Here is a 141,690-nt window from a genome sequence, read left to right as displayed (position 1 = left end):
TTCTATTCACTTCTAATTTCTTATTCAATTGCTGAAAATGAGCTGCTGGCTAATGATACATACTATAACACTCTTCTATCTGTTACATGATGTGTATTTGACTGTAAATATGAACAGGAACATAGATGGATAACAATTTCTAAAATGTTGGGTAATTCCCAGTTCTCCTTTGTGAGTGTTTCTGAAACCTCAGTTTATTAATAATGTAGTAAACAATTGGGAATCTTTTAGCTGCTTTTTTAGATGACCTTTTTCATTTTTCCTCAAAAACATCTGTCAGTTCCCAGCAGTGTCAAGTGCAGTATGTCTGACCTTCCTCTTATTTAAGTACTGTAAACTGGCTAAACAGAAGGCTGGAAATAGCTTCAGATTATTATTGCTTTTTTGAGAACATTATTAGGGATTGTATTAGGGACATCCACTTTGACGTCAAAAAGGACTGTGTAGCTGACCACTTACTGTCATAGTTGTGTGACAGCAACTTGCACCGAGGCCAAACTTCAACAGTTCTTTTCTGCAGACCACACAGCAAAAGCAACTGTACCTCAGCAGAAACATATACAGTCTATACGCATATCTGTGCAAAGACACATGATGTACTGTTAACTAAGGATACCAAGAGCCTGGCCAGAAAAGACATCCAAGATCCCGTACATTTTGCACACAGCTTTACATGGAACACAAGATATATTGCCAAACTATGCAGCCCTGCAAAATGGACAGATTTGCTTGTAGTGTAAACTATAAAGTAAAAATCCTCAGCCGTCCCCTCACAAAAGGCATTGCACAGTCTGCTCCAAATATTTTAATGTCAATCGTTCCTTAAGATTAGGAGGATAAAACTATGAATAGTTAAAAGCAGTGGATTAAATCAAGTAGCAGATAAATAAAAGGAATACATTCACATTAGGGATTGAGAATGAGTTTGTTTGCAATGCTAAAAATACTCTGATGTTCTCTTCTTTCAGATGTTATCTTGCCCCTGTGTATCAGACCATGGCCTCAAAAATTGGTGGCGGGGTGGCCTTTGGGTCTGTAACAAACATGTTACTTTTCTAATGAAAAATGTCCTACTTTTGGGGCTCTTACAAGTAGTTCAGCACTGGCTTCTTAAAATAGAAGATCAAAAATTTCTAAAGGTCTCGACACTGTGTAGGCTTGGCCCATTCTGACTCATAAGGGCAAAGGAACTGAGAGCTGGCTCCCTGTGCCCCAGCTTGTCTCAGCCATGGGGAGGAAGAAGCCACTTGATTTGAATGCCGAGGAGTCCAGGGCCAGACCAGATGGCAGAGGGGAAGAGGCACAGGAGTGACATGAAGAGACTTCAAGGCTGTTGCTGGTGGGAAAAAAGAGAAAGCAAGCCTTTCTTTTTTATTATTTTAACCCTCATGACTCTGAAAAGTGTCTCAGTGTGTCCTTACAGAGACTGGGTGTTTGCGACCAGTCTGTGAAAAACACTCCATGGAGTTTATTTAATGAAATACATGCAGAATGTGGTACAGCATTAAAAATAAAAATAAAAGGGAACAGTCATCCCAAACTAATGATCATCCTGAATTGGTTTGTCACATCTGGTCTCAGTCAAGAGCAATATATTTTAATCCCATTTAAAAACAATTCATCTGGATACCAGAGTAAGAATTTTCTGATTCTCTCACTAATGTCCGTGAAGTCTATAAAATTCTGTCTATTTTGGATATTATGAACAAATGCACTTTTATTTGCCTTTTACATTTATCCTGATGTGAGTTCAGTGTAGTTTAAGGTGATTAAGGTTTTAAGGTTTAAGGTTCATCCAAGAGGCATGAGTCCTCCATCATCTGTGTATTTAGGGACCCGATGAGCTTAGACACTGCCTCATCATAACAAGTACTCACTTTCTCTAGTGCATCCTCCTACCTATTCCATGTGCCCTTTTTAGCCACACTGGTGGGTAACTGGTGCTCTGGGATATCTGGGAAAGCTCCCTGGCATGCAGCTCCATGCTGGGTCAGCAACAGTTGCAGTGCCCTTCCCACTGCCACTGGCCCATATGCAGATGGGCCAGGCAGATATACTTTCTTTGAAGTTCTTGACATAGCAGTGCCAATACCTGTTTAATTCCTTTTCTCTGCATGTTACATTCCAAGTCATCTTTGCTTTTAGGAAAGTAGTTATAAATTATACTCCCTCTCTGCTCTCGTAGTCTTACCTTCCTGACCTTCCTGTTCTCCTCTATCACTTACACTTGTAGCCTTTTTTTTTTTTTTTTTTTTTTTTTTAGAATAAAATAACTTTGGTCTGTCTCCAAATGTTTGAGCAAGACACACAGAGGAATTTAGGCACCTAGACCTTCATAGAATTCACTTTTTAGCCAACTTTGTTAGCTAAATAGTAACTTGGTATTTATTTATGTCCTCTGTCTTGGCCCTTGAATGCCAAAGTGAAGGATAATAGGATAATAGGAATCCCTTTTCACTACCTCTATCTCTTACATACACTCTCTCATTGCACCCAGAAGAGTCCTCAGCAAACCAATAGGTATAAAAGTTGAATTTTGGGACAAGAACCAGAAGTCACCATTCTCTGCATTGCAAAATAGCAGACACTATGGCAGAGGATGAGTGAAGTGCTGTGATAATACTCCAGTACAATCTTATAAGATATACTGACCAACTAATTAATGAAATACCATAGGTTCAGTCATCCATCTGCTTCATAGTGTTGCATCAGAGGATCAAAACATGAAAAATTCTTTTCCTAGTCTGGCTGATGTAGAAGAACAGGACCAAAAGACAACATCAACTGGGAACATCCTGTTTATGAGATTCCACAGCTTTGAGAGGCATGTGTGGAAGGCAGAGGTGTCACAGCAGACAGACAGTGAGAGTTGTGGTGACTGTGGCAACATTCCTGGCAAACTTGCAAACCCAGGCAACTTCTTATGGATTTCCTGTCTATTAACAGAGCTTGAATCAGCAAAAAATACCCAAGATCTGATCTGCAACTCACTTCTTGAAAGGAGAAACAGAACATGGGGACTCACTGAGTGGTTGATTGGCTTGTCGAAGCTGAGAAAGGAGAGCTGGAAGATGTGGCAGGATCTGCATACCATGTGGAAGTCCAAAGATCAGTAAGAGGGGAAAAGAGGAAATGTAAAAAAAACAGGGTATACACCTGTGTTTAAAGAGCAGAGGACTTGAGAGGGAAAGAATAGGTTGATAGAAACACAAGTGGGCTACCCTGGGGACCTGAGGGCAATGTTGGTCTCATGGGCAGCACCTGCTCCCATAAATCCTGGGGGTACAACTGCAAACCACCAAGATGTTTTGGAGCAGTTGAGATGTTTTGATGATTTGCTGGTGACGTGCACGACTTGGCCACAGGCCTGCAGTAAGCTCTTGCATGTGATCGGTGTGGTGGTTTCACACTGATAGACAGCTCAGCTCTACCATGCCGCTCTCTCACTCCCCCTCCTTAAGAGAACAGGGGGCGAAAATATGATAAAAACGTCTCATGGGTTGAGATAAGGAGAGGGATATCACTCACCAATTACTGTCACAGACAAAATAGTCTCCATGTAGGGAGATTAATGTAATTTATTGACTATTACCAGCAGACTAGAGCAGTGTGAACTAACAGTAAACTAAAACCACCTTGCCCCCATCCTGCTGTCACCTATCTCCTCATGGTGAGAGGTGCAGTGGAATGGGGGCTTGGTCAGTCCCTGATACTTCATCTCCACCACTCCTTCACGGTCACTCTCTGCCCCTGCTCCATGTGGGGTCCCTCCCACGGGATGTGGTCCTTCCCAAATTGATCCTGCGGGGGCTTCCCACAGGCAGCAGCTCTTCAAGAACTGCTCTAATATGGCTCTGTACCACAGGGTCCATCTGTCAGGCTCAAACTGCTCCAGCACAGGTCCCGCATGGGCGGCAGCTCCCCCCTGACCCCCTGCTCCTGCGTGGGCTCCTCTCCACGGGCTGCAGCGCCGGCCCAGGGCCTGCTCCTGCGGGGGCTCTCCATGGGCCGCAGCCTCCTCCAGGACACGTCCACCTGCTCCACCGGGGGCTCCTCTATGGGCTGCAGCGTGGAGATCTACTCTGGCACCTGGAGCACCTCCTCCTCCTCCTTCTGCACTGACTTTGGTGTCTGCAGCACTGGTTCTCTCATATTTCTCTCATGTTTCTCACTCACAGCTGCTGTAGCACAGCAGTTTTTTCCCTTTCTTCAATCTTCCCTCCCAGAGGCCCAACCAGCATCGCTCATGGCTTGGCTCTGGCCAGTGGTGGGTTCCTTTGGAGCCGTCTGGATCTGACATGGGGCACTTCCTGGGCTCTGCTCACAGAGGCCACCCCTGCAGCCCCCCACTACTAAAACGTTGCCACTTAAGCCCAATACAATCAAACTGAAGCCAGAGGTTGAGGTTTTACAGAATGACATCCTGAGTGTCAGTACCAGCAAAAGTTTTCCTGCTCCAGCTCCAGACTGTACACCCGGTCCTGCCCAGGCACCTGTAGTGTGTCCCTGCTCTTGCAGGAGCACTGGAACAGGGGTTTGCCCAGCTGTCCTGTGAACCACATCATGAAATTTTTCTACCTTGGAGAAACAACTCTGGGAAAAAAGAAGGGTTACCTTTTGTTTCTCTTTCCGAGGTTTGTTCCTTGATATGGTCTGCCATAGCGGCCTGGGGCAGTGTGCCAGGAGCAGAAGTAAGTGACTGACAGTCTTGAGCAGGACTACTTTGAGGCACTATTGCCACCAAAGATTTGTGTTACAAAACCACAATATGAATTTTCCTGCAGATGCTGGAAAAACCATGAGGTGGTGGTGGATAACCACACTATTTCTCTGATTTCCTGAATCACTACAGTACATTTTCTCCTTCATGTCAACTTCCTTAGAGGCACAAAGAGCTGAATATAGTTGATTACAAAGATGATCAAGGGGCTGGAGCACCTCTCCTACAAAGACAGGTTGAAGGAGTTGGGGTTGTTCAGCCTGGAAAAGAGAAGGCTCTGGGAAGACCTGCTAACAACCTTCCAATACCTAAAGGGGGCCTACAGGAAAGCTGGGGAGGGACTCTTTGACAGGGAGTGGGGTTATAAGACAAGGAGTAATGGCTTTAAACTAAAAGAGAGGAGATTTAGATTACATATAAGGAATAAATTCTTTACTCAGAGGGTGGTGAGGCATTGAAACAGGTTGCCAAGGGAAGCTGTGGATGTGCCATCCCTGGAAGTGTTTTAAGGCCAGGTTGGATGGGGCTTTGAGCAACCTGATGTGGTGGGAGGTGTCCCTGCCATGGTCCCTTCCAACCCAACCCATTCAGTGATTCTAGGATAAATTACTGAATGCCAGGGCAGAAAACAAATAAACAAACAAAACAACAACAACAAACACACACAAAAGAAAAAAAAAAGAAAAAAAAAAAAAAAGGAAGACGGGAAATGGAAATAATTTTTCTACAAAGAACAATCCAAGGTTTCTTATAAAATGTGTGACTTTTCCCGAATGCTGTAATATTTAAGGCACTTGAACAACCATCTGTTTGTAAGAAACTTGGACTGCCCTTACAAATTATATACAGGTTCTGAAAAAAGCTCAGTGTTTATAGGAGCTGGTTCATCAGTAAACACTCCCAGAACTAACTTTACTCTTTTTACCACCGTTGTTATACTTCGGTACTCTGTCTAAACAGAATAATGTTAATGACTAATACAGTCATCTTGTATTTGGTGACCCTGTTTTCCCTGCAGCTTCCCACATACCCTTAGACCAATTTCAAGCACATCTCATGGTGGCATTATGATCTTAGAGAAAGTGTTTCTCCAGGTGTGAAAACACAGCAAGGCTAATGGCTTATTTTGACTTCCTGAAGTGATGTCATACCCACTCTCCCCGGATAAACAACCCAAGGACTGAATGCTTCTGAAGGCATGGCTGTCAAAATGTTGTGCAATCAGCAGTGTTAATGGCATGCTTGTCTCCTGCGAAGTCGGTGTGTATGCCTGGATTCCCTGATGTATATATAATACAACTGGCACTTACACCATAACCTCCTCTTTGTTATAAAATCTCCCTTCTCCTTGTCTGTTTTTGTGCCACCTGGAGAAATTGCTGTATTTGGCTGATAATACTGGTCAGAAGGTGTAAAGTGATTAAGAAAAGCTGGCAACAGCATCACAGAGACAAACTAACATACAGAGGCAGAGTGATAATGAAAACCTTGGTGTTAACAGTGACAGGACTGCAGTTTTACTGCCCCATGGTGGAGGAGAGGAAGTGGAGGATGGAGTGGAGCAGAGGAAGTGAAGCAGGGGAATTCTTTAATCCTTGCAAAACCTGCTTTGGGTAGCTTTCTCCTCTGAAGCAGACAGCAGCGTTTGTGAGAAGGTTAACTGTGGCAAGGGATATGCTGCCCTTGCTATAAACCTCTCATGTAGCTCACAGCTGCAGGAGTGTTTGCTGCATCAGTGTAGGCTGGGGTATGGTGTATTCTGCCTCAGTGTTTCTGGGGACACTGCTGAGCCCTAACGAGCTCTCATCTGTGGGAGGATAGGGACTTTAAATCTTTGGTGTTGTAAAGTGGAGGAGATGTTGGTGTTGGAGGAGTCAGCTGGCTTTTCTGTGTATCTCTTTCCAGGAAACAAGAAGCTAAAGGTCACTCCACAGAATCTGTCCATCACACAGACCTTGCCTCAGGAATTCAGCCATTTAACCCATCCTTCGGTGAGCAATGTAAGCATGGTCATTCTGAATGTCTGTTCTCTCATCCTGATGTTTTCCTTTGAAATTAAAGAGTCAGTTGCTGGTATGTTGCTGTATTTAATTTGTATAGAATAGAAGCAGTCAGATTTCATCATTTTATATAATTCTAGCCTAGCCCTGGAGACGACTGTGAATCCACAGAGGTCTGACTTCTATTCGTAACTGGTTTCAATCCTGTGTTGCTTATTGTGTGTGTCTGAGATTACTAAGAATTAAACATTGATTAAAAGTTTTCTGATGGCAGTAACTGAAAAGGCAATGTGATACACAGGAATTATTTTCTATTTCACAGTTTTTTTCATAAGCTTTTCTTAGTATATGTTTCCCTGTCATGGGATCTATAGCTGCCTGTCTTATAAATGTGCATTTGTGTGCACAACAGATCCAGGGAGATCTTCATTGTCCAAGAATAGCACAGAGAGCACCTGCTAAGACCACAGGCACTATCTCTTTTTTTTATTTTTTTTTTCATAGTAATGCCCAGTGAATTTTCTGTTGGCAAATAGGTAGCTGCATCACCCTTACGTAACATTATTGATATTGCCAGGTAGGTTCGACAGTACTAAGGGCATTTGTAAAGAAGAATACTTGTGACTTTTTTTATAATTGGAATGGTATGTGCAAATCAACTTGCTGAGACAAAATTTTTAAAAAGTATACAAGATTAAAAATCAAGGAGCCTGCCAGCTACTGGCACCTGTACTAATATATGCACACCCCTAAAAGATTCTGGCTGCACAGCAGTTCCAGGAAGGTCTGAAGGTAAAGTTCTGGGCTGTGACTCTCAGGTATGCAATAGAGAAGGTTTTGCAAGCACCATTCGTATTCTCCTGGGAGTTGGAGGAAACTGGGGTGTAATTCAATAGAATTAGGAGTTTATGTAAGTCATGACTGTGATTTATGGTTCAGAACAAAACCTAGGCATTTTGCTGTTTTATTTGCTGAGCAAATGGACTTCCCTACCCTACGGCTATGCTTATAGGTGCCAGTGCCAGGGGAATACTGATCCATGGAAAGTTGGGATTTTTTGTCTTTTGTCAGATTAGGGGAGATTTCTCTTCCACAGGCCTTAGAATGGTTTTTGCAAATCAGTCAAATGTATTCTATTAAAACAATGATTCTTCACTAAAAATATTTTATTTTTGCTTATAATTTGTTAGGGTAGTCACGATCTGTTCATATTTCCAGGGAACGTACTGGAATAAGTCCCATTGAATTCAATGCATACAAGATCAGACTTGCTGGGATATTTGTCCCAGAGTGTAGTATACTTTTGTTTCTTATGAGACTTCCTGGTAGGGTGATTTTTATTTGAGATAGAAAACATATTTTCCAATCGCATTTCCATTTGAATCTATTAATTCACTACGGTGAAATTCCGAAGTAGCCCCTGCTGTTTCCTGACCTTTGACCAAATGTTCTAATAGTTTCCCTAGTAAAAATAAGATACAGAGTTTGAGATGGTACTAACTTTGTAACTAGGATTGTGTTTATTTTGTTGTTTTCTTTTTTCCTTTGGGGACTGCTCCTATTCTATATGAGAGAAAAAATACCACAGAAGATGAATTGCTACATTAATCAACAAAGAAAAATCATGACATTAATGCACCACCAAAAGTTATCCTTAATAGAGTCTCTGAGATATGAAACCATCTCTAAAATGAGAGGGCTTAGACCTCCATGACTGTTCATTGCAGATATTGCAGGGATCACTGAGTTTGATCTGTTCCACCTGGTGCTAAGAACTAGAATTCTTTCAGCAGGGTCTGGACAAAAAAAAATAAAATGTTTAGGTTCTGACCCTGCTTTCAGGAAGCAGGCCAACTCTAGCCTGAAGCACATGGAAAGTCAGAGGGGCTTGGCAGAAACAGTGGCTGTGGTGTGGGATTATATTCGCAGCTCTCAGAGCTGCGTGGGTGCCGCAGTGCCCGGCACATTTCTGGGGAATGGCCTCACACAGGGCTTACAGGCCAGGGTCTCCTGCAGCATCCTCAGGTACGTGACATCCTGGGGCAAGCGCCTGGCATGTCCTGCAAGAAGATGAAAGAGGAATTCTTGCTTAGTGTGTGGTGGGAGGGAATAAAGCAACTGTTCCCTGATTTTTGAATGGTCTTATGCAAGGTCAAAGAGAGAGGGGGAGAGGGAGAGAGAGAGAGAGAGAGAGAGAGAGAAAAGAAAGAGAGAGAGAGAGAAAGAAAGTCAAGTTGAGAAGGCACTTGGGTAGTGCATTAATGTTTTGCACCTGGCTTTAAGACAACTCATACAAAGACGGAAAGGGAACGCAGCCTGTGCATGGTTTTATAGAGGTCAGAGAGAGATTGGCATACCACTGCAACAAAACTTTTGTCTAAGATGAGAACTTAGAGCGAAGGAAGCAAACAAACAGAGAAAGCAAATTACAAGCAGCAGCCAGATGAAACCAAACCGCTTTCACGTAGATACTTCTGGAAACTATGGCCAGTATGTCACACCAAGCTCAGAGGAAGAGGCAGCACACGTGACCTTTAGCAGGTTGATTCCACTTGTGATATCTTACTTCTCTTTCCTTTCCAGCCACATTGAGTGGAATATCTGAAGGAAGAAGTGCCCATATCACCATGTGGTGGAACAGGGAGATGGTTGGTTATAAAACCTTGCACCAAAGGGCAAATGAGAAGTGGGGGAGTGGGAAGATGGAGGGACTTAGCTAGCTCTGGTTAGATTGACCAGATATTTGATTTTTAAAGGGCAGAAGAGGAAGATTCCTCTTGGTTCTTTTCAAGGAAGAAGAAGAGGTGCTGCTGTATTGGGTTGGATGAGCAGTGGAGGAATTTGGGCTGAGATCCCTATCTTCTGTCATGAAATAATGATAGAAGCAGGGAAAAATGGCCAGTGCTACTCCTTAACAGGTAAACATTTTCCATCTTGTTGGCAAAACACCTGGCGTTCCAGAGATCTTTATCACGATGACAGAGCAGTCTATGTACTTCAAAATTACCCAAGTCAAGGAGTATAGCTTTTTACAGTGGTCCAGCTGTGTCTACAGCATTTCTGTTAGCTGCTGCCCCAGAAACAAGACATAATCAGTCACTCAGCTCTTCTCCTTTGTCTGTACTCAACACATTTTCTCCCCGTGTCTGTTTTCAGAGTCCCTGTCTCAGCTGAAGCCATCAGCAACTCCATAGACATATCCTGTCTATTCTTTCATCTCCCTGGTGTTAGCCTGGTTGCTCCTACTGACTGCAGACTTCTTATGGCCACTTTACTGAGAAGGCAGGAAACAAGAGAGTTATGACACTGGAAATGGCTTATTGTTTCTTCTCCAGCCAATTCCCTCTGGACAGCAGTTCTGTGAATCAGTTCTCTTTGTGAAGTATTTGTTGGGAGATGCATTGGTGGCGTATGTCATTGTGAATTTGCGAGTCAAAGGGAGTCACTGCCCGTCCCTTGGGCAAGAGAAACAAGAGGCACATTAGGCTGCCCCAGCAGAAAAGCAAACATCCAGAAATGTTCCACAAAGGTGCCTGCAACTTGGGCTGTTTCTCTTGGATAGTTTTCAAGAAAGAAGAAGACACACACGTATCTGATAGGAGAGGCTGGGGAGCTCTAGGTGGGCAGGTTCATTTCCCAGAGACTGTTCCTTTTAATAAGTTTATGTTTGATGTAGGGCCTACTGTAAACAAGGAAGGACTTTGTTTGACTATGGCTAGATAATGCATAATTAGCTGTGTTGAGCTGCATTACTTATAACAACCGTGTGGGAAACACTTTATCCTGGATTTGGTCAGGCCAATGCAGAAAAATGACAATCAAGCATGATGGCAGCCCTAAGACCTGTTTTGTTTTGTGCTTCAGTAGAATCCTTCACTTCTTCCTTTCATTTGCAGTTAAATCTTTTTATTATTATTTTAAATACTTCAACTACTTACCCATGCTTTTCTTCTTGTATAGCCTCCATATTCTCATGGATCAGCACATTGCTTCCTGCAATATCTGCAGTCTGCTGCCACATCTCAGAGCTGCCAGGCTTTGATCCTGGACCTGCTTCACTCTCTAGATGATCTGCTTGTCCCTAATTCCACCTGGCAGGGTAACTGTCCCCTGCACCCTGTAGGCATGCCACATGGGCCCTCCCTAGGACACACAGAAGTGTAATCACACTGGTGCAAGTAGCGCTGTCACATCTAGGGTGGTGAGAAGTCCACCTTATTGCAGAGTAAGCCTGAAGGCACCCGCATTTAGTGCAGTCACAGTGGTGTTCCAGGTACTTGTCCAGTGTACTGACAGACAAAGCCGTGGGATCCTGAAATCTGCCACTTAGCTGAAAGCAGTCAAATGTCAGGATGCTCAAGGCAATCCTTATACTTGCCTTGGAGAAAGTAGCAGTGTAGATATGCAGGATATTTTCCTAAAGGAGATCAAATTGCTGTTGTCTGATGTTAAGGCAAAGTTGGGAAATGTTCACCAGTGAATGTGGGGTGCTGGACTGAGGTGAGTGCTAGTGTGGTGCCTGCATACACTCCTCTTTAGGTTCTGTTTAGGCAGCACGACCAATCTGAAAGTGATAACAGCATTCCCGTGAAAGTACAGACCCGTTCTGAGACTCTCCAGGGACTCCCCTATCCTGTATCTGCCTCCTTTTCAGCCTGGGTTCAGGCCAGGTCCTTTCCTGCTTCATCTTAGGTTCCTGCTTGCATCCCGTATGTAATCAGCTGAGATTTCCAGCTGGGTCCCTACCATGTATTTACGTTTCTTTCTAATTATTAGGAGTGTCTCCCTACAGTCTCAAGCCAATCTGTCCTATATCCGCTCTATGACAATGTTATCTTGAACCCCCAGGCAGAGACCTGCTGTCTGCGTGTCCTGCTGTCACCAGTGCTGCTAATCTCAGGGTAAGGCAAGGAGGCGTTCGCTTGGTGACAGGATGAGGGGGAATGGACTAAAGTTGTGCCAGGGGAGGTTTAGGTTGGATGTTAGGAAGAACTTCTTTACGGAAAGGGTTGTTAGGCATTGGAATAGGCTGCCCAGGGAAGTGGTTGAGTCACCATCCCTGGAGGTCTTTAAAAGACGTTTAGATTTAGAGCTTAGTGATATGGTTTATTGGAGAACTTGTTAGTGTTAGGTCAGAGGTTGGACTTGGTGATCTTGCAGGTCTCTTCCAACCTAGATGATTCTGTGATTCTGTGGTGTTGCTGTACCAGTGGAGATGTTCACATCTGTAAGGCACAGTCTCCTTTGTTGCTTTCATTCTGGAGGTGCCCCCACCCTTTTGTCACCCGGCATAACTGAAAGCAACAGATGAGCAGATGGAAAAAGAAAAACATATCCCGAAGCAGAAAGTGAATTTTGACATTCATTGCCTGCATTCTGGACACCAGTACCATTGTGGCCATATAAAGCGATCACATGTGAAGGTCAACATACTGACATATCTATGTCTGAAGTTACAGTGCATTAACAGTAACGTTCTGCAGATTTTAACATGGATGTTTAAATGCCACTACAAATGTAGAGCTTTGGCAGGTTAGTGGGTGTGCTACAATATCTAAAATTTCAGCACACCCATGAGTCCTCAGAATGACTTGTTAGATGTTGGTCATGTTCAGTGATTGATTGCTTTGCTGAATCAGGATGTCTTCCTGGCTTATGACAAACATTGTAACTGGTGGGCCATAACCTGGATGTGTTTTAGCTAAGTGACTGCTGGCAAACCTCTAGCACTTTATTCTTCCTTACTTTTTTCACGTAGCATCTCTAGGGATGTAGATCCAAATGGCAGATTAGATCCTTGTCAGGGTTCATGCTCCAAAAGCTGTTTGGAATCCAAAGTTATAGTGGGAACAACTTGACTCAGCAGTGTTATTGATGTTCATCTGCTTCATGGCAGAGATAGATCACAAAATAATTACATCTGTAGGGTCTTAGTTGTGTGGTCAATACATCAACTATGTTGACAAAACCGGGATGTGCATCTTATTTAGATTAGTATTTTATTTCAGTGATAAGGTATTTTAAAAAGATCTTCCTCTGGCACTGAGCAGCGTTCACACTGGAGTTCCTAACTACACACATCCTGAAACCTGCTTTGAAAGACAGTTCCTCAATTTGTGTGCTCAGGGAAGGGGTGCTTTCCTAAGAGGTTGACCATTTGTTACTGGCCTTCAAGAGGAAACTTTAAATTTGAATCTAAAGCTATGTCTATTTTGTTTGCTTTTCCGTCTCATTTATTATCCATGCAATGGTAAGTTTCATATTGCTGCCATGTATGAACACCTGACATCTTACCTGAAATGCATTGTTCTCAGCTTTTCATCTTGTTCTGATACCTTTCCAAAGATTCTGCTTCATGCACAGGCAAGGGGGTGGAAAGAAGAATCGCTGGGAGCACTGGAAGATTGCAGTAACTGCTGCTGTTGGCTGCTGCCAACAGCAAAGACATACGGGCGGGCACGGTGTGCTGGCTACCTTGGGGGCTGGAAGCTGAGGCAGGGCATGCCAGGAGATATGCCTTAGGAAAACAGCTCAGAACCTTTTTCAACAGCCTGCAATGTCCCAGCAGGGGAGAAGGAACTAATTAATGATTCAGAAACTCATTTAAATGATTCATAAAGAGCAGCAGTCTCAAAGACTATACAGCTTTTGTTGAAATTAAATTTTATAGGCTAATTCCAGGAAAGAACTGTTAGGAAAGCCAAAGATCCATTAATTCTTACGGCAATGTTCCGGTCTTCTAACAAATTACCAAGAAAATGGATAAAATGGCAAAGCTGACATGTCAGGGGTCAAAGGGCTCTGGTTAGCAAAGAAGGTTAACATCTTAATATTGAAATTTTGAAGTCATAACTCCTAACATAACCCCAGTAACTTACTAATAGAGTAAAAGTTAAGAAACATATATAGGTACTGACATAACAGAAAAGGACATTCACTTAAATAAATAAGCTGAATTTTTGTGGCATTTTTACAGGAAGGATGAAGCAGGAAAGAGGGAATTCACCAGCAGATCCCTAGCACGATGGCAGACTAAAGGAATCAGATGCACAGAGCTCTTATAGATTACATATCTAAACTAGGTGAACACAGACTTCATACTGATGAATATGACATTTCCCCTGGAAATTCAAATCCCAGGCATTGCAATACGGAATGATTTTGTTCAGAGCCCAACTCCACGGGGCTCCTTGCAGAGTAATATTTAGAGGATATGTGAAAATGTGCCAGAACAGGCTAAGGTCTGGTTGTGACAGCAAACTTGGCAGCGTGTAAAATACCTTTACACTTGCAAAAGGTGCCTGTTTAGGGACCAAGGAAATTCATTTCAGCCATTATATAATTTTTCTGCCAACTATTGTTGGAACTTAAGCAGAATTTATGCAGTTAGAGCTTCATTTGTTGAGGTGGTAATAATACATCTTCTGCAGAATTGTAGCTATATTTAAAAAGAAGGCCCAATGGAAATATGATAATCTCTATATTATAAATGGATACACAAAACCTGACTGCATCTAGTGTCCAAAATGACATATAGACCATGGACAGCCATTAATAACATACCAGCACTTGTGCAAATTCCTGTCTAGAGTTAAAATATTTTATGGCTGTAACTTAAAATTGTTAGAAGAGGTAGACGATTTATACAACCCTGCTATACCATTTCTTTTCCTAAATTTCTTGCAAAGATGCTGTAAACACATAAGAATTACTTTTGTTAGCTTGGGCTTACTCGTCTTCACATAATGATAGACATATGTTGTGTTTTCTATGTCCAGAAAGTTTTGCAAAATTGGAATGCAATTTTTTAAACATAACATTTTCAGAAATAATCTTGGGGTAGCCTCTATGTACCTCTAAACATACATACCACCACGTGAGGAGGAGCCAGAAGTGCCTACTTGCTTACTTCTGGATTGCAAAGTACATAGAAATGTATCCACCTAAAATATGCTCCTGTTCTGGGGACTAATTAACATGTTTCAGAGAGAGAACCAAATGGAAACTCAAGGGTAACTGAATTAGCAGGCTTAACCATGCCCATTGGATCATGCAGAAGAGCAGGAAAAATACAGTCTTTTTTATTCATGTTATTGTGAAGAAGATGTGCCCTTTGGTGAAAAACAAACTGGTGCCATGTAGCCTAAAGGAACAGAAAGGATGTGATGGGAAGCATGATAACGATGTTGAAACATGCAAAGGCTGTTGTGAAAAGGAAAAGGAACACTCTCTTCTCCGTGTCATAGTGGGTGTGACAAGATGCAGGGGACTGCAAATGCACCACAGATTCACTTTGATATTAAGACAGACTTTTCAATTTAACATTCAGAAACATCAGTATGAACTATCTGGAGAGTTCTGGAGTCTCTGTCTCTGGAGACAGGGCAAAAACATTTTAGTTAATCCTGCTTCGGAGAAAGGGACTGGAGTAAATGACCTTTCGAAGCCCTTTGAGTCTCAGAAAGTAACTGGTAGCTTTTAAAGCAGGATTGTGCATGTCTATTTTAAGGTGACTGGAATTTCCAGCTCCTTCTTTCTAACTCGCACTAGAGTCCATTGTTCAACAGGAAAAATTCTTGGGTTTCACCTCAGCTGGAAACCTTAATTTCCTGTTTGATATCAGAAGCAGTACCGTATTCTCAAAGAAAGAAGTCCCAGATACTTTATGTGGAAAAAAGAACAAAACAAAACCAAAACCTGAAAACAAATAACACCTGAAAACAAACAACACCTGACCAAAACAAAACAAACAAAAAGTGTAGTGTGACAAAGTCAACAACTTTATAGTGTAACACTACCTTAAGGACAAGTTATTTGCTCTTGCTGCCACCTGTAATCTGATCCAAATTGAATAAACTTATTCCCACAGAAGAATTTAGGTACCTAATATTTCATCATCTAAAAGCAAGTTGTCAGTGCTGAGCTGCTAACCCCTTAGCAGAGCTCACCAACTGGACAATTCCTTGTCTTAGCTGTGGCTCTCAGGCCACTGCATAACTAATGTGATAACCCAATAGTTTAGAAATTTCTTGGAAGGAAGAATCAATTTCAAATTTACATACCAATGAATATTAATTACACACAGTGGAATAGCTTCAAGAGATGTCCTCAAATAGCCCAGGCTCATGCTTCTGCGGGGTGGGAGACTTGAATGCAATTTGCTGCTCCAAACTGAAGAGTGGATTCCAGCCAGGTTCTTCCACATCTCACAGGAGTGCTAAAATCTGCTATTCTAATTAGTATTGGGCTAGAGTGGAAGAAGGGGGAAGGACATCTGACTTGCCTTTCTGTGTTTGATAGTGCAGCAAGATACCAGACACCAAAGAGATCATCCCATCTGAGGCCATGCCTTCAGTTTCAAGAAGGCTGTGCTAGTATTTTCGGATTTAAGAAACCTGCTTTTTTTTTTTTTTTTTTTTGGTTGTGTCATGGACTCCTCCAGTAGGTTTATCTGTTCTAAGGTTGTCTGTAAATCTGCCCAGATTTGTGAAGGGTAAGCAGTGAGTATCGGTTGATGACTAATTAGATACTCAGGTGGAATGCTGCCTAGAAAAGAAAAAGCTCTCTTGATTTTTAGTGATAGTTAGTTTTCTCTTTTGATTCCAATTACAAACTTGAATCCACATAGAGTAAGATTCTACATGAAGCCCTATTTTGGACTATTTACAGCTTCTAAAGCTGTCTTTTTTTTTTTTTTTTTTTTGATCTGGTTGCTGTCCAAACATAATGCATTGATTTACTTTAACCAGTAATATCTTCAGTCACAGTTGGAAGAACCATTTCCTCCATTTATTTAAAAAAAAGAATACATGACTATCTTTCTTTGGAATAGGTCCACAGCTGAGAGCAGAAAGTATGAAAACAGTATTTCCTTCTGAGAAATGCTTTTATACATTCTGTTGGTCGTTGGTTTGGATTTGGATGAGTGCAGGGACATTGAGGATCTGTACATTTTTATTGTGATGTATGTAGGGATGCCTTTGGAGGAGGAAGCTGGTCTCTGGAAGACTGTTTGACTTCAGCCTTTACACAGAACAGAGCCTTTATCTTGTGTCCAGCCTCAAAATTCCAACTTATTAATTTACTCATCTGTTTTCATTTACAAAAAAAAAAAAAAAAAAAAAAGAGCCGAAGAAGTTGCACTGACAGCAGGCTAAGAGTCTCACAATTGTAAAGGAAGGCAATGAGGGGAGGAGAAACAAATTTTCTGTCACCAAGTAAGTGTGACACTGTCCTGCAGTCCATAGTCCTTGACTCCCAAGTACCTTGGGGGGTGACCACAGCTCAGGGAGCCTTGAAGGTGCCTGTTAGTGTAGATATACCACAAATCACTTCATGCATGCCTCCTCAAAGGGTGCCTAAGAATACCTGCCCACATAACCTATTATTTAAATTGCCCTGACTAATGCTGCTCATTTCTTTCCCTGTTCGACGGAAGTTCCTTACACCAGCATGCCTGAAGTCAGGGAAAGGCTTTTGGGTGCTGGAGGGAGATCTGAACAAAGCTCCTGAAGAAGGCCCTTTCTCAGGAAAAAACGTCTCAGTGAGGGAGCTCTGTACCTTGCATGCAAGATAGAGCTTGCTTGCTAAATGCACGTAAATAGAGCCAACAAAAAGCATAATACCTGGAGTATTTTGCAAGCTCTGATGTCTCCATGGTACAGAATTGTGTATTTTTAAGCAGTCACGATTGTTCCAGTTTTTATGATTGAAGCAACAGCCACAGATCCTGTAATATATAAAAAAATCTTGGCAGCAGGGTCCCTGCGGTTGTTATTCCCAAAGTTTCTATAGCTAGAACAGAAGTTAAAACTGCATTTAATGTATATTTATTCAAAATGATAGGCTACCTTACAAGTCTGGAAGAGAAGGAAGACAAGACCATTTACAACAGCATGCTGGAGCAATTAAGGGCATCATTCATCAGCCAGTTTCTTCAGGAAGCCTCTGAGCTGTCACCACCCACCCTTCTCCCCCATCCGCACCAGCAGCGCTGGTACTCGGTTACGGTGACACAGAGACTGCCCTTATGGGGCCAACTTTCAGGCCGGCCATCCCTCCTTTCCTTGGCTTTTTTCAGCCTTATCTGTGTGATCTTGGCACTTGGGTGAGCCATGGTCGAGCGCAGGCCTAACTCGTGGCTGTGTTGTGGGAGCGTTTCTGAGTCCCGCTGCACCGCACGTTCATGCTGGCACAGGTAGCACGTTCATGCTGGCACAGGTAGCACGTTCATGCCGCACGTACGTCAGTAGCGCTGCCAGTTCCAGACTTCCAGCCCGGATGTTTCATCCTTACAGCTTTTTTCCATGTGTTATTAAGCTTAAAGCCGGTGGTGCCAGGTCGTTGGCTGTGCTGCTGCAGAGCTGGACCCAGCAGCGTGGGCCCCTCTGCAGCCCCTTGCTCCTGGCAGGCTGAGGCAGGCTGTGCTCCTCCTCAGAGCCTTGCAGGAGCCCCTGGACATCACCTCCGTGGAGGTATCTTCAGGAGGAGCTGGAGCAAGCTCTGCCCTGCCCGGACAAGGCTCCAGGACCGAGTCCCTCCTGTCCCCTCCGTGGGGAACAGCCCGTGGGGCCGAGCCCAGCAGCAGGGGACACGCGTGGGCTGTGCGGGGGCCGGCTGCCGCCTGCTGGGCTCTGGTGGCCCTGCACCGCCAGGAGCGGACACACACACCGGGCAGAAACCTGCCCTTTTAATGCGGTTTTAATGCCTCCAGCCCCTTTGAGATCGGCCCGCATCACAGCCACCGTGCCCCACCGACTGCTGTGACAGCCGCAGTCCCGGTCAGAAGAGCGGGGGTGCTGGCAGGATGGTGCGTCCGAGCAAGCCTGGGGGGCATAAAGTATTTCTGACAGTTTCAGCTATCCCAGGGGTATGTCCGGAGAGGGATATTGGCATAGCATGCAGGAAGGACCAGGAAAATGGGAAGATAAAACGTGAGATGTTCACATCTGACAAACGCACCGATTGCCAAGGTGCAGTGGCAGAGGGGAGGCTGTGTGCTGGCCCTCCAGGGACTGCACCTTCAGCTCCCTCCTGCCATGGCTTTCAGTCACTTCCTCCTCCCGTGTTTGTTTAGGACCCTCTTTTCAGGATGCCTGCAATCACAGACATTTTTTTGCTGGTTGTCTGCAATGAAAAATAGCACGTTGTCACAGTTGCTGGCTACAGGAGGAGCAAGACCTCTGTTTAGGCTATGGGAAAGGGCCCTCTAGCACTGTCTGCCTTAAAAGTCATGCTTGCAGCTTGGAAATGAACTAAAACCACAGAAAAGCTCTCCAGAAAATACTGCTTGTACATTAAGTTTTGTCATTGTTCCCACATCCCTTTTAATCCTCAACCACAGCTTCGTACTGGAGGCTAGATATGCACAGAGGGCATTTTTCGTCTCGGTAGCAGTGGGATAGCAGGAATGTAAGCTTCCCTTTCAAGTCCAAAATCAAAGTATTGACAAACAGTAAGAGAGGGATGTGAGTTTTGAGGTTGTATCTTCCCTCAAAAAAGAAATCTGTCCAACTCAGGGACTTTTCCCAATACAGTTTTGTTTTTCTCACAGATTTGTTTGTATTGTTTTCCTTCCCTCCTCTCCATACAGGAAATAAGCCTACAGCTCTCTCATGCTTTAATATGCTTGTCATGCTGTCTGCAAAGACACATTTTGGATTGTTTGTGTTCTGCTCTTCACTTCTCAGCAATGCCTTTTCATGAACTGGCAGCTTGCAGTACAACTTTAGCAGTTTCACAGTGTAGCAGTACTGCAAATGGAACTGTCTTGGACCTCTCATGCCTTCCCCTGGTGTCACACTGCCACAGTGATCTGGTTGCTGTCCTCTTGCAGGTGCCAAGCTTGCTTGCAGGAGCTATTCTGTGGTTCCCAGTGTGGGTGAGGATGGGGTGGGTGCACACAGAGAAGGAGCATGTGGGGCTTCTGGGCAACCCTGGCTCTTGTATGGTCATTTACAGTCTGCAGGGGACTGAACCTAGATCATCCCTCAGGCCTTTTATTCCTATGATACGGTTCCTCTATTGCTGCTATTTTAAAATAACAAATGTTCTTTTCTTTTTTTTTTTTTCTTTTTCTTTTTCTTTTTTCCTCTTTAAGTCATAATGCAAGTGTTTAGCACAGTTTTTATTTCCTGAAGACAGAGCTTCCCCTTTCAAATCTGCTTTTCAAAAATGTGTCAACTCATTCCCTGGAAAAGTTTTTGTTTCAGTTTCCATTTGCTTTTCTGATGCTGGGTTTCCATAGAGTAGGAGAGTTTCATTTGTCAAAGACATTTCTGTTGCTTTCTTTTTCTCTTTCTTGTTTTTGTTTTTGTTATCCTACCTAAGGCTGAGAAAAGAGTTACTTTACATGGCTGTCTGCTTACCCAGCCTTGTCACAGGGGAGAAAGAGGCTAGTCATTTAGTCATTGTATGCCCTGCAAGTATGGAGATTGCAGGGCATGGGGTAAAGATACCAGAAAGGTTTCAGCAGGCACCTAAGGTGGCAGCAGCCTTCTCAGCAGCATGGCACTCCATGCACTTTCTGAGAGGGAATGGTGAGAGCAAAAGGTGAAACTGCTAACATAACCTGCTCAGAATTATTTCCCTGTGCAGCCCAAGTTTGAGGCCAGAAGCAGGAGGAAATGGAAATCTGGGTGTGCTAACATGCCTCAGCAGAACTAGATTGCTTCTGGTCCAGTTACTTTGAGCTCGATCAGATGGCTTTGCACCACAACATAGACCATACACATTGCTTTGAAAAACCAGCTGCACAGCATCATCAGTCATTTTATTTGTTGCACAATGTTCTGGTTAAGAAAAAAAAAAGCAACGTATGCTAACCACTAGTGTTCATGGCAGCTGGGGTTCAGTCTTACAGAGGTCTACTAAGGAGAAAATGACTCATTGCTCAGGGACTTTTATTTTTATTTTTTTTATCCATCCACATTGTACTGAGGTTGGGGAATTCCAGTGTGTTGAAACAAAAAATTCACGTTTTATTTCACTACCACAAACTCATGAGATTTGCTGCATCCATTTTGAGATTTGTCTTGTTCAGCCCAGTTACATTAACTGACGCTGAAGTCCTAACAATCTTGGTTTCTGGTGGCCAGATCCCTCGCTATAAGGGATGAAGCCAGATGCCAAGAAAACCCAGTGCTCGCGTCAAGCAAATGCCAACATACCTTTAAGTGACATTTATGCCTTCCTAGGTGGGACATGGTGCAGGGAGCAGTCTGTCTACCAGGGGCTGTGAGAGAATGGAGCTTTCCTTCCTTCCTTTCTCAGCTGTATTTCTGCACAACCGCAGCCGAGGAAGTCAATATGGCACAGCCTATGCCAGTGCTGTGCTGCTTTGCCAAAAGGCAGACATTTTATTCTGTCACAATAATTTATTGCTGTATATGTGGAGTCTGGCCAAAAGACAGCAGTGAGCAGCACGCTGTCCCAGCATGTTAGATCACAAGGCACAATGCTGTGCCTTAATCAGCTCCTGCAGTTAGTCCATAGATGCCCAACTCAGGTGCATAGGTGCATAGATATTAAACTGTCCAGCTACAGCTTCCTGAATGTTCTCCTTTGAAAAGCAGCACAGTGTAGGGATTTTGGCAGCATAGCCAGCAAATCAGTGTAATGTTAATTTGTTAGGTCATGTAGAAAATGCAGAAAGATTAGAAGCAAGAGGCTGCAAAGCTGGCGGGAAGGTTTTTCCAAGCACTTAGCATCTATGTGGTGTTTGAGAACTGAGGAAGAGCTGTGCATCCTGAACCAGGTCATGGCTTGGCAACAGAATAGGCTCAGTGGCTTTTGCACAGTCCACAAGTCTATAAAAGTCTAACAGGTTTTGAAGCTACTAACGTAAACCCTGCTTTTCATTTCAACTTAGTACAACACACAGAACCATGGCTGCATTTCCATCTGTTTTCAAGGGCTGGGTGCTGCCCTGGCAGGCACATTGCTCCTGCCAGCAGCATGACCTCTGGGAGCAGCCCTGCTGCAGCTGTGGACATGCAGCATTGCCCTGGGGTTGATTCCAAGCACCTGCTGGCATGCCTGTCCTGGCCTTTCCGCACCCTGGGGCCAGGTGGCAGCAATTGGACTTGTCCACACACCCCACCTGACAACACTTGCTCAGCCAGGAGCAGCCTCAGGCAGGTCTTCTTGTGTTTTGGCTGATGCTTGGCACTTAACTGGAGATTCCCTCCTAGGGAATGGATGGAAGAGCCAAAGAAAAGGTTATCCTGTTAACAGGTGGATCTAGGAAAAAAAAAAAAAATAAATCAGGTTGTTCTAGGATGGTCTCCTTTTCTGCCAAAAGGTTTTGTGAGACTTTGCATGAATTGGTGTGGGAGCAGGAAAGGCTTTAACTACAAAGTAGCTCAGTACTGCTAGTCTTTGAATTGAGGAGCCCTCTTGAGATCTGTGATGAAAGACAGGTATGTTCTGTTTTTTTTTTTTTTTTTTTTTTTTTTTTTTTTTTTTTTTCCCTTCTTCCCCAGGAGAATGATCTCCCTTTTTCACAGAATTTCTGGGTTGGAAGAGACCTCAAGATCATCAAGTCCAACCTCTGACCTAACGCTAACAGTCCCCACTAAACCATATCCCTAAGCTCTACATCTAAACATCTTTTAAAGACTTCCAGGGATGGTGACTCCGCTACTTCCCTGGGCAGCCTGTTCCAGTGTCTAACAACCCTTTTGGTAAAGAAGTTCTTCCTAATATCTAACCTAAAACTCCCCTTTTTGATTTACTGATTTGAATAAAATAAAACTTAAAGATGATATGTATAGATTACCTTGTAAGAAGGAAAAGAGAAGTCATGTGCTACTTGGATTTATTTATTTTATTAATGGTATTTTCATTGTACCAGTTCCTGCATTAGAAAAGATAATGTTGGCTGTTGCATGACTGGGTCTGGAGACTTTTACAGCTGGTGCAGGTTGCCTTCAAAAATCCATGTTTTTGTTGTGCTACACCAGCTCCTGTTTCTGCTTCCTTCAAGGGTTTTAACATCAAAATAGGCTTGAAGTCAGTGCAGATAATAAGGGAAATAATACTTTTACTTAACACTGGGGGATTTGACATAGAAAACTGATATAAATATACACACACAGGTGCTTTCACACAAGGAAGAAATCACATTTACAACAGGGCAAAATGTGATTATATATTAATACTACATCGTACATTGCATAAACTCTTAACACTGGTGTTTTTACCTTCAAAAATGCAACTTTCCAGAACTTTAATGTAAGAAATCCATTGATTTGCATGCAGGACCACACATTTGGACTAAACCTTTCTGCCAATGACTAGTATTTTCTTTTTGTAGCAAGTCCTATAGTAGAAATCTTTGATTGCTACTGTTATTAACTAAGCCAGAACACTTATCCTCCCAGTTCTTAACAATCAAAATCAACAGGTAAGACTCTTTTAAAGGAAACACACCTCCACAAAAATCATAATTATTCCTCGTTTGTATTATAACTACCTTGAAACCTTCACACCTTAAAAGCCAAAAATGGCATTTAAAAGGTTTGTTAGCTGTAATACTTAAAAAATACTACTTCAGTCAGAAATAATTTTCAAATGACTCCATGCTATGTCTCCTCCAAACTATCAGAATAGGTTTTACTTAGCTCAGCATTATCATGATAGGATTTCTCATCTTCCTGATGACAGGCTTTGCTTTGCTCAATATCATCATTATAAGATTGTCCGCCTTCCTGATTGCTAGAAACAACTGTCTTCAGCTTTTCCTCAATTTTATCAGCTACAGCACGCATTTTTAACATTCTCAGGCTGCTTAGTAGGGTTCCATAGGCTCCTTTCATCCCATGACTTTGATACCAGGCTTGAAACAGCTTAATCTTCTGTTCAAATGCATCATTAATGTTGTCCTGCAAAACTTGATCAATGACAGGATCTGATATTTGTCGATAACGGACAAACTTCTTGACTTGTTGGAGTGTCATCTCCTCCACAATAATAGGGATATGTCTGCTCAGGTCAACATCTAGAAGCATAAAAGGAAATGAATGCTCTTGGCACTGAAATCTTACTGTTCTTTGCTTGTTTAAGCACCTATGCTTAGAGTTGATACTTTTTCTATACAAAACAGGCCAAGTTTCAGGTATTCATGACTCTGTATGCTTTATGTGTGATTTTGCAATATATTTCAGGTCTGCTTTTACACATTCCTACCAAATGAAGATAATTGAAATATCCAGGGTTGTAACCATATTGCTTTCTAGCATCTTAAAAAGAACTAAATTCCTTCTGTAACCTCTTCATTCCTCTCTATCATCCAAGCCTGGTCATGACTCCTGTACCTGTTTTGCTCTAAACAGTATTGGGAAATGTCTTGGAATGGGACAGGTTTTTTGTGATAATAACCTTGGAGCTTGTATTCTCTTCCTATGAAGTGTTACCACTGTGGTTTTGCCCTTGAACATAAGGTAGGATTGTGTTTTTGTGATTCTACTGCTGGCTGTAGGGCTACTCCATTATTAAAATTATCCATGGTTTTAGAAATCCAGCTTGCTGCCTCCTGTTGTCTGTGCTGTAAGCAGAAAAGAAATCCACCTATTGTCAATTAGTAGTTGCTTCTTATACAACAGACCTGAGGCAAAAGGTGTGCCTTAACAAGCACATTATAAGCTGGCATTTCTTTAATAAGTGTTCAATGTTGTGCTGAGTGACAGCTCTAGGAAGTGGCACAGTCTACACAAAAATACCCTTTCTTTAGAGTAGGATTTACATGTTTGTATTTTGTTTATTCTACTAAATTTTGAAAAATTACCTGTTTCTTACCTGTATATACAAGTGGTATAGTCTGAAAAGAGAGGAAAGCAAGAAATGAGTACATGATGTTTTTATTAAGTACCAACCATGTATGAACAGATAAACATGGATAAACAGATGTCATGACACAGTTTTCTCGATTATTCCCCTATTCTATGAGCTAGGGAATCAGACTGGACACATTTTGACTTGGGAAGCTTGGGGAATCACCTCACAATTGCTATTGCCTAAAAATACACATGGGGAGCAGGTACCCTAGATCAGTGGCAGTATGATGCTTTGTAAGGTTTTCATCTGGGTCACATAACTGAGCACAACGACAAACCCTGAAGAAATAACCCAGAATTTCTCTTACTTCTCCTGAGATTCCTTATGATTCATTGATCTCATAGAAGAGAGGCATGCACGTACTCAGGCAGTACCAGGCTAATTTAAATGGAAAAAAGTTCCCTTGCATCAAGCTGAGTTTTATCTGGTCTAAGCAATACCACTTACTGTTTCAGGGAGTGTTTCACCTGGGTTCTCCAGGCAAGTAAGACCCTTACGTTTTCTCTTGCCTGAAACAAAAAAACACAAAACACTCTTAAAATCCAGGTCACTATATTCCTCTGGACTCCAAGAATATAAAATTACATCTGAGTAAGCAGCTGAATATCTTATTCAGAGTATGTTAGGAATAACGAAAAGGGGAATCACTTACAGAATATTAATAGTGCTCCAGATCCTACTAATAATAATATCACAGATATGACCACAGCTGCAATGCCCCATGATGGCATTCCTGTTGGAACATTGGAAACGTTACATGAAAGCTAAGCCAAGAAACACAATACAGCAATACACTATTTTTTTAACAAGATTGCATCAGATTGTAGAGGCCCTTCTGTTGACTCCTGATGACACTTTGTTAAAGTCTTGACTATTGTGAGTCAACCCCAGAAAGGAGTAATAGCTCCTGTATCTCTACTGTGATCAGAAGAAAAGGGCAATCGTGCTTCATAGGTCAGTACAGGGCCCAGCAGATACAATCCCCTTAGCAGTCAGGAATCACTATGGGTCATTGTGTAAAACATGACAATTGCAATAGCCTCTCAAAATGCAGCAGATGCTAGACCATGCTAGGGTCTAAAATGGTACCTTCCACTCCGCACACAGTGTCTGAAGTTGGAGTACATTTTTCTTCAACTGGGGCACTTCCACATCTGCAGAAAAGATGAGTTATTGTGGGATTTGTTTCTCTCTTTATAAAGTATCAAAAGAGCAAATAAAAATCTTCTAATGCTTTTTGTTGGCTAAGGAGTCCTATAACAGAATGTTAGAGTATAGAACTTAACAGGTGTGAAAATAGTGTGGGGCGAAAAGTGTGGAAATGATTTTCTAGATGTAACAGGAGATCACAAAAAGGCAATAGGAAAGCTTATACACGACATTAAATTATTTTGGAAATGCTATATAGAGTTGCTGGATGTAAACAGATTTTTAGGCATGCCTTTGGAAAGCTTGTATGCATGCAAGTTATTTTGACTGAGTTAAGCCAGCTGAACAAACTAAGTGCAAAGGAAAACTAGTATATTTTCCCTCAGGTTAACATTATCTTAGCCCAGTCTTGAAGCAGTCTGGAAATAAGTGTGATAATATATTATCACTCTTATATTTAACAATGAAAACATAAACTTACGTGGTACATGGCTCGCAATGCGTAGTACATGGTACAGAACTGCAAAAATAGTTCTCTGCACAGGCGCATTTTGTGTTCTGTTTTCTGTTACAATCCTCTTCAATCCGAAAACCTAAAACGAATTCTTAAAGTTTGTTAGTTTGAAAAAATAGGCCTCTGCTCACAAGCTCTTGTCAGACCAGTGTGTTTTTAGCTCTACCGCTGCCAGTACTGGAGACCCTTAGTAAGTAGAATGTAGCTTTTATAAGGAACCTTGCTGTGGGAGTACTGGAAACACAAGGATGGCAGAGAGAGACCTCTGCTGGCCGATATCTCGAAAAAACTGATCACACAACAAAGTACTTGCTAGAGGACTCGTTTGGCACTTACAAACTTGTCAGCTTCTTTTTCCCATAAGTATAAAGAAGGGACCACAAAAGATCGTGTAACTCATCTCTCAGCTTTACATCTGAGACAATTACTTTTTTGTCCCTGTCCCCAGATAGCAAGTTTTTATCTCTTCCTGAGAACCCTCAATAGGAAGTATTAAAACAAGTGTATTAATTTTCTCCTGTCCTCAATGTATATGAGAAAGAGATCACTTTAAGAAATAAATATTTCTGCATAAAGAATTTCTGTAAGTAGACTTATCTACTATGAAAGCTATTTTCATTGGTATATAGGACCAGAAGGGATTTTTTGAGTTAGCACATTCAGTGACCTGCTGTAACAGGAAAATGAATTCTCGAAAATTTGGTTAACTCCACTGCTAAACCAGTGCTGATGCCATTCATGAAAATACCAAACATGAATGATCCTAAGAACAGTTCTCTTCCTCCTGCTTAATATTTTCTACTAACTTCTCTTCAACAGCATTACTCGCATTATCCCATACAAAAGAGTCATCCCATTAGCTTTAACTAATTCTAATTAGTTTCGTACTAACTAGCTTCCTTTGTGGCACTGTACATAAACTGAATTGTTTCACTACAGTAATCTTCATTACCCATCTAAAAATGCTTGTTATAGTAGCTAATGTAAAGCTAACTACATATAAAGCTAACTTTATATTCCTAAAGGTGTTCTGAGAACAACCATACTGGAGTTAAGAGCTGTCTCTCTGGTTACCAAACTGTATTTTGGATATGAAGAATGCAGAACTATCATTCTGCAAGTTCAGCTATACTAGAACTACAGGACACCTGGTGAAACTGGTAGGAGATCAGTTTAATGGATTTAAAAAAAAAAAAATCTATGCTGGTTATTTATGCATTGGATAGTGAATTCCTGGAACCTGGTGTCCCCCAACAGGCACAAAGGGCTCATAAATGGATTATAATTGACTATGTGGAGGTGAACTTTCTAATGTTCCCTCCCATAAATGTGGATGCTAGGAGACTTTGCAGGGAACAGAACAAAGAAATTAGGTTTGTGGGTGTTTTTTTTTTCTTTAAATAGCATCTCTTGCTCACCAAATACTGGGATGGTGGGACCACTGGCCTGACCCACTAAGGCACGCCACATGCCTTATAGTTTTGTGATTTGATCCTATATCCCACAAAGCACACTGGATGTATCAAAAACACCACTCTGTCAGCTCCAGAAATTTTAGATATTATCTATTACTTGAGAGAATACAAAAGAAATCACTGGGAATGCTCCCTTCTCTGCTTCTTACAACACCCTTTTTCTTTTATATAGAGGATGAACAAGAGAGAGCAAACTTTCCTTCACTGATCCTAACCAGTCTGTATAAGGTCTCCTTTTCAAGGAGAAAAGCCCGTGTTCAAAACTGAATGTCTTTGGGAAAACAAAGCTGATTCTTATGTCCTAGTTCACATCTCCACCATAACTTTGAAAACTATCTAGTAAGACAATTTTTTTGTTAGATCAAGTTATGTACTTAATGAGGGCGTGTGAGGACAAAAAAGGCTTTTGGGAACACAAGACCTCAGAACTTACAAGCTATTGGTATCCTCAGGGCTGATAAAGAAAATAAGGTGTAGAATCCTGTCTTTTTCTTTTTTTCCAACTGCATTATCAGTGAACTTACTGAGAGATGCTTCTTGTCATGCTGGCCACAAGTAGGCTACTACATACCAAATAAATGCATTATCTGTAGGGTCCTTCAATATAACTCCTAAAATATTACAGTGCTTGTGAGACAGGAACATATCATAATCCAAAGTTGAGGCTGGTGAAGAAGCATTAACTACTGTAAATCCAACTAGCAACATCAGGGTATCTTGGAACAGGTAGGTTATCTGCCTCTGTGCAAAGTAAAGAAAGATGCCGTAGAGGCAAGTGTGGAAAGAGGTGAGATGTTACTCTCCAAACGTTTCCTAGCTGAGCAAAGGCAGATATAAGGAGAAATAATAGACCAACATAGCTTGTTCTTCATCCTTTTTTGTACTTAACAAAAAGAAACTAGAGGATAAACGTATGACTTTGTAATAAAGTCCTCCATATCTTACTACTAAAACAATTTACTCTGCATGCTATCCATTGCTCGGGAATTATGGAGACTTTTCAGTTCAATCTTGTCTCATGTAAGACTCACTGCTATTTCTATAAACATACCAAACTCGCTGTCACATGAAGTACATCTCTGACACTCATCCAAAGTATTGGCATGATCCATGTACTCTCCAGGTTTACATGATACACAGTGTTCTCCAATGTTTGTTGGACAGTCAATATTTTTAATGTAACCTGTAGAGACAGAGAAACACGAATAAGATTTATACCTTTGGACAAAAGCCATCAGCTGTAACACCTCTATCAGGTTTTAGTTTTAATCCCTAATACCTTTTGATTTACAAATACAAACAATCCATATTCTTTATGCATACATATGTGTTTTTCAGGATGGTAGTATACATCAAGTTCTGATTATCCTTCCCTCTTCCTCCAATTTATTACTGGAGAAGAACACACCAAACAAAATTGAATGTGTAAAACTCAAAAACCCATGAATGCATGGAGTATCTTGTTGGCAAAACCCTGTGTTTGCACTTTTAAAAACTTTTTGAAAGCTGTATTAAGTAATATAGGATTATTTTTTTTTTGTGTCATGAGCATGTAATGTATGAACTGCTATCTGTGGTGAGAAGTTATTGGTGCACTGAGCTCAAGAAATACTTTTGAAGCGTCTGATGTCCTGTAATAGAGAAAGATATGGTCAGACAGAAGCACTGCAACCAGAAAGCCACAGCATGCCATGTAGCTATCTTAGCAAAAAGCAGTTGTGCATGTTGTGGTTTCCACTTTTAAAGGCTGTCTTGAAAAGTCGTCATACTCACCAGGTTCGCATTTCTTGCAACACTGACCATTTAAATCGTACTCATCCTCAGTACATTTAATTTCCCTCTTAGCAATGATCCTCTTTCTTGTAATAGATCTATTGTATGCTACATGTATGGGATGTTCAGTATCACTTTTACACTCTGCTTCAATAATTAAGACAGCCACCTAGGAGAGAAGAACATCAAATTATACAAGAAACTGTCAAGGACTGTAGGTGCATGTTACTACTAGCACAGAGCTACATCAGCATTGTCATTCCGTTACTAAAAATATTCATAGAAATATTACAAAAAAATTCATAAAAATGAATATTACATTAAAATATTCATATTCACCCCCTACTGAAGTTCTCGTTCTCACTTTGTTTTCCAATTCAATTATTTTTTTCCTTAGCAGATGATGCCTATATAGTTCTAAAAGAATATAATTCGTCTTCCAAACTAATTTATGCTGCTGTTCCATTTCTTTGAATGCATTCTCAAGTTAAATTGTATGATGCTTTTTTTCTCCTATTTTACTAGTCAATAGTAACTTTACTAGCAATCACTGTCCCCTCTCTTCATAGTAAAAAAAAAAAAAAAAAAAAAAAAAAAGTACTGTGTACCAGAGAGAGGCCAAACTATTCCTGTTTCTCTTTTGGGTGTAAAGAGGGAAAGAGAAGGATGGATCTACCATGATTTACGTTACTCTTCACAATAGTTTGTGGGAAATTCTGTAGATGACTTGCATGCGCTAAGTATGACATGTCTCCTGTCTACATAGCAGAGCTATGTGATGAGCTGACAGCTCGTTGGCTGGAGAACTAGGTTCCATCCCAGAAATATTATTATGCAGAAGAGTTAAATGAAAACTTGCCTGTAGTTAGCCCAGTTTCTGCTGATATTATGGACTGATTTGAACATTTTGACCTTTTTATTTTTCTGATACTATCTGTGTGGAGTTGTAACAGGAAAAAAAATAAGACAGTCCTTGCCTTGAAGTGTTCTCAGTCTTAACTGCAAACTTAAGCTCTATATTTGCTGTTCTTGCTCCTCCTTTAATTACAGAATACCGTTTCCTAATTCACAATAGACATAAAAATATAAATTATGAGGGGAAGGGGAAAATAAGGCCTGGAAACAAAAGGACCAGTGCTATTGTCCTTGGCAAAATGAAAGAACAGGCCAGTTATGAAGGAGAGGGATAGGGTCCCTTTTTTCAGAAAGGGATTAGAGGGTAATGAGACACAATAAAATGTGTAGTCTTCATACCCATGGCACAGTGGATGGGCTACAGAAGTCCTGCTAATCACACATTTGCTTGCATTTTAAATCAGTATGAAAAATACCTTAACTTGAATAATTGAGGGAATAATTGAATAATTGACTATATGAAAGAGGTTAATTCTGAATGGTTAGCTTAGATTTGACTTGCAGCTTAATACAAACTAGACTGTTTATTAATGCTGACAGCAAAGGACATGCTATATACATATTTAAGCAACTTTCTCCTGGTTTGAAAACTGGTTATTTTTACTGTTAGACTTTTATTTACTTATTTTCCGTGACAGAGGGTGATATTTAATGGTTGGTTCATTCAGTCTTCATGAAGTTGTGTGAAACTGTTTGGATGCCCGCTGTAACTGTAGCTAGATGTAGAAAACTCTTGTAGTTATCGGAACTTGCTGAAAAAGAGAGGGTTGTATTTCCAGCTGCACACCACCTCTGGGAGCCAGGCCTGGACAGCAGCCCTGCGGGGCGGCTGCCATCCAGCCTAGCTTGGCTTTCCCTGGATGAGGGTGAAGCCCCTCGCCTCTGCTCCTCCGCCACGTGTAGGGATGGGAGGGGATGGTTGCACTGTCTCTCGAGCTGAACCAGGAGCATTGTGACACCCCGACTGGAGTGAGGGTCTGGGAACAGGGTGGAGAGGCCAGGGCCGGTGGCTCTGGCAACCCCAAGGCAGCCATCACAGCCCCAGAAAGCCCGATGGTGCCAGGCTTTCCATCCCACGTGCAGGTGCGTGGCTGGGGCACGTGGAGGGCAGATGTGAGCAGCACTCACAGCATAAGGAAGTCGGTGGGGAAGTGACTGCTCGGTCTCTCCCCTCTGATGGAGGAACTGTGACTCAGCGGGGACAAGTGGCACAGCACCGACCTGCTCCCGAGCACACAGCCAGCGCTCGGAGGTGCCTGCCCGCTTCTTGCCACCCTTTACCCTGCAGCAGCACTAGGCTGGTTCCTTCCTCCTCATCTGCCCTTGCCCAGCACCTGGCCAAGCTCTGTGCCCACTGGGGAGCTACCCACCCTGCTCTGGCACATGCATCTTCCACATCAGAGCTGTGAAGCAGCACCTGTGGCTTTTGGGGAGTAAAGAGGAGACTCGGAGCTATGCTAGTGTAACAAAAAGGTATAGAGAATTGTGTAGGAAAGAGGGTAAAATTAAAGAAAAAAAAACCACTCTTTCTAAATGACTATTATGAATAAAACTTAGTACAATTGCTTCTAGGGTCTGCTCAACCATGTGCGTGCATGGACAAGCTTCCCTCGAGCAAAACTCAAGCTTACATTGACAAGCTAGGCTGACAGAGTTAGGAGGGAAGCAGTGTGGTGGTGGTGGTTAGTTTTTTTGTTTGTTTATTTGTTTTGGATGGAAGCCCTCCACTGTCACTTGTAGAGGTGAACTTCCTGGTACACTTAGAAGAAGTGGGGAACATTTCTCAGAAATTGACTTTTAAGCAGCCCCAACAGCCTACATAGCTTCAGCTTGTGAAGTCTCCCTGCAGTGCTTTCTTGCATAAGGAATAATAAGAAAACTTTTGGAGATTTTAGCTTTCAAAGTAATACCCTAATTTAAAAAAAAACTTTCTCCTCCTGTGTTTGCACCCTCTTAAAATCATTCAATTTGCTATACAAAAGTGTTGGTCTGCCCTTTCATATAGGAAAAAAAGTCAGTAGTCATTTAGCTTCCGGAGCATACCTCAATTCCCCTCTTTGCTGTTGCTGAGCAGCAAGTGCTACTAGCGGAAAGCATTGCAGGGGTTTTCAGAGGCAGGGGTGATAGGTACTTTTTTATGATGAGTATATTTAAAGGGAGGCTGTGCGTTTTCAGTCCAAAATGACTCACAGAGGGTCTGTTCTACCTTTCTCATAGTAAACTAAAAACTGTTGTCAAACCTAAAGATGGAGTGAACTGAGCAGCCCATAGGAGTAGAAGCAATCAGGGGTATATAACCTTAGCAGAATCCGTAAGAATTATCACATTGGCACTATTTTTTTGGTTTCACTCATTTTGCATTACTTTTCAAATGCCTAAGCATTTGAGTGAGACATTTCTATGTTTTCTCTCCCCTCCTTTCCTTCCTTCTTAGAGCATCCTTAAATGCTTTCAGTAACAGGCATCTGCTAAGGAGATGTAGAAAACCTGGCTTCATCTGTGCTCCCAGGGCAGCGACAGGAGCTTTATTTTCCTGCAAGTCACGTGATTTTGGGACTCTGTCCTCAAATTCTTTCTGCATCCGAGTATTCTTCATAATGGGTCAACGTCCTTGGATGCAAACCTTTCAGCAGACTCATCTTGTGGGGCTGTAAGATCACTTTGGAAGCATGTGAATATGTTATTTGCATAAAGGCCTTTTGAGAGCTTTACAACATTTCACCCTCTAAGTAAAAAATCCTCTCTTTCTCCTGTTACCTCTACATTTGACTTTTGTCAGCTGATTCTCCCATAAATGCCTACAGATGAGAAGGGTGATGCCTTCAGCACTCGGTGGCCTTTTTTTTCCTCCAACATTTATTATATGGGGTAATGTGCATTAGTTCATCGGGGCTTTCTAAGTGGTTTAAAAAAAAACAAAAAACACAAAACAAACAGGTGGGTGTGGGAGGATTTTTCTTGCTCTTTTGAATAATGGGAGCTAAGAAAAACTTGTTTTCTAATTTTTGATTTGCTTCTGGTATTTCTTTGACAAATGGTTGCTAGTTAGCTCAATTTTAATACAGTTTTCCATGTAATTATTTTCCCTTGTGCTAACCCCTTTCAGGATGGCTTCGTCAGATAAATGAATTTACACTGCTAGTTAAGAGGACTCTCTACTTAGTTTTTCTAGTATGACATTCATTTCTGCCTCCGCTATCTTTAGGATCAATTTTTCCCCATCTATTTTTTTCTCCCACGAAGGCGGAAAATGGTAGTTAGCACCAAAATAGCCATTAAAAACAGTATGTCTTTACATTCTAAAGTCTTTTATAAGAAGGACTAAGTGCAGTTCTGTTTTCTGGAGCCTAGCAATGAGAATTGGTATTTCCCCACAGATAGAAGCATCGTAGCCTCCTGAAATTTTAAGTGAGGTTCATGGGTTCAGTGCCTGCAAGACTACTAACCCTCAGTTACTGTCATGTCTTAAAGTAATTGTCCAAATTCAGTCCATTACTATTTCACATCTCAGCTGTCTCACGTGCAATTCACAGCAGTATAATGGGGGATAAGGATACTATGGTTGGTTGGTTGTTTTTAATTTTGTGCTTTTAGGAGCACTGTGCTAATAAACACTATTAAATTAAATACTATTAAATACTATACTATTGAATTAAAGAGACTTGGAACAGTATTAACAGCTTCCACCTCAATTTGATGATATTGTGGCTAAGGGTGAGTAAGAGATGGACAGAACAGAAATTACAAACTTTTCCCCCTTTTCCTTTTGTAACATGATACGATTTGCTTGTAGCTTCTTTCTCTTTGCTCAGTGAGTTGCCTCAAATATAAAGACAGTTAACTGTGGAAACACGAGCAGATAAGCATTTTCAGAATTGGAGTGCTTATACTCTTCACTCGAGTCTTGGGTCATCCCACGGCTTTATGGCTGCCTATGTGTATACATTTAAAATGTGCATTAGTCCTGTGGGAAATAAGAAATAAGGGTCAGCATAGTAGAGTAGGAGTCCTGTTTCCAAAGGCATGTCTTCTTCCAGAAGACCGCCTGCTTTGTAAATAATTCCATCAGAACTTTACGAAGTATTTATGTAACATTTCACTGTCTTGCGGTGGCCTGTTCCTCTACATCATCTCTGAATGGTATGTGGTTTTGTGGCCTGTTTTACAGGGCAAAGTTAGATGTTCTCTAGCTATACAGGCCATTGCTGTATTGCTCTGCAACTGCTTCTACTTCGGTGCACTATGGAGTTGCTTGCAAAATTGAGGTTTAATTCAACAATCTACTTTCACGGTCTGGATTAATCAAGTGAGCAAGTCAAATGTTGTCCAGGTTTACTGATTTTATAAGTAGTGGAACAACATACTAGTTAAACATATATATATATATATGTTTATATAGTGTATATATATATATATTCAATAGAATGCATGTGGGAGAGCTGCAGTCTTTCCAAAGGATAGCAAAACTTGGAAACAATTGGAATGTAAGAATAGGAATGATCTTTCTTTTCTGGGAGTAGGTAAGAGAAGGTGTTTTTATCTTAAATTATGTTCTGAGTAGTTCTAAGATACTGAACTAGACTGACACTTCTGCCAGTTGTTTGCTGCTCCCGTACAGGTACAGATAATAAACAATTCCCTCAGCAGCTGAAAATTCTTCTTTGTATTTACGCCCTGGTGCTTTGTGCAGAACCTTATAAATCACTTTGTTTATGACGGGTTGCATCTCAAATCAGATGAGGCACTGAATAACTTCTGCCTGACCACCAGAACATAACCTGCCTCCCCCCAGGCGGCCACTGCTCACTAGCAGTGTAACCACACTGACGCCTCTTGCAGTGGGAATCCCAGCAAGTTCTTGGAGGAGGCGAGGAGTGAGGCTGGGGGCACAACCTGTACCCCAGGCACATGCAGGGCTCGGCTCTGCTACGGCACAGGGATCGCTGCCACGGGCAGGGTCCCTGCTCACCCTCTGCTGCCCGTGCCAGGGTCTTTGGCCAAGCCTGATGCTGGAGCTCTAGAGGTCCTAGACCTGGAGCTCTAACCCACCTGTACTGCAGCACCTCCTTACCTCCCTCGCTGGCAGCAGCCCTCCGCAACGGGAGCGATAACCAACAAACTCAGCCGGGTGACCCGAGCCCTGAAGCTGCCGAGCCTCGTCCCGAGCGAGAGGAAGGCCCTGCCCCGCTGCCGGTAAACGCCAGCACTTCACCGTGCTCAGCCTCGCCTGCCTCTCCAGCCCTCCCTGCCTCGCTGCTGGCAGGGGGCCAGAGCTCAGCTGTTCGCTTGGGGCTGCCGGCACGGCCCTGCCCAGCCCTGCCCGGCTCTCCTCGGGGCCGAGAGCCCTCAGCAGCCGGCCCCGGGTGCTGCACGGCGCCTGCTGCCCTCCTGCTGCCCTCCTGCTGCAGCTGCGGCAGCGGCGAGCACAGCTCGGGGGATCGTAAAATTAAAAGCAAACAAACAAAACAACCGCGCGCACCACCAGACTTAAGCAATTCGCCTCGATTGCAGCTAAAAGAAGTTTCCCTGTCACCGACCGGCCGCCCCGCAGCGCCCCGTCCCGCCCCGCTGCCCGGCGGCCACTTACGAGGAGCAGGGCGAGGAGTCCCCGGGCCATGCCCCAGCGCCGTCCCGCAGCCACCGGCGAAGCGAAAGCGCCGCGGCTCCTGCCGGGCTCCTCCCATGTTGGTAAACACGAGGCGGGCCCGCCGGGGAGCGGAGGGGCCTGGCGGAGGCGGGCGCCGTCCTTGCCCCGCCGAGGGAGGCAGCCGGGACCGGGCTGGGCGCTGTGAGGGTCCCCGAGGCAGCCCCCTTCCTGCAGCCCCCCGCCGAGGGCACTGTCTCTCTGCGGGAGATGCCGGGTTTGGGGCAGGGAATCCTCAATCCGCAGGCATTTGGGGCAGGCTGAGCTCATCAAAAGGGCGGCTGCGGCTTTGTAGCTAGCTGTAGCCACTTTGTTTTCTGCAAACTTTTAGTGGTTTGAAGTGCCAGGAGCTTGCTGGCCTCCTCGGTAGCGTTAGGAGTAACAGGGCGCTGTCAGTTATCGACGCATTTCTTGATATTTCACGTGATGCCATTGCCCTGAGAAGGCCATGGTTTTAACTGAGCTGGCGCTTTCGTTTTAAGCACCGTTTCTCCGTAGTTTGTGAATCACCTTTGGATTTTCTGCTGGCGTGGCTCCTACCTGCAGATAAACTCGATACCTTCAGATAAGCTGAGTTCATATATCATCAAAAAACAGCGTCTGGTTTAAATATTTCGGGCTTTTTAATCACTTCCGCATAAAACTAGGAGGTGACACCGTAGTGACCCAGCGTTGGAGATGACGCCTTCAGAGTATCCTGTAACAACCAGCTCTTTTCCTTCCCATGTGGCAGTATGGAGTACGGTGGGGAGAAACCTGTCCTTGGTGCAGTACCTGTGTTGCATGCCTGCAGGCCAAACCCAAACTGGTACATGCTCAAGGCTGGTGAACCCAGGGCTGTTAATTTTAATGGAAGTTTGTGTGCAAGTGAGGGCGGATGGGGTACTGCAAACAGCCCCACCCAGATCTAGATGGGTGCTGCAGCAGAAAGCTCAGTAGACTTGTTTCCAAATTCATCACTTAGGGGGTTGTGGTTTGCCCTGAAAACAAAACCTAATGTCACTGGGCCCTCAGCAGGCATCACTTAGTATTTAACAACATCTAGGTCTTTTTATTTCCCTAGTTATTGGGTATCTTCCATTAGGTTAATAAATGTCTGTTGGATGTATGCACTCTTTGCATGCTTCCCTGTCCTGTCCTGCCCCCCCTCCCCAACTCCCCAAGGTGTAATTGAGTGCGTTGGTATATCTGTTTTGCGGTGGAGTATTTTTGTCTTGGTAGGTAGCTTTGAGATAAGTTTGAAAAGCCACCAGATTCTCGTGAAAACAACAGTGCCTGCATGTGATTTGGAGTCATACCTCATGGCTGATAACTGCAGCAGTTTGGGTTTTTGGTGATGTCATAGATACAAACCATGAGAGCAATTTGTTTGTTTAATTGTTCCGAGGTGATATTGTTGGGCACTGCAGAGTTGTGCTTTCATCTTTTGCACTCATCTTTGGGCTGTGGCAGCATTTTTGGCTGGTAGAAGTGACAGCTTTGACTGTTTTCTTTATTCTCTCATCATCTAAAGTTTGATTCACGTGTCAGTTAAGCTCTTAGCGAGAATGGGAGATGTTGCATTATTTTTCTTACCAGTAGATGTCCTTGAACCTTTTCTAATATGCAAAGAGGGATTACAGCATGGAAAGATCAAATTCCAGGACTAGTTAACATGTATCAAGCTGACTTGTCAGTTTCTTTGCAGTTCCGCCTTTGAAAATGACAGGTTTTGGAACTAAGGTGAAGTTGTTGGCCTACTCACTGTGCTGTTTTGATTTGTGGGGGGGGGTTTGCTGTTCTTCTATGTCCATATATGTGCACTGATCATAGCAAATTCTGTTAAAAATAGCTGTAGAAATGCCTAAGGAATACATCTGGACATGTTACTGCAATGTTCTGACTTTGAGAGTCACTAAGCTAGAAATAATATTTAAGCCTTAATTGGCATCAAACTGTTTTGTCCCTGTCCAGAAGCTTACTTCCACCTAGAAAAACTAACTCCATTAGGGTATTATGACATTCTAAACTGTTGTATTTTGAGAAGGCTAACTTAACTAGTCTCTCCAGGTTACAAAAATTTGTTAAGGTTAAATAAAACATGATCAAGGAACCCAGGGGCCTGTGTATTGTATTTGTCTTAATTCAAAATGTTGAATACACCTGTATATTCTAGAGGGAAAATAAAAGAGGGAAAAAAGCATAAGATCTAACTTGTTTTCTACCACTTTTTTTTTTTTTTTTTTTGGTTGTTAAATTATTGCAGGTTTTTTTTTAATAAAAATTACTGATTTTTTTTTTTTTTAACGATTTGTTTAGGTTTGTTTTTGCATGTTGGTGATTATTTAGCAATTCTTTTGTGCTAAGATTGGGCAATTTAGATTAATGTAATATAATTTAACTGAAGTGGTTCCATTAAACATAAATTATGCTTTGACCTATAGTACATGTTAGAAGATTACTGTTGCAGAGAAGACTGGGGTACATTTACATGCTAAATGTAGGAGTTGTTGAAATTGAGAAGGGTTATGAACTCCTCGATACAATTGTCCTCATGCTAATTTTGCATTTTCTTGTCTTGTGTATATTGACTTATACCCCTGTCTTTCGGTAGACAGTAAGTTTGCCTTGAAATGTAATTTAGGGGAGAAAACTTGTATTTGGTCAACTTGGTTTGGATGAAAAGGGAGGAAAATAGGAGAGAATACAGAACATACATTTCAGACATATTAAAATGAAACATTTTGTTATGTGATTCATGTTTTCTAAGTAACCTGAATTTTAAAGGTGGGGAAGGGTGGGGATTTAATTAAAAAAAAAAATTAATAATCAGACCCAAAGTATAGCAATTCTATTTCACATTCTAACTCTGTTTTGTTTTGTTTTTCTGTTCTGCCTCTTCCCTCCCTCGTATATGTTCAGAACAACCTGATTTGACTTTCGGTTTAAGAGCAAGATAGAGCATTGTGGGTGGGTTACTCAATCACCATCTCCTCTTTTTTGTTGGTTCAAAACCCTTTTGGTTCCACGATTTTTGTTATAAACATTGGATGATCCTTTTGCTAAAAGATCTGAGTGGAATCAGTCCTTAAATCATCAGCTCTTATTGAGTCCAATTACCCCTTGCCCTATCACTGGACACCACTGAGAAGAGTTTGGCCCCATCCACTTTACATTGTCCCCTCAGGTATTTATAGAGGTTGCTAAGATCCCCTCTCAACCTCCCCTTCTCCAGGCTAAGCAGGCCCAGCTCACATAATCTTTCCTCACAGGACAGATGCCCCAAGCCCTTAAACACCTCAGTGGCTCTGTGCTGGACCCTCTCTAGAAGTTCTGTGTCCCTCTTGTACATGGGAGCCCAGGACGGCACACAGTACTCCAGGTGTGGCCTCTCCAGTGCTGAGCAGAGGGGAGGATCACCTCTCTTCAGATCTCTGAAACATTAAAATGGTGACCTTGCTCCACCCACCAGCTGCATGCTTTGTTCTGTGGTTTTGAGGACCAGAGATGCTCTGTAATGACTGTAGCTATTGGCTGCGTTGTTGCAGTGTGATGCAGCCTGCTTCTAAAGGTTCAGTGTCACTCTCGGCCCGTTCTGAGGTGCTGCTTATAATCACTGGGGTTAGTGATGCAGTGAAAGCACCTTGGTTGGGTGATGTGGTAGCGAAGCCCTGTATTAGCCCAACACAGAGAGGAAGCTGATGCAGCAGCGTAGAAGTGGGAAAGTGGTGTTTACAAACACTGCTTCTCACTGTGGTGTCCTGCAAGGCTGCGGCTGCGTGGTGTTAATCAAAACGAATCAGGGAGTTCTGGTACGCGGTGTGCAAATTGTAATTGGATAATGGGGCCTGCAGAGCTGTAAATGATAGTGTATATATATAAAAAAAAAAAAAAAAAAAAAGGAGAGGGGAAAATGAAAAGCTCCGCCACGAGGTGATAGAAGAGTCAATAGTAGGACTGTTGGAATGGAGCATGTGGGTGATTGAACCCAGGTGAGATCCAGGGCTGCAGCTCTGTTTAACAAAAGATCTTAGGAGCCTCTCTTTACCTGGAGTCTCTGTGTATGTAGGGTTGATGTAACAAAACCAAGGGGAAATGGAAACTTTTTATAAGTCATTTGTCCCTCTAGCAGTTGTCCTCTGGAGGGGAGTGAATATGGAAAACTGGGAATAGTCCCTTCCTGACACTCCAAAGGAAAGCTAAAATAAATGTGCATCCTTTCTCTTGCAATTCAGCTTCTTGACAAAACCCTAGATCCACACTTTTGTTTAACAGGCCCATTTTGGTGACGTTAATGCATTCTTCACAGCTGGAAAAAAAAATCATTTCTAAAACAAACTGAGCATTTCCTTAGACTGGAAAAGTGAATTGGCTGGCTGCCTGGTGGCTCTCACAGCCAATCACCATAACCTTACCATAAATGTAGATGTATTTCTATCTTAGGCTTGATTATTGACTTTATTTTAGCCGTGGGACTGTCCTGTCCCAGTCCTCTGTGTGTGTGCTTTATGAATGTGTGCTGAGATCCTGAAAGCTGCACAATTTAGCAAATATTTTGCACATCACATTGGCTTGCTTAAAATTTAACTTTGTGACTTGATATGTTGTAAATGCTTCTCTGAAATGTCTTGCAGGGCTCTGTCTTTGTCCAGAACTTGCAGCAGACAGCTTACCTTCAGTGGCTTGCTGGTAGGCTTTTTTCTTTTTTTTTTTTTTTTTTTCAGGTTAGCTACTCTTAGTTGTTTTTGAGGATGGTATTACTATAGTAAGATAATACTAGTATAAATAATATAGTAAGATAATAAATTCAGTGTAAAGCAAATGCTAACAATCAAATGTGTAACAGATGAATTTTAAAAGCTCTTGAGATAATGTGTTAGGGAGGCTAGATGTTCTCCAGAGGAGAGTGAGGAACTATTCGAACTTTTTCCCTTCAGGCACTGCTAGGGCATAACACGGCTGTTTTAGTCTGTGAGTTGTGTTAAGTTCCTGCAACTGTGAGTTAAATCCAAGGCTGAATCCCAGTAGTGAGGATGAGAGAGGAAAATCTGCAGAGAAATGTCTGAAATTTAAAGGTAAGCAGGAGCTGAAGGAAATCTCTAGTTTTGCTTTTTAACTGCTGCTGTGAAGATGGAAGTAACAAGCACACCAGATGGCTTTATTTCAGATGTTGAGTAAGTGACACCCAAACAGTCACCCTTCAGAGAAAAACATTTTCATAATATTTTTAAAGTTAAATAAAACAGATTTTAGTAAAGGTGATGGTGGGGAGGAGAAACTAAAGGAAACATTTTGAAGTATCTTAGCATACTGTAGTTGATCTGTTGAAACTGTAACTGGTACTATGCCTTTGGGGATTTAGGACTGTCAGGCTGCTTTGTTCTGGCATGCTCCTGTTTCTGGATGTGAGATTACACAAGTGAGATTAGCACACTGAGATAAAGCAATGCCTTGTGGCTGAGACTCCCAACTCTCTTGTGTTTTTGATATCACTTAACCTTTGAAAATCCTTTTTTTTTTTTTTTTTTTTTTTTTTTTGGGTGGGGGTGGGGAGGAGGGATGGCTTTTTCCCTCCCACTAACGTCTCAGATGCAATTTGGCATCCTCTGCAACATCAAACAGTCTTCAGAACAAGAACAGGATGCAGTGGTCTCACTCTGAGTGTGTGTCTCCTGGCACTTCTCTGTGTGCTATTAGTGGGGATTCTGCTTCAGGCAGATGATCAAGAGCAAAATTTCTGTAGAGGGGTGTTGTTGTGGTAAGAGCAAGGTTTGGAGGTGGTGGGGCTGTCACTGTTCCCTGCCTTCACCCACTTCTAGCACACATCTGTGCCAACAGACCAGAGGTCTGGGTAAATCGTGCAGCTGCAGGAGTGAGTCATATCTCCCCTGCTCAGCTGCACAGCCTGCTGCAGAGTCAAGCCCTTATGAACATGAAGCAAACGAAATGAGTACATGGTACAGACCGATTTATGCTTCTGTGAGAAAGCAGTTGGTTGTTGCCTGTCGGTGGCTCTCATCAGCATTTAAATGAAAAAAAGAAATCTGTGTGTCTCCAGGGGCAGTCACAACAAGAAGGGGTACGCTAACGTTTGCTTCTAATAGATCATCCCGTTAAGTCCCCAGATAAGATGTTAGAGATACTTTTTCAGCTGAATCATTTCTCGCATACTTCTTTGAAGCCAAACATTTCAGAAGTGGCGTTCTTTCCACACGCCATGGTAGCTGCCTCCCTCCTGCCATCAGCCCATGTCTCGTGCAGAGGTGGATGGACGGAGCCTGCCAGGAGGGCAATGAGCAGCAGGGTGGGTGTTTCTGCACTCAGGTGGGCAGGAGAGCAGTGTCAGTGCAGGCCACAGGCTCCCCGTGTGTCTCCCCCAGGTTCAGGGTGCTCTGAACCCCCTCTGTTGGTGGCCTGCTCAGAGGAAGGGGGTTCCTCAGTGCTGTGTGAGAAATGAAGAGGGACTCATGTCCCTCTGCTTTAACTGCGAGGAAGTTGCCTTACATTTTGAGGCAGAAGCTCTGGACCAGGTGCTTGGTTCTCATTGAATTGCTTTGGTGAGCTGTACATGAGATCAGTGGTAATTCTGCCATTGTCTTGAGTGAAGCTGAGATCTCACTGCATGTGCACAAAGCGGATGGAAACACACATTATGCCAGTAACTGGGGACTTACCTCCTTGGGCAGGGCAGGGCAGGGCTGGCTGGCTGCCAGCCCCTTCTTCCTCAGCCCTGCCAAGGGGCAGCCCGCTCTGCCTGGAACCTCACACCTGAGGAGTCCCTGCTCAGGGCCAGGAGGGCCTTTTGACACGTGGAGCTTGTTCTTTGGTCTCCCAGCTACTGTCCTGCTGTTCCTGAGTGATCTGGTCCAAAACCCCACATGTTGTTTTCTTTTCAGAGGGCCCACCTGAAAAACAGGATCTGGCAAAAAGGTCTGCAGAAGAATAGCTATGAATTATTAAAATCAGGTTGATGGGGAAGGTTGGGCACTCATGGAAACAGAAGCTTGTACTGTAAGTAGAGAAAAAGAAATCAGGTGTTAAGTGCTTTTTCCCAAGTGTGATTGTCCCTCATTCCCCTCTCCTGGAACCTGTTTTTCTGAGAAGACCAGGCTGTTTCCAGTGTAAGTGGTTCTCAGTTTTTAATGCTGCCACTACTATAACAATGCTGTTTATACACAATTCAGGAAGGAGAATGTGTTTGTGCTGTAGACCTGCTAATTATATAATTTTCTCCTTTTATTAAGCAATGTGCTCATGCTGTGTAATTCAGACTAACTGGAGCGCAGAGGAAAGATTTATATTTTGTTGAAGAGGTATGAGAATTTGACCTTGTAAGTGAATTCCCAGAGATGGCTAAGTACAGGGCCATAAGTGACAGGCTCTAATTAGGATGCTGAGAAACACGTGTGTAGTTCTGGTATCCTCCTGTGAACACTACCCAGGCATTTCCAAGATGCGTGGGCAACAGTATTTTGCAGCTATGGCTGCTAAATCTATTCAAGAAATTACTTGCGAGGAGCTGAAAGAAAGAAATATGGGAAGTGCTTAAAGGGTGACAATATGGTAGAGACTGTGATTCTGAGACAGCGGCTTACAAAAGCTTGTCTTTTATTTAGTGCTGTTGCTGACTCACAGGAAGAACAGAACATGAGGCAGCAGGTTTTATCATTTTCTGCTTGTAAGGACTTGGGATATTCGTGAAGTCCTGAAAGCCTCAGTGTAGTCTGGCAGGTTTCAGCCTTCCATCTATGGAACGCAGACCCATGTGCAGCCAGAGCTGTATCTGTACCAGTGTATGCACAATATATGTGTACAGGTGTCGTGGTTCCGCTCGAGTGGGCAGCCGAGCTCCACCACAGCCGCTCTCTCACTCCCCCTCCTCAAAGAGGAATGGGGAGAAAATATGTGAAAGGGGCTCAAGGATTGAGATAAGGACGAGAAAATCACGCAATAATTAGTGTAACGGTGTCGTGGTTTAACCCGGCCGGCAGCTAAACACCACGCAGCCGTTCGCTCACCCTCCCCCCTCCCTCTCTGGGACGGGGGAGAGAAATGGAAAGTGAAGCCCGTGAGTTGAGATAAAGACAGTTTAATAAGACAGGAAAATAATAATAACAAAATAATAATAAAAATAATAACAATAATAATACAATGGTGATAATAGGAAAGTAATAATAGTATGTACAAACAAGTGATGCACAATGCAATTGCTCACCACTCGCTGACCGATGCCCAGCCTAACCCCGAGCAGTCCGGCCCCCTCCCCCCCAGCTAGCCACCCCTATATATTGTTTAGCATGACGTCAGATGGTATGGAATACCCCTTTGGCTAGTTTGGGTCACCTGTCCTGGGTCTGTCCCCTCCCAGTTCTTACTGCACCCCCAGCCTGCCCGTTGGCAGGACAGAGCAAAAGGCTGAGATGTCCTTGGCTTAGTATAAGCACTGCTCTGCAACAATTAAAGCATCGGGGTGTTATCAGCACTCTTCTCATCCTAAGCCAAAACACAGCATTCCACCAGCTACTAGGAAGAAAATTAATTCTGTGCTAACTGAAACCAGGACATCTATCCACCCCTTATTCCATACCATTTATGTCATGCTCAGGTTACACTCTTTTCCATACATTCTAATTAGTCACCTATAGTAATCATGGTAGTGATAACATACAGTATAATATACTATTTAACATGGTACAATTCAGTTCATGGGCTATTCTCACCCAGTATTAAATCTCCTTGAGGTACACACCGGACCTCTCCGTTCTTTTGCATCACCCACCAAGTGTATCCAGGTCCCTGAGCGAAAACAATTCCACGAATAGGTTTGCCTTTTCCTGAGGCAGGAGTAGCCCAGACTGTTTTACCCAGCATATTTTTTACATGCACTACAGGAACTTTATCCCCATCTACAGTACGTAACAGGTTTGATTGGGCAGGTCCAGCTCGGTTGGTAGATCCCCTAGTATTGACTAACCAAGTGGCCTTTGCTAAATGCGTATCCCAGTTTTTGAACGTCCCAGCGCCCATTGCTTTCAAGGTAGTCTTTAACAGGCCATTGTATCGTTCGACTTTTCCGGAGGCTGGTGCATGATAGGGGATGTGATACACCCATTCAATACCATGTTCTTTGGCCCAAGTGTCTATAAGGTTGTTTCGGAAGTGAGTCCCATTGTCTGATTCTATTCTTTCTGGGGTGCCATGTCGCCATAGGACTTGCTTTTCAAGGCCCAGGATGGTGTTCCGGGCAGTGGCATGAGGCACAGGATATGTTTCCAGCCATCCGGTGGTTGCTTCCACCATTGTAAGTACGTGGCGCTTGCCATTGCGAGTTTGAGGGAGTGTGATGTAATCAATCTGCCAGGCCTCTCCATATTTATATTTCAGCCATCGTCCTCCATACCAAAGAGGCTTTGACCGTTTGGCTTGCTTGATTGCAGCACATGTTTCACAGTCATGAATAACCTGTGCTATAGCATCCATGGTCAAGTCCACCCCTCGATCACGAGCCCATCTGTATGTTGCGTCTCTACCTTGATGGCCTGAGGTGTCATGGGCCCATCGGGCTATAAATAATTCACCTTTATGCTGCCAATCCAAGTCCACCTGAGCTACTTCAATCTTAGCAGCCTGATCCACCTGCTGGTTGTTTTGATGTTCTTCAGTAGCCCGATTTTTGGGCACATGAGCATCTACGTGGCGTACTTTCACAGCCAGGTTCTCTACCCGAGCAGCAATATCTTGCCACAATGCAGCAGCCCAGATGGTTTTGCCCCTACGCTGCCAGTTGTTTTGCTTCCATTGCTGTAACCATCCCCACAGGGCATTTGCTACCATCCATGAATCGGTGTAGAGATAGAGAACTGGCCATTTTTCTCGTTCAGCAATGTCTAAAGCCAGCTGAATGGCTTTCACTTCTGCAAACTGACTCGATTCACCTTCTCCCTCAGCAGCTTCTGCAACTCGTCGCGTAGGACTCCATACAGCAGCCTTCCATCTCCGATGCTTCCCCACAATACGACAGGACCCATCAGTGAACAGGGCATATTTCTTTTCATTCTCTGGTAACTGGTTGTACAGTGGGGCTTCTTCAGCACGACCCACCTCCTCCTCTGATGATATCCCAAAGTATTTGCCTTCTGGCCAGTCCATGATCACTTCCAATATTCCTGGGCGACTGGGGTTTCCTATTCGAGCCCGCTGAGTAATCAATGCAACCCACTTGCTCCATGTAGCATCAGTTGCATGATGCGTAGAGGGGACCCTTCCCTTGAACATCCAGCCTAGTACCGGCAATCGGGGTGCTAGGAGGAGCTGAGCTTCAGTACCGACCACCTCCGAAGCAGATCGAACTCCTTCATATGCTGCCAATATCTCCTTTTCAGTTGGAGTATAGCGGGCCTCAGATCCTCTGTATCCCCGACTCCAAAACCCCAGGGGCCGACCTCGAGTTTCCCCAGGTTCTTTCTGCCAGAGGCTCCAGGTGGGGCCGTTCTCCCCGGCTGCAGTGTAGAGCACATTCTTTACATCTGGTCCTGTTCGAACTGGCCCAAGGGCTACTGCATGGACTATTTCCTGCTTGATTTGTTCAAAGGCTTGTCGTTGTTCAGGGCCCCATTCAAACTCATTCTTCTTACGGGTTACTTGGTAGAGCGGGTTTACAATCAGACTGTAATTTGGGATGTGCATTCTCCAAAACCCCACAACACCTAGGAAAGTCTGTGTTTCTTTTTTGTTAGTTGGTGGAGACATAGCTGTTATTTTGTTGATCACATCCATTGGGATTTGACGACGTCCATCTTGCCATTTTATTCCTAAAAACTGGATCTCTCGTGCAGGTCCTTTGACTTTATTCTGTTTTATGGCAAAACCGGCTTTCAGAAGGATTTGGACTATTTTCTTCCCTTTCTCGAAAACTTCCTCTGCTGTGTCACCCCACACAATAATGTCATCGATGTACTGCAGGTGTTCAGGAGCTTCCCCCTGCTCTAGCGCAGACTGGATCAGCCCATGGCAAATGGTAGGGCTGTGTTTCCACCCCTGGGGCAGCCTATTCCAAGTATATTGGACTCCCCTCCAAGTGAAGGCAAATTGTGGCCTGCACTCTGCTGCTAGAGGGATGGAGAAAAATGCATTAGCGATATCAATTGTGGCGTACCACTTGGCTGCCCTCGATTCAAGTTCATACTGAAGTTCCAGCATGTCCGGCACTGCAGCACTCAGTGGTGGCGTGACTTCGTTCAGGCCACGATAGTCCACTGTTAGTCTCCACTCGCCATTAGACTTTCGCACTGGCCATATGGGGCTATTGAAAGGTGAATGGGTCTTACTGATCACTCCTTGGCTCTCCAATTGACGAATTAGCTTATGGATGGGAATCAGGGAGTCTCGGTTAGTGCGATATTGCCGCCGGTGCACAGTTGTGGTAGCGATTGGCACTTGCTGTTCTTCGACCCTCAGCAACCCCACAACAGAGGGGTCCTCTGAGAGACCAGGCAAGGTAGATAATTGTTTAATGCCCTCTGTCTCTAAGGCAGCTATACCAAAAGCCCACCGGAACCCTTTTGGGTCCTTGCAATATCCTCTTCTAAGATAGTCTATGCCAAGGATACATGGAGCATCCGGGCCAGTCACAATACGGTGCTTTTCCCACTCATTCCCAGTCAGACTCACTTCAGCCTCCAATACAGTCAACTGCTGAGATCCTCCTGTCACTCCACAAATATAGATGGGCTCTGGTCCTTTATAGCTCGATGGCATTATAGTACATTGTGCACCAGTGTCTACTAAAGCCTTATACTTCTGTGCGTGTGACGTGCCAGGCCATCGAATCCACACAGTCCAATAAACTCGATTGTCCCTTTCCTCCCCCTGGCTGGAGGCAGGGCCCCCCTAATCCTGGTCAGAATCTTCTTCGTTTCTGTGTTTGAAGGATTGTCTGCTGGAAGTTGGAGCAGCAAACTTTTCGGAGAATCCTTTTTTCCTGATTGTTTTCTTTTGCAACTCACGTACCCATGCCTCTAGGGTCGCGGTAGATTTTCCATCCCATTTTCTCATGTCCTCTCCATGGCCTCGTAAGTAAAACCACAGGGTGGCACGGGGTGAGTACCCACCATATCGTCTTCCTTGTGTGGGTGAACGCCTACCCCTGACAGCTGAGACACTGCTTTGTACAGGTGCGGAGGAGAATAATCTCTCTTCAAGTTGGTGAAACTTTTCAGAAAGTGTTTTCTCCCAGGTGTTCTCTTTTGGTCGGTGGACACTGGTTGGTTCAGGTGGGGAGGACAATAGATTCTCTTCAAGTTGGTGAACCTTTTCAGAAAGTTTCTCCACAGCTGAGACGCAGGCCTGTAAGGAAGAGGAGAGACTTTCTTCGTACTGCCGGAGTTGTTTAGCCGCTTCATCCACTGTGGGTTCCTCATCCTCTTTCCAGGCCATTATTGCCAATGAGCTGGCATATGATGATGGTGCACTCCGTACAAACTTCCGCCACATGGGTCGTGTACACTTGACTTCATCTGGATCTTTGGATGTTTGTGTCTGGTCTGGATCCTCATAAATCACTTCCCGTACGGCTAATTCCCTCAGGTACTGGATTCCCTTCTCCATAGTGGTCCACTTGCCTGGTAGACATAAAATATCTTCCTTGAAGGGATACCTTTCCCTCACAGCTGAGAGGAGACGCCTCCAGAGGCTGGTGGGTCGTGCTCCATCTGCAATTGCTTTGTCAATGCCGGCGTCTCGAGCAAGGGATCCCAACCGTCTGGCTTCCCTGCCGTCTAATTCCACACAATTGGCTCCAGAGTCCCAGCACCGGAGCAGCCAGGTGACAAGCTGCTCACCTATACAGCGACCAAAATCTTTTCGCACATCTCGTAGCTCGCGCTCGTTTAGGCTTCGGGTAGTTACTGTTGCTCTTTCGGCATCCTCATCTTCCTCCTCCTGAATCCTTGATGGCCCAGCGTCGTCATCATCTTCGTCATCTCTATACTTAGTTTTGGCAGAAGCCTTACCTGGATTGGCAGAAGACTCTCTGCGTTCTAAACGACTTGAATTTCTATACCATATTTTCACCTTCTCTACAGGGGCAGCTTGCACTGCTACTGCTCGTTTCTCTGACACGGCCACAGGAGCTGGAGCGGCTGCAGGAGCTGGAGCAGTTGCAGGAACCGGAGCTGTAGTGGCTACAGGAGCTGGAGCTGGAGCTGCAGCAGTTGCAGGAGCTGGGACTGGAGCAGCAGTAGGAGCTGGAGCTGGAGCGGCTGCAGGAGCTGGAGCTGGAGCTGGAGCAGTTGCAGGAGCTGGGACTGGAGCAGCAGTAGGAGCTGGAGCTGGAGCGGCTGCAGGAGCTGGAGCTGGAGCAGCTTCAGGAGCTGGGACTGGAGCAGTTGCAGGAACTGGGACTGGAGTAGCGGCCGGAGCTGAAACTGGAGCGACTGCAGGAACTGGAACTGGAGCGGCTGCAGAAGCTGGAGCTGGAGCGGCTGCAGGAGCTGGAGCTGGAGCGACTGCAGGAGCTGGAGCTGGAGCGGCTGCAGGAACTGGAACTGGAGCGGCTGCAGGAGCTGGGACTGGAGCGGCTGCAGGAGCTGGGACTGGAGCGGCTGCAGGAGCTGGGACTGGAGCGGTTGCAGGAGCTGGAACTGGAGCGGCTGCAGGAGCTGGGACTGGAGCGGCTGCAGGAGCTGGGACTGGAGCGGCTGCAGGAGCTGGGACTGGAGCGGCTGCAGGAGCTGGGACTGGAGCGGCTGCAGGAGCTGGGACTGGAGCGGCTGCAGGAGCTGGGACTGGAGCGGCTGCAGGAGCTGGAGCTGGGGCGGCTGCAGGAACCGGATCTGGAGCGGCTGCAGGAGCTGGGACTGGAGCGGCTGCAGGAACCGGATCTGGAGCGGCTGCAGGAACCGGATCTGGAGCGGCTGCCGAGTCCACCGTAGGGGTCACAGTGGCCGTTGGATCTGTCACAGGGCTTGGAGTGGCCGCAGGGTCTGTCACTAAGTTGATAGCAGTATCAATGGCAGCTCGATAGGCATGAGCCAGGCCCCAGCACGTTACAATGATTTGTGTTACTTTAGAACTGCCAGAATCATGACACCTTTTTTTCAAGCATTCTGCCAGTTTTTGAGGATTTTGCCATTGTTCAGGGGTGAATTTCCAACACACTGGGGGTGCCAACTGCTCTAGATGCCTGCCCATATCCGCCCATACTCCCTGCCACCCACAACTATCCTGCCCCCGGGCAGATCTCCAGAAGAGCTTCCCAAGTAGTTGTTTAACTTTAAGCAGAACCTGAAGTGCATTCATGAGGCAGAACAACAAGACTATGGTACTCTGAGTATTCCAGAAATATTCAATATCTTGGAGAGCTATTGTGACAAGCTCAGGGGATAAGAGGGTGGTGAAGGAGGAAGGCAGAGTGACCCAGGAGGATACAGGGGTGGTGAAGGAGAAAGGGAGAGTAAGCAAGTAAGGAAAAATATCCTCCCCTTTCCCCTCCACAGCTTGACTCCCTAATGAAAAAAAACAATAGGTATAATTGCTAATAGTTTCCAAGATACAGTTTCCAAAGTACAGAGTCGACGATGTTACTGAATACAAATAACAAGTTAGAGTCATGACCACATATTTCATCGTCTCATAAGCCATTGCTACAACACACAGCACCATAATGATCTGAAACCAGGGCCCGGAGAGGATAAACAACACGACAGAGAGTAAATACGGAAAATAATGTACTATAATACTCAATTTGGAAAACAGGCGCAGCAGAGTTGAGATTAAAGCAATCAGCATCATGACAAGTGACTATTAAGCAGGTCTAATCCTTACACCAATTTTAGTTTAACACACTCTGGTCAGATCTGCCGTTATCTCAACCTTTCGGGCCCCACGTTGGGCGCCAAAAAGGCTGTCGTGGTTTAACCCGGCCGGCAGCTAAACACCACGCAGCCGTTCGCTCACCCTCCCCCCTCCCTCTCTGGGACGGGGGAGAGAAATGGAAAGTGAAGCCCGTGAGTTGAGATAAAGACAGTTTAATAAGACAGGAAAATAATAATAACAAAATAATAATAAAAATAATAACAATAATAATACAATGGTGATAATAGGAAAGTAATAATAGTATGTACAAACAAGTGATGCACAATGCAATTGCTCACCACTCGCTGACCGATGCCCAGCCTAACCCCGAGCAGTCCGGCCCCCTCCCCCCCAGCTAGCCACCCCTATATATTGTTTAGCATGACGTCAGATGGTATGGAATACCCCTTTGGCTAGTTTGGGTCACCTGTCCTGGGTCTGTCCCCTCCCAGTTCTTACTGCACCCCCAGCCTGCCCGTTGGCAGGACAGAGCAAAAGGCTGAGATGTCCTTGGCTTAGTATAAGCACTGCTCTGCAACAATTAAAGCATCGGGGTGTTATCAGCACTCTTCTCATCCTAAGCCAAAACACAGCATTCCACCAGCTACTAGGAAGAAAATTAATTCTGTGCTAACTGAAACCAGGACAAACGGGCAAACCAGACTCAGCATAAGAAGACAGATAGTAAGATTTATTGCTCATTACTAACAAGCTAGAGAAGTGAGAAACAAAGGAAAGAAACCAAAAGCACCTTCCCCCCATCCACCCTCTTCCACCTCCTCCCCCCGAGCGGCGCAGGGGAACGGGGGAATGGGGGTTATGGTCAGTCTACAGCACTTCTTCTCTGCCGCTCCTTCTCGGTCACTCTCGTCCCCTGTGCTGTGGGGTCCCACCCACGGGATGCAGTCCTTGACGAACTGATCCGGCGTGGGCTTCCCACAGGCAGCAGCTCTTCCAGAACTGCTCCAGATATGGGTCCGTACCACGGGGTCCATCCCTCAGGAGAAAACTGCTCCAACCTGGCTCCCCTACGGGCAGCAGCTCCTGCCAGATCACCTGCTCCTGCGTGGTCTCCTCTCCACGGGCTACAGGTCCGGCGCGGAATCTGCTCCGGCAGGGGTCTTCCACAGGCGGCAGCCTCCATCGGTGCAGGGCCACCTGCTCCACCGTGGTCTCCTCCACGGGCTGCAGCGTGGAACCCTGCTCCACCGTGGTACTCCATGGGCTGCAGGGGGACATCCTGCTTCACCATGGTCCTCACCACAGGCCGCAGGGGACTTCTGCTCCGGCGCCTGGAGCACCTCTCCCCCTCCTTCTTCATTGACCTTGGCACCTGCAAGGCTGTTTCTCACTCCCTTGACTCTCCCGGCTGCTGTGTGGCGCAGCGTTTTTTTCCCTGTCTTAAATATGCTCTCACAGAGGCGCAAAACAACATCGCTTATTGGCTCAGATCTGGAAAACAGTGGGGCCCTTCCCAAACATGGGGCGGCTTCTAGATCTTTCTCACAGAAACCACCCCTATGGCCCCCTGCTACCAAAGCCTTGCCACGTAAACCCACTACAACAGGCAATACAGAACAGTGTCTGTCCTCTTACACTGCTTGAGAAATGGATCGGAAAGCAGTTGAGGTCAGAGAAGATTCCAACTGGGACCTGGGCAGATTATACCTGAGTCCACTCAGTATTTATCTCCCGTGAGGCTGATGGCTGTCTTGCAACTGATTCCAGTGAACAGCAACTGGCCTTGATGTGGGTTAGAGTGAATGAAAACTTTGTGGAATTCTTTTTTTTTTCTTTTTTTTTTTTTTTTCCTGAAGTACAGTTATATCTGTTTCAGAAATGCGTGTCCAAGCCTCTCTTACAATCATAAAAGGAAACCAGCAAAATATTCTTTGGTCTGACAGAGAATTTGTGTAAATAGTTAAAGGTGGGCATGTAATAACACATGTAGTGGGAGAAGGAACAAAGAACATTTGGCTGGTAGATGCTGGCACGCTTTCAGAAAACAAATGTGATTAATAAACAAAAATAGCATGTTATCTTTTCCATGGTTGTCATGACTGTCTGCAAGAAAGAGGAAGAAGAACCTACCTTACGTAAATAAGATGCATCTGCAAAACGGAGGTGAAAACTTGCCTATCTCAGTCTGTTTGTGAGGCTTGAGGAGAGTCCCTCTTGGGGAGAGGTTTGTAAACTGTATGTGCTAGCCCATGAACATCAGTTTTTTATAACCAGTTCCTTCTGGCTAAGTGACCAACAGTCTTTGCCTGGCAGTCTTCTGGAGCACTGTGGTAGATTACAGGATGCTCTTGCAGGCCCAAGCAGCGGCCAGGACATCTGCAGGGAGGTGTGACGGAGGCAGGCTGACGCTGCACTGTGGGCAGAGGGGACCACTGGTGCAGTCCTGTCCTTCCTGCAACCTGCCGTGAGTTAGGCACCACTGCCAGGTGTGTTTGTCTGCACCTGATTTTCATCGGCCAAAGTGACACTCAGCAAAAATGCTATAAAGGGGAGAGGGAATACTTCTGTACAGGTCAGAGACGCAAAGATTGTTCTCAAGGCTTCATGTTATAGACAGCTTTCTACAGGGGAGGACTCTGTTTTCTTCTAGATCTAAAATGTAGATTGTGGCTAGTTGTAAATACACTTGCCCACACTTTGTTTAACTATAATTGTTATGTTACTGATCAGATCACTGATAAAGGTATTAAAGGTCATAGCCAGTGGTGAGAGGAGAAAGTCCCATGGAATCACACCCACTCAGCAGTGACATTCCTATACTGGTGTGTTGTGAGACTTCAGCCAGCCAGTTTCCATGCTACTCTGCATACATCAGTTCTGAATTAGCCTTAGATTAATTGTTTTGGAAAGTTAAAGGTTTTAGGAGGAACCTTTTACAACTAAGTTTGTAATATTTCTCTAAAAAATGTTTAAGAAATCATTTTCATAAAGCCATATTGATCAACATCTATTATATTGTCTCATTTTTTATTAATTGAATTCTATGTTGGTCACTGTGACAGTCTGGCTTAGAGCTCTGTGTTCATCTGAGACGTTTGTAAAAGCTACTCTTTCCAGTTACAGCTTGAATTTTTTGATGAACTGTATTTCTTCCTGTTTACTGAAATCCCCTTAAGCACTTCTAAGGGCTGATGAGAATAACTGTTAATTGCTATGGACGCAATTTAGCCAGTTCTCTAGGAATGCCTTGATGGATATGGGCTATCCAAACCCTCTGCACTTCATCGCCTAACTTTTCTGACTGCTCTTTTAGCATCCTCTTGTGATGGAGTTGAAATGGAAAGTCCCAGACTGCATTGCAATCCTTTGGACACACGTGGCCCTTTTCTGGTGCAGAAAATGCACGTGTATTAAATATGTCAAATATGTCATTTGCTGCATTATTTTTTACAAGTCTATATAACAGCACATATTTCTGTGTAATTCCAAAAGTACAATTCTTTTATCATCTGGGATATTTTAAAAAGTATATCTTTACTTTAGTCCTGCAGGTCATAGATTTTCCCCTTGTAGTTTTTGTATGATGTTCTTTTTTTAAAAAAAATAAAAAAATATGTTTGCCATTTAATGCTTATTCCTTCATTGTATTACAGTGTTTCTCATGCAAGTTTAAAAAAAAAAAGAGCACAGCTGTGCTCTCAGGAGTTGTTTGTTTTCCAGTTGTGCTGAGTGGCTGATAGAGAAGACAAAGAAGTTGCAGCAGGGATGTCTGTTTGTCCTGCCCTGCAGTGCCACCTAACTGTGCTGAGTGTGCCCAGCCTGGGAGCTGGGAGAAAGGGTCTGGAAACTGTGGCTGGCCCATCTGGAGAGGTACGTACCCACATGGTAAAATTTGGGTTGAGGGGGACTCCACAGTTGTCATCCAGAGCCTACATGCACAGGAGTTGTGCACTGGTCAGAAAAAGTGGAATTCTGACAACTACAGAAAATTGTTAAATTCAGGAGTGGATGAAATTGCCCTCTGTAGGTCCTTTTCCTTGGTGTCTGCTGGAGGGTCAGCTTGACCAGATGATACAGGCACTGAGGCTTGTGAAACTGTGATATGACTAAGCATTCAATGAGTAAGTAATAGCCTCATGAAACCTGCTTCCAGTGTATGTCTTTGATGGGAACTAGCTGGTTTCTCGTAATGTGCAAGCTCATCTTGAAACTTTTCTAATTTTGGTAGGATAATTATGGAGCTTCTCTTCAACACAGCCCTTTCCAAAACCTTTCCAAAAGTGTGGTGGGGATTTGGTCTCCTTATTGCTGCCAGTGTGGGAATACATTGATTAGGAAGTGAAGAAGTCATTGTAAAAGGAAGAGAGGAAGAAGAACCCCTGTCTCCTGCCAGCCCCCATGCACACGTTCTGCAGGTCTGTGTCCCTTAAAGTACAGTGCTTGTTTCTCACAGTAATAAAGAACATTCCCTTTGCGTTTGGACAAATTTAGATAGCATGTTACCAGAGTGGTTCTGATTAACAGTCTGGGGGAATCCATTCTCGCATAGCTCTTAGGAAACTTGCCAGTGCAACATTGTCATGTAGCCTTGTATACAATGTCAGCTAGAGCAGATAACTCTTCATGAGCAGTGAAGTAGCTACTGAGCAGCTGCTGCCTTAACACACAGCAGGGCCAAGCTCAGCCTTGGCTAGTAGCCTGAGTACTTATCTAGGATCTCTGGTGGATTTGCAGCTCTTGGTATTAAGACTGTTGCTTAGACTGTGCTTCTGATATATTTGAGGTTTTCTTTCTAATATGAAGCATGTCCACACCAGCTGGAGTATGAGCTATGGGTGGTGCCTTGCAGATGAAATGTAGAGCTTATTTCCACAAAACATCATGGAGGACAACCTATCTCCAAAACTGTGTTTAAATTAGGCAAGCTTATGAAGAAAAATTGTCTGCACCTATTACACATGAAGATATATGTACAAACTCCTGTCTCAAGACATTCGTATGCTGCACATAAACAGGCTGGAAGGGTATAAGAAGAAAATTATTGCTGTAGATATCCCCTTTCTATCCTAAGCTTCTGCTGTCAGGAAATCTCAGAGACAGGATACTGGGCTAGATGGATATCAGCCTGACCCAGCTGGGCTTATTCTTATGTTCTGTTTATTTATCAAAGAAGGTTGAGGAGGGAACTACTAGCTCATTTTTACTTTGAGTACGTTCCTTTGTTTTTGAATTAGGGGAAACTTTACTTAACGTTATCATGGAGAAAGATGCCTTGTTAAGAGGATGAATGAAGTTTGTGAATTAAAATGCTTCATCACCCCACCCAGGGGGCAAAGTGTATCCTTTGGCTCTTGGGCAGCACTGGCAAAACTATTTTCCAGACTTTGTAGGTTGAAAACTCCTGCATTTGAGTAGCTGTCTTGAGAATAATTAGAGACATTTTGTCTTAAGACAACAGAGCCTGGCAATGATAAAGCATGCTAGTCTATATGTCTGACAGTTTATGGTTAATCTGGCGCTTTACAGATGCACACTGCATGACAGCTGCAATGAATCAGGTTATTTGAAGGACTTTCTGCTCCCTAAAGCTTATTTATTCCTGCCTTTCTCAAAAGGGCAGAGAGAGGGGGAAAATAAAAGTGTAAAGCCTATCAATGAGGTAGAGGAGAGGGCCTGAAGCCAGACAAACCAAAACATTTAGAGATTCTGCTAATGCTGAGAAGATGAAAGGAATCACCAAATAAAAGGGAGCGGGGACATATTTAGCAGAGCCTCATTCCTAAGCAGCCAATTAGATCTAAGCAGGAAGGCCTCCATGCACATCTGAGAAGTTGTTTTCCCTTATAAAGTAATGGCTTGTAATGTTATGAGTAAAGGGGTTACTTTATTCCCAGTTTTCTATAGCAGTTGGGATAAGACTGCAACTTCTGTCCTCCTTTACCAAAAAAGTATGACATCTACAAGCTAGTGTATGGCCTCAGAGCCTGCATTCTTCAGGACAGCCGTAGCCTGTTTCCTAGGCGTGGTAGCTATACAGCTCCTGTGGCATGGAGTCTCAAGTACATTTTCTGTTCATACAACAATTTGGATAAGTTACTGAAAAATGAAAAGCTTGACTTAAGAGACATGTAGCTCTGAGTTTCCACTGGTACCTTAAAAGATGCTTGAAGTCAATGAGGAAGCTCTCGATGTACATGGGAACTTGCTAGTATCACTGTAGAGAGAACAGGGGAAAGTGTATGAAAGAAAAGCAGAATTACTTTTCCCAGTTGTTTTCCTTTCTCTGATCATATGCTGGACATGCTCATGTGATGTAGGCTGTAAAAGGCCAAACTTTTGAGTGGGTAAGTGTCAAGATCTTGGAGGAACTCGAAGAGAAATCATACACGTTTTGGCTATGGGTGCAATGAAAGAGCTACAACCTCAGGGTGTACACACCCTGGGCAAATTGCACTGTGGTGGTTTCTATACAAATGAGCAGGGTAAGTGCTGAAAGGTAGGCAGCAGGAAGTGGTCTCCAGAGGGGAAATTAAGCTCCTTTCAAGAATGGTATTTTGTTCTTTGTCTTGTGAAAATAGTTGCATGTTTGGGCTAAACTGGTATGTGTCTGTAGCCATAGAGGAAGGTTCAGAGATTTGATCCTCAGCATTTAAGGCTTGGTTGTCAGAAGACTTATTCTGTTCCATTCTTTTTATGTTCTTATCCCAGTATCATGCCATGTACATTCCTCCCCTTTCCCTCACCCCTCCGGCAGTAACCTGTGTTGCTGAGAAGAAAGGCATAAACTACTAATGTCATGTTTTCCCATGTGTTTTTATTTAGCAATATCTATATGATCGTATCTTGAGTAATGGGATCACTCAAAAGAAATACTTATTTTCTGTAATGCCCTTCAAGCTGGACTGACCTCATTTCCTTGCATAGTTCACCTGTTTGCCTTCCTTCCTTCCTTCCTTCCTGCCCCGGGACCTTCCATAGTGTAACACCCTAGAGACAAGCTGCCTGCTGAGCACTGGTTCGCAGTTGTGTGATGAATGCATGGTTGTGCAGCATCTTTAGGGTTTTGCTGTGCTGTGTTCCTTTGTACCCACCACTACTGCTAAGTCAGTCTCTTAAGCAGTCAGGCTGGCTTACCCCTTCCAGTCTGCACAATCCTATCTCTATCAGATATCTGCATATGGTAGGTCCCTACAAATACCTGTGTATCTTCCTTCTTGTCATATCGACAACTGCCCCTTCCGAGAGAACCTGTGTCTGCTGTGTCCTTCACAAACACCCTGAAAGCTGGGATTCCCCAAACTTTGATGCCTGCGACATGCAAGGTATTTCAAAATGATGCACACTCCCCATCCATAGAACTACTCCTCATTGCAGCCATTGCCACCACCAGTACTGGGGTATGCACCAGGCTAAGTTTCTGGGACTATGATGAAGTTTAACAGAGAGAAGAAGCTGTCTGTGGTATCTGCTAGACACTGTCCCCTGATATCCACAGAGGTCTCATAAAAAACTGTTGCCTGTATTTCTAGCTACACTGGGGTGCTGTGTGAATTGCTTGGCAGCCCTACTGAAGGGGTGTTTACTTGGCTTTGAAATCTCATAAGTGCTGTATCCACTAGAGCGTCATCACCAGTAAGTTGTTATTTTTTTTTGGGTGAGTGAACCTTTTTTCATTCAGGTAAGGAGTTTAGATTCTTCTGGATCTTTGTCCCAGTGTAGATGTTTCCAAGGAGTAGTAATAGCTTATGCTTCTGAAAACTTTGGACTGTGCTTCCTCCAGTCTAGGGGGTAATTGGTGCTTGTAACAAAATCAGACATGATACTGCAGTGAAGGGGTTTCCTGTGTGAAATTCTCATTTCTGTTGACTTGATTTTGCTGATCGCTTATGTTCCTATGAAAGGTACATAATTTCTGTTAGCTATGTCTTTGAGTGTTTGACAAGAGAGTATTTCTTTTCAGCTGTTCTTTGAGGGTCAGTTGGAGATGTGCAAGAAAGTATCTGCTTATATCCTCTGTTGTGGATGGCTTACCTTGGTAGTTTGTGGGAATTTTTTTTATCATTATTATTTTTTGGTTATTTTAAAAAAATATCTCTTATCTTTTGCCCAAATGCTAGAAGTGGAAATCACAAATAGCTTTTGCATGGCTCATGATCCAACACTTGTTAGCTTCTGTTTCTGACCCTCAAAGCAATTACATTCCTTAAAAGTTCCTTTCCTTAAAAGTTAAATTCCTTTTGGTTTTCAATCCATAATTCTTCCTGACTGCTATCTTTACATGTTGCCTAATCCTCAGATCTCTGCACCGGACCAACTCCCTCTGCGGTTGTAGGGGGGATCTCTGGCATTAAGACTGCTCCATTAGGCAGCACTCTGTAAGCAAACACATGACGCTGCTCTCATCTGTAACAAGACTCACAAAGCAAGGATCTCTCTTGGATTCTCACGTCGTTCTTGGCTCATGTGCACAGACCAGTTGTGAGTTTGTAATTGTCGAGTGATGGAGTTTAGTCATGCTGATTTCTTGTCTTTAGTAGTAATTTAATGGCTATGTATTATTGACTATGAAAGGGCAGCTCCACGAAAGTCAGCTTGTCTAGAGAACAGCTGGCTGCAGCTGTAAAAATCCTGTCGTGCTCTGAAAATAACTTGTACAGTGAGAACCCTTGCTTTAGTCGCTAAAAATATATTCAGTGGCAGAGCTAGCTGGAGGTTATACAATTCAATAACTTCATTATAAGCATTTTGAGATGTGAGTTAACACAGACTTGTGGCCATCACTGGAGTAACACCAGGATGAAGTTGGCCCACGGTTCCTAGGGCTTTGAAAATAAGCCGACAGAGAAAGAAAATTGATTCTCACCTATAACAAGCTGATCATAATCTTTTAACAGAACATTTCCACTGCCTTCAAAGACCACTGTGAACCCTACACAACAGCAGGTACTTTTTTTTTTTTTTTCCAGTACTTCTAAAACTATGGGCAACATTTAGCATGCAGGCAAAATACTAAGCTTTTAATGAGAACTTGTAGCAAAATTCATCAGCTTGCTGGAAATACTATCATTGGTTTTGTCAAAATCTTTAATGAAAGTGAAGTGTCGTCTTATAAACACCTTCCCTGTCATAAATGACTGCTCTTCCAGATTTTTACTCTGCCTCTTGGTTGTTTCTGTCGAGGCCTGGACCTCTGTCATCTGAACACATGCTCTTCCTGCCAGAGGGTGCCTGTCATGGACACGCTTTGTCTCACTGTGTTAGCCACTCTCCTGAAGTTTTAAAGTGTTTATCTTACACAGCTGAAAGTCTCCTCCTGTTTCATGAGCTCTACATTGGAATGCAGTGGAAGAGACCCAGGGCCTGTGGCCACCCAGATTAGAGGTTTTTATAATAAGGTCCCTATATGGTTTTGTTAGAGACTTCGGCTCTGTCTCTGTCTGTCTCTGCTCCTTGTTTGGGAGGCTGGTGGGAGGAGAAGAGCTGAAGGGGCTATATAATCTCTGTGCTTTCAGATACACAGAGCACCATCCCAGGGCCGCTATCTGCAGCCAAGCACTGTCAGGGTAAGTGGCACTGAACCAACAGTGTGATTTACGGTTTTGTGGAGGACTTTTAATTAAGTTATGTCAGATGGAAGTGATTCAGGAGGATGTACTGTTGTACTGCAGTTTGCTTATGTGTTACTTAATAGAACTGTATTGATAAAATGCCTGTAGTACCTGCACTGAGTTGTCTTTATTTTATGGCGCTTCTGAAAGGGAAATCAACCTGATGATTTTGCTGATTCCACTAATGCTCCAGAAACTGTCTAAAGGCACACAGGCTGTGTGGTGGTACAGGTAGAATGATAGCTGTGTTTGAGTTTCAGTGAACCTGTGTCCCTGGGCTGTTAGTGTTGGACACGAGTTCCTGAGGGGGTGGTAAATTTGCTCACTGTATAGTAGGGTTTCTCAGCAGGTTTGCCTCACTGCTCTTAGCTTAGGGTGACACGAGTGTTTTGGAGAATTATGAGTGTAAAAAGGGCTGGAAGCATGCTAAAAGTATGTGTGTGTGTGTGTGTGTGTGTATGTATATATTTATCAGTATCTAAAAGGATGCAATGAGGATGCATGTGTATGTACATGTATACCCCTGTCTCCATGTATGTGAAACTAATGCTCTGCTAAATGCCAGATGTTTTAGTAAGGAACAGGTTACACACAGTGTTCCTTGTGAGGCTGGAGTTCTCTTAATAGCATGCTGTGGAGACTGGTGAAGGGATTGGTTATCTTTAGATGTAAAGCAGGTAGAAGTAAGAGGCTAGATACTGTGTTAATTGCTTGGGAGAGTATTTTGCTTTATTCCACAGTGCTGAGTGACATTTGCTGCTGCAGGGTTTTACTACTGCATGCCACAGCAATCCTGAGCTGTAACGCACTGCTTGGCAGCAGAGAATCCTGGCTGAATGATTCAGCTTTGATTTTTCAACTTTTTGTGCTTTATTACTAAATATGGTTTTCATTTAGAGTCCTCTGAGCTCAGAAATGTAGCCTTTCCTGCCCCCTTCTTTCCCCTCCCCCATGTGATTTTTGGCATCACATTCCCTGCGATTGGTTTGAGCAAACCCCCTGACCTCTAGCTCTGTTCCAAAAACAGCCGGTTGAAAAGCCTGCTTCCTAATTAGGAAATGGTTTGTCTAAACCACTCTGTTCATTCACGTTAGATAACAATTATGCCCCATTGAGTAAATGCTTCAATATAAAGAGCCTGTTTCCCCAAGAGTAAATTTAATAAATGCAAAAAATGCAACCTACTTTTCTTTCTTGGGAACAATGATAAAGTATCTGGAACACGTCAAGTTGGGTTTTCCATGTCCTTTTCTTCTTCTACACCCATGCAGCCTACAGAAGCAGCACTACAGCCATGTCTCATGGCTGGGACGGGATGGAGGATCTGAAGTGAAGGATGGGCAGAGGCTGCCCACACTGCTTGTTCCACTTGGGTACAGGCTGAGCGGCTTTGTACACACCCTTGCTCATCAGCCATGGCTTTCACCAACCCTGTTGCCACTTTGTCCTCCAGTTCCAATATCCTGTGGCAGAAGGTTTTAGGGACTGTGTGAGGAGACAGTTGGGTTGGTAGATGACAGCTGTCTCCTTTAGCTCTTAACATACTGCAATTTGTTGAACTCTGCATGGAAGCCCGGGATCCCAGGTAGTCAGGTGGTTCCCTACCACACAATAAATTGTGGGCAAATAGTTCTTCCGAGTGCTGGTATTCAGGGCTTGCTTCTATAACTGACTTTAATAAAAAACCCACAAATCATTTTTATTACCCATGTTATCTTCCTGTTGTCTGAGGAGGAAAACAATTTCTGTTTTACTGAAACAGGGAGCCAGTATAAATTACTCTGTCACTCTAAATGCAAGTTTTTAGCTGGCTTGAAATTATGATAGAGCATATGCTATGGCCAGTTTTCAAAACACACGCTGTCCCTGACTTCATTTGAAAATTGGGATTTTTTTTTTGTCTGAGTAACTAAGGGGGGAGGGCTGATTTTTTTTTTTTTTTTTTTTTTTTTTTTTTTTTTTTCCTTCTATATTAGGAACCTCTATTCTGTTTTAAAAGGGAAAAATATAATCCTAGCAGGACATCTTGACCCAGTGGGTATGTGTCTTTATCACGGTATAATGTCTGCATCGTGTACCACTGGTACATGACTAGCAGGTGAAGTGCTAATTCTTTGGGAACTCCAAGACTGAATGGCGATGGCTAAAGTGCTCTTACCTCTGTTAGCTTTCCACATGCACTGGTTTCATCAAAATGATAGAAAAGCAGGGGATGTTGTGCGAAATCTGATGCAAAGGCATCTTTGTTTTTGCAGCTGTCAGTCCAGCAGTCTTTTTTATCTCCCACTCACCCCCCAGCAGTGGATTTCTCTGACCAAATTTAGATAAACGTTTGCTGTCCCAGAGATGTAATGATCCATCTGTCCATGCAGCAGGACTGGAATTCTCCTCTGGAATCCCTTGAATACTGTCTGGTGCATACAGTATTTCTGTGTGATGGTTCCTTTCATACAGTTCTCTGTCTTCAAGACTGGTTCTCTGAGTTTTTTTTTTTTTAATTTATTTTGATTTTTATTTTCCTAATTATTTTCCCGCTGTTTTTATAGGTCTGTTTCCTGTCTGGAGGTCCTGAGAACACTGACATAGAAGATGTGTGAGGAAGAGGACAGCACTGCCCTTGTTTGTGACAATGGGTCAGGGCTCTGCAAAGCCGGCTTTGCTGGGGATGATGCTCCGAGAGCAGTTTTCCCCTCCATCGTGGGTCGTCCCAGGCACCAGGTGATGAACTGCTTTAGTTATTCCACACTTGGCTTGTAGAAGGTTTTGCTGCCCCATCCCCAGCTCTCCACCCAGAGCCACCTTTTCCTGCGTCTGGTGCAAATAGAGCCCTGGGAGGTCAGTGTAACACAGTACTCCCAGGCAGAAGTCCAGCAGTGCAGCCACCTGAGTCAAAGCAATGTCTAGTCTTGTGAGAGAAATCCTTTTAATTTTTTTCACTTCCTTCTATGCTCTCTTCTTCCTGTTCCTTGAGTCTGGATCACCCAAAGAACTTGATGAGTAAAGATAGTCTAAAAGCAAACAAGCCCAATAGAGAAGCATCTGTAACTTCTGACTGCCATAAAAGCTGGTGATAGATGATGTATGGAGAGCTAAAGGAGGAAGGAGAAGGTTTCAGTCAGCTTCCTATCAGCCTTCCTGACTTTATTCATTTAGCTTTATAGGCACAAATGGGCACTCATCTAGGATTGAGTTTCTTTAGCTTCAGGTTTTACATTTTACATTTTACAAGTGTTTCCAAGACAGAACTGTTAGAGAAGCCAAGGTTTGGAGCATGCAATGACAAAGTTCAGATAGGAGTATTATGTAGTCAAAGCATCCTAGTATATACTGTTTGCTGGTTGTTGGTTCTTTTGACAGTATTTCTAATTTAATACATAGAGGAGTTTCCAGTTTCTGGTCCAAGGACCACTTCTACAGGATCCACAAAAATACCCGAAAGTGTAAACTGTACTCGTAGATTTATATTGTTTATATCTCTAATGGCAATATTTTAGTCTCAAAAAAAAAAAAAAAAAAAGTTAAAAATAATCATAATAAATTTAAGCTTTGGAAAATGTGAAGTGTGTATTGCTGCATCTTGGCCCTTAGATGGCACAATGTCACTTTCCGCTTTAACTCCACTTTATTATACTTTAACAGGCAGGTCATCCCTAAACAATGAACATTACAAATTGCCTATTGTTCTACTTCATCTTGATGAATTTAATATTGTACTTACTTTTTTATGTAATTTAACATGGTATAAAATTTGTACTTGTGTGCTCTTTGTTTTTACTGTACTGGAAACGTGAACTCCGGAGGTTTAAGTTAGCTAAACATTTCATTTTGGAAATTAGAGCAATGCGTAATTTTCCAATAATTAGTATTCTTAAAGTATTCTGTTACTAGTATCACTGACAACTGGATTTATATCAGCCAATGTTGTTATAAGAGGTGTTTGTGACACCTCTCCTTGAGGGAATAACTCCATTTGTGTTATTTTATAGGGTGTGATGGTTGGTATGGGTCAAAAAGACAGCTATGTAGGTGACGAGGCCCAAAGCAAAAGAGGAATCCTGACCTTGAAATACCCCATAGAGCATGGCATCATTACAAACTGGGACGACATGGAGAAGGTATTTCATCATTGAAATGATGTGTATCACTGGTAAAAAAACAAACAAACAAAAAAACCCACTTGAACCAAATGTTTACAGATTACTCAGTAAATTTTAGAGATGAAAGTGTCATGCTATCAAGTGTGATTTAATGAAAAGCTTGTTAACAGCGAGCTGGAATAAAGCCTATTTTGGCTCTGTATCTTCTACTGTAAGAATGTATTTATTTTCATTTACTAGTGTGTTCTTAGAAATCATATACCACTAGCAGTGATATATTTAACCTGAGGATTGTGTTTTTCTTTTTCAAGTTACTTTGTAGTACCTATGAAGGCAATAAGAACAATTGCATGTGAAACATTACTTATCTGTCTCTGAAATGCTGTAAGCAGAATGCTGGAGCATTATACCTGTCTGAAAGTGATTCTGAGCTGCTAGTTGATGGTATTTCTTTCTCCTTTGCCTTCTTCCATTGCCCTCAGATCTGGCATCATTCTTTCTACAATGAACTCCGTGTTGCACCTGAAGAACACCCAACTCTGCTGACTGAAGCACCATTGAATCCCAAAGCCAATCGAGAGAAAATGACCCAGGTAATCTCACTCTGAAGCTATGGAATAATTCCAAGTTTGTGAATTCAGCAGGATGTGAAATTCATAATTTTAGTTAGTCATGTCAGCTTGACTTTCCAGTAGTGTGTATCTCTTAGTAATGGAAGATGGAAAGTGCAGTGTGACCACGTGTCAAATTTGTACATTATTGCGTTTACTTTAAAAAGTCAACATATCAGTTCTGAATATGAAAGCCTTGGTCTGTTCAAGCGTACATCACCTTCATCTTCTTATTAGTATTATTTTTTTTGTCTAGGCCTATCACAAAATGATCTTTAATATATGCATGTATCTGTATTCATACATCATAGATATAGACCAGATACAGATAAATGTCTTATAGGACAAATACATTTGGATTTAGATGTGTTTTCCTTCCTTGTTATTACCAACTATCAATAAATATGAAAATCTTGTCTTTTCCCTCTCTTTCAGCGTATGGCTACAACTAAGCTAAGATCCCTACTGTTAAGCTGATTATCTTAATTTCATTTCAGATTATGTTTGAGACTTTCAACGTGCCAGCCATGTATGTAGCTATTCAAGCTGTTTTGTCCCTGTATGCTTCTGGACGTACCACAGGTAGGCCTCTGGGGATGGTGGCACAGGCATATGAAATAGAAAAGCATTTTGGTGTGCAGCTGAGAATGAATTGTGCATGTTGTCTCCTCAAAGGGATTGTGCTCGACTCTGGGGATGGTGTCACCCACAACGTGCCCATTTATGAAGGCTACGCTTTGCCGCACGCCATCATGCGTCTGGACCTGGCTGGCCGTGACCTGACAGACTACCTCATGAAAATCCTGACAGAACGTGGCTATTCCTTTGTGACCACTGGTAAGAACATGCTACTAAAATGAGGAGGGGAGCTATTTAATGTGCAATGCTTCTAGTGGACTTAAAAGGGATAGCAGTGGTTCCGCAGTTGATTAATAGCAAGAAAGAATCCAACAGGAAAGGGGAGGAAGACTGGCATTAGAGTAATAAATAGGGAGGGTGTTAGAGGATGAAAGGGAACCACCTGTTGATAGCTCTGGGCCCTTTCTGAGCACCATTCTAAACACAATCATCTCAACAGCGGAGCGTGAAATTGTCCGTGACATCAAGGAGAAGCTGTGTTACGTGGCCCTGGACTTTGAAAATGAGATGGCCACTGCTGCCTCTTCCTCCTCGCTGGAAAAAAGCTACGAACTTCCTGATGGTCAGGTGATCACCATTGGAAATGAACGCTTCCGCTGCCCGGAGACCCTCTTCCAGCCATCTTTCATTGGTAGGTTGAGTGATTGGCCTTGGTAAACTGCACATAAATATTAAGTCCCTGTTTTGGTTTGATTGTACACCTTGCTAGCACACTTAGATGTATACACAAGTTTGTCCTAGTGTCCATTATAAACTAATCTTTAAAACAGCACTATTAATACAGTGGGAGGAACTTTATGTCAAACAGTAAAGCAAAATACTCTCCCAAAATAAACCTTGAATGTTTATTCCTGGCTTCGGGCCCACACCATTTTGTATGTTATGGAGTTGGCTACTACAAAAAATATGGCTGCAGAGACATTTTTCTAAATAGTGTGAGGGTTGTAGTTTGAATGTGCTTGCAGGGAGGGGTTAAAAAACAAAACAAAACAAAAACCACTACTTTTATTCTTCCAAAAGACTACTCCAAATCCTGAATCCATGGTTCTGTACATTTGCAGAGCAAATCAATAGCTATGAAGGCAGGCTTGCAGCAAGGTCATGTAAAAATCATGTGTAGCTTCTGCTAATTGGTAAATTTCAGCTTAGAAACTGATACAGTAGCTGCATACTTAGAGGTATTAGGGCATATTTTGACTGTTCTGTCTCTGAGCTGTCTCAGTTTAAGAAAGGAAAAAAAAAAAAACAACAAATGATTCCAGGACCATATAAGGAATTCTTTGGACTTATGAGATTTCTGCAAAAGCCTAGTGGAGGCTGTACACCCACACCCCTGGCTTTCTTTTTAAGGAGGCATTGTGTGTGTAAGCAGGGGGAGGGCTGTACCCTCAAGGAACTCCAATAATTTAAGCAGCTGCAGAAAGACTTTCCAGTTTCTGTAGCTCTGAAGACTGGTATCTTCCAAAGAGACACTGCAGTTCATGTTGTCCGTTCTTTATTAACAATTTAAAGTCCCTGTAAGGAGTTGCTTCCTCAGTGTTCTGATGTAACTTCCCTAGGCATGGAGTCTGCTGGCATTCATGAAACCACTTACAACAGCATCATGAAGTGTGACATAGACATCAGAAAGGATCTTTATGCCAACAATGTGCTGTCTGGAGGCACTACCATGTACCCAGGCATTGCAGACAGGATGCAAAAAGAAATAACTGCTCTGGCTCCCAGCACCATGAAGATCAAGGTATGGCACAATTACTTGTAGACTACTTTAGCTGGCATGTGCAACATCCTCAAAAATCTAATGAAAAACAGTAACACTTCACAAAATTCTTTTTCAATCAAGTCTGTATGTTATAGTAAATAATAATTGCTTGGTAACTATAAGAATCACCCTGGTTGCTGGAAGATAATCTCTCCTCTGACTTTCTTTCTCATGCTATGTTCTGCAAACTGCCCTAACAGCATAAATTATAATTTTTCCTGGGGCTGTATCAAGCTTCTTCAGCCCTTTTTGGTTAAGGGAAAGGGGAACGAAGGAGAAATACTGGCTCTGCCCTCAGCCTACAATTCAGTAAAGAAAGAGATTCTCACCAGCCAATCTTTTCTCTGCTGCTTTGAATCTTCCCCCTTTCTTGCTTTACAAACATTTTGTCAGCTATACCAGTAAGGGTGTTCTATAAGTCGCTCATTCTTCCAAACCCTCTTTGGCTACCATTGTGTGTTTTGTCTCATATATTATATGAAAACTGTTTTTCCCCTTTTCTCATTTGCAGTCATGAATACACTCTCTTACTGGTCAAACTGACTCAGTTGTAAAAATTGAGGACTTAGGTTCAGATTTCAATAACAACTTTTTAACTTTATGACTTGCTGCAATGGCTGACTGGGATGGCAAGGGATGACACTAATGTGTACAAATACACTGTTTTCATTAATATCAAATATCACTGCTTTAATACTTCTGTATAACAAATTCACAGTTGAAAGTTGTGTTTAATGTTTTTATTTCTTAAACAGATCATTGCTCCTCCTGAACGTAAGTACTCAGTCTGGATTGGAGGCTCTATTCTTGCCTCCCTCTCTACCTTCCAGCAGATGTGGATCAGCAAACAGGAATATGATGAAGCTGGCCCATCCATTGTTCACCGCAAGTGCTTTTAAATTGCTTTATCTTTATATGTCTTTTTAGTGTATTACTGTGAATGTATTCAGGAAAATACATTCTTATAATTTCATTCCATAAATCCTTCATCATGACTCATTAATTGGATACTATGTATTTTTTGGAATAAATTTTAAATATGCAAATGAGATTGCTGCTCCTATTTTAAAAAGACATTTCTGGAGGTACCATTACAGCTGGTGTGAAGCTCCATCTTGTGGCGTAAATTTGTTACCACGCTATACCGGGCTTAATAGAAAAAGTAGCAAATACAATGGTATTTGCTCAATGGTATCAGAGCTAGAAAATGCTGGACTATCAGGCAGCATGTTGTTTATGTTTAGCTGCATTTTAGTCTGCAAGCAGAGCTAGTCTTGATTTTTGAAGCTCTGGGCAGCACTAAAGAAGCATAGTGTCTGTTCGATACCAGGATGTGCATGCGCATTCTGCTCTGCATCTGCTCTATCCAGAAGTATTATCTGTCTACATCATTTAATTCACAGCTGTCATGCTAGAAGTAGTTCTCTCATTGTATGGCCCAGAGGTACAATGCTTTATACAGCAATTCCAGGTGATTTCTTTAAAGAAACAAAACCTGTTCTTTTAGAGCATACCTAAGTTCTGATATTAGATTGAACACGTGACTTTTCTATTACATGTCCTCAGGATGAGTGTAGCCTATTTTTGTTGTTTGGATTTCTAGCAAGGTCTAAAGGGTAATTAAGCTGGCTTAATACACTTGCTCTTCAGAACTTTTTTTTTTTTTTTGCAGGGGTGGGGTGGGATACATAAGGGAATATAATGTAATCAGAGCAGATTAAAATGTTTTTAGAATTTTTTCTTTTTCTGTGACTTTTCTGATTCCACTTATGTCTTAAATACATTGAAATTGATATTAAAATAGAAGTATATGCATAGAAGTTGAAGCCAGTACTACTACTGTCTTACAAGTATATATATATATATATGTATGAATAAAGTAATCACAAGGCAGACCTGGAAAAGGTCAGTTCTAAGGAACTTGCTGCACTCTGTATTCATTAGAGTTCAGGATAAAGGATGCTATTTATTTTTGTTACCTCTTTTCCTGTCTTAAACTCAATAGTTTATTTACCTCACTTACCTGTTGCTCCTTATCTTCAAGCTGTAAACTCTGCAATAGCACCTGTTATTTACTGTGACTGCGTAACTGTTGGGTTTCAGATCTTGTCCATCTTCTGTTAGCACGTTCCAAACGTTTTTGTACTAACCTTATTATTTAAAGTATAGGCCATCTAGGTTCTTGGAGCAGATATTAAATAAACTCTTGTAAGAGCAAACATTTTTGTACGATTCTTCCTTCTAACTCTAGACAGATCTTTTAATCTAGCTCTAGACAGATCCAGGGAATCCCTTGCAGGATCAGAACTTGATTTCAAATGGGAGTTTCTGCTAGAGGGTTGCTGGAGAAAACACAGTTTTCCACGGGACTCCAAAACCTCTCTGCTATTCCAGGATGTTATGAGGGTCAGCACTCAGGTAAAGGACTTGTGTTTTCTGTTTAATGGCTTAGTCGAAACACGAGCTATATAAGGATGAAAACAAAAATCGCTGAACCAATGTGTTTGTCTCTACCACATATAATGTAAATTCACTGAAGCAGTGAATAGATTTAAGTAGCTGAAAGTCTTAAAAAGCTGTTAAAAAAAACTATAGTTCTCAGAGAGCAATTACTGCTAACAAATGACAAAGGAAGCATTACTTATTTCAACTTCATTTCTGTTATTTGAAGTTTGTTTTATTGTTGGTTTTAGCGAGATGATGCTTTTACAGATTCAGGGGTAATGCCACTGAACTCCATCTTGACAGAGCAACAAAATAACTTCAAAACAGGCTAAAGCAATAAATATCAAACCATTCAATCTAAAATGTATAAATATAAAAGTCATTTCTGAAAATGTAGGAAAAACAGGAAGCCATTTTTCTCTTTTGACCATTTTTTTTAGCAACTTGTTATTGTCCATCTGTATCACCTCAGATCCAGCACAATTATCTTTATGTCTTTTCCAACCACATGGGTACATGGCTGCAGAAGAAATCAATGCATTACTCACAAATAAGTTTCAGTAAAATTGCGTATTTTAGACAATAGTGTCTTTTTAATTTTCTGAGCCTGCTTAATGTGCTATATATTCAACTTGGACTATACCTATCACTGTGCCTGTTTACAGGCAAACCTTACCTTCGCAGGTGTAGACTGCTGAATAAAGCAAGGACTACAACATGGAAACAGAAAATTTCTACAGAGGATATAGTTTAGTGCTTGGCTTCTGAAGCAGATTATAGTTCAGTGCTATGCTTTACGTATCACAGCATGGGATATCTGAAAGGGAGAGAGAAGGAGCTGTGTGTTGCATTAGATCAGGTGCATGGAGGGCAACAGCAAGGGAAGCGTAAACTCTGTTCTCTTTCTGCAGTAGCTTCAGCTATCTGCCCACTTTTTTTTTTTTAAGCATTTAGGACTAGCTTGTGTCTTTAGCCACAGCCTTCTCTAAGTAACAGCATGTGTTGAATCTGTGGAGAAGAACTTTTTTAAAAAACCTGACAGATGCATGTTAGATTTGTTCTAGTCAGGTTTCAGGAAGCTTCCTATATTAACACACCCCTGATATTTTTCTTCCAGGAAAAACTTCTGTGATCTTGCTGTTCTTACTGGCAGATAAATATGTTTTGGGGATTGTACTTGCAAGGATATTTGTTTGATATGTGATACCAGCAATGCATCTACTGTTTATAAATGTGCTCAAGTGGCCAGTAACTTAATTCGTAAACTAAGTCAGTAAAGGACTACCCAAATGAGCTTATCTGGAACAAAAGCATAAATATTTTTTCTGACTTGGACTAGCTTCTCAATACCCCTAGGGTCAATGATGTAAGAACAAAGCAAAACAAATAATTTAAACTCTCCTTGAGTAGTACTGATATTCTGGAAGTTCTAAAAAAATACTTCTTTTTGGTAAAGTCATCTTTTAATATTACTTGCTCTTAATCATTTTACTTTGAGTTAGAGTTATGAGTAGTTGTCTATTTTAACAGAGTCTCATTAAAAAAAAATCTTAATTATTCAAAGATAAATACGGTTTTCTTCCAGATAGCAGTGGCATTTCTGATAATTCTGAATGACTATACAGTTCAGTCATTCATATAGTATATCATGCTATTACAACATTAAAAGATGTGGTAGTTACTGAGAAAAGCTTATTGAGAAACTGCAAGAAAATGGGAAATGAAGGAAATAGATTTAATCTACTCATAACTGCACTTTTTAGCAGCTGGGATGTGCTGTCTGGTGGGACAACACAATTGTTTTTGTTTAAAAACTGAAGCACTCAGGAACAACTCCTACTTGAATCTGTGGCTTTTGCTTCTTCTGAAAACAACTGATAGCAACTACCTCTGGCTGTCCACTATCTCAATGGCAGTGTGTAACAAAAGTCATCTCAGGGCTGCTACTAACTGCTTGAACAGATTCCTGATGTCTGCCTTTGTCAGAGAAGTATGCATAAGGAGTTATTAAGATGGGGGAAAGTAGAAGGAAACCTAATCTGAAGCAGCTACAATTTCTGCTTGCATTAGAACCACGGGCAAGAATTTGAATAGTCAAAACCATACCAGATTATATAGATTATATACTTACATTAAATAACCTAGGATCCTTTGTATGTGGATGGAATCCCTTCTTTTTACAGGCAGAAACTTCAAGCATGCCAGCATTAGTAAGTCTGAAGATGCCAGTGCTGGAAAGCAAAAGGTGGAACTACTGTTATTTATTGTCCCCATAATACAACTGCACATATTCACATACTTAGCTAAACAGAAGGACAATGTGAGGGTACTCAATAACCTCTGATATACAGGAGCTAAGGTTGGGTTGAACCTTATAGGAGTTACCTTGCAGCGAAGGGAGACGCGGTGAGGAAATGGGGGGAGAAGACACAATACTTGGTGCTATTCCTATTAGGCAGTTTAGCCCACTAAGGCAGGAGGTAAATTCATATAGGAACAGCCACAGAGCATCCATGTCTGCTCTGGATTGCATTTCACTCACTGAACTCTAGAGGGGCAACACAAAAAGAACAGCCTTGAAGCTCTCTAAGTAGCTACTGGGAGTATACATCCTCCCCAATCACTCTTCTAGGTAGCTTTAGGTAATCAAGTAATACAAAGCACTACAAAAAAACCACTGCTGAATATATATGATCTAACACTCTACTTTGAGTACAGAATAAGTAGTTTAAAAACAAACAAACAAAAACAAACCACACATCTATAAAAAAAAACCACTGCCTCTACAGATCGACTCAAAGGCCTGGCTTTGGAGGGATATTGAATCTATATTCAGGTAAGAAGTCTCCATGAAATCAACATTATTTTGTCAGATGAAAAAGATTTGCAAACTGAGAAGACAAAGCAAGAAGCATTTATTGCATTATTTATTTACATATGCTTGGGATCTTGCTTAGACCAACGAAAGCAGCATACTGGTAAGCAAGGACCTCTTTTGCCACCTGTAGATGATGCTTTGGCACAGAGTACTGCTGTGCATACCACATATGCGAACAGAATCCTACCTCAAAGTGTGCCAATATGCTGTAACTGTTTCTCAACAAAATGCTCCATAGATACTCATCTACAGCACAGTCACAGCTGGCAACAAAATCTGACCAGAGTCTAGTCCTGTTAGCAGCATTTTTGCTGCATTTAGGGTGCAGTAGAAGCAGCTTGACACTTCTAGTTCCAAAAAAGAGATACACCAAAATCTAAGAAATAATCTAGTGAGAATGTATCAAAGTGTAGCCCAATATGTAGTACTGAATTATAAAGTATTATATTATATATTATACATCATATCATATAATATATATGTATAATAAACAATGTATATAGTACAAACATATATGATTATATATAAAATATATAGTTATATATATAATTTATTATTGTATAATATATATATATATATAAATGTATATAATACTTATAAAGCATTACTGCTGATTGCTGTCTATTTGATTTACCATGGCCACACCTAAACCTATGCTTATTTTAACAAAAAAGTAATCACCTAAAAACTGCAGGACAACATCTGATCAATTAATGTTACAGACAGCAGTAGCAGACGAGCAAAAGCTATGAAAGCAGTTTACAAGGCCAGAGATTTCGGAAGGTATGCAAACGCTGCTGCTCAAAGTCTCAAAGCCTAATGGTCATGCACTTATCACTCAAGCTTTATTTACAGCTCTGCTACCTGAATGGCCCATATGGGAAGTTGGCCAACTATAATAGGAGTCATCTATGTGGGCAGAAGACCAGAAAGGCAGGCTGAAGACAGGTACAAACTAAACAACGGAGTTAGCCACAGAGACTTGAAATGTCAAGCACACCAAAGAATAATCACTGAGTTGTCAAAGTTGGAAGGAACCTCTGATAATTTGGTCAAAATTCTCTGCTCAAGTAGAATCACCTTGAGCAGGTTGCCAAGGACCTTATTCCACTCAATTTTATCTCCAAGGATGGAGACTTAACAATGTTTCTGTATAGCCTATTACATTGTAAATCTTCACATCATTTGTTATACAGTTCCAGGTTTTTCCACATACTTACTGCTTGCATTTTATGAAATATGAAAATAGGACCTTAATAGGGAAAGTGTCCTTTATCTTTCTACTCCCAAAACTGCAATTTTCATATCATCCTACAAATTTCTAGTCACAGAAATGTCTTACCCTTCCATTTCCTTCATCAGACAGAATGACAAGAGCTCTGTGGTAAGCCACAGGCAATGAAGTCTACAGTAAAACAGCTCCTGTTATTACTACTTGGTTAAGTAGAGTATAAAAATAAATCAAAGTTTAAAACCTGGAGCTACAAACAGGGGAGGAGAGAGAGAAGCCAGAAACAATACCGTGCATACAGACTGACTGGAATGCAAGTCTAAACAGACTAAAGAAAAACTCATGATATGCCCATTCCTGTCCTTCACCCCAGTTGACATGTGCTGTTTGCATTTGATCACATTTTAAGATAAGGAGTGGGGGAATATATCTACATATTACTTACAAAAATCAGAACTCACTCGTTATGTTTTGGTGAACAAACAATCGCAATGGCCTCTGGTAACATTAGCTGGTAAGAGCAATGCGTATGAAGATCAACGCTGGATAAGAATGCAGTTTGTGTTGGATGTGTCTACAAAAAGGAAGGGAAAACTCAACATCATGAAATACTCCTTATAAGTCAAGCTCAACATGCATTCAAGAAGAAACAATAATTTTTAACTCATAAATGCATCAGTACTTTCCCCAGATTGGTTTCTTAATTTACGATTAACCCAGATTCTACATTGCTAGAGTAGTTTTTCATTATAAAGTTCACGGGAACACATTCATGCCCAGATGTACAAGCAGTTTTCTCATCATGGTGGGGAAAAAAAAGTAGAATGAAAAAGCACAGGACAAAAGGGAAATTACTTGATTGTTCAAAATCTCTAAGAGTGAAATCACACTCCACGTAATTAATACAGAATTTAAGCAACACAGTACCCCCAAAACTTTGAAAGGATTTTGAATACAATGGAAAAGAAGTGGCATTAGAATGTAATAAAATACCCACAAACAGACATAAACAAAAGTTGCAATAGCAAAAGCAGGCTCTATTGTGTAAACAGGATGCCTCAACTTCATAGATTAAGAGATTCTCATTATCTGCGGAGAACATTAAAGTTCATTTACATCACTATGACTAGAATTAGGTGAGCAAATTCATTTGTATTATGCCAGTTATTTCTTTATTTTTTTACAGAGTTGTTTACATATAGTATGCAGAGCTGATGCAGAAAGCCAGAATCTGTGAGACATACATACATGGATCCAGCCCAAAGTGAGGAGATCATACTGATCCTGAATACCAAATAATTCTTCCACATTCTCCATGTCACAGTAGTCTGGTCCTGCAGATTGCTTTGGCACTATTACATGGGTAATAGTAAATTCATTGTGTGTCTGTAAAACAAATGTTGAGATAACTTAGAGTGAAACAATTGAACTACTGAATAAATGCTGAATGAGAATCTGAAGCAGGTCCGTCTTTCAGCTAAACCAAAGTGGTGTATCTGCAGTGACTGCCACACCACTACCTGACCTAGTACACCTGAAAACATGCCCTAGCATGTTATCATGGAAACATACAGGGTATTATGAATAACAGCATAAGATTGTTGTATTGAAATGGTCACAGAAACCACTGTGAAAAAGATGTCATTTAAAAAAAATAAAAACATCGGAATGAAAAGAGGTTTGAGAATTATTATTTTCTGTGCACCTTGGAACATCACTACTCTTGCTATTCTTTCCCTTTACGTGACTTAAATACAACTGGACATCATCTTCAAAATTCTTTGTATGTCAGCATTAGTCAAGACATCTTCCCCTGCTCTGAAAGGACACTGCTATCTAGGTCAAGGGAAAAATAAAACAGGAAAAAAAAAAATGAAAATCAGATGTTCTACAGGTTGATAGGGGTGGTGGTTTCTTTTCTGTTCTGTTGCTGTTATGAATTTGATGACCCCAGTAGATTCTAACAGTCTTTATATTCCATTGTCCTGTAACTAAACCTCACTTAGCTTAGATGAATGCTAAGAAAGTACTTGAAAAAGCCTGTATTGTACAGTATACTGAAAAAAAATAAAATTTATGACAACAGCAGGGTTCTTTGATCAAGTATTCCCCCAATAAGGCAAGCTGCAGGCCTCACTGGTGAAGTGACCACTCAGGTTATACTATGATGTTAGTTACATTAAAGACTAATTGTTTAAATCTTCTTTTGCTCTGAAGTCAGCATATTACAGGAAAATATTACACTACCAAAAATGTCTTCCCCATATGAATTTGAAGGTTGAACTGTACCAGTTTTCCACAGAGAATTCCACATGTCTCTATTCCTCTTAATGTATTTGCCTCTGCTAGCAGCAGAAATTTGTGACAGAGATCCCTGGGTAAAATTACACCTCTGAGTGCTTCAGCCAATTGAGCTAACAAACAAACAAAACCAAAAAGAGAGAGACAGAGAGAGAGAGAGAAATAAAAAGGCATATGTAGCTTATACAGTGAAGTTCCTTAAAATAAGGCAATATACACAGTTACAGGAAATTACTAAAGATTAAGGAATTATCACATCACACATTTCTAATGAGACTACATCTACAGTGCAAGCACGTCATGCCAAAGTGAGGTATAACCTAGCTAGCATGCATCTAAGGTGACAGTGAGTTGATCCCATTTAACAGGCCAGGGTTTTTCAAAAAGCCTCTCTGACTGAGACCCCTGCAGGTTCTGCTTCTGTTCCCTTGAAGCCCCTGACAATATTCAGACCATAGGAACACTGAGGTTCCATCTCCATTTACTGGCACTCAGATGGAAAGTGTGATTTTTTTTTCTCTTAAAACAAGGAAAATATATAGAACTGTTGTGTGTACATTAACCTATTCATGCTTATTTCGCTACAGACACACTCAAAGGGAATAAATCATAGAATCATTTAGGTTGGAAAAGACCTTTAAGATCATCAAGTCCAACCATCATCATATGCATATACAATGTGTGGACTGCTATAAGCAGCAGAGCAGCAGACAAAGAGTACAAAATCTGTGCACTTACTCTGAACAGAACTTAAAGCAGCTGCTGGCTTTAGGGCCCGGTTTACTGGAGGTGAATGTCCAGTTGAGCCACTCTTCTCATTTTTTTCAAGCAATGTGGTAGATAAGGAACTGTTCTCAGGTACGGAAATACAAGATAGCATACTTCCATCTATCTGTTCAGACATAACCATGCTGTCTTTAATTTTCTGATCCCGAGCTAGTTCTTGCTTCTTAAGTTGATCCTCAAAGAATTGAAACTGTTCTGATTCAAGCTGCTGTTGCCGCATGTGTGCAATTCGTTTCTTCTCTGCCTCTATTAGCCTCTGCTGTTCTAGTTTCTTCAGAAATTCAGTTTTACATTTGTTCTGAAACATATGCAAAACAGTTACATTCTCAGAATTTTATATATATATATAAACTACAAAAATGAGGAAAGAAGCAATCCAATTGTTCAACAAAACCATCAAACCCTGTCATTAACATTTAAAAGCCTTTTGAAACCTGTTGGCTGAAGTGCCAAATACAGCTCTGGCCCCCCAGAGCAGCAAGATATGGAACGGAACACCACAAGCAAGGAAGCTTCCAACACAAAGCTTGCAGCATGCCTACCTATGATGCTCTGTGTTTTATTCCAGTAGTGAGAGCACTTGCCTTATTAAGCCACTGCAATATAGGCAGTGAAGGAGTTTTCAGAACAGTGGTGGTAAAGAGATGAGAAGTCCTTACAACTTGCAGTGCAGCAAGAGATCCACATGCACATTGCTTTTCTGGGTAGATTTCATAATCCTTGTTATTACCTGGTTTATTGCTTGTTGTTTCTGTTTGGATATGTCAATTTTCTCCTGCTTCTTTCTTTCCTTAGCCTTCCCTGGATTGGTCCTTGTACTGACAGGGGCATATCTCAGCTCTCTGTGTGTGCCCTCCCCAGTTTCAGACACATTTAATGCCATCTCTGCCACCTGTCTGGGCTCTGCCCCCAGTCCCCGGGCCAACTGCTCTTCCAGATAGGTAAGCTTCAGGTTTCAGCAGTTTTTCCTACCCCCATTACAGGGAGAGCACCAAGCTTCTTTAAAAGCAAATAAGAAAACTGGAACAAAGTCATTTCTTATCATCCAAAATATAGTGGGAAAGTAAGCCTCAAACAAATCAGTGACAGGATTTTTATTTTTTTTTTTTTGGTGTGGTGGTTTCCTTTTTTTTTTTCCCCCTCTCCATAATTCCCTAGGTACATTTCATGGGAAGGAAAGAAAAGATATTTTTTCCCCAGACACTCTTTTCCAACACAAGTTTTTAAAACTGCAGATCCTGTCTTCATTGACTTCATTACAAATATGCAGGTATTTACTGTTACTTAAAGACTCAAACGGGATAAATTGAAATGAACAAATTCAGGGTCAACAGGTGTTTTCTATATACTTACAAAAATCTCTGAAAAATACCGTCTATAAAATTGAACCAGAGTGTACTGAAGACCTATTCTGATTTTCTTTGACTATCAATATGTAAATATGACAGAACATGTATTTCCAAGCTCACATGTGCATTACTTATTTTCAAATGACCAACTGATCACATTCTGAGACATGAAAAGTCATTCTAAGCAGTCTGCTGGGTGACTATGGTCTTGCAGAACTGCTATTTTACTGCTTTATTTTTAAGAATTCTTATACAATAGAAAAATATTCATACAACAACGATTTCATAACCACATGGAACTTACTTTGTTTTGCATGTATTCTTGATACTCTAAGTTATATTTCTTTAAAAGATCTCTCTTCAGTTCATCTGTCCGTGGAAATGCAACCTCCTTCAGTTTCTTTAGGTGGGGTGGGATGGGGTAGGGTAGAAAGACAGGTAAGTTAACTTTTTACTTCATAAAAGGACCACCTGAAAACCACATTCATCTGTAATATGGATTTAAAAATAAAAAATAATAAAGAAATACTGCTCTTCTCCCAGGAAAGAAAAGAAGAAATACACAATAAATCATCATCTTATTAAGCTTAGTACATTGATTTTAAATAATGCCATATTAGTTTCTATCAGTGAAAGGAGCTACCTATAACAAGACTACTTGCTATCTTAGGAAAAGATCATTTTTTCTAGTGATCTGTTATCTCTGTCTTGTTTAACAGGTGTGTGATAACCAACGTTTTTGATGTAGATGTGTTTTATAAAAAAAACTAGGGCCAACTACTATTTCAGAAATATACTTGTGTTTCCAACAATTTACTGACTTATTCAGAGACCATTCTTGTTCTCCTTATAGAATGATAAATTAACTTTCAGTAATGATCAAGTGGTTAAACCAAAATAAAACATAAATGACTTGACAAAGTTATCAGAATTTCAAACTGCATTGGCTGCCTTGGACTACGTTTGCACTGGGAGAAAAGGAATGATAGGAAAGAACAGAAATAGAGGAAAGATTTCTTGAAGTTCAGGAAACAGTAACCCTACCTTAATAATAACTTGTTTCTCTGGTACTGCACATTGGTGATAGTCTCGGTGACTGGGCAGTTTTTCCACAAACAAGCTAGAAAATTAAACAGCATGTTTGTCTTAGTAACCAGAGGAATAACTACATTAGCTTTTACTTTGGCAGAGAAATCAGTTTCCCAAGTTATAACTGTTAGACACCGAATTCCACATGACTTCAAGCTGGTTTCTATACGTTCATTTGTTTAAATTACCACTTAATCTCTTGTACGGACTTGTATGGACACAGAGGATAATGACAGGAGCTTATTTTCTACACCTGAATATACTGTGTTTCTCTTTAGTAGTGGGCTTGATTAAAACAGGATTAACTAGAACTCAGCACTTGAAAAAAAAACCCACCATGGCCAGTATTACTAAATCTTATTTCTGCTGTCTTAATCTGTCTCCTTAGCTGAAATGCTGAACCTTAAATAAAGCACTGACTATCATTAAAGTAGTTATTTTTACCAGACTAAGCTGCACAGCTAACTGCAGTATTATTAACCCATCCAGACATCTAAATTATCACAGAATTGTCAATGCTTAGCTGCAGAAAAGTTTAGGATTCTCAGCTGCTAATAATTTTTTCAGCAATTTATGCAATGTTCACCTCCAGACCCTCTTTATAGAGATACATACATTTAAAATAAAGTCGAATAAGAAAGATTTGGCTTAGTTTTCAGAGTATAATAAAAATTAGGGGAGGGAAGGAGGTTTCTTATTGTTAAAAAAAAAATAATTTAAGATATGCATACTTTTAGAAGTATCAAAACAAACTAATCAATCCTACAGCAAAGCTAGCTAGACAAAAAGTTTAAATCTGCTATCAATATATTTTTCAAAAAAAATATGCTTAAACAGCTTGGGGATGAAAACTAAAAAGAAAGGCAAAAATCTTTTTCTTTTTTTTTTTAAATAGCACTGTGCAATATTATCATCTATGTCCTGATTCTCATACAGCTTACATTAGAGTAAACTTCAGCCTTTGTACATGAGGTTAATTCATGCCTGCCAGTTAAGAGACAGATAAGAATATTACCCAAACAGCTGAGATGAAATTGTAAGAAAGATGGGTTAGAGTAAAGATCTCTAAAGAGCACAGCTATTCTGCAAGAAAACAGTAAACATTGTTCTCCTGATCTAAAGGGTTGCCCCATTATCACTGCAAATCTTCGTTTTAATTTACTCAGAACTGTAAGCTCTAATGACCACAAACTGTTTCTTACGTTATGAACTTGTTATAAAAAACAAAAGCATTCTCCAGGTTTCCCTCCTCCATATATATTGATGCCATTCGCTCCATCTCTACTCCAGATCTAAAGTAACGACGTGGAGTGATGTCTTCATTGATTGTGATATTGCTGCCAAGTTTGCTTAAGGCACGTACTCTCTCTTCTGGGGTCACAGAGATGTCTGTATGGTCAGGAATAGCTACTAGCTTTTTCTGAAAAAGAACAGAGATTAGCAAGGAGAGCCAGATACTACAATTCTCTTTCAGTAAATGATGTCATTCAAGAAACTCAAGGGAAATCTTCAGCTTCTCAAAATAGGTATCAGTTTTCTCACTACTAGCAACAGTTAAAATATTTTAATGTTTCTCAATTGCAATAAAAGTAAAAAATTATCTTATCCCTCTCCCCAAATCTTCTCCCTCTCAATGCATATACATACGTATAAAAGGAAAAAAAACACAACAGTAAACCTCAGCAGAAGTGATCAAAAATAACAGTGCGTCCTCTTCAGAATCCCCCAAATATGAAATTCGGTAAGGTTCTACTTTAAGTTACTAAAATAATCTGCATGACTAAGCCAACTACTGTTATATGTTATATTGGATATGAATTCTGGGTACAGGTCACCTAACAAAAAGCAGTATGTTTTCCTGGTTAATCAACAGTTAATTTTACAGTTTCAGAGGAAGCAGAGTCGAAGAACCTAAAAGTGATTCTACCGAAGAAGAAGCAGAGTTGCTTATTGTAATCATTACCTTCCTGTTAAGTGGTTAAATTAAGTGGCTACTGCAAGTTGTTTTGCCTTATGTTGTTGTAAAGGTTTACTTTTTCTATTCAAAACATTTACTTCAACTTCTTATAACCACGATCACTGAAACAAGCTAAATCCCCATAAGCCACACACATGAAAATAAAATTCCAATGAAACCAAGCAGAACATGTGAGGAACTGGCAGAATTCGAGAAAACAGCCTTTCAGCTGCCAGCAGCACTGCTAAACAGGTCTTAAATTGTTGCTTATTTGAAAGAGGGTGCTAAGCCATTAAAGCATTTTTCGTAATACGTACCAAGGAACTAATACTGAATGGTTGTTCCATGTTGTTCTCTGTCTGTAAACCAAGATCGCTCTTTTTCTCAGAAGTCTCCATCTTACTGTGAAGGACAGGATGACTGAAGCATCAATCAGTTCAATATTTGCAGCAGGCTGCCTCAGAGTCTATTAGTCCAAGGGAAACTTAACAGCAATATGCTGATTGTGGTTGGGTGCTAGAAGAAATAGGACAAGTCATTCAGATTAAAAATACATTCAAATGTCACATCAGTCTGCATGCCTGCACCCACTCATCACTTCAGTATCACAATACTTACATACTTAATAACAATCTAGAATTTAGGAGGCATCTAGAATTTAAGGTAGGAATGCATGAGGCCTTGCAGGACACTTGTGCGCTAGTTGACCTAACATTATTACAGCGGATTCAAATGCAACATAGCAAATTATTTCTACAATTTTAACAGTAACTTGAAAAAAAAAACAACAAACAACAACACAACCAAGAAGCACAAACACACAAGCAAGCCAACTTTCAAGCATTAAGTGAAAAAAACTTCAAAGGCTAAGCACAAAATCTGCTTCCTTAAGCATATGTTTTGACAAACATATTTATAAACAGCATCAATCTAGCACCTTTTTTCCTACTAAGCCTATAATTATAAATAAAACTTAGCACATAAACTCATACCAGTAATATAACATACAGAAAATATTTCAAGCACTATGTGCTCCACCTGTACAACTTGCTGACTTCAACACCACTCAAAACACAATGAAATATGACAAGTTGACTGATAGTAGTCACTCCTTGCACAGCTCTGAACAAGTAAAGACAAATATTTAGACACGGCGTGGTCATCATAAAAAAAAAGGGAAATTAGTTATTTAAATTACACTAGAAATATGAAAATGAAGCTGCTAATGTGGCCTTTCACTTTTGAGCTCTCAGTCCAAACAGATCTGATTCCAAATGTCAAAGACACTTCATATATTGCAATACATATGCTTTGTGCTTTCACAGAAGCATAAACAGAGGGTTCAGCGAAGATACTTTCTCGGCACACCCTTCTCTAAGAGCTATTCTGGGTTAGAGGAGAACAATCCTAACACATTTTAGCTGGCTCCTAAAGTATTGATTTCTGTATTTGGGTCTTCATTTTTCTCAAAACTAACAACATCTATCTATTAGGTCAGCCTTTACTTTTAATCTTTAGTGTTAATGTTATAACCAAATGTTAGAGGAGACCTTACATTCACTTAAGCAAGATGCTTTCTTTAAAATAATCAGAATCATCCTGTTTCTTTGGAATGGTACACTTACTGAATCAACCTTACCCTGTTTTTATGTATGACCTAATCTCAAGTAATATATTCTTGTTTGACTTTACAACTCTGCTTTGCATTTTCAAGATTTTTATTCTCTTCATCTGGTATCTCACAGACCTGTGAATGCAATTTCAAGGCCAGCTTCTTTCAATTCAAGGCATTCAAAACACTTGCATGATTTGTGATACCCTTTTGGGAAGAAAAAAATAGAGCTTGGCTTATGCACTCAAAATATCAACATTAGCTGAGGTGGTAGCACTGATGGAAAAAGTTCTCTAAACAATTTCATTTTATAAAGATGGAGCTCTGGTGTAAACGATTAGCTTGGCAGGAGAGTCCTACTCATTGCCAATTCACAGGCTGCAGAAAGATCTCATGGGACCATGATAATGAAATATTTTTGCTTTAGTATATACCAAAGCTATGTTTATAGTGCCTTGTGGCTAGTTCCACTAGAGAGCCTTCTTAGTTGGAAAATGGTAGCCATGGTAGGCTGTGAAAGGAGAGGACTACAAGCCAGGTCAGCACGGAGCTCACATTAGTTTTCTATCCCTGTAGCTCGGATGCTCAGAACAAATCTTCAGTAAGAGACTGCATTCATATGTTCTGTGTGGCTTAGGAACATTAATAAAACAAACAAACAAGGAAAAGCACTCTCAGAACTAAAAAGCATGTATTTTAAAACCACTTATTCCCTTATCCATCATTTGCAGATTTAAAATATTTTTCTTAGTTCCCCTAATAGCAACTGGGAGATCCACAATGACTGACTGGAAGGCTGGCTTTGATCTAAGGTATGCATATAACTATGAATGACATGCTGCAAAATGGTCTAGACGTTCAATTTATTCCAGAAAATACTGTTCAAAATTAAAGGGTGCAGAAATGTTTTTTATTCAGTTCCTATTTCAATTAGCAGTTCTTATATAAGAAAACTGCTTTTCAAACACTGTCCTTATGGACTTTCTACAACATCCAGCATGGAAACGGTCCAAGGAGGGGATATGGGTTATATGCTTCTTTCAACTGTTACCACAGCTTGAAGACTTTTCAGCCTAGTGGGTAGACAAGTGGAAAAATCTTAGTGTAGGCAAGTAGGGAACACAGAAGCCACCGTTTTTATTATTTTTTTTTTTGCTAGCATTCTCAAATAAGTCCTTGCTAAAGAAGCTTGTGGTATCCCCCAGCCAAAATCTTTTGAACTGGCAGAAGAAGGCATCACAGAACCCCTTACTTGCAAACATTTCTCATTTAAATTTTTAACAAAAAGAATCATTAATAATAAGAAAAAAAAAATACCTAACGCTGGTTATTTTAAACAAGAGACATCTGGTAACAGCAGAAACTCACACTTCCTCAAAAGTGTGCCAGGGCTTTGAAAAGCTGAAGCAGCCCTGCAGAGAGCAAGGCATTGAGCACAGTCAGGTCACCGCGCGAGGGGTTAGCAAAAAAATCACCTCAGATAAAAGAGGAAACGGACTTTTTAAACTTAGATTCAGGAGCATGTTAACGCCCAGACATTTTAAATGAAGAAGAAATACTAGGATGAATTTGTATCACGTTTACAAAAATGCAAAACAAGATTCAAATGTATTAGTTATTACAAGTGGCTGCATAATTAAAAAAAAAAAAAAAAGGTAAAAGAGTCCTAAAAAGATCATTCGCTGCTTTATGATCACACTACTATATATTACCCTTAACACGCAGGCACACTGGCTAGAATTATAAATCGTTAAAAGGCAGAAGATTAAGCTTTACTAAAACCACCCCCACAAACACTTTTGTCAGTTCCCCGGTATGCCTCCACGCATAATGTTCCTCATGCTGCAGCTTTGCACTCTTGCCCTTGCCATATTTTTTTCTACCTCTGCTTTGTTGACAATAGTGACTTCAAGGCGAGTTATACCTAACCTAAATTCAAGTTAAGTAGACTCATTTTAATTAATTACTTCCTTTGAGTGATTTCTCAGCTCAGGACGTACGGAAAGCGGTAGAAAGGTGGAGGTGGTGACAGACAGACTGCCCCTTTCAGAGGGCATGACTGGCAGGAGCTGGCTTTAAAAATGCCCCCTATGAACTTGTACAGAGTCTACCAAGAGCTGCCCAGTCCTGAGCAATGACTACTTATCTTGTGGAATAAACACATACTTTACTCTACAAGAGCAAAGACAAAGGCAAGTAGGAGACCTCTCCATGTAACTGAAACTAACTATATTCAGATATACAAAATAGTTATGCAAATACAGTAAACCACAATCCAGCCCCAAGCACGTGGGATAAGTAGCAACACCAGCATGGAGCTGTCAGAGTCTGTTAGTGTGAAGTGCTCTAAATTCTAAGAGTAAACATGCATTTTTCTGCTATCCGATTTCAGGCACTACAGCTAATTTAGAGGGACATAGGTAACATCTGGTTAAGAAGAAATGTCTGTAGATTTAGCATGCTAAGTTTTCTCTAATGATGAATTTTCTGAAAATCATTATAAGAATATAAGAATGTAACATCCATTCAACAGTTAAGATATTTTTCCTAATTTAATCAGACACTCCTTACCAAATCCCATTTCCATCTCAAAAAGAAAACCACTTATTTTCCTATTCAATCCACGTTATTATACTACAGATTAATTATTCTGAAAATCCAGCTTAATTAAATCAAAGGCCTTCAGCCACAGGAAACAGAGCAAAGCAAGAACAGTGTTTTAAATGGCATTAAAATCATTCTTTCTGTTCAGGCTAACAAGCATGGTACCAAGTGAAAGGAGAATGAAAGACAGCAATTTTATCAGGAAGTATTGCATATTTAAGCAAATAGCACATCAAACTACATATAGTATTTCAAGATCATCAAAAGTCAAGAGTAAGCTAACGAGACAGAGGTGGTAATGAGAAGATGAACACATGCTCATGGGTTTTCTGAGAGGTACAACACCATAATTCACCACAAATTCTCCAACACCCTCACAGTATGCTGCACTGGCATGTTTGTAACTGTCAGTGTGGGTGGACGTGGACAAACAAGAGCCCCTTTGCCTGTGCTCAGCCTCAGCTGATTCTGGAAGTTACAGAAGCGTGCCCTGTGATAGCGAAAGGCGGTATGCAGGGCTACACAGCAGGGCCAATTAGCTCAGGTGCAGTACCAAGCTAACAAAGCCCCACAGCTCGTGCTTGTGATGCCTGTGTGGGACCAGCTCACAGTCTGGGCAGAAGGAGTGTGTACCACCTCTGCTCAGAGCTGGGCAGGCTCCGAAACACCCCAGGAGCACAACCCGGCCACGTGCAACCCGCGAGCACAGCCAGGCCACGCGGCCAGGCTCTGACAAGGCCTGCTGGGGAAGGCACGGCCCAGTGGGGGGCTTGGGGTGACAGCAGCCCTGAGACCCTTGGGCCGCAGAAGCACCAGGATGGGTTTCCCCTCCTTGCTGCGGCCTTGGGGCCGCTTTTCTTTCTTCTGTCTTCACAAGAGTTTTTTAGATATTGAATGAGCTTTATAGATTTATAAACAAGTAACAGCCTGACCTAACAATGTATCAGTTTAATCATTAGTTTCCACTTTCCCCCCTTGTAACATACTTTTTCAATTTCAAAGGTCTTGCTTAGTCATAACACGCTGATTTCACTACTCCAGCAGCACTTGTCAATAGTTAGAATGCTGGTCTTACTAAAAAGCTGCATTAAACAGATCACTGGTAAAATTTTCCACAGCACTTTTTAATGTACTGGCTATGATTCTGTTAAAAAATAACAGTGACTTTATTCTTTGCGTATTTTAGTAGTAAATTATTTTAGAAATATCCATCCTTTGTTTGCTATTTTGGTGGAATTAAAGCCCAGATGTGATGCCCATAGAAACCATTCACTTCAGTTCATCGTGATTAGGGTCTAGAAATATTTGCTAGTAAAAGATCTAAAACATGGCACAGTTTCACTTTTTATAAGCTACTCCTGAGAGCGCTGCTCTACATTCTTTCTATGATAAAAAAAGAAAAAGGTTACTTTAATACTGCAATAAGAAACTAAAACAGTAATAGTCTGTTTTACTACACTATCAGGTGTGATGACTATAGAATAAAGATGTCTCAAACCACAGAGGCCTGTCCTCACTAAAATAGTCAAATTAGCAAGTGCAAAAACACCTTTTAACTGCCAATAATAGAATTCAATTGTCTCAGCAAACCCGAAATAGAGCACATCCAGTCATTGCTACATGAAGATAAATGACTGTTTGATGCCAACAAGTCATGCAGATACCTATACTTGTGTGTTTTGAAGTGGATGTAAACTGTCTTTAGTGAAATACAGGCACCTATCTCATTCAAGCCCTTTTTGAAATGCCAGGCATATTGGTACAGAACATAATCATTTACACACACACGGGTTTGATATAAAATATGCTAAAAACAGCTTAAACAGCAAACTGCCTTCTGTTGGTTCTCTCCAAAAAGAAACAGCATGTTTATCTGTCAGCATGTTTTTTGAAACGACAGTTCCCCATTACAACAAGTGATTCAGCTACTATAGTAAGTAGCCTCTTCTGGAAAAAAAAAAAACAAAAACAAAACAACAACAAAAAAAAAAACTACACACCACAACAACAAAGCACTGAATGTCATGGCAAGATCATTCTCTTTTGCAGAGAAAAAAAAAAATAATCCCACAACTAACACAAAACAACAGAAGGGCCTTTCAGAGAGAAGCACCACAATGAACCATTTGCTGACAACCCCACATCATTCAATGGAGAAGTTGCTCTTCATGGTAGGAGCTACCAGTCTTGGCACTAGAAAAGCCTGTCTCAGTAACGGTTCATAATTTAACACTGCCTCTCGGCCCTGTGGCTATGTTTAAAGAGCATTGACAAGATCTCCTCCTAGGCTTCACTAGCTCCTACAGGCACCTGCTGAGCTATACAATGCTTTCTCCTGGTTGTGGGTCATGGTTATGGTTATATCCTTGTTTTCTCCTCCTGTGAAGGACCAGTCCCACACACCTCCCCAGATGCTGCCTAAAGGTCTCTCTGGAGGTCTCACTGTTGGTGGTGTACAAACAGTAGCATCTTTACCCCCTTCGGCACTGAGAGGGAGAAATCATGTGCAGAGATCTTCCATGCACTGATCTGACAAACCCAAATGTTCCCTGTATGGTTACACCACTCATTGCTCAATCTTACATCACAAAATTGAGCTTTATTTTCATCTAAACAAGATGAATTACAAAAATGTGTTTTTCAACAGCTAAAAAAGTGAGAACAATTCTTTGAAGACTTTTAAAGTTGCTCAGCAAACATTTGGTTGACTGCAGTTTGTGAATGTAGCTACTTCCATACCATCGGATGTTTTCTAGGGACAGTTTTCCCTTTGGAACAGATACAAATATTACTGCATTAAGAAACCACTTCAATAAAATTAGATTGCTATCAGGTCTGCTGAGAATCTGATAAACCACTACAACAAGCAAATAATACCCAACATGACACATGAAAGAACTGTTTGCTCATCTACGCTTTCTGTTCCTGGTACGGAAGAAAGTCATACAACACAAATGCATATGTGAAGTCTCTTTACCCATGGGTAATAAAGTCCATCTCATTATTTCCCCTTCCACAAAAAGGAAGCAGACATAAAGAAAACCTCACTTGCCACCTCAAGCAGTAACTCAAAACTGACAGTTTATTCCACCACTCAGACCTCTTACACTTTGCCATGATCTTAATTTAATATCATTTTCTTTCGGTTTCTCCCTAACACCTGGCACTTACCTATTCAGCTGGCAGGACACTGATCCAACCCACGGAGGTTAACTGCTGAAGGTCAGTGACTGAGATGGGAGGGTTGTGCTGATGCATGTTTTAAACTTAGGGTATCAGTAAGTTGACTACGAAACTGAATTAATCACTTTGGGGAGAAGCACCACCACTACAAAGACTATGACTGCGGAACCCACAGACATTTCCCATCACTTCAGAGTACAAAGGGCTCTGACCCACATCTATTTCTCATTCCTTTTTACACAGACTGTTTTGAAGTCAAGATCTGCTATGTCTGTGCTACTGTTATGTAACCCTGTGCACTTATGCTGTATGTGATAATGATGGCTTGCTACCTGATTTATTAATATGCTCTGTCTACACCAATTATTAGCTGCTTTTAAGGGAATGTCCGGAATAACAGACCAGAAGTTCTGAACACCAAAACATGCACCTGTGAACCAGTGGCCTGTGAACTCAGATGGTTCTTTGTCTCGTGGTTTCTTCTGTCAAAACGAAACACAATTTCTCCCTCTCCCATTTTGGTAACACCATTCAGTTTCAGCAGAAAAGCAATTTTGATGTAACTGATAAAGTATCACCAGAACAACTAGATTTACAGATCAGTAGAATTTTTAGGCAGTGACTGAAATATACTTATGCAACACAGGACAGCATCTCTCCAATAACCCATTAAAAGGATATTTTAGGCATTGCATAGAGAAACAGTGCTCTATTCTTCCTTTAGGAAATCCATAACAGTCCCCCATAAAAGTTAGTGTACCTGGGCACATTAAGCCAGAAGAGGGAAGAAACAAAAGAAACGCCTATTATATGATTTGTTCTTTGATGGTTCAGTTGACATACTGAAACAAGATACCTGCAACACATATCATCATAGATAAAACTAACTTCCATCATGAAGACAAGAAGCTGTGTTGCCAAGGGAAACAAATGAGAGGCTAAGATCAGCACAGAGGTCTGCAACACTTCAGAGATTTCCAAGAAAGAGAGAAAGCATGATTACTTGCAAATTCTCAGGTTTCACAGATTTCCTGCCTGTAGCCCCACTTCTCTCAGAGACAAAGCCTCAGGAAGGTTTAGAAGTCTTCCTGTTCTTCCTATAAAAGACAACAGTTTGACAGTATTTGCCACTTAATTCTGTAACAGTTTGACATTCCATAACCTCTAATTAGGACACTTGTTAATAGGGCAAGTAACCAGCTGCAACGATCAATTTCTGTTTCTACTGGATGACAAATTCCTATCCTGCCTTATTTGTTATAGCTCATAACATAGGTAACAAAAAAAGGGAGAATTAAGTTTAGCAGATATTTTTGACACAAATTCACAGTTCACCTCATGTCTTTTAAATTATCTGTAAAGAATGATGCCTGCCTTGTGGCCTCAAATCTAGAAGAAAAAAAAAAAACAAACAACACAAATTGGGGCATTACTTCAATGGATTCTGATTGTTTTGTGCACTAATGGTTAAGTGAACAAAGTGCAGGTAAAAAAAACTGATAGTGCTATTACCTACAGGAAGGAGTGTAGTCAACTAACACAAGTAACCACCTAACCAGGCATAAGCATCATGCTGCAGAAACATACATAAATACTACAGAAACATACAAGATACTACAGTTTGTTGATTTCATAATGAAGTCTTTAACCTCCTCCTCTGACCTAGCTGGAGGATCTCTCATGCTATGAGTATATGGAAAAAAAAAAACAGGAATGTCTGACTTTATATGAAGAATTTGATGTGCTTTAGTCCATTTTTTCCCTACTTGTTAAAAAAATAATATCTTACAATACCTATTTTCTCTTTTGTAAGTTTGCTAAGATTAACAATGATAAGCATGTGTTTTATAGGGGCACTGAGTGTAACTCGAGCAGCCCTGTAAGCTGGTTTTACTTTGGCTCAATTATCCAGGGTCTCAAAGTTAATAGCACAGTGATGTGCAGTTAACTCATACACCTGCAGCTCAACAGGCTGTTCATCCCAGTGATAGGCACAGCCTATCTCTGAGCCAAAATAATTTCCAAATTCATTGTTTCTCCCTTCAGGATGAGTCTGATGATCTTTACAGCCTATCCAAGCTCTGTTCCTTATCAATGGAAAGGGCTAGAAATCTCTGAAGGCCTTCTGACTGTGATTTGCAGACACTAAAGGATGGAGGCACTTTCTGCAATGATTATGTAGAGAGCCCACTGCCTCCCTAACACACTTCAACACACTGCATGCTGAACTGTCAGTCATATAGAACTACCAGTAGGAAGTGGTGGGCAAAGGGTCATGTCTGAGCAGGTGCCTGACTCACGGCATCACACGAGGTATCATCATCCACGTATGATTCAAAATGGTGGATCTTTATAAGAGGGATGCCTGTGCAGCAAGAGTACTAAGCCACCGTGACCCTTCAGGCACCAGATCATTCAGGATCTGTACTGTGTTGGCATGATCACTTGCTTTCATGGACCGATACTTCTAGTTATAATGAAAACTGTGACCAGAAAATATGTTTTATGGCAAGGCAATCAAAACGTTACCTGTTTATTAAAATTTGGTAGACAAAGACTTGCATTACAGGTCAGCAACCTAAGTTTCAGCACACAAACTGGATGTGTAACCTTTGATATAGAAATAAAATATCAGGAGTCAGATAAGACCAAGGAAAAAAAAAAACAAACAAACCCAAAACCTATGCATACAAGTTAGGCAAACAGAGACCAAACATTTATTACTATACTGCATTTGCTCAGTGTCTTCATGTGTAAGTCACCTTGCAACTCCCGCAGCAGTTGAAGATTTCGTGACACCCCTCACCTTGTACTCTCCCCCAGCATGGTGATTAACTTCCAGGAAGTGACTTACAGCCTGATCTTGAACTTACTTAGACACATAAAGGAAACCACGAGAAATGCCTTCACAGTGTTCTCATTGATCAAGACACCAAACCCTGTTTTTGAACATAATACTGCAAATTGCAGGAATTTTATTTACAAGCGCTTAAAATATTACAGAAGAAACATAAACACGAATTTTGCACCTGTACTATAGCACTTACAAACAAAGCTTTCTACGCTGTGCCGTGATCTAGGGATCTCTGGATTGGTCCACAATGGCCTCTGATTCACTTAATACCCTGAGCACACAGATATACAGTACACAAGACAGAAATGCATTTGGGGCTTCAGAAAATCCAGCTGTTACAGCGAAACTCACTATACTGCCTCAGCAACATCCACAACAAACCTAGACTGCCTCTTCCTAGGGGTACTTTATGAAATTATGGATTTGTACCCCATTTTCTAGGACCTGCTGGTCCAAAGCAATTTATTAAAAACGTGTGACTCCAGCTTGGACAGTCAGCCACTTCAGCCTACAACGAGGAGAAACCCAGTTGTGAAGACAGAAGTTCCTCCAAATTTGGAACCTGAGGAACGAAGCCCCAGGAGCCACCAGCCACCCAAGACCGCGTAACCCCACCACCTTTCTTTTTCAGCATGAAGCGTGCCCATGACCTCCCGGACACACAAGCAGAACCACATGCACATTAAACAAAAGAAATCCCCAACCAAACTGACTTCCCCCAGATGAAGAGACTTTGCCTCGCCCTTCTGAAAAGGGAAAGTGCATCCACGCCTTGGAGACATCACTTTGTGCTGCTTGCTGTGCTATGGGGAGGCAACTTAGGTCCGACGGAGATACCGTGGGTACAAAACGCAGCACACGAGGTGAAACACCTCACGAGAGGGTTACAGACGGCCAAGCAACGCACCCCCCACCTTTTTTTTTTTTTTTTTTTTTTTTAAACCTTTCATTTTATGTTCCGAGCCTCTCAGAACAGACGCCTACAAACGTGGTGCCGGCACCCCATCCTTCCCTCCCACCTCACCTGCCTCCCTCCTCACCTCTCGGCTCCGCTGGGCGCCGCTCCGCAGGCTCGGGGGGGGTCGCAGCAGCGGCAGCTCCCGCCCCACCGGGCCCGGGGCTGCCTGCGGGCACCGCTACCCCGGCCGCGGGCACCGACCGCGAGGGCGGCAGCTGCTTCCAGCGGGGCCGGGCGAGGCGAGGGGCTCCCCGCGGAGCGGAGCGGAGCGGCTCGCAACGCCCTGCGCTGCCGCAGCCGCAGCCGGGTCACGGAGCGGGGCGAAGGGAGGAGCCAGCGCCGGCAGAGCCGCCGGGCCGCCTGCCTGCCCTGCGGCCGTGGGCGCCGCCGTGCCGCGGGGCCGCCGTTGCAGCCCAACGGCCGCCGGGGCTGAGGGGGGCGAGGGCAGGGGGCTGCGGCCGCTCCCGCACCCCCGGCGGGGCTCGCCGGGCCTCGTCCCCTCCCCGCCTGCCGAGGGCCCGCCGCCATTTCGGTCGGGAGGCTGTGGGGGCCGAGCCCCGAGCCGGGCGGGAGCGGTGCTGGAGTTACCGAGGGGAGAGGCCGTGGTCAGCGTGCTGCTTGCAGGAGGGCTCCAAGGCTGCGGGGCTGAAGCTGGAACAAGGCGAACGTGTGGTGCAGCAAGGGGGCTGGCAGCGCCCAGTGGCACTGAGAGAGGCTCAAGCAGCGTGTCAGGGGACAGATTCTCTGCTCACCCTGCCAGCCTGCTCTGCCTTGCCTTGGTTGCTTGCGTATTTCCAACTGGTGGTTCACAAAATGTGGAATCAGGTGTTATAAAATAAAGTCTTCAGTTTGCCCCATGGTGTGTGTTATATATGGAGTGGTAATTCATGTCAAGAAAATGGTTGATATTAATAAAGAAGGGGGAGATGTGGGAGTGTGGCCATAGGGGTCGGAAAGCCCTGTGGTTGATGATAACATCAGACTCTTAAGGATGAGGCCATCAGGAATGTAAAAGAGTGGAGGGAGCAAAGAAGGGTGATTCAGGAGGCTCCATGCAGTCTCGGGTTGCTTGTTCTCCAGGCGTCAAGGCATGGAAGTTTCTGGGTGTTTGCTGTTGCTGTTATATGCAAAGCTGTTTGACCAATGAAAAATTGTTTTGAAAAGAACTGCTGTGGAGAGAAGGGTATAAGAGGGGAGCCTGTCCTCAAGATAAAAAAAAAAAAAAAAGAAGGCAACACGATGAAGTTATATCATCAATAAAGAAGTAGGAAGAAGGAATGAAAAGGAACAGGCTAGCAGGACGGAGACCAAGACGGGAACAGGCACTTTGATTGCCTCATGAATATGGGTTCGGCCAAACCCAGCAAACCGCTAAGAGAAGCTTGTACAGGAAGTCTCTGGAAATAGGCGCGCTGGAGCTGGGAAGAAGCTCAAGCTGAGAGAATTGGCCCCGTACACACAACTGCCCCTCGCTGGTAACCAGCTGCGCATTATGGGGAATCATACGTCCTTAGAAACAAAGACTGTCCTGGTAACCTTACAGCTTATTCTCCTTATTAACAGTCAGACAGTTTATGAGCCTGAAATATGGGACCAAATTGAGGTCAAGGTGTGGGACTCTGCTACTAAAAACGACAAGGTTGCAGTGGGATTGCTGGGCACCTGGCGAGCAGTCTCTGAGGCCTTAAAGAGCCGTGTGGGACCACAGTCACAAACGTGTGGTTTGCCAGGCAGTGAGGGAGCTGCGGGCTCCTCTACTGATCCGACTGCTGTGCCATGGGCCCCGCTGCTGCTACAGCCATCGAAGGCTTTTGCTGTTACGCCGCCAGGTGACCTGGACGTGCCTTTTGACCCAGGCCTCATTGACCTTGAAAAGGAGATGGATATGCTTTTCTTCAATCCGGGAAGAACGGGATACATAAGGCCCGAAGATTGAGTTGCTTGACAACTTAAAGCAAGACGTATTGTTCAAAAGGAAGGGAAAACGGAGACTTGTTTGTAATCAAGAAAAGGAATGGAAAATGGAGACTGTTAAGTCATGGAACTTAAAGGATTGTTTGTTACCTTTTCCAATTGTACATATGTATCGGCGTACTCGGGTTTAGTATGTAAAAGCAATGTTATGTTTGTGTGTGTGTGTTGGTGGAGCATAGACTCCCCGCACAACCAGCGCTGTTTACTTGCCTTTTATGCCTTTTATAAATATTCCTTTTATAAATATTACTAAATTCAAATTGAGTTGAGACTTCATTTATAACAGTGTGGTTTCTTGGTGCTGGGGGGACTGTTGAGTTAAGCCCAGCCTGACGCAGAGGAGCATGGGCTCCTCGCAGTGCTGCAGGGGTGACAGTCTTGTGAGGGGAGGTATAAAGGGTGGGTGTTTTTCTTTGCCCAGACACTGTCCATTACAGGATTACACTCATGATCTATTCTAGTAGGAAGATAATGACTGGTTGCAGGAAACTATATTGGCAAGTGTTCCGATCAAACTATTTGGAAATTGTTTTTGTCTTCCATGAGACAATTTGGCAACCCTTTGTAAACGTCATTTGGGTCAGAGGTGATGTTAGGTTGGAACATTAGTTCTCCATCATGACACTTAGGTTTTCAGTCTGCAAGACACTGCATGTTGCTTTCTTTTCTGAGCCGTGTTTCACTGACCTGAACGCTTCCCTCTTGCAGGGTGTGTCTGTGGCTGGTTCTTCCTGCAGAGCACTGAAAGCTCTCTGGAGATGCCAATGTCCTTGAGTGCCCCTTGGTGGCTGCTCCCAAGCTGAGTGAGCTTGCTGTCAGCCATGTATCCACACGGCCAGGTTTTGAAGAGCTGCCAGGTCCCCCTTCTTTCACCTCCCACACAGCACGGTCCCCAGTGCCTGCTCTTTGTTCTCTTCAGTCGGGCAGAGCCGTGTGCTCTGTCCATGGAGGGTCTGAGGCAGTTCCTGGTTTGACCCGATCCTGCAGCAGGGAAAGGGCACCCCTGGTGAGGGTGGGATGAGTTTGGTGTTGGGATTCTGTGTTCTCTGCCCCTTTTATCGTATGTTTTGTGCAGATTCACGCTGCTAGGTTCTGGTGTGCAGCTTGTGTCAGTGTAGGTGGTGCTGCAGGAGGGTGTGAGCAGAGGCAAGGGGCTTTGCCGAGAGACCGTTTAAAGAGACGTTCACTTCTTTACCTGAGCTCAAATTGTTGGTCCTGCTCCCTGCCTTTCAGACCTGGAGCTCTTGTTTGTACTGTGTGTAAAGCCATGTCTCTTCTGCTACGCTGAGGAGCAGGGCTAGGCCTCTGCTGAGCTCTGGGGTGCTCAGGTCACAAGCAACATGGTGTAGGTGAGAGTAGCTGCTCTGAGCTGTGGACTGCAAACCTCTCCAGAAACTGTGATCCCACTTCCCTGTGGTACCACAGGTGCCAAACAGGTTGTGTCATCTCCTTTGCATATGTTTTGTATATTGCATGAGACAAACATGTTTTGCTTATATATTGGTGTCAGTCTCCCAGATTATGATCAAATGGATTTAATTTACTAAAAAACTGCATTGAGGAATCTGGGCTTTAGCCTCCACCCAGGAACACCCACAGTACCCGAATTACTCTGTCTTGGCCCATACTGACGAATCCTTAGATTTGATATTTCACCTTTTGGATTATCTTGTAGGTGAGTGGGCAGAAACACTGATGTGGTGAACCGAGAACCTATAAGAACTTGGAACAACTTCACTGGCAGTGTCAGGAATGTTTCTTGGGGTGGGTGCTCTAGTCCTTGGTGTGCAGGCTGCCTGGTATGTCTGCATATCCTTAATCCTCAGCTGCCAAGTGATGGATATGAAGATGTTTGTGCTCTTTGTAGTCAGGGGGTGAACAAACTATTCACTGGTGTGTGGGCATGAAAGACAAGAGAGTATCTGTGTCTGTCCAACAGTTAAGTGATTTCCCTCTGGCATATATTTTCTGAGGTTGGGTTTCCTGGGATTTATGCCACTGAAGCCAGCTCCTGTATGTTTAGATGGCAGGGTAGTCTTATGCAGAAGGTCTTGTGGCTCAGCCTTGATAAGGTGAGGAAATAAAAACAGGCCAGTGACTTTATCAAGACAATAGATGATTTAATTTAAACAAAGATTGGCAATACTTCAACAGAGAAATGAATATATCCAATTTTTATATTTTCATGTGATATCACCTCTGTCTCAAGTGGAACATGTAATATTGATATACAAGGGAGAGAAAATAAAAGCCTGGTTATAGCAAATTCAGTCCTGTAACAGTTTAAAAAAAGCAAGCCACCCTCTGAAGCATGCCTTCTAATGTTTGTATATTCACTGGTCATCCCCATGTACCTCAGTTTCCTCAGAGAGACTCCAGTCACCAAAATACTGTAATGCCACAGAAAACAATGCAAGAAAATACAAACCCCAATACCAGTCCTTATGCCTATATTCTGGTGCTAAATAGAAAATTGAGGGGGTTTACTGCATGAATGAGCTCCCTGAATGAAGCTTTAAGCGTATTTTATCATTAGTTCAATGATTTTCCGATACATTCTCTCAGTTGCATCAAGGCCCCAGACGAAATCAAGATGTCCCCACTCAGGAATGTGCTTATAGTAAGAGAGATTAGTAATCTGAGAAAGTAGCTTTGCAATGTCTTTTGGACCTGCAAATTTGTCTTGTCCGCCACTCCAAACAGCAATGGGTGTGCTTATCCTCTCTATGTTGTAGGCAGGAGGAGTAGGCTGCAAGAAAGGGAGGAGACCTTAGTGCATGCTGTTATATCAGAAGCTGTGTTTAGAGAAAGGATGCTGTGCAGACATCTCTCTGTTTCCCTTCTGCACTCGCTCCAGGAAAACAGTAAGCCAACCCTCTTAATGTTTATTTCCCTAGCAAAAGATGCTTTTAAATTGACTGCTGTTATTTAAACACAGTTCTATTATATTTCTCAGTCTGCTTTTTTATTTTTTTGACCATTTCCTAAACATTAAGTGTACTGGGAATAGAACTTCACCCAGTCCAAAATTCAAACTTTGGTATTTAAAGACCGTATATGAATGGAAAGTGTCTGAGAAATCTTTGGAGTGTTTTTCCACCTATAAAATAGATGGAAATATACTTTGGAATATTTGTCCACCTATGCCACATGTAAAACAACCTGCCCTGACTCACAAATATTACCAGAAGTCAACAGATCTGATCAAATCTCAAAAATTGTCAGAAAAGTTCTCAGTGTTGCGGGAGGAGAGCAGCATTTCTGAGGGCTGACTAGGCAGTAACCAAGTTTTATCTGTTTTTATCTGTTTTATCCTTTTTCTCTGTAGAGTGTACATTAGTTCCCCACAGCAGTATTCACTGTGCTGTTCTGAAGCATCCCTTCTATTTCATAAGAAGCTTTCCAAAAACAAGGTGAGAGATGCATTCCCTTCTCTCTCTCTTTTTTTCTTTTTATGGCCAGGGTGTGACTCTGAGCCTTTGGGGAATGGCAGGTAAATCAGCATGTCACTAGATACATCCCTGCACCAGTAGGGAAGGGAAAATGAACTTCTATTAGCTGCCCACAAGGAACTATCTGCGAGTAGACTTTTACACATAGCAGCATTAGGTTTGGGTGAAACATTATCTCAGAGCATTCTCTCCTTCTTTCTGTAGCACTGGAGCTCATGGATTCTAAAAGCTGAAGTTCTTTGTTCTTAGTTTTGCCAGGACCCAAGGAAGAGTTCTCAGGAAAACCATATTGCCTTACCTGGTTGTATTTCTTCATGTTTTCCTTCAAGCCATAGTCATAAGCCTGGAATCGGTCTGCATGTGCTATCTGTGAATATTTTAACAAAGATAAAATGAAAGTGTTAGTGATAGGAGACAGAGCAGAGTGCAGGAGGTATTTTCTTCCCTGTGATTGACCCAAGGCTCAGATGGTGGCTTGTGGCTTCCTCCCACCCCTTCCTCCAGTTTCAGGTTTCCACAGGTACTGAGGATGGGTTGTAGGATGAGAGGCTTTATTGCTTTTGCCCTTGCTAATGTTCTCTCCTGATCCTCAACTATCCCCCTTGTTATGTTTTGTTTTTAAAGTGCTGTTTGATTAAGTTAACTAAGGTGGTGTTCCCGTTTGTGATGCGGAGTTGTGCTCAGTTTTCACCTTGGCAGGAGGGCCAGGCTGTCTAGTACCTGTCAGGGTTCTTAGTGGCTATTTAGTGTAGCTTATGATATCTCCTCCCACAACTTGTTGTTTTGTGTGTCAGCAGTGTCTGGTCTGCTGACAGTAGTAGTGACGTTTCCAGTGGCTCTAATTCTCACAAGAGTTTAGCTAGTGAAGGTGGGGTGTGAATAGTCTACCGCTAAATAGTAGTCTGGAATCTATTGTGACTTGCAAAAAAAAAAAAGTTACTGAAAAGGTGAGTGCGTTTTTTAAATTCCAAACCTGATTAGTGGTTTGATTTCTTAGTGTTTTTATTTAATGCAAGGTGAGAGTCATTATGAAATTGTTCCTCAGTTATTCCTAAGTGAATTGAGTTCAAGTCTTTCAGTAATTGAGGATGTGCTAGATATCTCTTACCTTGCCTCTGTTTGCTGGATCTGTGTGCTGAGTGTCTGGATGGTGGAAATTTTAGTCAGGGCTGAATGCAGGAGCATGCACATACTTAAGACCATACCAAGTGTTGGCAGAAATGGCCGTAGTGTTGAGCACGTGCTGTAACATGCTTCTGAGCTTCTGAGACCTGCTCTTGCTCTGGTCTGATTCAAGCTCAGGTCTGAGAGTGGCGTAAGTTTCCAGCAAGAAAGGCGGATCCCCACTTTCCCGTTGTGCCAGCAGAAGTGCTTGTGTGGTTAACTGGCTTTGGGAGGTGATCCAGGCTGCAATTAACCTTCTGGGAGAAAAGCTTTATCCTGGATCACTTTGTTCTGGCTCATTCCCTAGCTGTTCACATTTCCGCTATCTTCCTACTGCCTGCCAAGTGCCTCAACTGTGCTCAAGTGCTCCTCTGCAGCTTTCGAGGCAATTGCCTTCACAAATGGAACTGAAGGCTGGAAGCCACTAGACCCTAACATGCAGAAAGGTCTGATATGAAAGGGACAATGTGGGTAATGGTCTGGTGAGCGATGGGAAGCAGTGCTTCCTTGGTAGCAGCTGCTTACGGCACTGTGTGAGAAGATGTGTTGGGTAATTTCCCAGAACCAGCGCCTGTGGACTTCCCTGTAGGCTGTCAGTTGCATAAAAAGCAGTAGTACGAGTCTGCTTATGTCAGTACACAGTTATACCTGATGCCAGTGAATAGTGTTCTGTACTGATGTTCCAGCTGGGTAATGTGCTACGAATGCATCTGTTCGACTCTGGAGAGAAAGCAGAAGTGTTACAAAAGCAGAGATTCGGTGCTGTAACAGAATAAAGCTGTGAAGGACCTGAGCAACATACAGCTGCTGTGTTAAAGCCCTGATCATATTGTAGGATATTTTTCAAATATTAAACAAAATTAATGGTCGACTCCCATACAATGTGATTTTACAGTAGGATGTATTACGTAGAGTTTTATGCTTTGTTTTGAAAGACAAAGAGAGTCTTTCCCACATTAGTGCTTAGTCATATGCAAAGCTACATTCAAGGAGTATGTATGGCTTTATCTTTTCTGAGTTTTTACAGTCTGCATGATGCTTTTAAGTAATGCTCTGCTCAGTCATTAGAGGAGGATTGTTAGTAGGCTGTTGACTTGAACATGAGACTCCATGTGTGTGAGCTTTTTATGGGAAGACTTGTTAAAAAACGAGTGTGCAAAAGCCACCGAGAACAGATATGTGGAAGGTCTGGAAAAAAAAAAAAAAAAAGGAAAGAAAAAAAAGATAGCAGCCAAAGTCAAGGAATGATATATTGGCATTGAGAGAAGTGGAGAAGTGTGAAGAAACAACTTTTAGGACTGAGTTTTGGCTGGAAATGTTTTGACATGTAGGGACCAAAAATAAACAGTCTCCTATGTTCAGAAGATCTGGTTGTCATCCTATTTAGGAAGAAAAATCATAATTTTGCAAAATCGAAAGATCTTTCTCCATCATCCATTTCTTCATTTTAGAGAGCTTTGGTATCTGGCCAATATTTCTTTGGCTTAGTCCCAGAAGAGGCAACACTGAGGTACATCATTGCAAGATGAAACCAGACTGAATTCAGTCTTTCTTCCTTGTGTGATCTGAATGTCAGGTGGCTGATTTCATCATCAGCTGAGACCCTAGTTGGCATTATTTGAAAATCCCAACACATTTCTATATATCCCCGCAATTGTATATATAGACATACGGCAGAAAAATCATTTTTCTTCAAAATTACTTCAGTTTTACTTGTATAAAGGTGTTCTTGGACGTGCTTACCGTGTTCAGATTTTGTATACTGCCCCCAGCTATGAAGCAGAAGATTCTGGCACAAAGTTTTCCCAGAGTTGCGCATAGCAGTGTTGTAGGCCCTTTTGTCAGTTCGTTCTGGTGAAGAACTCCTTTGCAGCCAAGAAGTAACTGAGGGGCAAAAAAGTGCAATTTTTTTCTTTTTCTTGTTGCAGGAGCAACATGCAGGGAATTGTTTCTCCCTTTCTCCAACAGCATAGCCTCTTAACTAAGATGGTTGAAACTGGTTGCCATTCCACTTTAAAGTGCATTTTCCCCCAGAGCACACAGAACATTATTCCTGCCTCTTATTATTGGATATGAGTCTTGGAGGTTGATATACATCTGTTTTTAGTGCACAGGCTTCAATGAGAAAGGGCAGTTGACTGCAGTCATGGCTGTAGAGTATAGGGAGACCCTCTTTGCCCCAGTCCTTTTTCCAAGCAGGTGCACAAAACTGTAATCTGAATATTGATACTAAGCAAAGGGGGAGAAGACAAATGAGAGGGTGTAGAAGTGGGCACTCTATAGTCACATACTGGGTACAGCTTGGGCAGAAAGAGCATGAGCTTCTGCAGTTTGGCATATAACTACAGCATACAGGGTTTCTACCATTCCCAGAACATTCTATTAAATTTGCAAATGATGGTGTCAAACAGATATAACCCTTTAAATCTCCTTTATAATTTTACAAAGAAATATTTCATGAGCATAAAGCAATGGTATGTCTAATGAATTTAAGTTGTGGAATACTTTATTTGTAGTTCTCTACTAGCGCTTAAGGCTCAGATTAGTAGATTATGTAGATACCTTTTATTTATGGCATTTGTGAGCTTCCTTCAAAAATATTTGATTTCAACAAGTAATTGTGCAAGTGTGCTGGCTTCCCTAACGAACTTCCAAAGAGATGTTGTGTCAAGCTTTGTAATTTATCTTTGTGGAAAGTCTACCAGCACTATCAATGCTCTGATGCCCTAAATTCATTCTTAACTCATCACCCCCTTAAAACTCAGTTCAGCCTGAGTGAATCCAGTAGAGACAAAGCAGACATTTAGGTCTTTCAGAAGGAATGACATACCCTGATCAGTGGCTGAGGAAGACGTGCAAACTTTACGAAAGGACTCGTAGCATATGTGATTGTGGCTACTGGTCCCAAAGCAAAGAACACTTTAACCCTTTGAGCCAACTCAGGATATGTAGAAAATGCTACAAAGCCTGCAAACACAGGAGACACAAATCAAGTTAGTGAAGAGATCTTCCACATACCAAATATATAAAAAGCAGTAGGTGGCAAATAAAAAATGACACTATAATAACAACCCATTGTCTGTTGTCCTCTTCTGTGCTGCAGACCTAAGGAAAGTGTTTGATCCTTGAAACTTTATTTGGGGGAAAGAGTTCATTCTATGGATACATCTTCATTAGAGGATGTCCAAACATTGATTTTCTCAGAATTGACAATTTTTTGTTAGGCCGGTTTTTGGGAGATGATACATCAATCAGATTTTCTGAATTCAGATTCCTGCTAAAGTTCCCCAAACTCTAATACCATAATGAATTTTTCAGCTTGTAGTCTCTAAAAGTCTCTGTATGTTGATGATGGCATGCAGTAATGCAATAAATACCTGAAGGCTGGGAGGCTAAGAGCAGAGTTTTTGACTTGCAACAAAGTGTAAACTCAGGTGAAAGTGAATGCACAGAAAAGTAACCCTATGAGGGCGGAAGGAAGAAAGGAAGGAAAGGAAAACAAGAAGGGTACATCCTATCTTGTTTTCTGAATGTGTCCAAATTTTTCCACTGATGGATTTGGTGACAATCTTAGCTGGTTGCCTAAAACAGAGGTACCTGTGGACAAGGATGATGATATCTTGGTCTGAGTGATTTATTCTGTTCCAAAAACTTAGAATGCTCTTATGAGAGGAAAGGAAAATAATGGTCTAATAAAACGGCCAAATACAACTCCACCCCTCTCCCCCCTCCCCCCCCCCCAACCAAATTCCTCCTCAGTTTTTGAGGTTTATTTTTATACAATTGCAATGACACACAATAGCATAAAACTCAGTATCTCTTCATGGATCCTATGCATAAACAATAAACACTAACAACATTCAAAGACCATAAGTGTGTTGATGTTACAGAGGAGCTAATAACAATGAAGTTTTGAGCATTGGTATTTCTTTTCTAATTTCTAATTTCTAATTTCTAGTGCCTGGTAATTTGTTTTAGAACAATAATGTTTTGAGTTATAGTTGTACATTAACTACGTTTTAAATAGTAAGTCTGGTGTTTGGTCATGAGACATTTAATTTGTTGTTGTGTTCTTTTTGTTTGTTCGTTTTGGTCTCCTGTCCTTAGAACTGTTTTATGGATTGTTGCTTTTTGTATTTACATCTAATCCATGAGGATTATTGGGTCTAATCCATTGAGGATTATTGTAGTCCATAAGGTATACATTTTAAGAATTTAGATTAATAAAAGCTCCTTGTTGCTGAAACTTTAAGAAAAATATCCCATTGCTAGAAGACTCTGAAAAAATAACAATAAATGGCAAGAGTATAATAAAAAAGGATACTTAGAAAACTGTACCTGGTAAATACTAGCTTTTATGTATCAGTAATCCTTTCAGAAGTTAAACGTGTTTCTGGATCCTCTGTTACTTGCTTGTTTCAGATACGACAGCTCATAGAAAAAAATCCCTCCCCTCTCCCCCCCCCCCCCCCTTTTTTCAAGTGTCAAGTTAAAAGTACTTCTCCCTTTAATAACTTTCTATGAGAGAAGAAGGTAGTTGACAGAGAGAGATTCCAGTCAGGTAGTGACATTAACTATTTCATACTCAGGCGTCCTAACATTACCTGCAGTTGAACCCTCTGAGTGACCAACATAATATACATCCTTCTGTCCAGTTTTATTCATGATGAAGTCCAGCTCAGCTGGGAGATCGTATATACCTATCTCATGGAAGCTAAAAAGGAGAAACACAAAAAGCTGACAGAGGGGCATGTACTTTATCACAGCGTGAGTTACTGAATGTCAGTTTTCTTCATAACACCAAGCCGGACCCGTTCAAAGATGAGGATGCACACTTTATCTGGGTTCTTTTCTGTGAGCTGGGGAAGGGGACAGAAGGACACAACTGTACTGACAAGCTGCCTGATGCCTTGGACTTTCTGCTGAGGAGGTGCCAGTCCCGGATGTGGATTTGAGTCCTTTCACTAGCAGGGGTAACAAAATTCATTTCTCTGTCAGTTAATGTCAGGTGTGATAGATCAGATTTCTAGACTCAGCTGTGTATTGTCCTCTCCTGTCCATACTTGGAAGAATGATGTCTAGTAAGAGACCACCAGGTTAAAGATGCCTCTTCCCAGTTTTGGAAATGTTTTCCCCAAAATAAACCAGCCCTGCATATGTACAAAGATGGTGGGTGACCTGTTTACTTCCAGCTTTGCTTCTTTGTGTCCTGATTCCAGAAAGGCCTGAGCAGACCAACCAGCCAAATCCTTCTCCTGACCTCCCTGACAAGCCCAGTGTGGCTGCATCCACAAAGAATTGGTCTGGTCCCCTTGGAAGTTGTATGTCCCACTTGAAGTCAGATTACATGAAAGCCTGAAGGGGAAAGGGTCTACCAATACTAATTGCCCAAACTTGTTAGTCCCCTGAAAATTGCTGTCTTCAGATATTCTTTCTCCACAGAGTACCTGAACTGCCAGAACTCTTTCTGGCAGGGCTTAAGGGTCTTGTGTTTTGAAGACCAGGTGTTTCCTCGGCTGTTTCCCAACCAGACATCATAGCCGACATCTGCAAGGATGAAGCCTAGGCTGTTTCTGGGCAGGTTGGATAACCAGTAAGTGCAATCTGCAAAAGTACCATGGTGTAGCAAGACTGCTGGCTTTTTCCCTGAAACAGAAGAGTATTTTCTTATGTTATAGCAAGAAGTAATGTGTAGTTAAAATTGAGTTGCAGAGTATGATTTTATATGAGTTTTTTTTTAACATTCCTTCTTCAAGAAACTGATGGATGCTGGCCATGGGTTTTGGGGTAAGATACGTGGAGGATTTGGTTCCATGCAAGCTGTCTTATTTCATGTCAGGACTAGCTAAAAAAGAACATATTCAAGTGGTCAGTGCCAACATCCGTTTTCACAGAGAAACCAATCTACAGATCCCTTGATTTCTAGACATAAAAAATTAAAGACAAAATAGCATATTCAGATGACAATGGAAGAGCAGGAAATGGAGCAGCACTGTCCAGCATTTATGACCTTTGAATTCCAGGAACAAATTGTCATTCTACTAAGAAAATTTGAAAAACTATTTCTTCCCAACCAATGACGTGATTTCTACCCAATAGATGGATACAGAAAAATCAATCACCTTCTTGACTTTAGGTTGACTGTCCTTCATGAGGCAGGGAATGTCTATTTGAATGTCAACTCAGAGAGTTATTGTCAACAAAGATATTGCCAACAGTTGTACCAAAAGTGAAAGACAAGAAGGGGAATTATGGAAAAAAAAGTCACAGAAGTTTGAAGTCTGAACACAGACACTAAATTTGTGGTCCTCTGATAGATTCAGAATTCAGACCGTGCTCCTGACTAGGTGCTTTTTCTGAGATGGAAAGCTGTGGAACATGCCATTACATGTGCAAAGTTGAAAGGTGGGGGACCCACGTAGGATTCGGATCTCAGACCTTCCTTATGTCCTATACCCATGTCACACCTGTATTTTGCATGTTCCTCCCACTGGGAATTCTGAAAACACCAAGTATATATCCATCCTTCGTGGTAACTTCATACTCCTCACAGGGGTATCCGTAATATCTGATCATTTCGCTCTGTGGGAAGCCAAAGGAAAGTTTGTTAACACACACTTACAGTGTAGAGGTTGATGGAAAAAGTGTCCAGAGGCTGCTTCTGTCCAAGGATGTGCAGCTAGCCAAGAACACGCCGGGAAGATGAACACGATTCCATGCTGCTGGACTATTCTCTATTTTCCTGTGTTACACTAGTAGGAAGAGGCCCTACAGAGATTCCTGCAGGACCGCACAGCTTTCTGGCCGTGTTTCTCTTGGGGATGAACAGATATATATGGTGAGGCAGCCATGAAGGGGAGGCTGGAGGATGCCAACAACAGTGAGAGAAGCTGACCTGTCTTTGATTGATGTGGTTTGTGTACGCTGTTTAATGCTGTATCTCTCAAAGTTTGCCTGGGTAGAAGCATCTAATTATACTTGGAGCATTCCAGACATACACTACTATTGTTTAGGTTTTGGCTGGGTAGTAATTGCTGTGGCAGTGGTACCTGAGCACTACTCAGGCTCATAAGAATGGTGAGATGACAAAGATCGCCTGTGCAGGAAATGAGAATGTTCCTCAACTCTGGAGCTTGTTTGAATGTGCTGTCGTGTATTAGGACTGCTCGAGGAGTAGATTTCCTTGTCCATACCAGTTCTTCCCACCACCTCTCCTGAATGCATCATTGTGCTTTTGGAGCTGCAGGTTGATCTAGTTAAACAGCTTGTATGAAGCATCCCGTTTTGGAGTGTAAAAAAGCTGAATGGTGTGGATGTTGGGCTGTTCCCGGGCAGTAGTGCAAGGGCTGTGGCTGCAGGGACCATAATATGTAACGAGGCTTAGGGCTGAGAACAAATATTACAGGTCTTGTAAAAAGATGCATCAAAAGCCTGCTTCAGAGCTGCATAGGTGGTAGTGGTCAGGTTTTTGATGACGTGTGAGACAGAGCAGACCTGTACTGGGTACTAAGACCTGTACTAAGCTGCTTGCCTGAGTGCAGCATTGCATTCAGTCAGCTCTTGGGTCACACCCAGCCAGAGCAGAAACTGTGTTTCAGCAGGGTCCTGTCCCTCAGCACTGCATGAAGCAGATGCACAGGGGGAGGCAGGCAGGTAGCATTGACTGTGCTTGGCGTTTTGTGTGTTACAAAGACAGAAAGCCTACATCCTCACTAGACCTGCATGTCTGAAAATAAAGCAGACAGGTCCATTGCTTGCTCTGAAGTCTGGTGGCTGGGGAGAGGAACGTGAAAAGTCAGGTTTCACTGTGTTCAAGTTCTGCCTCCCAAGCTCACTGTGTGAGCTGACTGCTTCAGCTCACACAGCAAATGCAAGTGAGATAGTTTGTCCTGTTTTGCAAGGCTGATACAGGTGGTATCTTTCTAGAGGGTAAACATGCTGCAGTATCAGTATTAGACTGTGCCAGAAGATGCAGTCTTTGGTCCAAATGAGTCCTTTCCTGCCAAAGTGCGGTTAGGTAAGCTGTGTAGGGTGGAGCTCCTGTTACAAACTCACAGTACCACCTGTTCTTACACTCCTGCCAATTCTGTGAGGAAAGCTTTGGTGAGTCAGAACAAGGGGTCCTGGATTACCCTGTGTTGTGAGAATCTACTGCTTTAAGAAAGGATTCAACTTCCCTTGCCACCATACTGAGGAACCGGGTTGTTAAAGGGGAGGACTTTGCTTCTCTTGAGAATAGAAGCCAACCTTTGCTTCCGCTGTAAAGGAGTCACTCTTTGGCAGCTCTGACTGTTTGGATAAGATGTCGACGTTTCTTGTACGTGGGTGCTCCCTATCAAAATGTTGGAAGGATCTTTGTCCTCTTGCCAGGATCCTACCCTCCCCTTCTTTGTGCACTAGTCTGAAACATCTGGGCGTGTTGAGGAAGGTGACTGTGCAAGCAGGTGTCACAGTTATAAGCCACATGTTCATGCATCTGTTGGGGCTCATTCTAAATGCAGGCAGAAAAAGCCTGTTGTGCTGGCTGTGCTGTGCTGTGTGCGCTCTGCCACAGTCTAAAGCTGAGTCCTGCTGCTGGTATTGTGAGAGAAACTTTAAAAGAAAGGCGGAGAAAGTGCCACAACTTACAACATTCATAAAGTCTTCAGCATGGCGGTGCTTCATGTGCTGTCTTCCCTCTGAGCCGAGAGTGAAGGGTGCTGCGAACCCTGCTGAAAAGGCAGCTCCCTGGGAGCAGAGCAGCACGAGGAGGCACCACATCTCCGGGCTGTGTGAAAGAGCAGAGGCACGTGTGTTTGCTGTAGGAAGGGAGAGCTGGGGAATTCCACAGGAAGACCCAGGTGGGGAGTCTCTTAGAGCTTGCCCCAGGTGCTCCCCAAGGGGCTGACAGAAACACATACCTGTGTGAGGAGGGACTGTCTACAGTTAATGTCAGGTAACAAGGGTCACGAGTGAGTCAGGGGCTCCAGGAGGATGTGGAACAGGCCTGAGGGAATGTTCTTGTAGGACATTAGTGCTAGCTTGTGCCTTAAGTTTCTTCCTTTCTTTCTCACATATGGTCTTCCTATTGTAAATATGTGTCTTGGCCACCTAGAGGTAAGACTCCCTTTTCTTGTGTTTTGGAGGGGGTTGACTTATGATCACTGGGCAGTGTTGCTGAATAGAAATTGCAGAGTGGCATCTATCTCATTAGTGCCCTGCTTGGCAGAAGTCAGCTGTTACATGTTCTTTTTGGCTGTAGCCACCTTCATGATCAGCATAGAGACACCAGACAGGTTGTAAAAACAGTGTACTATCTGGCATATCGCAGGGAAAACTTTTTAAGAGTTGGGAGAGCCTGGAAGGGATAACCAAGAGATTCATTCTGTCTGAACTTTTTAATGAGGGAGGGCATTCTCAGTTCTTTTAATTATTTATTAAATATTTTGTCCCCTTCAATCACTAGAACTATCAAGTTAAATAAAAGCTGGGAAATACCCTCAATTTTAATATTAGCATCCAAGTTTAGTATACTCAATTTATAGGCAAATGCTTCCATTCTTCTGTCAATAGAACGGAGAGAGATTCTCCCAGCTGTGTGCACTGGTAGCACAGTTTTATAGCAGACACTCTTCACTGCTTTCTACTGTTTTATTCTGTTCTATTAGAAGTAAATTATGCTCCTTTGTGTCTGTCTGCATGTGGAACGTAGTTTGGGAAGCAAACTCAGAAGTTTAACTTAAGTCATAGTTTTTTTTCTACTAACAGATGAGGCAAGAGGGTAGCAAAATTGTTGCCCCTTTTCAGGTATACTTCTTTCCATGTACTATATTGTCACCCATCTTAGTGCTTTAAGGCACTTCCAGATGAATGCTTTCTAAATCAGATAGAGAACACCAATTAACTACAAAGCTTGGCACACGCTGTCTCATTAATTTCAGAGGTAAAGTCTTGACTGTAGGAACCTTGATCAACAATCTACTCTTTTTATCTTATGAAACAATGGTAAAGGGAAACATTTAAATGGCAAATTGAAATTAACAAATATTTAATAAAAAACAAAACAAAACAAAACAACAACAAAAAAAAGTAATGAAAGAGACCACTTGAAAGGTACATCAAAAAGGCCATTCCAAACTTCTGGAAACTTTTGATATTTAATGAAAATAAGCTTTAAACCTTCTAGAAATTCATCAACATACTCTTGAGAGAGTCATAATATTTTTTTCACATTCAACTATAAGTGGGACTGAAAGCCACCAGGACAATTAGAAGATATCTGAGTCTCATGGTTAACTTATGAGGAAAGCTTAAATGCATTTGAACTGAGTGCAAAATGGCCAATTTATGCACACTCTTTCAATACTGACATTTTCACTCAACCACAATGATGGTCTCAGGAAAAAAATAAACATTAGCAGAGCAAGATGAAACTGTTAGTTATTCCTTTTTTGCTTTAGCTGATCAAATACTTCTTCCTCTACTCAAGTTTGGAAAACATGCACTTAGACGCATAGCAACAGGCTTACAGATCAGAGAGGATGCAGGCTGTTTGCTCATACAAGCAACTGCATGAAATCAAGACTGCACATCTTATGGAGACAGGCAATGGAGACAGAGACCATGAACACATACATACAAGCAACTTACCTCTGCTTTCACTGCCTCACCGTCTTCTGTCTTCTCTTTCACTGCCTTTCACTGTCTTCTGCTGCAGTCCCTTGTCTGTCTCTGCTAGTGGACTGATTCACTGGCAGAATCTTATGCCAAAAAAAAGGAAATCAAAATTCACTGAAGAGCAGCAATAGAGTGTTGTGTGTTGTCTGCATGTATAGGCGAGGACGTTTAAGTGCTGATTTGGCAGTACTTAAGGAGTGGAGATATGTTATGATAAATAGCACCTTTGCGTGACATACTGAAAGACCAAATTGCACCATGGAGCAGGAAAGGTTAAGAGGCACCTAATCTGTGGTTAGGCTATTTAGCAGGGACCTGGGGGTTCATGTTCCCTGAGGCTGTTACAGGTCTTGCTTTGTACTACTGCTCATCTCGGGCAGTGATCATGTTATTCTGGGATGAAGATGGGGATGAGTCCAGCTGTTTTCAAATACTTTCTACATACGAATGTGGTCTCTGCTACTGTGGTTTGCACAGAAGCTGGCACGGTCCTTGGTTCCACACCTGCCACTTGTTTTCTGAACTGCACTTGCAAGTTTCCTGGGGACAATTCTTTTTTGTTAGGTAATCTTAGAATGAAAATAGAGGTAATTTAAAAGGAATATACTTGGCATTACACATATATCCCTAAATCTGTTGGTTGGTGAATACCACAACACAGAAAGACCAGTTTGCTCTGAATGATTCTGTTCCAGTAGGGACTCTCAAGTTTTGAATTAAGTTTCAAAACATCATATAAACTTCTTCTCAGGCAGGATGCTAACAACATTTCTTGTTTCTTCCAAACAATTTGCATGAACTCCGTGTAAACATTGCTGACCACTGAATTAATTATAGTCAGCGCAGGGGCTCAGTCCTCACTGAAATTGGCTTTGTGACCATGGCCAGAAGGACATGTTCTGTGTCCTTAGGCAGGTATGCTACAAACAAAATGGAATCCTCCTGCATGAGCACCAGTCTCTTCAGCAAATTAACTATTAAGTATCTTCAGAAGGACTTGTGGTTTATTATGGACAGATGAGCTTTTAGACGAACACCACAGGAAAGTGATGCCTGTGCAGCAGGTTCTCTGGAATGTGGGTGCTAATAATCTTCTGCCTCATGTGGGGAAACAGAGTGAAGCAAATCTTTGTTAGTAAACAGAACCTAGAGAAACTGTAGAAACAATTCTACTTTATGAAGTAGTGAGCAGTCTGTGGAATGGCCAAAAAAGTGATTGCTCGATGAAAGATCTTACAGATTGGTAACTCTGACATCTCTGCTCAATGAGAGACAGAGATGAGTGCTCTGCTAAAGTCTGAGCTAACACCATGCTACTTTTTTAGTTCAGGCTGCAATAATCTACATTTTACCTAGTTCCACCACATACCAACATATGGGGTGTACAAAGTTTATGTAATTTCTGATATTGATAGATACTAGGGATCAGACGAAGTGCAAAAGATAGGTGAACCTGCGTACTGTCCCTTATTTTTAGTTTGGAAAAAGACGAGACATAGGAAAGGGACAATGAAAGCAATGCATATTAAAAAAGCATAGGAAACACAAAGCCTAAAAGATATACAGAAATCTCCTAGGACATGTGATGTTGTCTTTACCCAGAGAAACCACTTAACTGAGATAGTTTTTATTCAGTTTTGAAAACACTGGAGCAACACTTTGAGGTTCAGGTAGTCTGGCCTACAGCTGAACATAGCATGAAGTACATAAAAGTCTTAACCCCCAATGTCTGTCAAATGTCTAGTTATCCTGTGCCTCTAAGCACATCTATGATGGTCTGCAGGCTTGGGGAGGGAGGACAAGGGGAATGCCTGTGTTCCTTTCTTCCTTGCAAAGAGCTGCTAGAAACATGAAGCAAACAGGACTTTCATTTCCTTTTCCATGGTGTGCCATCATATAGAGGATCTCTGATGAGACCAGCAGTCAGAGTACGAACCAGGAGACAGAGCCCTAGGTGAGGTCTAGGCAGAGGGCAGCCTGCAGGGTTGTGGTGGTGCAGCTCTGCATTGAAGAGATGATGCCAAGAGCTCTTCTGAGGAGCAAGGCAGTGATGCCCTGCCAGTAATGGGGCAACAAGCAGATATTGCTGGCTGGTACTGGGGGCTGTTCCCTGCAGTGTGATGTGGATTAACAGAATTTGAGGATTCATACTATAGGATTGAAGTTAGGTTTGGAGAGCAGCAGCTTAAGTTCTTGATAGAGCTGGTAAGAGCTGTACATACCATGTTGATGTTTTTCATGTTAAGCCACCAGACTGAAGAATATATTTCTACAAAGTCTGGCAAAAGCATGGTGGCTGTTAGGGATGATTCTTAGTTTTCTCAGGCATTCATTCTGAGAATCACAGAATTGTAGAGGTTGGAAGGGACCTTGAGAAATCACCGGTCCAAACCCCCTGCCAAAGCAGATTCCCTAGAAAGATCAAGCAAACGCTATAAAATACAAAGGTAGAGTTCATTTAAGGAAATGGTTTGTATGTGTTCTTCCCTTAATCTTTGAACTCTATTCCTCTTCCCAAGTACTCTCATGGCTCTCATAAATTTTCTTCCTACATTTGCCAGATGATTACCTGTTGTTTGAGTAGGCATGTATGGGAAAGAAACTAGTTGTTTATCATATGCATCGCTCTGCTGAGGCATCGCCCAGTCAATATCCTACTTGGATAATTTAGATGAAGAGATACCATATGGGATAACACTGATGCTGCAAATATTTTTGCATCTGCAGGTTTGTGCAGATGTAAAGCTCCACTCATTTTTAGGGGCCGTTGTGTTTCACGTTGTGCAATACTGCCAAAGAACTGGTTATGGAGGTCAGTAGCTCAGGCAGGCCAGGATCAGCCTTTATGAGTGATGAGTCCTAAGAGTGATGCAAAAGGGAAAGATGGAAATTCAGTAGCTCTGGCTCCTGTATTCTGTCCTCAGAATGCAATTGTGAAGTGTGCACATGTCTGTGTCCTGTTTTGTAGCACCTGCTGTTGTTGGGGAGATTTTCAAATGGACTGTACTCTGCAGGTATAGTCAATCAACAGTTTCAGCCCTGGGACAGAACTTTCTTAAAACTAGACAAAGTCTGAAGAAATGGATTTTCTGGAACTAATTATCCCAGCCTACATATCAGTCTCACCACTTATAGGTCCAGCACATGTTTAAAACCAAGCGTGCAGTGAATAAATTCCAAACCAAAAGTCATCCTTTTCCTCAAGTAAGGGGATGTGAGAACATGTGAGAGACGATAGCCATTTTTCTTAATATGACCAAAAGAAATGCGAAATAAGTGCAGAGACAGGTGTTTGGTACAAGAAGGGAGCAGAAAGAGCTTATGATGCAGCCTAAAGCTTTTCTGCATTTACTGTATGTCCAGATAACAATTTTGCTTTTCTACTTTCTCTGTTTGCTTTCTCCCCATTTGCTTATGGTAATTTCCAACAGTCTTTGGGAGTTCAAGGCATGCATTTGGAAACTGGGAAGGAGATAGAACAGATCAATTGTGCACTGGGAACATTCCTGAGGGTAGCTGAGTTGTTGGAGCAACTGTCTTAGGCACAGGATGGACTGTAACAGCGGTACCCCAGTAGCAACCGTATGAGCATTGGGATGTAAGGCTAGGAAGTCACCAGTCACCTTGAGTCACCCCAAAGAAACCCATCACATCTCAGCTGTAGACACACATGTGCAAGCATCACAAGATTCAGTAGTTCCCACTAAGTTTCCCTTACCGTTTCTCAGGTGAAGGCCCTTCTGATAAATTCCTAGTTCGATTCTGGCTCACAGAAAACTTTTCAAGTACTGTAAATTCTTTCAGGAAGTACACAGACTAAATAGCTCCCAGTTCACCCATCCACTCAGTCTTGGCATCTTTTGCAGAAAAAAACAACTTATTCAACAACAACAACAAAAAGATTAAAACAGTCAGGATTTGAATCTTCATTTATAATCATGTTAAAGAACAGTAAGGATATACATCTAGCAGAATTGAACCTGTGACTACACGAATTTCCATAACTCATATCTCATCTCAGTTGGGAGTTCAGATCTCATCGCAGTTGGGCTGCTTATCTCTTTTCCAGCTAAAACTCTGACCGCAACAGTCACTTCAATAATTTATAAGAGGGCCAGAGATGTGACACTGGATTAAATGGTAATTTACACTGTCTGGGGAAAGGTGATGCCTGAAGCTATCTATCTCTGTGCTATTTGAAGACAGGTTTTTTATTTTTTTCTTTAAAAAATTATTTTCCTTTTGTTGTGGGTTATCTCTGGTAGACAGCAAAGGGGAACTGTGGAGAGAATCAGAAGAGTAAGAGTTGGGAAGCTCAAAAAAAAAAAAAAAAAAAAAAAAAGGAGTTTATTCACTGCTTCCCACTGGCAGGCAGATGTTTAACCATTTCCAGGAAAGCAGGGCTCCATCACATGTAGTGTTTACTTGGGAAGCCAAAAGCTGTAACTCCAAAAGTCCCCCAACACTCCTCCTTATTTTTCCTAGCTGTAATTGCTTGATGTGATGTTTTATGGCATAGAATATCCCTTTGGTCATTTGGGGCCAGTTGCCTGGCTGTACCCCCTCCCAGCTTCTTGTACACCCCCAGACTGCTTGCTGGTAGGGCAGCGTGACAAACAGAAAAGGCTTCGAGGCTGTGTAAGCACTGCCAAGCAATAGCTCAAACATTGGTGTATTGTCAACCCCATTTTCATCATAAATCCAAATTTCAGCACCATGAAACTACTATAAAGAAAATTAATTCTGTCCCAGCCAAAACCACCTTAATACCATACATTTGTATATTGGTGTTAAGAGAGAATTAAGTAATTTACTAAGGTTGTTCCAAGTAGGGAAACCTTTATAAGCATTTATAAATTCCAGCAATCTTGCCAGCTGATGTTGGAGAATGCCCATTCCTTAGGATCTGGACATGACAAAATACTGACAAGGAATGAGGGCCACAAAGACGATATGGGGCCTGGAGCATCTTCCCTATGAAGAAAGGCTGAGAGACCTGGGTCTGTTCAGCCTGGGGAAGAGAAGACTGAGAGGGGATCTCCTCAGTATATATAAATACCTGAGGGGTGGGGGACAGAAGGATGTAGCCAACCTCTTCTCAGTGGTTTGTGGGGATAGGACAAGGGGCAATGGCTGCAAGTTAGAGCACAGGAAGTTCTGCACTGACATGAGAAAGAACTTCTTCAGGGTGAGGGTGATGGAGCATTGGAACCGGCTGCTCAGGGAGGTTGTAGAGTCTTCTCTAGAGATATTCAAGGCCTGTCTGGACGCCTACCTGGGCAGCCTGCTCTGAGGAACATGCTTTGGCAGGGGGTTTGGACCTGATGATCTTTTGAGGTCCCTTCCAACCCCTACAGTTCTGTGATTCTGTGATTCTGTGAATACATTTTACTTCTGAGGTGTTACTACTCTGATCAATTCATTGGGAGGATACCAGTGAGGTTTGTTGCAGTTAGGTGTACCGTGTGTTTCTGTTCCAATCCAACCTAATTTTCTTCCAGTAAGGAGCCAGTGAAATGGTTAGAACTGGTGCCAGCAAACTGCCACTAGTCGGTGGAGCTATCCAACTTTAACCAGAGAAGGATAAGTAGTTTTAAATGTCTACCCACCTCACTGGAGAATAAGTTTGAAAATTGTATGGTAATAAAAGTTCTCAGATGTAACACAGATGGATTGGATTTAAGATGGGCAGTCGCACGCATTTGTTTTAAAACTTTGAAATAGAGGACATGTAGTGGGTTCCAAGTATAAAGGGAAAAGGGATTTTGGAGTGTCTTAAACACTGAAAATACACATATCCTGCTCAGAAAGGCTAAGCATAATACAGAAATGTTCATCATCTTGTTCTTAGAACCATGAACACTCAAGCAGAATGGAGGCATTGAGAATAAATCTCTTCCCAAGTAAGCTCTACAGCATTTAATGTGTAAAATGAGCAGCCTAAACATGAGTCATGTTCATTGTTTGGGCTGGGCTAGGAAGAAATGAGTGAGCAGATGGTGATGAAATGGGCTGGTGCGTTTAATAAGAGACTGAAGCTAATTACACCTGGAACTCTCATCAAAGGTGTGGGATCTTTCCTGGTAGACATCTGACGTGTTCTTGCAGAGAGTTTGAGTTGTATGTAAGTGGGAAGTCGACTGACTGGCAAACTAGCTACTGTTCTAAGTTACTTGTTTCCAAGTTTAGTTTTCTTACTTTTTTTTTTTTTTTTCCCTTTTTTCACTAGTGAAATTTTCTTCTCTTTTTCTTTCCCCAACCCCCCTAGTCTGTTCTGCTGCCTTCCTTTTTAGGCAACCAGAGGCTGTTATTGCAAAAATAACAAAGGAAAATACTTCTCTCTGTTGTAACTTGTTCTGTCAGTCTCCCGTAAACTACTGTTCTCACGTTTACCTCACTGGGTTGGGTTTCTGAAGACAATTGTTTCATGCTACCACGTAGAAAGCACTTAAAGGAAATGTAGCTTAAGAAAGTGAGATAGCTACTTTTTAAGTTAAATATTAACCAGAATTAAACGAGCTCAAGAGCATTTCAAGTGAGGTTAACTTGTTGGGCTGGTGAACAAGAAAGAACTCAAGCAGTGAAGAATAGGCATGGGAATACTCTATTCAGAGGTACGTGACCATTTTCTGCACAGTAACTGAAGCTATTGGAGCTGTGGATATACAGTAGTCCTGTGGTTTGTTTGTTTTTTTTTTTTTTTTGTTTTGTTTTGTTTTTGTTTGTTTTTTTTTTCCTTTCACGTCCTCACATACACAGGCTTAAAACCATGGAAGTTCTTTTCCTTTGGAAATGCTGTGCTTTGGCTATTACAAATTGTAAAAGTACTGTTTGTAGGAGCAAAGAAAGTGCAATAACCAGTGTAACTGTTGTGACTTCACAAAGAAAGTATGTGTTTGTTCAACATTTTTTTGCTGTTCTGCATTAATATCAGAGAGATTCTGAGCACTGTGTAATTAAGGACTGCAAGCAGACTCTTCGTCTTATGTTGAATACAAATAATAAAGGTAGTATCTAAGGAAACCCCCCGGCCCCAGGACTGCTTTAGGAATGTGGTTTAAAAAAAATAATAAAATTATCTCTTTATGGGTTTATCCTCAGACTATTGTCCATTTAGCACAACTCTGGATTTCAGCGTAGGTGCTGCCTAGACTTACTAGTTGTTTTATAACCTTTCCATTTGTAGACTTGGAAAGAAACGAAAGTTTCAGTTCTTTTTGGTTGTGAATACAGTGAGTTGTACTGCTGTTTATCTTTCTGGAGATAACATCAGATAGCTGCTCCTTTAAAAGGTTACATTTTGATGCTGAAAGCCACCCTTTTATTTTTAAAAGGCTATTCAGTGAAATTAAACATCTTCTCCTCTTTCAGTATTATAGAAAGCTTGAATCTGTGCATTCATATGCTGATAGGCTGAGTAGATTGAGTCTTATTCTGAAAGTATTTGTTTCCTCTTTCCAGTTCTACTACTCTGAGATAGTACTGTACAATAAACCAGTCATCTAGCTGAATTAAAGTGGTGTTTAGAGAATGTTCAAATGCTGTCTCTATCTTCCATGCTTATTAATTAATAATTTCATATGGTTTGGTATCCTTCCTTTAATTTTTTTTTTGAGTGAGAGGAAATTTGCTTGGTAAAAGCAAATCATTTACACCTGATAAAAATCTACACAAGTGCAAATAAGAAAGTCCAAGTTTTATTTGCTGAGAAGTATGGAAGGGATGATAGTACATTCCTCAGCATCCCGAATATGATTTAGACTTTCCTGTTAAGTTCGTAGCATGCTTCTGCATGAATTTTAGCACACAGAAAGACTGTGGATTGATTCAGAATATTTGGATGTTATGAAGTGACTCCATTTTTGTCTAAACAGCTGGCGTCTGATGTAACTTTGGCAATCCCTTGTAGTTCTTGAAGGCAATTATCACCTGAAATTATTGTCCCAGTTGCAAGACCAGCTTTACCTTTAGCTTCTTCTCTAGTGGCTGAATGCTTTGTCCTTAGTGCTTTGCCTCACACTTTTATGTCATGTTTGGTAGAATTTGCTGAATATCGGGTAGCTTACCACTACCTCAGCAAATCTAAGCAGAGGAAAATACAAGAAGCTCCAAAAACAAACCAGGAAATTCACATGTGGCAATTCATCTGAATCTGAGCAAACTACCAGGTCCTGATTTCAGACATATGACCCATAATTGATTCTATAAATAAACAATTCCGTAGAGGCATTGTCCTTCTATCTGACATCTAATGTTTTTTACTTTCACCCCTTATCTGGTGATCTTGTACTGAGTGATTTTAAACATTAAAATCCTTGTCTGTCCTATGACTACTTCTCACCTTTCCTGTAGCCTCAGATACTGAACAATGTAATCCTCTTCTAAAGGGCTCGTAAAATGTGTTTGTATAACGAGAGATTCTGATCTAGCTATAGAGCTTTTGCTTAAAAGTCCATATTCAGCTTTTCTTTGAACACCTGACTTCGGTGACCATCAGTCATTACCATGTGTAATCCTCAACCCCAGATTTCATAATAACCATACAGATAGGCTCTTGCACAGCATTGTGTCTGTGGCTGGTTCTTCCTGCAGAGCAATGAAGGCTCTCTGGAGATGCCAGTGTCCTTGAGTGCCCCTTGGTGGCTGCTCCCAAGCTGAGTGAGCTTGCTGTCAGCCTTGTATCCACACAGCCAGGTTTTGAAGAGCTGCCAGGTCCCCCTTCTTTCACCTCCCACACAGCACGGTCCCCAGTGCCTGCTCTTTGTTCTCTTCAGTCGGGCAGAGCCGTGTGCTCTGTCCATGGAGGGTCTGAGGTAGTTCCTGGTTTGCCCCGATCCTGCAGCAGGGAAAGGGCACCCCTGGTGAGGGTGGGATGAGTTTGGTGTTGGGATTCTGTGTTCTCTGCCCCTTTTATCGTATGTTTTGTGCAGATTCACGCTGCTAGGTTCTGGTGTGCAGCTTGTGTCAGTGTAGGTGGTGCTGCAGGAGGGTGTGAGCAGAGGCAAGGGGCTTTGCCGAGAGACCGTTTAAAGAGACGTTCACTTCTTTACCTGAGCTCAAATTGTTGGTCCTGCTCCCTGCCTTTCAGACCTGGAGCTCTTGTTTGTACTGCGTGGAAAGCCATGTCTCCTCTGCTACACCAAGGAGCAGGGCTAGGCCTCTGCTGAGCTCTCTGGGGTGCTCAGGTCATTGGGAGCTGACAAGTAATGTGGTGTAGGGGAGAGCCATGGACTGCAAACCTCTCCAGAAACTGTGAGCTCAGTTCCCACTGATATTTTCCTCAGTTTTTGTTGTTGTTGTTGTTGTTTGTTTGTTTGTTTGTTTTTCTTTTTTTTTTCTTCTCTCTCTCTGGGAGCACTGGCCTTAGTATCTCATGTGCCTAAAGAGAGGCCATAGACTTATATCTGTCCTCCAGTTGGCAGTGCATCTATAACAAGGAAACTGTGGTGGTTCTCCTGGCTGTTATACCCTTCCGGGCAAGGGCAACAGCTATTTGAGACTTCTGCTGTCATAGTCCTGCACTTCTCCACAGCTGAGTCAGTCTCAGTCCAAGTTGTGAATCTTGGATTCTTCTGATACTGCCTCACAGCTGCTCTGAGTATGCATCTTGTGAGTTTTTTTCCCTCTTATGCATGATGGACAGCTAACAGTAATAGAGTAACCATAACATCAGAAGCTGGTTGTTTAGCTGCACCACTACTGAGACAGGCTTCTAACACTGTGGAAATCTGGGTGAGGGCTTCCTGACTTACAGTCTCCTTGCTTTTCTGTAGACATGAAATGTGTTTTCTAGGGCTTAACATGGAATCTACTGTCTGTACATTACGTTGTCAGAACTCTGTAGTTGCTTCAGTGCTCTTTGTTTGTTTAGACTGTGATAAAGGATAAGAAATAATAAATAAATAATAAATTAATAAATAAATGTATTATTAAATATATTATTGAATCAAAATATTATTAAAATAATAAATTAATAAATAAATAACGAATTATAAATAATAAATCCATGAATACAATGATAAAGGATAAGAAAGAAAAACGGTAGGTAATATTTAAAGAAAAGACCTGTTTGAAAATATAAATAAGGTGAATGTTTTTCAATGTGAGAAAAATTAAGCTAACAACTGGAGGGGGTGGGGAAGTGGCTCAGTGTTCAGGGCTAGGTCTTGTAGCATATTTAGACTGTGATAAAGGGAAGATGAGAAGGAAACACTGCTGGTGATATTTAGAAATGTCCTATCTTGGAAAATGATGAAGAACCCCAGCACAGAAGAAGAAAGAAAAGAAAGAAAACTCTTCCTTTTGAATGGAGAACTTCAAATGTTACCAGTCTGCCAGACATCCCACTGTTGGGCTGTGTTAGGATACTAGAAACTCATAGCATTCCTGTTATTCTCAGCTTCGTTCGCTGTGTGTCATCTCTTACCACCATCTTCTGGAAGTCACCTAGAATTACAACCTCTGTCAGAAATGCTGGGCAGTTTCGTGGCATGTGCAAGTAAAAGCCAGGATGGGCAGTACAAATGTCTTAGTGAATCATGTCAGTTGATGAATATTATCTTCTCTTTTCAGCCCATTTGCCAGGCAGCGTATAATAATGATTTCAATGAAGTTCAGCTCCTTTTGGATAAAAACAGCAATTACGTGAATATCCAGGACAGCTTTGGTGGAGATACCCCTTTAATTTGTGCATGCAAACAGGGAAACAACAGAATAGTTAGTTATCTTCTAAAAAGAAATGCTGATGTCAACCTCAGAAACAAGGTAAGTGGCCACAGACTCACCCTTTGCACTGACTGCTCTTTAAGACTCTTGGAGTACATGTGTGGGAACATTGCCAGTACTTCCAAACCTTACTTTTTTTTCCAGCTGAGGCATGTCTAACCCCCAAATTGTAATTCAATAAACCTTTATGTTTCTTTTTATCTCCTGACTTGCCAATGCACACAGGATACAATAAACATTGCCAACCTAATATTCTTTCTATGTTCATGATCCCAGTTTAGGTAATACTGCATGGCATACCCAGTATATTCTGCCTGCAGCAATTCACATTTGTCCTGCACTCCAGCTTATTTCTGTTCTTTCTGTTCCTCTGTTTTTTTGTTTTTTTGTTTTTTTTTTTTTTTTATTCACCCTAGTAAAAAGGAAGGTCTGAAGGACAGCCTGTCCATATTTCTTACAGCATGTCCATTTTGGGCGATGATGTAACACCATAACCTAGTTTGTAAGACTCCAGTTTGAGGAACTGTAGAGTGTTTAACATGAGTGTTCTTTAACACCCAAGTCAAGAGCTCTGCCCTTTACTAGCTCTGGTACATGCAATACTCAAAGATTTTGAAACTGTTCTGAGAGTCTGCTAGGGATCTTGCTATTTCCTCTGTGTGTATCTCTATGTGACATCGAGCTCTTTTAAGTCTTTGCTTCAGTAACCGAACCTCTGTAAAAATGAGCTGTGGGGACTCTTCCTGATGATTTAACCTGCGAGGTAGGGCTACAGTTTTACACTCTTCTGTCTTTCCCTCTGCAGCCAAGTTTGCAGATGTACTTTTGGAATCCTTTGGATCCCACATCCTTCTTTCATGTGGAGTCCAGTTTTCATGGGTCTTTACGAGTTAAATGTGCTACCACTTGAAGGAAGCAAAATGCATGTGTCAGTTTCTGCTTGAAAATCAGAGAACTATTTATAGTAGATAACCTGGGGGGGGAAAAAAAAAAAAAAAAAGATTGTGAAATATAAAAGGATTGAGTATTGTCAGTATTAAACAAATATAATCAGATCAGTGAATCTGATACTAATCAGAGTTATTTTGTATTTAGAAGGACCGCACTTGTCTGCATTATGCTGTGAGAAAACGATTTACCTTCCTTGACTATGTGCTCATCATAATACTCATGCCAGTTTTGCTTATTGGATATCTTCTCATGGTGAGTCTGGAGGAAAGCAGAAAAGCCCCGATATCTTCACATTTCCCCTTATAACCTTTCTTATGGTGATATTTTAGGCCAGGAATGCTTACAGAATGCTCTCTTTGAAACAAGAACTGATGGAGAACAATGGAAGAAGCAGTGTTTTTGCTGAGTGTAACTGTTGAAGGGGCAGAATTGTATCACTGCATCAGTTTGGCATTTGCAGAAGCCAGACATTTTTATTATTGTTATTATTTTTTAAGGAAAAACAGTATCTGCCAACATCTACTTAATCATGTATGCAGATGAACTGTCTCACTGTGTTATTCTTTTCCTTGCACCAAACAGATCTCAAAAACTAAGCAGAATGAAAACCTGATCAAGATGTTGCTTAGGGCTGGAGCTGATGTTAATGCTACAGACTTTGTAAGTGGGATTATACAAATGTAAATTTGGCTCTTATGCATAAAATGTTACTAAAAGCAAACTTCAGAGTCTTCTGGCTATAAAATACTGCTTCCAGAGTAGGACCAGGGACTGAACTGATTTTGATGTAAAAGGAAGATTCAGTGTTTCACATTGACACTTTGGCAGGAGTTTTGTAATGTACACAGCTAATTCTCCGCTGACAGCTCAGTGCAGCTTTCTGATCAAGCTTATTATTTTCTTAGCTTTAGAGCCAGAACAACAATTGTTACAAACACAGCATCTAAAAAACAATGTGATGTTGTTAGATGTGCACTTTTACTTTTTACTTTAGACTATTATAATTGACTATCAGCTTCTTCTCTGCTGTGATATGTACCCCTGGAGGGAAAGATTTTCTGTTTTTTGTTTGTTTGTTTGTTTGTTTTAACTTTGTCAGTCCCTTTCTGACCAAAGTCTCTTAGAAGAGAATCCAGGCCAGCTGGGTCAAAATACTGATGTATTAAATACCTGATCCTATAAAGATTCTAGTAATATAAGGATCTGGGTTTATCACCATTTATTAGTTCTTGGACTGGAGTAGATACATGGGCAAAGGTCATGTCCCAGTGCTAGACCGTGTGTCTTTTCTTGGTTTTCAGAGTGCATTGATCTACCACGTGTAATGTCTGTGTTGACTAGTCTCCTTGGGTGTGGCAAAGAGCTCCTCTCCTCTAAGGTAGAAAAGGAGAAACCACAATTTCACCAGCAATCAAATTATAAAACACTTAAGCAATACTGTTTGCTCAAACTTAAGACATAGTTGTTGAGCAAAAGATTATGGAATCCTTTGAAATAAGTAAAGAACTATTGGCTTCCTGATAATCAGATTTGTTTTAGCAACTACATCTGAGGAGAGGAACGATTTTTTATTTTCCTGTTGCTCTTATGAGAATGTATTTTACTGTGTTGTGCATTGGGAAATGAGATATGTTTTTTATGCATCTAGTTATTAGGGGAAAAATTATAGGGCATAGAGTAAAATTGATAGAATTAACAAAGATCTACTAAAGAAGTGATAAAACTAAAATTCTTCTGCTACTGTTTCCCTTCAGTCTGGTAGCACAGCCCTTCACTATGCTTGTGAAATGAAAAACCAGGCAGTCATTCCTCTGCTTCTTGAAGCTAATGCAGATGCCTCTATAAAGAATCAGGTAAGACAGTGGAGTTAATAACTGTATTTCCTTATCAAGAGGGTGAATAATTACGTTGTAGGCCTTGGTTGGTGTACAGCAGTTGAAAAAACAAAACAAGACAAAAAAAAGACAACAAAAGGTGCACAGCTTCTTGGCATCAGACTTGTTTGCTGTGGGGGTATAATACAATATTTGCCCCTTTGCCTTCATTGGCAAGATCAACTTTAAAGTCCACATTCTTCACTGTCAGATTTCTTCCATTCAAAACTGCCTAGATGTTCAGAGGATTGGCAGATCTCTTAGCTGTCTGTAGAATACCTCTGCCTAACTCATAGCTGTGATACATTTGTTCCTAAGATGCAGGTTGCAGGGAAGTATTAAGAGCCCTCCTAGGTGCTTTGTTGAGCACCATTCTTCTGAAAGGAGCTAAGTCAAGCTGCTGCTGTCCTCAGAGAAGCTCAAACATTGTCCCAAGAGATATTGACCTGGGAATACCTGTACTGCTCAGCTGAGATGAGCGAACTTCTGCCTGTATAGATCTTGAAGTCAGCTCTGCAGTGTCTTTGGACATCAGCCCCAGGAAACAGTGGATTGGCTATCACTACCTAAGTGGGGACAAGGACTCTGTCCCTGACTTTAGCAAGAGTAGTATTAGACCTGGTATGTTGGTATTTATCATATTACAATGTATTTCATCTGTTTCTTTCAGAATGGGGAGACTCCTTTAGATATTGCGAGAAGATTACAGTTCAGCAACATTGAAAGCATGCTAAGGAAAACTTCCTAGTGCTGGATGGGGTGCTATCAAGGACTCTTGAACATGCAGAAAATTACCCCATCTGGCAATCCACCTCCCACAACTGCAGGAGTCCTGCAGAGGACTGCGGTCTGGTACTTGATAGAGTTTTGGTCCAAATCGGCCTGTTCTTTGCTGCAGACTTTGACTGTTTTTTATGCGACTTGTCAGGACCCCCAAGGCTGTGTGGGCTGAAAGGAGTTCATTTGCTTCTACTAAGCTGTGAATGATTACAATAGTGGTCAAAATATTGCCCTTCCCATCTGCTCCCCCAGTTTTACTGCTTGACTTGCACAGACAAGCAAGTCAATGGTAAGACTTCTGTAAACCTAAACATTGCACATGATGGATTGGCAGCTGATGGAGTAATAAAATATCCTTTAGTGTGTGTTACTGGTTCTTTAGGGGATATGCTTGACAACTGAACAGTATACCACAGCAGCTTATACAAGGTCTGGCACCCTTCCTCTTAGTATTTCTTTTCCAACAATGGAAATGACTTGTCAAACAGATCTCTCTGTTCTACCTCCTTCCATCTCTGCTACAAATTTCACACACCTTGTTGCTGTGAGGGAAGGTTTATCTTCTCTTTTCTCAGATAAGAAAGAGCAAGAAGAGATTAAGTTGTTGAAGTCCACAAACAAAGCCAGTTCCCAGGTTGCTTTAATACATTAATAAATAACAATGAAAATATGTTAGTCTCAGAAGAGAAGCAAGTGTCTAGACTGACTACCTTTCCAATATAAACAGTTTACTAATAGAAAATAAATCAATAATTGAAATGCTGATGATAGGAGCCAGATGTGTCATTCCCAGGGGACTAGACAGGATAGTATGTTTTTAAAAGTGGTGCACACAGCAGAGGATGCACATACCAAAACAATAATAATAAATTCATGTTTCTTCTCTCGCATATATGAAGGCAGTAGAAAACCAACAGTCGTAAATGATTTGTAAATGTGGCCTGGCACTTTGCGATTTAATAACGCACTAGTAAAGCGGAATCTCTTCTTTCAAACACTGCTGTATCTTTCTTCCTTGGTCTAATGGATCTTTGTTTTTATTGGCAGTTTTGACCATTTTCTGTAAGATGTCATAAGTTTAGAAAATAAGTGCCATGATCAACACTGCTAAGGCTTCTAGACTAGGTGTATGGGCAAGTTAGCATGTGTTTTCTGTGTTGCAGAAAGCCGGTGTATTTTTCAGTGTACTTGTCCTATTGGATACTGATTCCAGCTGCAGAGGGTCTTGATTGAGCAATATGGGGTCAAGGCCCCACACAGAAACACCTGGGAAATAAACTACCCTGTCTGAGCCTATAGCTATATATAATATATATAGTGGCTATACCATTTTGGGTATAGCCTGGGGACAGTATTTACCAGATCAACTTGTAGGTCAGTAGATATGAGGCACTTGTTTGGATAGCATGGATTTAGTATGGATTTAGCTGCTATCTCTTTGGGCTGGAAGGGAAAATTTTTGACTGTTTTCCTATACTGAAGAAATTTTGTGAACACAGAATGATCAAGACATAGTATTATGTAGAAGTTAAAGCTGAAAGCCCAGAGTGCTTTCAGCAACTCAATTGACAGTGTCAAGAATACTATATGGGGAGGAAGCTGTATTGCTTGGAGTGCAGCTTGCCTGATGCATCTGCATCTCCTCATTCTTAAGCTGCCACCTGTGGTCTTTTTTTTGGGGGTGTTTAGAGTGTATGAATAAAGCCTTGGGTGATGTGTGATCATAGAAGGCAGGAGAAAACTGGGATGAGTCCAAAAAGAAAAGGCTGACACAGTTTTTCTGAGGTTGCTTTCCTTGGTATTTGGAAGTCATTGATTGTCTCCTCAGACTCTTATGAGTGAAAATAATCTTGTTGGTCATGACAATGTTGGTAAACATGAAGAGGGGAAAAAGAGATAAAAAAAAGCTAAGCTCTCTGGCAAGTGGATAAATTATTTAATTTAAACAAAGGTGAGTTGTCCTTTAACAGACAGATGAGCAAATCCCATTTTTGTGTCTTCATGGGATAATGGTGCTGTGGGATACATAAGATACACAAGAAAATCAGTCTTGTACAAATAAAAGCTGTCTAAATTAAGTGATTTCTGAAAAGTAGGCCCAAATATATTTGTGTTTTCAATTTTCATTCACATACACATTAACCTTCTTAGGAAGATGATGGTCACAATAACATAATGTGAAACCTCAAACTTTGTGGAAAGCAAGAAACAAACAAGTACATGTGAACACCTAAAGTGGTATTCATTTTGCATGTCTGTGTGTTTCTCTTTTCCCTAGGCATCACCCTTATCACCAAATAAAATTTTTGGAAGTTTATACTAAATGAATCAACACTCTACATGTGGTTTCAAAGGTATTTTATTATTAGTTCAATGATTTTCTGATACATTCTCTCAGTCGCATCAAGACCCCAGATAAAATCAAGATGTCCCCACTCAGGAAAGTGCTTATGGTAACAGAGATTAGTAATCTGAGAAAGTAGCTTTGCAATGTCTTTTGGACCTGCAAATTTGTCTTGTCCTCCACTCCAAACAGCAATGGGTGTGCTTATCCTCTCTATGTTGTAGGCAGGAGGAGTAGGCTGCAAGAAAGGGAGGAGACCTTAGTGCATGCTGTTAATCAGAAGCTGTGTTTAAAGAAAGGATGCTGTGCAGACATCTCTGTGTTTCCCTTCTGCACTTGCTCCAGGAAAACAGCAAGGGTCAAGCTGCCTCTCAGTTATGTTTATGTCCCTAGCCCTGGTCCCCACCTACTCTGGAAGGGAACGATCCATCCTATTTCTAAACATTTCTGAAATGCAAGGCAAGAAATTGTCCTGGAGTTTGACACCTGTTCGTGCTGTTCAGAGGTGGTCATAAGGAAAGAGCAATGTTTCTGTTTATCATGGAAGGACTGTGGAGCTTATTTGTGTGCATACTTAGCATGGGTACTTTAACTTTTGCTGGGGCAACAGTTGGTCTTAGTTGTTTTGTTTGTGACTTATTGTGACTTGTTACTTAACAATATTGCTTTACCTGCATGTGACAACCATATTGCCTTACCTGGTTGTATTTCTTCATGTTTTCCTTCGAGCCATAGTCATAAGCCTGGAATTGGCCTGCCTCTGATATCTGTGAATATTTTAACAAGGACAGATAAAATGAAAGTGTATTGTTAAGAGACAGAGCAGAGTGCAGGAGATATTTTCTTCCCTGTGATTGACCCAAGGCTCAGATGGTGGCTTGTGGCTTCCTCCCACCCCTTCCTCCAGTTTCAGATTTCCACAGGTACTGAGGATGGGTTATAGGGTGAGAGGCTTTATTGCTTTTGCCCTTGCTAATGTTCTCTCCTGATCCTCAACTATCCCCCTTGTTATGTTTTGTTTTTAAAGTGCTGTTTGACCAAGTTAACTAAGGTGGTGTTCCCGTTTGTGATGCGGAGTTGTGCTCAGTTTTCACCTTGGCAGGAGGGCCAGGCTGTCTAGTACCTGTCAGGGCTCTTAGTGGCTATCTAGTGTAGCTTATGATTTCTCCTCCCACAACTTGTTGTTTTGTGTGTCAGCAGTGTCTGGTCTGCTGACAGTAGTGGTCACATTTCCAGTGCCCCTGTAATTGTTAGAGAATTTGGCTATATGTAAGTTGTGCTCTGACAGCAGTTTTGAGGAGGGACATTAGACACATGGCCTTTTGAGCTTCTCTTGTCTAGAAGACATGCCATATGCCCTGTAGGACTGAGGAGTGAAGAAGTGTATACATATCTGTTGTGTTTTTATTGTTATTTTATTTTATTTTTCCACAAACCTGACATGTAATTTCATTTTTAAGTGACTGTGTAATACATGGTGAGAGAATGCCAGTATCCCACTTGGATTTTGTGATTTAGAAAATCTTGACTTCAAGGCTTAAGTAGTTGGGAATGTGCTAGAAATATACTTGGTATATCATTGTTTTTGCTGTTTTCTTCTATAGTATCTGTGTTTACTTTCTAGCCACTTGACTTTGTTAGAGGTTGACAAAATAGGCTGCAAAGCCACTGACTGTCAATGGTTTGGTCCTCATTTCCTGGCTCTGGGTGGATGTATCCCGAGTGGTCTACTGTCAGGAATTTTTGTCAGAGGATGCACACAGATATTTTACACCATCATGTCTGTAGAAACGGGGGATCTGTCTAGAAGATATATGCAGGTGGATCCTGACTCAGCGTGTGAGTTACCTTGGAGGCATGCAGTGATGTGCTTCTGCTCTGGAGCTTTTTTGCCCTGGTCTGATTCAGAGGACAAGCAGAAAAGAGCTCAGATCTGCCCGTGTATAAGTAGAAGCCCACCTTTAAAGAATTGGAATCCAGGAGATGGACACTGGCATGAGTAGCTAAGAGGGTTTTCTAAAAACCTGGCTGTTGGGAACAAATTTTGCTTGTCATGTACTGGAGCATTATAAAGTAGTCCCCCACTTTTCCATTGTGCCAGCAGAAGCACTTGTGTGGTTAACTGGCTTTGGGAGGTGATCCAGGCTGCAATTAACCTTCTGGGAGAAAAGCTTTATCCTGGATCACTTTGTTCTGGCTCATCCCCTGGCAGCTCAAGTTTCAGCGTCTTCCTACTGTGCCTTCCAAGTGCCTCGACTGTGCTTCTCTGCAGCTTTCGAGGCAATTGCCTTCACAAATGGAACTGAAGGCTGGAAGCCACTAGACCCTAACATGCAGAAAGGTCTGATATGAAAGGGACAATGTGGGTAATGGTCTGGTGAGCAATGGGAAGCAGTGCTTCCTTGGTGGCAGCTGCTTACGGCACTGTGTGAGAAGATGTGTTGGGTAATTTCCCAGAACCAGCACCTGTGGACTTCCCTGTAGGCTGTCAGTTGCATAAAAAGCAGTAGTACGAGTCTGCTTATGTCAGTACACAGTTATACCTGATGCCAGTGAATGATGTTCTGTACTGATGTCCCAGCTGGAGAATGTGCTACCAAAGCATCTGTTCGACTCTGGAGAGAAAGCAGAAGTGTTATAAAGGTAGGGATTCACTGTTGTGACAGAGTAAAGCTGTGAAGAACCTGAGTAACATATTGCTGCTGTGTTAAAGCCCAGTTTTAATAGGATACTCAAATCAATATAATAGTCATATCAATATCAAGCAGAAGACTTATAGGCAGACTTAGGAATAGCTGGTTAATGGTACACATCTGCATGCAGAGCTTTCTCATGAAAGCGCATCTGTTCATGAAGATAGTGACACTGTGGAATCATGTGGTTCCTTAGTGGCAGAAAAAAACGTTCCTGTCCTTTCTAAGTAGAATCCTCACCTTACATTAACCCCTTCACAGACATAAGTCTTTGAAGATTTGCTTTTGTCTTCACTTTTCTCCTGGTGCTAAAGAAGCCAGCTTACAAAACACAGACTGCCTTTTCTTCTGCCTGCATTTTTATAGTTCTCTTGAGGAGATGTTCTAAGTCCATCCCCTCAGGTTCCTCCTCAGGCTTGTTATCTTGCCCTGAGAAGTTGGTTGGTGACTTAACACAAGTCAAGAAAGATCCTAAAAGGTTTAACTCTGTTGTTCAAAAAGGCTGTTATGCCTTTAACTGCTTTTGCATTGAACCTTTGAGTCTCATTGCTTTACCATATGTGCTTTTATAAGTCGTCACAGATGGAGAAAAATGGGCCTTAGTCTTTTGAGAGATTTTTATAATAAGCATTGCACAGGCCAGCTTCTGCATACTTTGGCCTCTGTAGAGGGGAATTAAGACTACAGGATCCATATGTTGGCAAGTATAGGGCCAACTCTCCTGTCCGTCCTGTCCCCCTTACTAGCCCTTGTGAATCCCATTGTGCTGCACTCCTCAGGCACAGGCAAGGCATTTCTGTAGCCCTCTGTGTTGTGGACTGAACTGTTGGGCTTGGTTCTGAGGACAGCAAAAATGGGGTGTGCTCCTTAGGGTAGTTCTTTGGGACCATGTTCTAATGCAAGCAGTCTAAAATATGGGAAGAGAAGTGGAGCTTTTCCTGTCTTTTAATTATTCCAGGGTTCAGAAGACCGTGGTGTCTGTGTGCTGAGGAAGAACACTGAAATCTGACTCCATCATCCACTGTCTCTTTTTGAAGAGCATCTGTGTATGACCAAAATCTGGTCAGATTGGCTCTAAAAGAGGACACAGATAGAGACATATGCAGTATAGCTCCAGACTGAATTCAGTCCTTTCTGCCTGGTTTTTGGTCCCATCATTAGGTCTAGTCCTATTTGGTACTGTTCACACAATGTCCTGCATTCCCTCAGCCTGCTGAGAACTGTTGTGTTTTATGTACATTTACATTTGTGACAATTACTAGTTAATGATGGAGTGCAAAATGCAGTTTCCAAAATGGCTTTAGTTTTACTTTGACTAGGTGTTGTTGCACGTACTTACCGTGTTCAGATTTTGTATGTTGCCCCCAGCTATATAACAGAGTACTTGGCCACAAAACTTATCCATGTTTGTACAGAACTCCGTCACAGGTCCTTTCATAAATCCAATCTGGTGCATGGTTCCTTTCCAGCCAAGTGTTAACTGAGGAAAGGGAAAAGTGCAATACTTTTTTTTTTTTTTCTTGTTAGAGGAGCATGAGGAGCATTTTATGCAGGAAACTGTTGCTAATATTCTTGCCTCTTAACACTACAGTCAGAGACTTCTGAAACAGCTTGCCCTCCCAGTACACCTTAAAACATCTTCTTCCCCTAGTGCACCACATGTCCTTCCTGACTCATATTACTGTCTTCAGTCCTGGAGGAAACCATCCTTCCATTTCTAGTGTAGTGACCTCAGTGCTCACTCATTTCTGAAGTCTGAGATCATCATGGCTGTTATTCCAGCTCTGTTTTAGTTCCTCCTGCACAAGGCCAGCATGATGTTAGTTAACAGCAAGAGTCCTATGACAAGACAGTTTCACAAGTCTCCTGCTTCACTGGAACCTGCTGCTGCAAGCCCCATCTTCCTGTTCTCCAGTGCTCCCCCCCAGAGTTTCAGAAGAGATTTTTCAACAGCACTTTGTTCATCCCAAGCATCTCACCCCTTTGGAAGCACTTAAGCTCGGGTTGAGGAACCCTAGAAGGGTAAGATGGACATTGAGCCTCTGAGGAGGAAAAAAGACATACCCTGAGCAGTGCTGGAGGAAGATGTGCTATCTTCATCAGAGGGCTTGTAGCATGCGAGCAGGTGGTTACTGGGCCAAGAGCAAAGAACACTTTTATCCTTTCAGCCAGCTCAGGATATGTAGAAAATGCTATAAAGCCTACAAACAGAAGAGAGAGCCTGAGTTAGTGAAGACATCTTCCACAGGCAAAAACAAACGAATAAACAGTAGGTAGCAAACAAGAAGCGAGACTAGATTTGTCATCAGTTGTCTCTTTGTCTTTGCTGTGTGTTTTAGCTAAGGCAAGTGTTGATGCTAAATCCTGAAATACATTTTATTTGGGAAACAGAGTTCATCCTGAGGTTGACAGCATATCTGGACATGGCTTTTATTCAGTTTTTGCAGGTGACATGGCTAGGAGGTTTTTGTGATAAGATCAGATTTCCTCACAAAGCTATTATTAAAATTTTTTTATTATTATTTATTTATTTTTTTTTTTCATATTATAGTCTCTGAAGGACTATGTATGTTTGTGCTTCCATGGGGCAGTAGAATAACATGCTGAATACTGGGAATTTTAAACATTTTCAACTGATTGCATCAAAGGCAGCTGACGAAAGCATGAATGGTAAGTTTGTTTTGCCATCAGAGTCTTTAAATACTCTTATGAGAGGAAAAGAAAGAAAAGGGCTGGAGATTTAACAATATATGACTTTTCCACATTTTCTTCTCTTTTTCCAGGCAGTTAACACTAATGAATGGGCAGTTGATCACTTCTAGTCAATGTTCATTCACGGGTCTTGCACATAAACCATAAACATTAGGAACTTTTACCTGGTGCTGAAAGAAAATTGCATTCAAACACTACAAAGCTGGTTAAGTTATTAATACTTTTTATTTCCTAATTTTCAGTCTCCAACAATGTGTTTTTAAACAGTAATGTGGACAGTTTTATATACACTCATGAACTGTGCTTTTAATTGTAGGATTGGCAATAAGTCATACAACTTAGTAATGTGGAGGTTCTTTTTACTTTTCTCTTCTTTGAAATTTTGCATTTATGTGCAGTTTTTTCTTACTAGTTTTTCCCTACACTTCACAAGAAAAACAACTGTATGCCTTAATAGAAAAGATGAACTTAATGAAAATTCTTGTTGCTGAGAATTTCAGAAGAGTGCCCAGTGTCAGTACTTGGAGTACCCAATAAGGACTGGCTTTTATGTCTCTAATTATTGGTTGAACAATGTTTAGATCTACTATTAGATTTATTTGCTTATTAATGGTAACCAAAGCTGGCTTTAGAAGTGTCACATTTTGCAGCCCTCAACTCAGAAGGCACTTCTTCACAAAAAAGAACAATTGCTGAGGCAATGGGGAAACTCGCCTCCTGATCAGATGGGAACACGAACGATTGTGCACATAAATGTGCTGACCTTACCTGATGCGGTGCCTTCAGAGTGACCAACATAGTATACATCCTTCTGTTCGGTTTTATTCATGATGAAGTACAGCTCTGCTGGAATATCATATTTACCCATTTCAGCAAAGCTACAGGGGAGAAACACAAAAAGCTGGCAGACTGTTTGGCTATCACAGTGTGTGTTACTGAAATGTCAGTCTTGTTCATTGCACTGGGCAGGACCCATTCAAAGACAAGAAGGGGACAGAAGGATGCAGCCGTACTGACAGGTTGCCTGATGCCTCAGGCTCTCTGCAGAGGAGGTGCAAATTTTGTCTGTCACATGTGGCCCTTGGGGAAGTGAATTTAATCAGTGCTTTCACTAGCAGGGGTTACAAAACACATTTCTCTCTTGGTTGACTTAAGCCATGAGAGATTAGAAATTTCTAGACAGGGCTGCTAAGCCTGTTCCAGCTTGCTTTCCTTCTCACAGTGCTGTCTCCCTTTTTCTCAGCATCCCCTTTCAGTTCCCAGTGTCTGAAATCTCTTCCTCAGCCAGTACTTCCAACCACAACTACTAGTGACCATACTTCTTCGTCTTGATCTTTACTGTCCTTGGCTTGTAACAAGGACACTATTCTGATGATGTTTTAAGTAAAAAAAACTTTAGGCTGAAGCTATCTAGTTCCCTTGGACTTTCTGTCTTGAATAATTCCCCATCCAAAGAGTACCTGAACTGCCAGAACTCTTTCTGGCTGGTTTTAAGGGTCTTGTGTTTTGAAGACCAAGTATTCCCTCGGCTGTTTCCCAACCAGACATCGTAGCCAGCATCTGCAAGGATGAAGCCTAGGCTGTTGTTGGGCAGGTTAGAAATCCAGTGGGTGGCATCTCCTAGAAAAGCATGCTGTAGGAAGACTGCAGGCTTTTTCCCTGGAAAAAATTAAAGTATTCTCATATTGGAGCAGTAATTAATGTCATTCTGAGATTGGAGTGCAGGGTTTAGTCTGTGAGAGGCTTTAAATCTTTCCTGCTTATAGAAGCTCCCAGGAGAACTATGTATAGATATTGGGCTGAGAAAACCTAAGAATTTGTCACATGCAAGCAGTTTAACCATTTAATGACAGGAATGACAGATAAAAAATGTAATGAGGTGGCCAGTCCCCACCTACTTTTGTGCCAGACAGCCAGTGTACAGGTCCTACATTGAAACCAGCTATCTACAGCTAAAAAATGCTGAAGGCAGAACAGCATGTAGAAAAGAGTATCCTGATTCATGTAGGAGTTGGATCTCAGACCTTCCTTATGTCCTATGCCCATGTCACACCTGTATTTTGCATGTTCCTCCCACTGGGAATTCTGAAAACAGCAAGTATGTATCCATCCTCAGTGGTAACTTCATACTCCTCACAGGGGTATCCGTGATACCTGATAATTTCACTCTGTGGGAAGCCAAAGGAAAGCTCGTTAATATAAAAGCCATCCCCTTCTGGAGCATAAACAAGCTGAATGGGCAGGCAAGGCAACCAAGTGTGGAGCTCTTGTCACAAGGAACCTGATGAGACCACCTACACCTAATTTTGCCAGTTCTGTGAGTCAGAGCAAGGGGTCCTGGATTACTTTGTGTTGTGAGAATCTACTGCTTGAAGAAGGGGTTAAGCTTCTCCTGCCACCATCCTGAGCAAACAGGTTGTTACCAGAGATTGTTAAGAAAGATGACTTTATAAGAAAGTCACAGTTATAAGTATAGCCCAGCCTCGTGTTCATCATGTTCAGATACACGATGCTGTGTGCGCTCTGGACACAGTCTAAAGCTGAGTCCTGCTTCTGGGGTAAAAATTCAGCAGCCCAGATCTCCAGGGCCCTTCAGCAGGTTCAGGGGAGATGCTTGTTAGAGTTGGTACCATGGTGGTTGTATTGTGAGAGAAACTTTAAAAGAAAGGCAGAGAAAGTGCCACAACTTACAACGTTCATAAAGTCTTCAGGGTTGCGGTGCTTCATGTGCTGTCTTCCCTCCGAGCCAAGAGTGAAGGGTGCTGTGAACCCTGCTGAAAAGGCAGCTCCCTGGGAGCAGAGCAGCACGAGGAGGAACCACATCTCGGGGCTGTGTGAAAGAGCAGAGGCACGTGTGTTTGCTGTAGGAAGGGAGAGCTGGGGAATTCCACAGGGAGACCCAGGTGGGGAATCTCTTGGAGGTTGCCCCAGGTGCTCCCCAAGGGGCTGACAGGAGCACATACCTGTGTGAGGAGGGACTGTCTACAGACCACAGTTGCAGAATGGTAGAGGAAAACACCTGGGGACACCATCTGAGAATATGCCTGAGCATTTTGTAGAGGACAAGTGAATTGTGGTTGGTAAGCATGGCCAGCTCCTGCATTGAGTCAAGCAGAAACTTGACATGGAAGCACAGTCACCTGGGATGACCATCACCCAGACTGGCTACCTATATGTGCCTCCACCTCTCTGCCAGCAGGAGAGTGAGAGGAGAATTCCTTTTTCTTCAGGAATGAGGTGGTGGAGGTTTGGTGAGGGCCCTCTTTCCACCTTCCCTCTCCTCCTTCAGAAGCAGTGCCATTCCTGGTGCTGGTCAGCAGTGTGCTAGGGTGAGAGATCAGCCAGGGAAGATGGTGAAGAGTTATGCAGGGGCCAGGAGTGATTCAGAGGCTCAAAGAGGATGCGTAATGGGATTAGCGGAACAAACTTGCACCAGACCAGTGCCAGCTTGTACTTTCACCATGGGTGATCTGCCCCAGACCATGTTACAGTTCTTCTGGAAATTAGTTCCTCTGAGATGATGGTGCTAAAAAGATGACTATGTGTGGCCATCAAAAAGCCCCATGAGTCAGTTCCCAGTCAACCTTTCCTTTCAGGCTGACACTGGCTCATCCAGGTCTCCATTCAGCATCCCCATGAGCATCTTCATCAGCCCTTTGCTGCCCTCTTCATCCAAAAGCCTCCTCTGCTATCCCCAGATAACTGCATTTGTGCTTCCGCTACTTCTGAGCCCAAAGTATCTGTCTTGAAACTGATGCTTATCACCAGTGAGAAACTGTGGAATGATTCATTTTTAGAGCAGTAAACAATGGAGACTGCCTGCATGTTGCCATGGCCCTGTATCCTTTCTCTCTTTGAGAGAGCTGTCATTGCAGATCTTGTCCTGGTCACAGGGAGGTGACACCTTGCTCTTTCCTGGGCCCACTGATGATCACATGGGAACTTTTCTGAATAGGAATTAGAGAGTGCAGTCTATCTAGTGCCAGATTACACTGATACCTCCTACCATAGATAAGATTCCAGGCCTTAGTCATTTTTCTCCACAACTGAGTCAATGAGTATAGGAACACTGCAATCTGTGAGCCTCCCTGACCTTTTTATCATCATGCAAATTTTGTTTCTAAAGTTCCCTGGAAAAGGGAAGAGCATGTTATATGCCATAGGAAGCTACTGAGTGTGCAAGTATGAGCTAAAACTGCAAGAGAATGGCAAGAGAAGTGCTATTACGCACACTGATCCTTACTTACAAGAGAGCTGCAAGGAGGTGGGATAGGATTTTTCTTTCTAACATGAAGAACTGTACAAAAATGATTCATCCATGAAGCTCACAATTGGGCTTACACTTTCTGGAAATGCCCTTATACACTTAATTATTATTGTATGCTGAACCCGCCTGTGTGAAGAGAGAATGAGGGCTGGGAAGAGAAAAGTAGCAACCATTCTGCTTGTAGATAACAATCTTAAAGGTCAGGAAGGCTACCTAAAGTTCAACAATAGATTCCCTGGATGAGTAATGCAACGTAATGTTTCAGCTCGTCAGGGCTTCTTGTAGGACTGCCTCACCAGTAATGACTGGGGACATTGCTGCTTGTGTAGGCCGGGTTTCCTCAGAACAGGGCATGCTTCTGTGACTGAGGGGTGTTTATCCTGGCTCACCTTTATGTCCATCCTGCTATTAACTTCTGATGTCAATTTCCGTCAAGTTTAACACTGAGATACAAGCCTGCTAAGTAGTGGGGCTATCAGGAACCCCTGAGCACTGTTTGCTGGGGAAGGACTGTTCAGTGGAGTTCGTGCCCAGCTGGGGGAAGGCAGCTGAGGCATGTTCTGCAACCAGCTGAGCAGTCAGCACAGGTAAACTAGCCAGCTAATCAGCATTCATACGGCTCCAAAGTAGCCATGGCATGTGTGGCTGGTCAGGAGGGTTTGTGAGGGAATTTCATAGGAGACCCATATGAATTATAGGTTGCGTTAGGAAGTTAAGCAGTCTTGGGAAACAAGTCCTTCTGAAACCACACGTTGGTAGGTCCACTAAACACAGAGAATCCAATTTTTAATAGAGGACAGAGGTCCTCATGCAGTCACATTTCTGGAGTCTGCTTCTAGCGTAAGACATCTGCTATGGCAAGACATGCTGCTGTGATGTTTATTTCAACTGGGAAATGGAGCTGTCGATCAAGGTAAGATAAGAGAGTACTCCCTGGCAAGTAATGAGGAAGGTGATCAGGATCTGTGGGGGTGAGGGAAAGGTACCCAAGCACTCTCTGAATATCCATATAGGAGAAGGAATTCTGACTTTTTTCTATTCTTCAATTTAACCTTCAAATTTGACTGAACAAATTGAAAGAAGCCAAACCTCCTGAGTCATCAAACAACTGGAATGAAGCAGAGTTTGGAAACACCCAAAGCTTTAAACTTCACATCAAAACAAACACCATTCAATTCCCTTTATATGTGAAATACTTCTTAATTTTTGTTGTCCAAACAGGAAGCCTCCCAGCTACACACTGAGTCAGCACAACACTCTTTTCTGGTTTTTGACATTTTGCTCTGTTCTAATGGGAATAAAACATATCTCCCTTTCTGTGCAAGAGGGAATAAAGCATTTTGCTAGTGTCTCAGCTTGCTTTCAAATCACTAGCAAGACTAGCTGAGGCAATGTAGAGGCAAAATTACTTTGGGTTTTTTAGGGCAAACTTTTCTCGATGCACTCTATTATCACGTAGCTCAGCTGGCATAACTCACAGACTTCCAGGTATTCACCTTTTAAATCAGATACAACAGGCTAAGTAACATCAATCTTGGCAGGCCAATGCTCCCTTAAGCTTCAGGAGCAAAGGCTTACAGTTAGGAGCTTTCAACAGCCATTTTTTATTGAGAGAAATGAAGTCATAAGGAAATATTGGACTTGGTAAACTCATAAAAAACATACGTAGAAGGAAAAAAGGTCAGAGAGAGAAATGCCCTTGAAAGATCTTTAGGGACTTTTAAGATTTGCTGAAAGTAAGTTATAAGACTTGAGAAATTTATCCATCTAGCTTTGTGCTTTAAGCAGTATAAAACTTACTTCATATTGGCTGTAAGGCATACACACACCAACCACAGAAGCAGCTATGACTGAATGCATATGAGAGTCTGCTGGCTTACTAATAAAACATACATGTGCATGGGACTGCAAGAACAGAACATCCAATTTACACACACAGCTGCAGACCTTCATTCCCTTGCTCTCAGACTGAATAAAACAAGTAGAGAAAAATAAAATAGTTGCACTTTCTTCTTTTTCTTTTTTCTTTTTCTTTTTCTTTTTTTTTTTTTTTTTTTGCAGGTTGAACTTCTTTGTCTTCTGACTTGAGCAGACATGCACTTCTGTGCGTAGCAGTAGGCTTACGAACAGAGAAGAAATAAGCTGTCTATTCTTACAAGCAACAACACAAAACCAAGACTGCAAAACTTTATGGAGACAGGCAGCAGAGAGAGACCATGATCATGTATGTACAAGAAACTTACCTCTGCTTTGACTTGAGTCCTCTGCTGCAGTTCCTTGTCTGTCTCCACCAGCAGACTGATTCACTGGCAGAAACCTATGCCAATAAAAGGAAGTCAAAACACAATGAGCACTTCAGGGTAGCAGCAATGAGTGTCATGAGTTGGCAGCATGTATTGAAGAGCATGTTTAAGTGCTGATTTGGCAGTGCTTCAGAAGTGAGGAAATCTTTGTGATGAAAAAGATCTTCCAGTTAAATTCACAAAACCATGGAGCAGGAGAGGTTAAGAATTGCTTACATACCAGTGGTTACGATATTTAACACAGACCTGGGCGTCCCAGTTCCCTGAGGCTGTGGCAGACCTTGACCTGTACTGTTGCCTGTCTCGGTGGCTGCTCTGAATGTAGTATTTTAGGATGAAGAGGAGGAAATGTCCAGCTACCCTCGACATACTCTCTCAAGAACACTCTTTCTGCTGCTGCTTTGCATTTATTTAATTCCAAATCTATTTTTCAGTGAGCACCACTGCTTCTGATACCCATCATATTCTAGATCAGTCTCTCAGAGTTGACATGGCTCCCGCAGAGATCCTCTGGTGCCAAAGAAGGCTTGAACACTTCATATAACCTTTCTCACAGGGAGGAAGGGGGGGAACAAATAAGGGTTCTAGTTTCTCCTAAGCCATTTCCATGAACTCTGAAAACATAGTGTCCTTAGAGACCTCTGCCTAACCGCTGAGTTAATTGCAGACAGCCCAGGGGCTCAGCACTCACTGAAATTGGCCTGGTGGCCGTGGCCAGAAGGACACGTTCTGTGTCCCCAGGCAGCAAGGCTGCAAAGTAGATTTCTCCTACCTGAACACCAGTCCTTTCAGCTAATTAAGTCATAAATGTCTTTGGAAGAACTTATATTTTGTCATGGACTGATGAGCATTTAGAAGAAGACCAAGTGAAAGCTATGTGTTCTCGGGAACATGGCTGCAAATAACATGCTGCTGCTGGGTGGTGGAGAAAGGAGAGGAGTGATGTAAGAACGGGGTGTCAGAGTAGCCACATTACTGTGGTTGTGCTCTACATGCAAAGCACAGAACTGTCACACTTTGGGCTGTGATAGGGTTAGTTTTTTTTCATAGAGGCTTGTATGGTTCTGTGTTTTGGATTTTTAATGAAAATAGTGGTGCTGCCCTGCCGGTGAGGAGGCTGGGGGTGCACTGTGAACTGGGAGGGGACACAGCCAGGACAGCTGGCCCAGACCACCCAAAGGGATGTCCCATGCCATAGGATACCATGATCAGCAACAAAAGCATGGATGAAGGGGGGGATGTTTGGAGCAATGGTGTTTGTCTCCTGAGTCTCACCATCAGGCCTCAGGAGCCCTGCTCTCCTGGAAGGGGCTGAACATTGGCCTGCCAGTAGGAAATAGTGAATGGATTCCCGGTTTTGCTTTGCTTGTATGTGCAGCTTTTACTTTACCTAGGAACTGTCCTTATGTCAACCCAGGAATTCTCTCTCACACTTTTACTTCTCTGATTCCCTCCCCCATCCCACCTGGGGTGAGCGAGCGAGCGGCTGGGTGGTGCTGAGCTGCCTGCCGGCGCTAAACCACAACAAGAGCATTCTGTGGGATGATGGAAAGGGTGATTTCTCAGTGAAAAGCACTGCAGCTCAGCAGCTTTGATGTCTCTGCATGACAAAAACTTTCAGCAGAGCATAAATTCATCACTCAGAAGGGCTCTGAGACATGATGAAACATATCTGTCCTCATGTCCCAAGGTGGGATCAACAGTCCCCATGATGTTTCCAGTGCTCCTTGTCCAGCCTGCTTTTATTGGTTTTCCACGCCAGAAAATTCAACACCCTGATTCTTATGTGGTCTCCCAAGTAGCAAAATAGGGGTAGAGCTCTGATCTCTTTCCCAGGTGAATCTGAAGGATGTTCTGACTGCTTTCAAACATACTGCTATTGCACTTCCAATCCTAAGTACTAGAAACTCATAAATAGGCCTCAAGTCCTCATGCATGTCCTTCACAAGCAGTAAGTCAGTTGATGGGCTTACTCTCTGGAATGCTTTGTCCCCAGGAATTTATATTGGGTGGAAGGGATGTCCCTGCCTGGAGGGAAGCTGTTTTCTTTGGGTCAAACTTTATTTACATTTGTGGAGCCCTTGATCCCAAGCAAATGGGATGGGCTTCAGGAGTGGGCTCAGAAAGGGATAGAAGCGGCATTGGCCGTGGTTAATTTGTTTGGCTAATGAACCGTTTCATAGAGTAATATTGTGTCACCTGTGAACTGTCTTAAGTGTCACAGCTGTACCTGCCCTGGTTATCATCCCAGGCTTCACCCACATTGACACTTGATTCAAGTGGAGAATGAGGGTCTCACTCTGAAAAGAGGCCCCCTAAAATGCACTGTGTTTCTTTTCGTGGTGAAGCTAATGGCATTTCCTTGTGGAGGCACGATGAGCCATAATGCTGTAAGCTAACAGCATGGAGGCTACCCTTCAGGTGAGTGCCTCTGTGCAGTAACTATGTCACTGCGATGAGGTTTGTAGAGGCAGACTTCCCCCAGGAAATGGAATAGGATGACATTTCTTCAGCACTGTTTTAAAGCTATCCTTTCCGCTGATGGGCAAATTGTACACATGGGTTGAAGATAATGATTTTTTTCTAGAGATGATTGGGTGCCCTTTATTTGAATGTTTACTCCCCAGAGAGGCTTCTCAGAGCTGTGATAAAGGTTCAAGCAGCTCTACCCTGTAGTAGTTAGTAGCTTCCATGCAAATTAGCAGGAGATGTGAAGTTCCTGATGGAACTGGAGTGCTGTTGTTGCCAAGATGAAGTGAGTTCCTGCCTCCCACCCTGGAGAGTTCAGGTACACAGATCCTGAAAGTGTTGTCAGCAGAGATCAAGTCTGACAAGAATTCTTTGTCTTGGGAGGTACCTTGAACACAAGTTTCCCAGCTTACAGGTGCATTCTTGAACCACGAGACTGGCTTTCTTCTTTGTGACAGAAAACTGCTGTTTTCTGCTGTCTTCCCTCCTTTTGTGTCTTGTTCTTCCTTTTGAAAAAAGTGTGAAGCCCTTTCAAATGAAGACA

The 141,690-nt window shown here is 42.2% G+C and overlaps 6 protein-coding genes across 14 annotated transcripts; 2 read left to right on the top strand and 4 right to left on the bottom strand.

Moving 5' to 3' along the window:
* Window positions 1-22,528: 22,528 nt before the first annotated feature.
* On the bottom strand, window positions 22,529-36,295 carry FAS (Fas cell surface death receptor). Its single transcript, XM_027459847.3, has 9 exons — window positions 35,969-36,295; window positions 29,467-29,635; window positions 28,745-28,876; window positions 26,186-26,297; window positions 25,645-25,709; window positions 25,208-25,288; window positions 25,003-25,064; window positions 24,517-24,538; window positions 22,529-23,719 (listed from the first exon to the last, which is right to left on the bottom strand). Exons 1-9 carry the CDS (start codon window positions 36,293-36,295, stop codon window positions 23,304-23,306), a joined length of 1,386 nt encoding a protein of 461 aa, XP_027315648.3. The 3' UTR covers window positions 22,529-23,303.
* A 23,930-nt stretch (window positions 36,296-60,225) lies between these two features.
* ACTA2 (actin alpha 2, smooth muscle) lies at window positions 60,226-68,584 on the top strand. The gene is made up of 9 exons (XM_005029417.6): window positions 60,226-60,381; window positions 62,973-63,144; window positions 64,413-64,541; window positions 65,006-65,116; window positions 65,632-65,716; window positions 65,810-65,971; window positions 66,213-66,404; window positions 67,333-67,514; window positions 68,291-68,584. The coding sequence occupies exons 2-9, from the start codon at window positions 63,016-63,018 to the stop codon at window positions 68,432-68,434; spliced, it is 1,134 nt and encodes a 377-aa protein (XP_005029474.1). The 5' UTR covers window positions 60,226-60,381; window positions 62,973-63,015; the 3' UTR covers window positions 68,435-68,584.
* A 676-nt stretch (window positions 68,585-69,260) lies between these two features.
* On the bottom strand, window positions 69,261-93,280 carry STAMBPL1 (STAM binding protein like 1). 7 transcript variants are annotated; one of them, XM_038180929.2, is made up of 13 exons: window positions 92,865-93,278; window positions 91,500-91,580; window positions 89,974-90,067; window positions 81,889-82,087; window positions 80,817-81,034; window positions 79,570-79,645; window positions 78,830-78,925; window positions 77,129-77,474; window positions 76,379-76,503; window positions 75,338-75,475; window positions 74,551-74,663; window positions 72,112-72,211; window positions 69,261-70,500 (listed from the first exon to the last, which is right to left on the bottom strand). In XM_038180929.2, exons 4-13 carry the CDS (start codon window positions 81,967-81,969, stop codon window positions 70,444-70,446), a joined length of 1,350 nt encoding a protein of 449 aa, XP_038036857.1. In that variant the 5' UTR covers window positions 81,970-82,087; window positions 89,974-90,067; window positions 91,500-91,580; window positions 92,865-93,278; the 3' UTR covers window positions 69,261-70,443. The 7 variants fall into 7 exon arrangements, 6 of the variants coding, with proteins under 6 accessions (XP_038036857.1, XP_027315649.1, XP_021134303.1 ...); XR_002406320.4 differs by lacking the exons at window positions 89,974-90,067; window positions 91,500-91,580 and adding an exon at window positions 70,657-70,797 and having other exon boundaries at window positions 92,865-93,280; XM_027459848.3 differs by lacking the exon at window positions 89,974-90,067.
* A 3,581-nt stretch (window positions 93,281-96,861) lies between these two features.
* Window positions 96,862-110,216, bottom strand: LOC101796123 (lipase member M). Its single transcript, XM_005029431.6, has 10 exons — window positions 110,002-110,216; window positions 108,001-108,139; window positions 105,840-105,954; window positions 104,820-105,018; window positions 103,977-104,086; window positions 102,203-102,339; window positions 101,116-101,256; window positions 100,021-100,092; window positions 98,507-98,575; window positions 96,862-97,505 (listed from the first exon to the last, which is right to left on the bottom strand). Exons 2-10 carry the CDS (start codon window positions 108,130-108,132, stop codon window positions 97,272-97,274), a joined length of 1,209 nt encoding a protein of 402 aa, XP_005029488.2. The 5' UTR covers window positions 108,133-108,139; window positions 110,002-110,216; the 3' UTR covers window positions 96,862-97,271.
* On the top strand, window positions 108,390-124,728 carry ANKRD22 (ankyrin repeat domain 22). 3 transcript variants are annotated; one of them, XM_072039571.1, is made up of 6 exons: window positions 108,390-108,468; window positions 120,601-120,792; window positions 121,849-121,956; window positions 122,287-122,364; window positions 123,459-123,557; window positions 124,249-124,728. In XM_072039571.1, exons 1-6 carry the CDS (start codon window positions 108,448-108,450, stop codon window positions 124,324-124,326), a joined length of 576 nt encoding a protein of 191 aa, XP_071895672.1. In that variant the 5' UTR covers window positions 108,390-108,447; the 3' UTR covers window positions 124,327-124,728. The 3 variants fall into 3 exon arrangements, with proteins under 3 accessions (XP_071895672.1, XP_027316207.1, XP_005029471.1); XM_005029414.6 differs by lacking the exon at window positions 108,390-108,468 and adding an exon at window positions 116,222-116,642; XM_027460406.3 differs by lacking the exons at window positions 108,390-108,468; window positions 122,287-122,364 and adding an exon at window positions 116,213-116,642.
* Window positions 124,729-126,701: 1,973 nt separating this feature from the next.
* On the bottom strand, window positions 126,702-138,776 carry LOC101793313 (lysosomal acid lipase/cholesteryl ester hydrolase). The gene is made up of 10 exons (XM_027460405.3): window positions 138,618-138,776; window positions 134,799-134,937; window positions 134,161-134,275; window positions 133,568-133,766; window positions 132,876-132,985; window positions 131,460-131,596; window positions 130,735-130,875; window positions 129,246-129,317; window positions 127,401-127,469; window positions 126,702-126,940 (listed from the first exon to the last, which is right to left on the bottom strand). The coding sequence occupies exons 2-10, from the start codon at window positions 134,928-134,930 to the stop codon at window positions 126,707-126,709; spliced, it is 1,209 nt and encodes a 402-aa protein (XP_027316206.1). The 5' UTR covers window positions 134,931-134,937; window positions 138,618-138,776; the 3' UTR covers window positions 126,702-126,706.
* Window positions 138,777-141,690: the final 2,914 nt, after the last annotated feature.

The sequence above is a fragment of the Anas platyrhynchos genome, chromosome 6 (genome assembly GCF_047663525.1).
Source record: "Anas platyrhynchos isolate ZD024472 breed Pekin duck chromosome 6, IASCAAS_PekinDuck_T2T, whole genome shotgun sequence".
Classification (NCBI taxonomy): domain Eukaryota; kingdom Metazoa; phylum Chordata; class Aves; order Anseriformes; family Anatidae; genus Anas; species Anas platyrhynchos.
The sequence above is the reverse complement of the archived record's forward strand: the minus strand, read 5'-3'. Positions and strand labels throughout refer to the sequence as shown.

What these genes read in the sequence shown, in the direction of transcription:
- FAS (XM_027459847.3), bottom strand. Translation starts at nt 36,295, where the DNA reads ATGAGCTCAGCCTGCCCCAAATGCCTGCGGATTGAGGATTCCCTGCCC. An exon ending in TTGCAAGAAATGCGAACCTG is followed by an intron (nt 28,877 to 29,466) that starts GTGAGTATGACG and finishes CTGTCTCTACAG; the next exon opens with GTTACATTAAAAATATTGAC. An exon ending in TTCATGTGACAGCGAGTTTG is followed by an intron (nt 26,298 to 28,744) that starts GTATGTTTATAG and finishes AATTCGTTTTAG; the next exon opens with GTTTTCGGATTGAAGAGGAT.
- ACTA2 (XM_005029417.6), top strand. Translation starts at nt 63,016, where the DNA reads ATGTGTGAGGAAGAGGACAGCACTGCCCTTGTTTGTGACAATGGGTCA. An exon ending in CTATTCCTTTGTGACCACTG is followed by an intron (nt 65,972 to 66,212) that starts GTAAGAACATGC and finishes TCATCTCAACAG; the next exon opens with CGGAGCGTGAAATTGTCCGT. An exon ending in CCAGCACCATGAAGATCAAG is followed by an intron (nt 67,515 to 68,290) that starts GTATGGCACAAT and finishes TTTCTTAAACAG; the next exon opens with ATCATTGCTCCTCCTGAACG.
- STAMBPL1 (XM_038180929.2), bottom strand. Translation starts at nt 81,969, where the DNA reads ATGGAGACTTCTGAGAAAAAGAGCGATCTTGGTTTACAGACAGAGAAC. An exon ending in TCACTTTGGGCTGGATCCAT is followed by an intron (nt 74,664 to 75,337) that starts GTATGTATGTCT and finishes TCCTTTTTGTAG; the next exon opens with ACACATCCAACACAAACTGC. An exon ending in TGTTCACCAAAACATAACGA is followed by an intron (nt 72,212 to 74,550) that starts GTGAGTTCTGAT and finishes TTTGCTTTCCAG; the next exon opens with CACTGGCATCTTCAGACTTA.
- LOC101796123 (XM_005029431.6), bottom strand. Translation starts at nt 108,132, where the DNA reads ATGTGGTGCCTCCTCGTGCTGCTCTGCTCCCAGGGAGCTGCCTTTTCA. An exon ending in AAAGAGTTCTGGCAGTTCAG is followed by an intron (nt 104,087 to 104,819) that starts GTACTCTGTGGA and finishes TCTCCTTTTTAG; the next exon opens with CTTCCATGAGATAGGTATAT. An exon ending in GTATACAAAATCTGAACACG is followed by an intron (nt 100,093 to 101,115) that starts GTAAGCACGTCC and finishes CTTTCTCTCCAG; the next exon opens with AGTCGAACAGATGCATTCGT.
- ANKRD22 (XM_072039571.1), top strand. Translation starts at nt 108,448, where the DNA reads ATGTGTCTTGGCCACCTAGAG. An exon ending in ATGTCAACCTCAGAAACAAG is followed by an intron (nt 120,793 to 121,848) that starts GTAAGTGGCCAC and finishes TTTTGTATTTAG; the next exon opens with AAGGACCGCACTTGTCTGCA. An exon ending in TTATTGGATATCTTCTCATG is followed by an intron (nt 121,957 to 122,286) that starts GTGAGTCTGGAG and finishes TGCACCAAACAG; the next exon opens with ATCTCAAAAACTAAGCAGAA.
- LOC101793313 (XM_027460405.3), bottom strand. Translation starts at nt 134,930, where the DNA reads ATGTGGTTCCTCCTCGTGCTGCTCTGCTCCCAGGGAGCTGCCTTTTCA. An exon ending in ACATACAAAATCTGAACACG is followed by an intron (nt 129,318 to 130,734) that starts GTAAGTACGTGC and finishes CTTTCTCTCCAG; the next exon opens with AGTCGAACAGATGCTTTGGT. An exon ending in ACATCATTCACTGGCATCAG is followed by an intron (nt 127,470 to 129,245) that starts GTATAACTGTGT and finishes AAATATTCACAG; the next exon opens with ATATCAGAGGCAGGCCAATT.